The 118,798-nt window shown below is 44.3% G+C and overlaps 1 pseudogene; it reads left to right on the forward strand.

Annotated features, from left to right (window-relative positions):
- Positions 1-1,083: 1,083 nt before the first annotated feature.
- LOC138637930 (uncharacterized) lies at positions 1,084-109,568 on the forward strand (annotated as a pseudogene).
- Positions 109,569-118,798: the final 9,230 nt, after the last annotated feature.

Raw genomic sequence — 118,798 nt, forward strand, 5'->3', positions numbered from 1 at the left:
AGGTGCCTAGCGAACAGAGCAGAATGTAACGGAACTGCACCTGCACTACCTTGCGGCGGTATCCTAAGAAAGAGACACGAAAGGAAGGATATTGTGGAACAGTGTAAACGAGATCAAGCAAAAAGGAGTACCAGTAGGAGTCGTGCCGTGAGACCGAGGCAACATCCTACTGAGGCGCGTAGCCGGTGGCCGGAACACCGCGGGAGTAACTGACTCTAGGCCTTACTTCGAACTCCGCAGGACAGTTAATTATAGGTTGCCTGTCTACCTTAAATTTCCTACGAAGACATAGGGGGCAACAGTGGGAGAGGGGCGTCTCTAGGGTCCCGGAAGACCTCCAGGCCTTCCCGTCATACGGGTGCGTCCTAGCCATAACATATCTGGGGGACGAGAACCTAGTAACATCTGGAACTAAAGAGAAAGAGAGCTGTAGAGAATGAACGAATGAGAACAGCAGTTGTGAGGACTATTCCGAATGCTCAGCAGGGTAGGACTACAACACACAGGCGCTAGTGGTGGGCAATGATTTCCATCTGCGAGGGAAACTTTGGAAGTGCCCATCGGACCGGCCGGTCTCTGATAGCCCTGTTAAACGTGCTCTGGATTGAGGATCCTGAAGTCTTCAGTAAAGAGGTAAAGAGACTGCAACCTTGTGTCCTCGTTATTGCCTGCACCTCACATCATCACCATCCACTCTACTGGGAAGCCCTGGGGACATACGTCACCTGTGGGAAGGTATACCATCCAGCTGCCATTCCATCACCCCAGCGGACCCCACAGCAGCGTCGGTCACCCTGACCGAACACCACTGGTGGCATCACGAACCCCTGACAGACTGCATCACCTTTATTGGACGCTGCTTAGCAGGGTCGCGGACCGTGTCTAGCCACCGTGACAGCCTCAGAACCGAAGCAGAGAGGCCCGGTACCGAGAACGCGTGGCCCTGTGTCTGGGGGCGATCCAACTTGGCGTCATGAACAGGATCGTACTTAAGCCTGAGAAGCAAGTCATGTGTGCCTTTTAACTGTGACTGAAACGTGTTGGACTGATTTATTGAAAAGACTGTGTACGGCTATCTGTCGCATGATTCCCGCCAAAACCGCCGCCATTGCCGTGCCACGAGGAGCGCAGGAGAAGAAGGAGGGCGTGTCATGGGAGGAGTTCGAGAAAGTGGCGCGAACAGCAGCCTCCGCCCACTCCGACTACGGCTGCAGGATGACGAGCTCAGGAATGGAGGAGCTCAAACCCCAGAAAATGGTGGAGCCTCGTGTGTGTGCCGCTGCAGACCAAGGAGCAGGGCTGACGACCAGCAGGTACCTTAACGACGACAAAGTGACCCGGGAGCACCGCAGCCCAGCGGAGCCGGACCAGTGCTTGCCGTCACAGGGGAACCTGGATCCCCTGGAGTTGCCGGAGGAGGTATCAGACCACCCTACTCCAGATGGGGGGTCGGCGACGGCGAGGAAATGGAAGTCGGAGCTGTGCTGGAAGGCCGCCCGGGGGAGCCGTGGTCAGGGCCGCAGCGGACTCCAGCGTCCTCGTCAGCGGAGCTGACCGACATCGGTGGAACCACATCAGACGCAGGTACCAAAAGCGACCCTGCCCCACCAACCGCTTCGGTGACCGCTCCCCAGCCCATTGATGACTGGTCTCCCGCTACTGAGATTGTGGTGGCGGCCCTCTACACCATGAAGGGGATCCTGCCCCTGCTGCCGACACCTCTGGGTACACCGATAGACATGAGCCCCAGGGGGGTGGTCTTTGAGTGGAATGCTCCCCGATTCCAACCAGACGGGTCCTGACAGGAGGGCTCCTGTTATGACCTGGTGGTTAGGAGCACCCGGAATGACCTGATAGTTAAACCTCATACAGGACGAGCTCTGGGATGTGGGAGCTCTGCTGACCGCAAGCCCTAATCCTATCACACACACTAAAAATAGCCGTGGAGCGCTCCTGACCAGACCTAGGCGCCTCGTCACAGCCTAGGAACTATCTAGCCCTACAGATAGAAAATAAAGCCTACCTTGCCTCAGAGAAATTCCCCAAAGGTAAAGGAAGCCCCCCACATATATTGACTGTGAGTAAAGATGAAAGTCACAAACACAGAAATGAAACAGGTTTCAGCAAAGGGAGGCCAGACTTACTTAATAGACAGAGGATAGGAAAGGTAACTTTGCGATCAGCACAAAAACCTACAAAAGACCACGCAGAGTGTGCAAAAAAGACCTCCGCACCGACTCACGGCACGGAGGGACTACTCTGCATCCCAGAGCTTCCAGCTAGCAAGACAAAATCATGAAAACCAGCTGGACAAGAAAACAATGAACAAATAATGATTATCAGGAACTCAGCTTCTGCAGGAGAAGGCAGGTCACCAGAGAGATCCAGGAGCGAACTGAACCAATGCAAAAACATTGACAGCTGGCATGGAGTAACGATCTGAGAGGAGTTAAATAGAGCAGTCAACCAAAGGATAAACCACGTCACCTGTGTAAGGAACCTCAGAAGCAGCAGCTTCACTCACAGCCACCAGAGGGAGCCCATAGACAGAACTCGCAGAAGTACCATTCACGACCACAGGAGGGAGTTCGACAACAGAATTCACAACAGTACCCCCCTTGAGGAGGGGTCACCGAACCCTCACCAGAGCCCCCAGGCCGATCAGGATAAGCCAAATGAAAGGCACGAACAAGATCGGCAGCATGAACATCAGAGGCAAAACCCCAGGAATTATCTTCCTGACCATAACCCTTCCACTTGATCAGGTACTGGAGTTTCCGTCTCGAAACACGAGAATCCAAAATCTTCTCCACCACATACTCCAACTCCCCCTCGACCAACACCGGGGCAGGAGGATCAACGGAGGGAACCATAGGCACCACGTATCTCCGCAACAACGACCTATGGAACACATTATGGATGGCAAAAGAAGCTGGAAGACCCAAACGAAATGACATAGGATTAAGAACTTCAGAAATCCTTCCCTGTCAACCTCCCCTCATCTTCCCAACAGGCGCTCTCTGCACAATTTCCCTTCAGCTGGACCACTGATGGCTTTCGCTACCTAGGGATCCACATCTCCTCTATTAAAACCATTATTAGAAAAAACTGCAACTCTTTACTTTCCTCCATCCGTTTGTTAGGGTACCGTCACACAGTGGCATTTTGATCGCTACGATGGCACGATCCGTGACGCTCCAGCATCGTAACAATATCGCTCCAGCGTCGTAGACTGCTGTCACACTTTGCAATGTACGATGCTGGAGCGATAATTTCATGACGTATGTGCGATGTAGAAGCCGTTGGTTACTATGCGCACATCATATACAATATCGTGCACACCTTTGTTACACCATGCGATCATGCCGCCACAGCGGGACACTAGACGACGAAAGAAAGTTTCAAACGATCTGCTACGACGTACGATTCTCAGTGGGGTCCCTGATCGCAGGAGCGTGTCAGACACAGCGAGATCGCTGGAACGTCACGGATATATCGCTCGAACGTCACGAATTGTGCCGTCGTAGCGATCAAAATGCCACTGTGTGACGGTACCCTTATGTTCAGAATATTCTGCCCACCAATTATCCTGGGTTGCTCGAATCCAAACTGTTAAAATGATGCTCCTCCCTAAGATCCTATACCTTCTCTGCTGCATCCCCCTTCCCTTTCCCAAAAAGTATCTTAACCTTTTCCAATCGGTTCTGAGTCGGTTCATTTGGAGTAATAAACCACACCGGGTCGCCATGTCCACTCTGACCCTCCCATTTACCAGGGCTGGCTTTGGAGTTCCCGACATTGCATCATACCATTCATCAGTTAGCCTGGACGTGGCGAGGATTTGGTGGCTCGGGTCTCCTACTTCGCTATGGTTACAGATTGAGGCGTGTTTTGCTCCTCGTGGATCGACCAGACTTCTTTTGGAGATGAATCTTCTTCGCTTTTTCTCTCCACCCTCCACCCTACGCTCTATCCAAAACCTTCTTTCGATTTGGCATAAATTTAAAAACTCACATTTCCCTTTCCTTTATAAGCATATTTCCATGCGAGCTGTAGAAACCCTTATGGGAGAGATCTCCTTTACAACTTGGGGCAGCGGATCCACACCCATATCTTTACTTGACGACCTATTAGATCAGGGTCGTCTTCCTCCTTATAACGCTCTAATCTCCAAATTTTCCCTCTCTCCTTCATCTTTGTTTTCCTACTTCCGGCTCCGACACTTTCTTAACCCTGCTGTTCTGTTCGGTCTGGGGAGACCTATTTTGAACTTTGGTATTTTTTGGGGTATTCAAGTTGCGGTTCTGAAACTTGTGGTTGATTGACTTAAATGAGGATGGGTTGGTCGGCCACGGATTTCAGAGCCGCATCTTGAATATTTTAAAGAATATTGAAGTTCAAAGTCGGTCATTTTTGACCAACAGAACAGCAGGGTTAATACAGTGACAATCCCAGTTTACGATCCCCTGGAGATTAATTTCTCGTTGCAAGCACTCTTTGGACAACCCAGTCAAGCACGCCGTGGGATTTCTATCATTTATAAAGCTCTTCTCGCATCACGTCTCACTACTAAACTCCCTTATATGCGTAGGTGGGAGTCCAGACTTGCTTTCTCAGCTTCTTTAGAACAATGGCTAACAGCCTCGGGTCATGCTTCTCATTTTACGCGCTGCATTAATCATCTGGAGCAATCGAAAAAACTTATGTTTAACTGGTACCTAACCCCGACTCGAATTGCAAGGTTTGGTGGACCGGGATCCTCCCTCTCCCCCTTCTGTTGGAAGGGATGTTCTGATCCGGGTTCAGAAGCTCATATGTGGTGGTCCTGTCCGGGTGTGAATCAGTTCTGGACTGAGGTGGGCTCCCTTCTCTCATCTCTGACGGGGCTTCCCATGGTATTAACGCCCTCTCTAGCTTTACTTGGCTTGGACTTGGAATCTTTCCCCCTCAGCTTAAGACCTATCATAACAAACACCCTCATAGCGGCCCGTCAGACTATAGCAGCTCATTGGAAAACTCCGGTTCTACCGACTCTACAAGAGACTATATCTCGTTTAAATTTACACTGCGCATATGAGATTATGCTGGCGCATGACTTGAACCAGAAAATAAAAATTCTGAACTGGTGGGACCCATGGATTTCCTCTACCTATAACACAGTTGATGTATCGCCCTGATTTTCATTATGTCTTGTTCTACGGTAAACTCTACACTTTGTAGTTGGAGCTGCCAGTAGTCCACTACCTATCTTATATGTGATAAATTGTTAATCTGCATTCCTCCCCCTCCTAACTTTTCCCATTCCCAATGGTTAAATCGATTGTTTTCTTTGTATATTGTAATTAGTGACTATTGGTTACTTTTGTTATTGGAATTCTTTAATAAAAAACAACTGGTTCAAAAAAAAAAAAGAACTTCAGAAATCCTATATGGTCCAATGAAACGAGGCTTAAACTTAGGAGAGGAAACCTTCATAGGAACGCGACGAGATGACAACCAAACCAAATCCCCAACACGAAGTCGGGGACCAACACAACGCCGGCGGTTAGCGAAATGTTGAGCCTTCTCCTGGGACAATGTCAAATTGTCCACTACATGAGTCCAAATCTGCTGCAACCTGTCCACCACCGCATCCACACCAGGACAGTCCGAAGGCTCAACCTGCCCTGAAGAGAAACGAGGATGGAAACCAGAATTACAGAAAAAAGGAGAAACTAAAGTAGCCGAACTGGCCCGATTATTAAGGGCGAACTCAGCCAAAGGCAAGAAAGACACCCAATCATCCTGATCAGCAGAAACAAAGCATCTCAGATATGTCTCCAAAGTCTGATTAGTTCGTTCGGTTTGGCCATTAGTCTGAGGATGGAAAGCCGAAGAAAAAGACAAATCAATGCCCATCAAACTGGGAACCTCTGTCCGAGACGATGTTCTCTGGAATGCCATGCAAACGAACCACATGTTGGAAAAAAAATGGCACCAAATCAGAGGAGGAAGGCAGTTTAGATAAGGGTACCAAATGGACCATCTTAGAGAAGCGATCACAAACCACCCAAATGACCGACATCTTTTGAGAAACAGGGAGATCAGATATAAAATCCATGGAAATATGCGTCCAGGGTCTCTTCGGGATCGGCAAGGGCAAAAGCAACCCACTGGCACGAGAACAGCAGGGCTTAGCCCAAGCACAAATCCCACAGGACTGCACAAAAGAACGCACATCCCGTGACAAAGAAGGCCACCAAAAGGATCTAGCCACCAAATCTCTGGTACCAAAGATTCCAGGATGACCAGCCAATACTGAACAATGAATCTCCGAGATAACTCTACTAGTCCATCTATCAGGGACAAACAGGCAGACAAAATTACCCCTTCTTTAAGAATACCCGCCGGCTCCGGAACACCCGGAGAGTCAGGCACAAAACTCCTTGACAGGGCATCAGCATTCACATTCTTAGATCCCGGAAGGTATGAAACCACAATATCAAAACGGGAGAAAAAGAGCGACCATCGAGCCTGTCTAGGATTCAACCGTTTGGCAGACTCGAGATAAGTTAAATTCTTGTGATCCGTCAAGACCACCACGCGATGTTTAGCTCCTTCAAGCCAATGTCGCCACTCCTCGAATGCCCACTTCATGGCCAACAACTCCCGATTGCCCAAATCATAATTGCGCTCAGCAGGCGAGAATTTTCTAGAAAAGGCACAGGGTTTCATCACCGAGCCATCAGAACTTCTTTGCGAAAAAACAGCCCCTGCTCCAATTTCAGAAGCATCAATCTCCACCTGAAAAGGGAGCGAAACATCGGGCTGGCACACCACAGGGGCAGAAGTAAAATGACGCTTCAACTCCTGAAAAGCCTCTACAGCCGCAGAGGACCAACTGACCACATCAGCACCTTTCTTGGTCAAATCAGTCAACGGCTTAGCAACACTGGAAAAGTTAGCGATGAAGCGACGATAAAAATTAGCAAAGCCCAGGAACTTCTGCAAGCTCTTCACAGATGTCGGCTGAGTCCAATCGTAATTGGCCTGAACTTTAACAGGGTCCATCTCTATAGTAGAAGGGGAAAAAATGAAACCCAAAAATGAAACCTTCTGAACTCCAAAAAGACACTTTGACCCCTTCACAAACAAGGAATTCGCACGAAGGACCTGGAACACCATTCTGACCTGCTTCACATGAGATTCCCAATCATCCGAAAAGACCAAAATGTCATCCAAATATACAATCATGAATCTATCCAGGTACTCTCGGAAGATGTCATGCATAAAGGACTGAAACACAGATGGAGCATTAGAAAGCCCGAATGGCATAACCAGGTACTCAAAATGGCCCTCGGGCGTATTAAATGCAGTCTTCCATTCATCACCCTGTTTAATTCAAACAAGATTATACGCACCACGAAGATCTATCTTGGTGAACCAACTAGCCCCCTTAATCCGAGCAAATAAATCAGACAGCAGCGGCAAAGGATACTGAAATTTGACTGTGATCTTATTAAAAAGGTGGTAATCAATACAAGGTCTCAAAGAACCATCCTTCTTGGCCACAAAAAAGAACCCTGCTCCCAATGGTGACGACGACGGACGAATATGACCCTTCTCCAAGGATTCCTTTATATAACTCCGCATATCGGCGTGCTCTGGCACAGATAAATTAAACAGTCGGCCCTTAGGAAACTTACTACCAGGAATCAAATCAATAGCACAGTCGCAATCCCTATGAGGAGGTAGGGCACCAGATTTGGGCTCTTCAAATACATCCCGGTAATCTGATAAAAACTCAGGGACTTCAGAAGGAGTTGAAGGTGAAATTGAGAGCAATGTAACATCACCATGTACCCCCTGACAACCCCAGCTGGACACAGACATAGATTTCCAATCCAACACTGGATTATGGCAACCCCAAAACGACCACATCATGCAGATTATGCAACACCAAAACGCGAATATCCTCCTGATGTGCAGGAGCCATGCACATGGTCAATTGAGTCCAATACTGAGGCTTATTCTTGGCCAAAGGCGTAGCATCAATTCCTCTCAATGGAATAGGATACTGCAAGGGCTCCAAGAAAAAACCACAGCGCCTAGCAAACTCCAAGTCCATCAAATTCAGGGCAGCGCCTGAATCCACAAATGCCATTACAGAATAGGACGACAGAGAGCAAATCAGAGTAACGGACAAAAGAAATTTAGACTGTACCGTACCAATGGTGGGAGACCTAGCGAACCGCTTAGTGCGCTTAGGACAATCGGAGATAGCATAAGTGGATTCACCACAGTAAAAACACAGCCCATTCTGACGTCTGTGTTCTTGCCGTTCAGCTTTGGTCAAAGTCCTATCACACTGCATAGGCTCAGGCCTATGCTCAGAGAATACCGCCAGATGGTGCACAGCTTTGCGCTCACGCATGCGCCGATCGATCTGAATGGCCAAAGACATAGACTCATTCAGACCAGCAGGCGTGGGAAATCCCACCATGGCATCCTTAACCCCTTCACGACATGCGCCGTACATCTACTGCGCATGCCGTGAATCCCCCTTTGATGTGGGCTCCGGCGGTGAGCCCACATCAAAGTCGCGACATGTCAGCTGTTTTGTACAGCTGACATGTGCGCGCAATAGCGGCGGGTGAAATCGCTATTCACCCGCCGCTATTAACCTGTTAAATGCCGCTGTCAAACACAGACAGCGGCATTTAACTACCGCATCCGGCCGGGCGGCCGGATATGACGTCATCGCCGACCCCCGTCACATGATCGGGGGTCGGCGATGCATCAGGAAGGTAACCATAGAGGTCCTTGAGACCTCTATGGTTACTGATGCAGGTCTGCTGTGAGCGCCCTCCTGTGGTCGGCGCTCACAGCACACCTGCATTTCTGCTACATAGCAGCGATCTGATGATCGCTGCTATGTAGCAGAGCCGATCAGGCTATGCCAGCTTCTAGCCTCCCATGGAGGCTATTGAAGCATGGCACAAGTAAAAAAAAAATGTTTTTAAAAATATGAAAAAAATATAAAAAATATAAAAGTTTAAATCACCCCCCTTTCGCCCCATCCTAAATAAAACAATAAAAAAAAACCCAAACCTACACGTATTTGGTATCGCCGTGTTCAGAATCGCCCGATCTATCAATTAAAAAAAAGCATTAACCTGATCGCTAAACGGCGTAGCGAGAAAAAAATCCGAAACGCCAGAATTACGTTTTTTTGGTCGCCGCGACATTGCATTAAAATGCAATAACGGGCGATCAAAAGAACATATCTGCGCAAAAATGGTATCATTAAAAACATCAGCTCGGCACGCAAAAAATAAGCCCTCATCCGACCCCAGATCACGAAAAATGGAGACGCTACGGGTATCGGAAAATGGCCCTTTTTTTTTTTTTTTTTTTTTTTTTTTAGCAAAGTTTGGAATTTTTTTTCACCACTTAGATAAAAAATAACCTAGTCATGTTAGGTGTCTATGAACTCGTAATGACCTAGAGAATCATAATGGCAGGTCAGTTTTAGCACTTAGTGAACCTAGCAAAAAAGCCAAACAAAAAACAAGTGTGGGATTGCACTTTTTTTGCAATTTTACCGCACTTGGAATTTTTTTCCCGTTTTCTAGTAAAAGACATGGTAAAACCAATGGTGTCGTTAAAAAGTACAACTTGTCCCGCAAAAAATAAGCCCTCACATGACCATATTGACGGAAAAATAAAAAAGTTATGGCTCTGGGAACGAGGGAAGCGAAAAACGAACACGCAAAAATGAAAAAGGGCCGCGACTTGAAGGGGTTAAGGGCTTCAGAAAGACCCTTTCTGAAAATTGCCGCCAGGGCACATTCATTCCACTGAGTAAGCACAGACCACTTTCTAAACTTCTGACAGTACACCTCCGCTTCATCCTGACCCTGACACAAAGCCAGCAAGATTTTCTCTGCCTGATCCACTGAATTTGGTTCATCATAAAGCAATCCAAGCGCCAGAAAAAACGCATCAACATCATGCAATGCCGGATCTCCTGGCACAAGGGAAAATGCCCAGTCTTGAGGGTCACCACGTAACAAAGAAATAATGATTTTTACCTGTTGAACGGGGTCACCAGAGGAGCGGGGTTTCAAAGCTAGAAACAGTTTACAATTATTTTTGAAATTCAAGAACCTAGATCTATCCCCAGAAAATAAGTCAGGAATAGGAATTTTAGGCTCTAACATAGGATTCTGAACCACAAAATCTTGAATGTTTTGTACCCTTGCAGAGAGATGATCCATACATCCAGACAGACCTTGAATGTCCATATCTACAACTGTGTCCTGAACCACCCAAAGGTCTAGGGGAAAAGAAAGACAAAACACAGTGCAAAGAAAAAAAAATGGTCTCAGAAGTTCTCTTATCGCTCTATTGAGATGCATTAATACTTTGGGCCAGCTGTACTGTTATGACCTGGTGGTTAGGAGCACCTGGAATGACCTGATAGTTAAACCTCATACAGGATGAGCTCTGGGATGTGGGAGCTCTGCTGACCGCAAGCCCTAATCCTATCACACACACTAAAAATAGCCGTGGAGCGCTCCTGACCAGACCTAGGCGCCTCGTCACAGCCTAAGAACTATCTAGCCCTAGAGATAGAAAATAAAGCCTACCTTGCCTCAGAGAAATTCCCCAAAGGTAAAGGAAGCCCCCCACATATATTGACTGTGAGTAAAGATGAAAGTCACAAACGCAGAAATGAAACAGGTTTCAGCAAAGGGAGGCCAGACTTACTTAATAGACAGAGGATAGGAAAGGTAACTTTGCGATCAGCACAAAAACCTACAAAAGACCACGCAGAGTGTGCAAAAAAGACCTCCGCACCGACTCACGGCGCGGAGGGACTACTCTGCATCCCAGAGCTTCCAGCTAGCAAGACAAAATCATGAAAACCAGCTGGACAAGAAAACAATGAACAAATATTGACTATCAGGAACTTAGCTTCTGCAGGAGAAGGCAGGTCACCAGAGAGATCCAGGAGCGAACTGAACCAATGCAAAAACATTGACAGCTGGCATGGAGTAACGATCTGAGAGGAGTTAAATAGAGCAGTCAACCAAAGGATAAACCACGTCACCTGTGTAAGGAACCTCAGAAGCAGCAGCTTCACTCACAGCCACCAGAGGGAGCCCATAGACAGAACTCGCCGAAGTACCATTCACGACCACAGGAGGGAGTTCGACAACAGAATTCACAACAGGCTCCTACGTCATCAGGCTCACCTGGGATCAGTATAGACAAAGTTTGATTTCACAATGGGAAGACCGGGAACGAATGGAACAGACTGTTCGACCAGAGGAACGGGTGCCCCTCGTCAATTGCTGCCCTGAGAGTTTGATAAAACAGGGGATTGTGCTGGCCTTCCACCAGGGGAGGGGTTGTGGCTTCATATTAGAGCCAGGGCTGCTGACCGAGGTCTATGTGACTAGCTGCAACGTGGAACCCCAGTCCCACAGTGTACCTCCACTCCGAAACTTGTACAGAGGGGACCATGTGACCTACACCTGCCACTGGAGTGAGCGAGGGTGGTATGCTAAGAGAGTCAAACGCTGTGCGCTAGTGGTCGCGCCATCTACGATCACGACCGAAACTGGTGGCGGGACTCCACTGAACCCCGACCCCGCCGGACCCAGCGCTACCACCCCGGCGTGTGGTGTCCTGCCTGCGGAGTCTGCCACCGGTATCACCGCTCGTACCCAGACCGCTACTGATTCTATGGAGACGGTGCTGGACGATGACACAGGGCCAGACCTTCCCCGACCGGGACGTGGTCACCACTGGCTGATGTCGTGTCACCTATTACAGCACTAAACCTCGGAGGCCCGAAAAATGTAAATAGTTAACTGTTTCTTGCTGCTGCTTAAAACCCGTCCAGGGTTAAAGGGACACTGTCACCTGAATTTGGAGGGAACAATCTTCAGCCATGGAGGCGGGGTTTTTGGATGTTTGATTCACCCTTTCCTTACCCGCTGGCTGCATGCTGGCTGCAATATTGGATTGAAGTTCATTCTCTGTCCTCCATAGGACACGCCTGTGCAAGGCAAGATTGCTTTGTGCAGGCATGTACTACGGAGGACAGAGAATGAACTTCAATCCAATATTGCAGCCAGCATGCAGCCAGCGGGTAAGGAAAGGGTGAATCAAACACCCAAAAACCCCGCCTCCATGGCTGAAGATTTTTCCCTCCAAATTCAGGTGACAGTGTCCATTTAACTCCTAGGGATCCCTTTGTTTACCCGGGATCCCTCTTCTTTTTGTTTGTTCATCATTGTTTCCAAAGACTGCCGGATCATGGACGGTGAATGATGCAAAACTGTTTTTGTATATAGTTTGCACCTTCTTAAAGGTGCTCCCTACTGGTTTTACAAGCGAAAGAAGACTTTGCGAAGATAATGCTTCAGGACATGACGCAGAGGGTCTTGCTTTCAGTGGACTTGCAGACAGAGAGAATCTGCACTACTTTCTAGAGACTTGGGTCCCTCTTAAAGGGAATGTTGACATGTTGCCTTAGACAAGATCGAAATGTTAATAATGTTTAAAGTTAATAAAGTTTGATAATTTTAATAAAGATTGAGGACAGGAAAGCTTGAAGTGAACCCGTAGGGGTTAGAGAGAGAGTCCTCCTGAGAACCGTAGAATGAAGGTCGGTACAATGACAGTAGGCCCAGCCAAGGAGCTAGGCGGTCCTGTATTGGTGAAGCTAGAACAGAAAGAAAAGTTGAGTTATTTATATAAGTATTTTATAGTAGGCCTTTAGTGGGTTCAGCGTATACGCCCTTAAAGGAAAGGTTAACTTCTTGTTCGAAGTTTGCACTTGGTAGAATACCCGGCTGGGTACTGAGAGTTATTTATAGTCAACCTGTTATTTAAAAATATTTAATTTTGTTTGTAACGTTCAAGTGTCCTCACCTCCCATAAAGGGAAGCATGGTTCTATTTACTTGTTTTAGCATTTCAAATTTTTTTTATGTCTTTTGCTGCTATGTATTGTTGTTCTTCTTCCCAGTCCAGGAGTACTGGATTTAACCGGGGGGGAGTGCAGCGCCCCAGAGATCTGGTCGTTGCAGTATGACACTCTGCCACTAAGGGGAGTGATGGTACGTCTGATGGCACTAAAGGAGTTCTCCTGACCAGGTATCACCAGAACACATTACACTTCACACTCCGGCCACTAGGGGGAGAAAAAGGCTTGATTTATTGGGCCACTCCTCACACTGGTAAAACTAGGGGTTGGGGAGGAAGTTAGTCAGAAGCTGACTGGGTTGGATTCAGGCAACCACCGGTGGCAGAGGGTGTTGCAGGGAGAAGACACAGGGGGGGTCCCTGTCAGGCGTGGGAACCTGGCAGATGCCTAGCGAACAGAACAGAACTTAACGGAACCGCGCCTGCACTACCTTGCGGCGGTATCCTAAGAAAGACACGAAAGGAAGGATATTGTGGAACAGTGTAAACGAGATCAAGCAAAAGGGAATACCAGTAGGAGTCGTGCCGTGAGATCGAGGCAACATCCTACTGAGGTGCGTAGCTGGTGGCCGGAACACCGCGGGAGTAACTTACTCTAGGCCTTACTTTGAACTCCGCAGGACAGTTAATTATAGGTTGGCTGTCTACCTTAAATTTCCTACAAAGACATAGGGGGCAACAGTGGGAGAGGGGCGTCTCTAGGGTTCCGGAAGACCTCCAGGCCTTCCCGTCATACGGGTGCGTCCTAGCCATAACATATCTGGGGGACGAGAAACTAATAACATCTGGAACTAAAGAGAAAGAGAGCTGTAGAGAACGAACGAACGAGAATAGCAGTTGTGAGGACTATTCCGAATGCTCAGCAGGGTAGGACTACAACACACAGGCGCTAGTGGTGGGCAACGATTTCCATCTGCGAGGGAAACTTTGGAAGTGCCCATCGGACCGACCGGTCTCTGATAGCCCTGTTAAACGTGCTCTGGATTGAGGATCCTGAAGTCTTCAGTAAAGAGGTAAAGAGACTGCAACCCTGTGTCCTCGTTATTGCCTGCACCTCACACCATCACCATCCACCTTACTGGGAAGCCCTGGGGACATACGTCACCTGTGGGAAGGTATACCATCCAGCTGCCATTCCATCACCCCAGCGGACCCCACAGCAACGTCGGTCACCCTGACCGAACACCACAGGTGGCGTCACGAACCCCTGACAGACTGCATCACCTTTTTTGGACGCCCCTTAGCAGGGTCGCGGACCGGGTCTAGCCACCGTGACAGCCTCAGAGCCGAAGCAGAGAGGCCCGGTACCGAGAACGCGTGGCCCTGTGTCTGGGGGCGATCCACATCTTTTGTTGGAAATGTGGTGACCAAATAGCGGCAGTTCTGACATTTTGATTTTTTTTTGCTTTTCAGTGATCATTGCATGTGTTAAATAATTGAATACCGTATTACGCAGACTATAACACACCAGACCATAGCACGCACCCCAAATTTTTGGGATATAAATAGGTAAAAGAAAAATAATAAAATGGTGGTGCAGCGGCGGTAGAGCAGGAGGCAGGGTCGCTGCTGCAGGAACCTGGTGGCAATGGCGACAGGAGTGGGGTGATGCTGTGGGCCACGGGTTGTGGCGGTGCAAGCCTGCGGGCCTTGGGCTTTCAGAAAATGTCAGCAGTGGGCAGAGTCCTCGCACCTCCCATTGATTTTCCTGCAGTGACTTCAAGAAAATGGATGCGGCACATGCGCATATTGAGACCTCAAGAGATGAGATCTCGGGAGCTGAAATCTCAATCTGTGCATGTGCTACCTTCGACTGCCAGTTTTACAAAGCTACTGCAGAGAAATTAATGGGAAGTGCGCTGACATTTTCTGAAAGCCCAGCACCTGTAGCCTCCCACTGCCATCCCCCCTCCTCCCATCCCAGGGGTCAGCAGCATAGCCCCACTCCTGCTACCGCTGGCCTCCTGCAGCAGCGACCCTGCCTCCTGTGACTCCGCTCCACTGCAGCCACTCCCCTCGAGGTTATAAAATGCACCCCCATGTTCCATTCCAATTTGAGGGGGGGGGGAGTATGCGTCTTATAATCCAAAAAATACAATAATTATTTATTTTGATAAATCAGGTTTTTGGAGATGTTGCGTCACTGCATATATATATTTTTAATTTTTGTATTTTATGATTTTATGACTTTGGAAAATACCGTAACAAAGTATTTTTGACTTTGATTTAAATTTTTTTTGCCTGTTTTCATTTTTTGAGTATCTTTAAAAATGTTTTCTTTGTATATTTTTGTGTTTTACGCTTTTGCGATCCTCTTGAGGACGTGAACTTGCCATCCTTTGATCACAAAAGTGTATTTGTATAGTAAATTTTATTATTTCCAGGGCTTTATAGGAACACAAAGAAAATGATAATGAGGGTCTTCAAAAGACCACCCATCAGGTCAAAGAGCACCGGCATCTGCCCATCGCCGGGAACGGTATCAGATTATGACAGCAGCATTTAGGAGTTTAAACAGCAGTGATCGGAGCTTAGAGAACAGTTAACACAGAATTTGTATAAGAATGAAAACACTAATTTGGCGGAAATGCAGCAACAGAGAGAAGATATAAAGGTGTCAATGGATTTAGTTTTCAAACACCTCTATGCCCATATACTGTACTAGCTGAAGAGCCCGGCGTTGCCTGGGCATAGTAAATATCTGTGGTTAGTTATAGCACCTCACTTCTCTTATTTTCCCATCACGCCTCTCATTTTCCCAATCACATCTTTCATTTTCCCCCTCACATCTCTCATTTTCTCCCTCACAACTCTCATTTTCTCCCTCACTCCTCTCATTCCCCCCTAACACTTGTCATTTCGACCTCACATCTGTCATTTTCCGATCACTCCACGGGGATTTCACCTCACACCTCTCATTTTCACCTCAGTATATACATGTTTGTCATCTCCCTTATATATAGTATACACCTGTATGTCATCTCCTGTATATAGTATATACCTGTATGTCATCTCCTGTATATAGCATATACCTGTATGTCATCTCCCCTGTATATAGTATATACCTGCTGTGTGTCATCTCCCTGTACATAGTATATACCTGTATGTCATCTCCTATATATAGTATATACCTGTATGTCATCTCCTTCTATATATAGTATATACCTGTTTGTCATCTCCTCCTGTATATAGTATATACCTGTGTGTCATCTCCCCTGTATATAGTATATATCTGTGTGTCATCTCCTCCTGTATATAGTATATACCTGTATGTCATCTATATATAGCATATACCTGTATGTCATCTCCTCCTGTATATAGTATATACCTGTAGGTCATCTGCTCCTGTATATAGTATATACCTGTGTGTCATCTCCTCCTGTATATAGTATATACCTGTATGTCATCTCCTCCTGTATATATATGTACCTGTATGTCATCTCCTCCTCTATATAGTATATACCTGTGTCATCTCTCCTGTATATAGTATATATCTGTGTGTCATCTCCCCTGTATATAGTATATACCTGTGTGTCATCTCCTCCTGTATTAGACCTCGTTCACACGTTATTTGCTCAGTATTTTTACCTCAGTATTTGTAAGTTAAATTGGCAGCCTGATAAATCCCCAGCCAACAGGAAGCCCTCCCCCGGGCAGTATATATTAGCTCACACATACACATAATAGACAGGTCATGTGACTGACAGCTGCCGTATTTCCTATATGGTACATTTGTTGTAGTTTGTCTGCTTATTAATCAGATTTTTATTTTTGAAGGATAATACCAGACTTGTGTGTGTTTTAGGGCGAGTTTTGTTTGTCAAGTTGTGTGTGTTGAGTTGCGTGTGGCGACATGCATGTAGCGACTTTTGTGAGATGACTTTTGTGTGGCAACATGCGTGTAGCAACTTTTTGTGTTTCGAGTTGCATGTGACAGGTTAGTGTAGCAAGTTGTGTGCAGCAAGTTTTGCGCATGGCGAGTTTTGCGCGTGGCGAGTTTTATGTGTGGTGCCTTTTGAGTATGTGCAAGTTTTGTGTGAGGCAACTTTTGCATGTGTTGCAACTTTTGTGCATGTGGCAATTTTTGCGCGTGTGCAAGTTTTGCGTGTGGCGAGTTTTCCATGAGGTGAGTTTTGCACTTGTGGCGAGTTTTGCGTGAGCCTAGTTTTTGCATGTGGTGAGTTCTGCGCATGGCGAGTTTTGAGTGGCGACTTTTGTGTTTCGACTTTTATGTGGCGAGGTTGGTGTATTTGTGGTGAAATGTGTGCTGAGGGTGGTATATGTGTTCAAGCACGTGGTAGTGTGTGGCGCATTTTGTGTGTGTTCATATCCCCGTGTGTGGTGAGTATCCCATGTCGGGGCCCCACCTTAGCAACTGTACGGTATATACTCTTTGGCGCCATCGCTCTCATTCTTTAAGTCCCCCTTGTTCACATCTAGCAGTTGTCAATTTGCCTCCTACACTTTTCCTTTCATTTTTTCCCATTATGTAGATAGGGGCAAAATTGTTTGGTGAATTGGAAAGCGCGGGGTTAAAATTTCACCTCACAACATAGCCTATGACGCTCTCAGGGTCCAGACGTGTGACTGTGCAAAATTTTGTGGCTGTAGCTGCGACGCCTCCAACACTTTTCCTTTCACTTTTTCCCCATTATGTAGATAGGGGCAAAATTGTTTGGTGAATTGGAATGTGCGGGGTTAAAATTTCGCCTCACAACATAGCCTATGATGCTCTCGGGGTCCAGACGTGTGACTGTGCAAAATTTTGTGGCTGTAGCTGCGACGGTGCAGATGCCAATCCCAGACATACATACACACACACACACACACACACACACACACACACACACATTCAGCTTTATATAATAGATGTAGTATGAGGAGGTTTATCTTACTGACAGATTTCATTTAAAAGGCCGAATTAAATCTTCCATATGGTTCTCTTGAACAAATAACATTTCTAATAATATTGCCATACGCTGCTAAATAACTTCCTACAACCTACCTTGACAATAGTGGTAGTAAAATATCAGGGAGGTCACCACACCGGTGAGTGAATAGTAGTGTAGACGAAACAGGATTTTGCTGTGACTCACAATAGCCCGGTTCTAACAAAAGGCTCAAATTAATCCTAATATTTTATTTGTTTTTTATTTTTGAACAGAAAGAATTTGGTAAAGAAAGAGTTCCAAGGGCTGAGTCTTGTAAGTATTTTCATACATTTTCTAAATTAGAAAAGTGTAGAATAAATCAATATGAATAATTTTTGACAACCATTTTTGGGCAATCAGGTCCTGTTTTTGACTAGGGAATTATCAGGGATGGAGGCAAATGCTGAGGGACTCCTATGAAAAGCGAAGCATTAAAGGGAATTTGTTGCCAGATTTTTGCTACCTTATCTGAGAGGATCATGATGAAGGGGCAGAGACCCTAACTCCAGTAATGTGTCACTTACTGGGCTGCTACATGTAGTTTTGATATAATCACTGTTTTATCAGCAGGAGATTATCACAAGAGGACTAGTAAACCTGCAGCCTGGTTGTCCAACCCACCACCACCGCTGATTGATAGTTTTCTGCCTATGCATAGAATACATAAAGAAAACTGCTAATTAGAGATGGGCAAACCCGAACAGTAAAGTTCGGCATCCATACCGAAAACATACTGTTCAGACATGGACTCCGAACACAGACTTCACCAGGAAGTCCATGTTACTGTTCGGGTTCAGCCCACCCGAACACAGGGTGTTTGTCGCGCTGTCATGTGCATAATAGAGGCTCAAACACCACTTCAAAATAAAAACTTCAGCCTGGATGGTCAGATCTTGGCACCGTCCAAGCTGAAAAATGTTAATCCCCATACATGGATTATGGAATGGAACAGAACTACAGATAATTGAGGGATATTGTTGTTTTGTATTTTTGTTTTATTACAGGAGACGAGGGCTTCGGTGGAATAGGCATTAGGTGAGTATAACTGTGTTTGTTATTTTAAAATAAAAAAGGATAAGTGTGTTTTGTTTTAATTTCAAATAAAGGACTTTATTCTGGCTGTGTGTGTATTTACAATACAACTAAAGGATTAGTAATAGATAGGTGCCTTATAGACGCCTCTCCATTACTAAGCCGTGGGCTTGATGTCACCAGACAATACAAAGGTGACATCAACCCCACAAATATGGACCCCACTTGCCACCACTACAGGGCAAGTGGGATTAGCTGGGCAAAGCACCAGAATTGGTGCATCTAATAGATGTGCCTTTTCTGAGCAGCTGCAGGCTACTACTTTTAGGACAATACACATGGGGGGCAATATCCATGGCCCTTTACCAGCCCCCAGCTGTCTGCTAAAGTTTGGCTGGTTATCAAAAATGGGGGGACCGCACGCCATTTTTTAAAAATTATTTTTTGTAAAAATACGCTGTTGGGACCCCTCTGTTCTTGATAACCAGCCTTGCTGAAGCTGACATCAGAGGTTTGCAGCCCCCAGCTGTGAGTTTTGCCTGGCTGGTTATCAAAAATACAGGGGGACCCACGCAGGTTTTTTTTTTAAATTATTTATTTACAGCGCAGGAGCCGGCTAATGAATGTACCCATCAGCAGCTCCTGCTCTCAGTGTTATTAGCGGCAGCAGGCGTAGGCTGATGGGTGCAGTAGTCCCATCAGCTGACACTAGTGAGCAGAGGTAAACTTTATACCTCTGATCACAGTTGAGCGCTCACGCTGTCTTTTGGGGACCGTGGCTCTCGAGATGATTTTACTGCACATCAGAAGCGGTGTTTGCTGCTTTGTTATGACAGCATGGAGAACTGTTGTGATAGGCAATTCAGTATCACAATGGACATAGCGGTCAGAGCACATACAGTGATCTGACAATAACCCAAAATAATAGAACGAGCTCTGAGACGTGGGAACTCTGCAGACCGCAATCCCTAATCCTCTCCAAACAACACTAGAGGCAGCCGTGGATTGCGCCTAACTCTGCCTATGCAACTCGGCACAGCCTGAGAAACTAACTAGCCTGAAGATAGAAAATAAGCCTACCTTGCCTCAGAGAAATACCCCAAAGGAAAAGGCAGCCCCCCACATATAATGACTGTGAGTTAAGATGAAAAGACAAACGTAGGGATGAAATAGATTCAGCAAAGTGAGGCCCGACTTTCTTAACAGAGCGAGGATAGGAAAGATAACTTTGCGGTCTACACAAAACCCTAAAGAAAACCACGCAAGGGGCAAAAAGACCCTCCGTACCGAACTAACGGCACGGAGGTACACCCTTTGCGTCCCAGAGCTACCAGCAAAACAATTAGACAAGCTGGACAGAAAAAATAGCAAACAAATAGCAAAGAAGAACTTAGCTATGCAGAGCAGCAGGCCACAGGAATGATCCAGGGAAAAACAAGTCCAACACTGGAACATTGACAGGAAGCATGGATCAAAGCATTAGGTGGAGTTAAGTAGAGAAGCACCTAACGACCTCACCAGATCACCTGAGGGAGGAAACTCAGAAGCCGCAGTACCACTTTCCTCCACAAACGGAAGCTCCCAGAGAGAATCAGCCGAAGTACCACTTGTGACCACAGGAGGGAGCTCTGCCACAGAATTCACAACAGTACCCCCCCCCTTGAGGAGGGGTCACCGAACCCTCACCAGAGCCCCCAGGCCGACCAGGATGAGCCACATGAAAGGCACGAACAAGATCGGGAGCATGGACATCAGAGGCAAAAACCCAGGAATTATCTTCCTGAGCATAACCCTTCCATTTAACCAGATACTGGAGTTTCCGTCTTGAAACACGAGAATCCAAAATCTTCTCCACAATATACTCCAATTCCCCCTCCACCAAAACCGGGGCAGGAGGCTCAACAGATGGAACCATAGGTGCCACGTATCTCCGCAACAATGACCTATGGAATACGTTATGTATGGAAAAAGAATCTGGGAGGGTCAGACGAAAAGACACAGGATTAAGAACCTCAGAAATCCTATACGGACCAATGAAACGAGGTTTAAACTTAGGAGAGGAAACCTTCATAGGAATATGACGAGAAGATAACTAAACCAGATCCCCAACACGAAGTTGGGGACCCACACGGCGTCTGCGATTAGCAAAACGTTGAGCCTTCTCCTGGGACAAGGTCAACTTGTCCACTACATGAGTCCAAATCTGCTGCAACCTGTCCACCACAGTATCCACACCAGGACAGTCCGAAGACTCAACCTGTCCTGAAGAGAAATGAGGATGGAACCCAGAATTGCAGAAAAATGGCGAAACCAAGGTAGCCGAGCTGGCCCGATTATTAAGGGCGAACTCAGCCAAAGGCAAAAAGGACACCCAGTCATCCTGATCGGCAGAAACAAAGCATCTCAGATAGGTTTCCTAGGTCTGATTGGTTCGTTCGGTCTGGCCATTAGTCTGAGGATGGAAAGCCGAGGAAAAAGACAAGTCAATGCCCATCCTACCACAAAAGGCTCGCCAAAACCTCGAAACAAACTGGGAACCTCTGTCAGAAACGATATTCTCTGGAATGCCATGCAAACGAACCACATGCTGGAAGAACAATGGCACCAAATCAGAGGAGGAAGGCAATTTAGACAAGGGTACCAGATGGACCATCTTAGAAAAGCGATCACAGACCACCCAAATGACTGACATCTTTTGAGAAACGGGAAGATCTGAAATAAAATCCATAGAGATATGTGTCCAAGGCCTCTTCGGGACCGGCAAGGGCAAAAGCAACCCACTGGCACGAGAACAGCAGGGCTTAGCCCGAGCACAAATCCCACAGGACTGCACAAAAGTACGCACATCCCGCGACAGAGATGGCCACCAAAAGGATCTAGCCACTAACTCTCTGGTACCAAAGATTCCAGGATGACCAGCCAACACCGAACAATGAACCTCAGAGATAACTTTATTCGTCCACCTATCAGGGACAAACAGTTTCTCCGCTGGACAACGATCAGGTTTATTAGCCTGAAATTTTTGCAGCACCCGCCGCAAATCAGGGGAGATGGCAGACACAATTACTCCTTCCTTGAGGATACCCGCCGGCTCAGATAAACCCGGAGAGTCGGGCACAAAACTCCTAGACAGAGCATCTGCCTTCACATTTTTAGAGCCCGGAAGGTACGAAATCACAAAGTCAAAACGGGCAAAAAACAGCGACCAACGAGCCTGTCTAGGATTCAAACGCTTAGCAGACTCGAGATAAGTCAAGTTCTTATAATCAGTCAATACCACCACGCGATGCTTAGCTCCTTCAAGCCAATGACGCCACTCCTCGAATGCCCACTTCATGGCCAGCAACTCTCGGTTCCCCACATCATAATTTCGCTCAGCAGGCGAAAACTTCCTGGAAAACAAAGCGCATGGTTTCATCACTGAGCAATCAGAACCTCTCTGCGACAAAACAGCCCCTGCTCCAATCTCAGAAGCATCAACCTCGACCTGGAACGGAAGAGAAACATCTGGTTGACACAACACAGGGGCAGAAGAAAAACGACGCTTCAACTCTTGAAAAGCTTCCACAGCAGCAGAAGACCAATTGACCAAATCAGCACCCTTCTTGGTCAAATCGGTCAATGGTTTGGCAATACTAGAAAAATTGCAGATGAAGCGACGATAAAAATTAGCAAAGCCCAGGAACTTTTGCAGACTTTTCAGAGATGTCGGCTGAGTCCAATCATGGATGGCTTGGACCTTAACAGGATCCATCTCGATAGTAGAAGGGGAAAAGATGAACCCCAAAAATGAAACCTTCTGCACACCAAAGAGACACTTTGATTCCTTCACAAACAAAGAATTAGCACGCAGGACCTGAAAAACCGTTCTGACCTGTTTCACATGAGACTCCCAATCATCCGAGAAGATCAAAATGTCATCCAAGTACACAATCAGGAATTTATCCAGGTACTCTCGGAAGATGTCATGCATAAAGGATTGAAACACTGATGGAGCATTGGCAAGTCCGAATGGCATCACTAGATACTCAAAATGACCCTCGGGCGTATTAAATGCAGTTTTCCATTCATCGCCTCGCCTGATTCGCACCAGATTATACGCACCACGAAGATCTATCTTGGTGAACCAACTAGCCCCCTTAATCCGAGCAAACAAATCAGATAACAATGGCAAGGGGTACTGAAATTTAACAATGATCTTATTAAGAAGGCGGTAATCTATACAAGGTCTCAGCGAACCATCCTTCTTGGCTACAAAAAAAGAACCCTGTTCCTAATGGCGATGATGACGGGCGAATATGCCCCTTCTCCAGGGATTCCTTCACATAACTGCGCATAGCGGTGTGCTCAGGCACGGATAAATTTAGCAGTCGACCTTTTGGGAATTTACTACCAGGAATCAAATTGATAGCACAATCACAATCCCTATGCGGAGGTAGGGCATCGGACTTGGGCTCATCAAATACATCCCGGTAATCAGACAAGAACTCTGGAACCTCAGAAGGGGTGGATGACGAAATTGACAGAAATGGAACATCACCATGTACCCCCTGACAACCCCAGCTGGACACCGACATGGATTTCCAATCCAATACTGGATTATGGGCTTGTAGCCATGGCAACCCCAACACGACCACATCATGCAGATTATGCAACACCAGAAAGCGAATAACCTCCTGATGTGCAGGAGCCATGCACATGGTCAGCTGGGTCCAGTATTGAGGCTTATTCTTGGCCAAAGGCGTAGCATCAATTCCTCTCAATGGAATAGGACACTGCAAGGGCTCCAAGAAAAACCCACAACGCTTAGCATATTCCAAGTCCATCAAATTCAGGGCAGCGCCTGAATCCACAAACGCCATGACAGAATACGATGACAAAGAGCAGATCAAGGTAACGGACAGAAGAAATTTTGACTGTACTGTACCAATGGTGGCAGACCTAGCGAACCGCTTAGTGCGCTTAGGACAATCAGAGATAGCATGAGTGGAATCACCACAGTAGAAACACAGCCCATTCAGACGTCTGTGTTCTTGCCGTTCAACTCTGGTCATAGTCCTATCGCACTGCATAGGCTCAGGTTTAATCTCAGGTAATACCGCCAAATGATGCACAGATTTACGCTCACGCAAGCGTCGACCGATCTGAATGGCAAAAGACATAGACTCATTCAAACCAGCAGGCATAGGAAATCCCACCATGACATCCTTAAGGGCTTCAGAGAGACCCTTTCTGAATATAGCTGCCAGCGCAGATTCATTCCATTGAGTGAGCACGGACCACTTTCTAAATTTCTGGCAATATACCTCTATCTCATCCTGAGCCTGACAAAGAGCCAGCAAATTTTTTTCTGCCTGATCCACTGAATTAGGCTCATCGTACAGCAATCCAAGCGCCAGGAAAAACGCATCGATATTACTTAATGCAGGATCTACTGACGCAAGAGAAAATGCCCAGTCCTGAGGGTCGCCACGCAAAAAAGAAATGACGATCCTAACCTGTTGAACTGGGTCACCAGAGGAGCGAGGTTTCAAAGCCAGAAATAGTTTACAATTATTTTTGAAACTCAGAAATTTAGTTCTATCTCCAAAAAACAAATCCGGAATAGGAATTCTCGGTTCTAACAAAGAATTCTGAACCACAAAATCTTGAATATTTTGAACTCTGGCCGTGAGCTGATCCACACATGAAGACAGACCTTTAATGTCCATTGCTACACCTGTGTCCTGAACCACCCAAATGTCTAGGGGAAAAAAAAGGCAAAACACAGTGCAAAGAAAAAAAAATGGTCTCAGAACTTCTTTTTTCCCTCTATTGAGAATCATTAGCACTTGGGGCTTCCTGTACTGTTGTGATAGGCAATTCAGTATCACAATGGACATAGCGGTCAGAGCACATACAGTGATCTGACAATAACCCAAAATAATAGAACGAGCTCTGAGACGTGGGAACTCTGCAGACCGCAATCCCTAATCCTCTCCAAACAACACTCGAGGCAGCCATGGATTGCGCCTAACTCTGCCTATGCAACTCAGCACAGCCTGAGAAACTAACTAGCCTGAAGATAGAAAATAAGCCTACCTTGCCTCAGAGAAATACCCCAAAGGAAAAGGCAGCCCCCCACATATAATGACTGTGAGTTAAGATGAAAAGACAAACGTAGGGATGAAATAGATTCAGCAAAGTGAGGCCCGACTTTCTTAACAGAGCGAGGATAGGAAAGATAACTTTGCGGTCTACACAAAACCCTAAAGAAAACCACGCAAAGGGGCAAAAAGACCCTCCGTACCGAACTAACGGCACGGAGGTACACCCTTTGCGTCCCAGAGCTACCAGCAAAACAATTAGACAAGCTGGACAGAAAAAATAGCAAACAAATAGCAAAGAAGAACTTAGCTATGCAGAGCAGCAGGCCACAGGAATGATCCAGGGAAAAACAAGTCCAACACTGGAACATTGACAGGAAGCATGGATCAAAGCATTAGGTGGAGTTAAGTAGAGAAGCACCTAACGACCTCACCAGATCACCTGAGGGAGGAAACTCAGAAGCCGCAGTACCACTTTCCTCCACAAACGGAAGCTCCCAGAGAGAATCAGCCGAAGTACCACTTGTGACCACAGGAGGGAGCTCTGCCACAGAATTCACAACAGAGAACACTGGATGTTCTGCCCACCATTCAAGTGAATGGGGTCCCAGTTCGTGTTCGGGTACTATTCTGGTACCCAAACTTTTTGTAACTGTTCGGCCGGACCTGCCGGTCCCGAACATCCAGAGGTCCGCCCATCTCTACTGCCAATCAGTGAAGTGGGCGGGGTTATACACAGCTCAGCATTCAGAGAACTTGTAGAGAACTTTTCAGAGAACTGCCCAGCAAGTGACACATCACTGGAATCACGGTCTCTGCACCCACATCATACTCCTCTCAAATGTGATTGAGGCAATAACAGATAAAAAATGGAGCTTATATACCCCAATGATTGTATAAAAAGTATGAAAACCTATTTCTTATCAAATATATACATTTTATTGAACATAGTAAAAAATAAATGTCAAAATTACATGTAGAAATCAATAGACGGTTTAAAAATTGGTGAAGACACAAGATTAATGACAGCACAAACAGGCGATTAGTAATTAATGGTACAAGAGAAACCTCACATGTATAATTATATGCAACACACTAGTCGATTGTAAGTGGCAGTGGGTAACAATCAGTGATCCGGATACAGGATACTAAAGAAAGCACTGGGAAAATGCCAAACGTGAGATAGATGTAATAATTGGGTGATAATGGGAAATCCCATGTAAAAGAGTATATTTATGTTCAAAAAAGGAACGCCAAATGAATCACATGCTGTGGCAAGAATGGACATATACATTCCTATAAAACCCACACTGCTACATAGGGCAAGAATTGCTGTAAGACAAGGGATGGTATAAGTCAAGAATGTAGATGCTGACCCATAAAGTGCGTAAATGCCTGTGCGTGTCAAAAAGCCCCAACTCGCGTTTCGCATAGGCTTCCTCAGGGGGCCTATGTGTTGTGTGAGGTAGTTTATACATAGACGGTATACCTGTTTCAACAGGTGTAATAGGTGAACACCGCATCATGTGGGTGGAGCTTCCACCTCCATCCTCGTCATTGACAGGCAACGCTGCCTTCAGCAATGGAGGCGGGTAGGAGCATCCACGCGCATCGCACCCAGCAGAGATTATGTAAGAAAGATGGATATAGTATGCATTGTAAGTTTCTCTTGTACCATTAATTACTAATCCCCCATTTGTGCTGTCATGCATCTTGTGTCTTCCCCAATTTTTAATTTCTACAAACATGTGATATTGACATTTATTTTTTAATATGTTCAATAAAATGTATAGATTTTTTTTTAAGAATTAGGTTTTCACATTTTTCTCTACAATCATTGGGGTAAATAGGCTACATTTTGCTATATTATTGTCTCAGTTGCATTGGGAGTTCCCCATATGGACTTTGGTCTCTACTTTTATCACTAGCAAATTCTCTATGCTCTCAAATGTGGTAGCAAAAATTTAGATGACAGATTTCCTTTAAAAGGTCTACATATCTTATTAGGGCTTGTGCCGTACTTGCATGGGGTGGAGGGTCTTCTGATCGGGACCCTTTCTATGAGCCGGATGTCTGACATTCCGCTGTTTTATGGGGGTGTTATGTTTTCTGCATCAGCTCACTACTCCAATAGACGCGGATTCAATCATGAGATCTCCCCTTCCCCTAATAGGGTATATAGAAAAAGAGTGTTGGAGGCAGGGAAAACTTTTAAAGGGAACCCATCACCATGAAAATATAAGGTGCCCATGGTGGTAGTCATGGGTGAGCTGCTGCTTCTCCACACCCTGGCATCCAACAAAGAAACAGTGTCCCTGTCCATATGTGTTGTGCTGTGACGCCTGCTTTGTACTCGCTTGTAGGCCGAAAGCCTCCGCTGCATCCACGGTCTTAGTTCCAGGATCAGCAACACACATCAGGGGACACACGGATCATTATATCAAGTTCAACTTTACTGGACAGTTCAGATACAACAGTCTTTAACACTCAGTATCGGGCATAGGATCCCTCGGTTTCAGTTTCATCAATACAGTACATTTCAAGCCTCTGCTTACAATCAGCTCTTATAATCCCTTCGCTTGACCATGCTGTCAGTCCCAGGGATTTCCCATCAGCAACCACAGCACTCGCGAGATCACTTACATCTCCCTCACGTGTTTCCACATTCAGCTTCCTCTGTATGGAAGTAATTAAGGCACACTCCTCAGTGCCTAGTTCGGACCATAGGCCATAATCCTTATGCTTGACCATCCTATCAGTCCCAGGGATTTCCCATCTGGCACCACAACACTCACAAGATCACTTACATTTCCCTCACGTGTTTCCACTTCCAGCTTCCTCTTTATGGAAGTAATTAAGGCACACACCTCAGTGCCTAGTTCAGACCATAGGCCATAATCCCTATGCTTGACCATCCTATCAGTCCCAGGGATTTCCCATCTGGCTACACAACACTCACAAGATCACTTACATTTCCCTCACGTGTTTCCACTTCCAGCTTCCTCTTTATGGAAGTAATTAAGGCACACACCTCAGTGCCTAGTTCAGACCATAGGCCATAATCCCTATGCTTGACCATCCTATCAGTCCCAGGGATTTCCCATCTGGCAACACAACACTCACAAGATCACTTACATTTCCCTCACGTGTTTCCACTTCCAGCTTCCTCTTTATGGAAGTAATTAAGGCACACACCTCAGTGCCTAGTTCAGACCATAGGCCATAATCCCTATGCTTGACCATCCTATCAGTCCCAGGGATTTCCCATCTGGCTACACAACACTCACAAGATCACTTACATTTCCCTCACGTGTTTCCACTTCCAGCTTCCTCTTTATGGAAGTAATTAAGGCACACACCTCAGTGCCTAGTTCAGACCATAGGCCATAATCCCTATGCTTGACCATCCTATCAGTCCCAGGGATTTCCCATCTGGCAACACAACACTCACAAGATCACTTACATTTCCCTCACGTGTTTCCACTTCCAGCTTCCTCTTTATGGAAGTAATTAAGGCACACACCTCAGTGCCTAGTTCGGACCATAGGCTATAATCCCTATGCTTGACCATTCTATCAGTCCCAGGGATTTCCCATCTGGCAACACAACACTCACAAGATCACTTACATTTCCCTCACGTGTTTCCACTTCCAGCTTCCTCTGTATGGAAATAATTAAGGCACACTCTTCAGTGCCTAGTTCGGGTCATAGGCCCCGAATGTTGCAGGAATTTCCAAAGGAAGCCTGATACGACCTCATGCTGTTAGAACGATATGTACTCAACCTGCTTCCAGCCCACTGCGCGCTGAACTTCACACGAACCTCACACGAAAAGCAAAGCAAAGTCTAAGAGACTTTAGACAGCTCAAGCACAAACATTGGTTTTATTTTCCTGACTGATTTGGAAAAACGCTGCGTTTTTGTTAGCTGCAGCATGTAACTTATTTCAACATTTTTTTCTGCATTTTTTTCATCCATAAGAAACAGTGGGTAAGTGCAAAAACCCAGCAAAAAAAACGCAGGTATCAGCTTTTGGCACATTTTTGGTGCAAAAAAAACAAATTAATTCAGACTTTTATGGGCCACTAAACTTTATCAACATGCACAAAGGACAACAAAAAAGCAGCAATAAAAATGCAGCCAAAAGTCAGCAAAAAAATTGCAGCAAAACCTGCTTTTTGTAATCAGCTTCTTTACTGCCTTCGGACAGAAAAAAAATGCAGCAAAAATGCAACGTGTGAACATGGCCTTAAAGGGTTAATTGTGTCTTCATAAATGGACATTGTCGGATAGCGCTGGTAAAAATACCACTTATTAAAATTTTCAACCGTTCTTGAGATATTAACACTTTTTTTTACAGCTATTGTCTTGTAGAGCGACCACAAATGCTAAAACACGCGCAGCGCTTACAAGCTCTTTTCTAATGAGCTTGTAAGCACAGGTTTTGAAGCTGAAGCGCACTGTTACCTCCTAATCTGGGCCGACTTCATCGCAGTGTTTTGTTTACGCGCTAGATAGCAGCGGTGGTCGGTTTCTATGGCAATAAGATGTAAACAGAAGAAAAAAAAGTGTTAATATCTCAAGAACAGCTGCAAATTTTAAGACACAGTAAATTGTAAAACTGCTAGTTTTTAGAAGTAGCATGCGACAGTAGGCGTCTATGAAGAAGGGAATAAAGGGATTAACCTATTAATGAACCACACATGTAATATCCCATTTATGTTTATTGCAGCTGCACAAACTGTATATCAGTATGTGTATTACACGGACCTCACCCTGGAAGGATACGCCAGCGCCGCGGCCGAAGCTTCTTTTATGAGCCCATCGACATTACCGGTCACAGTCTACTTCAATTCTACATTAAGCATGAGCCTGACGAACCTCGCCATCACCACCGGTAACAACTTGTATGCTTTATCTGAAATGATAAATCAGTCAATGTATAAATCAGCTGTAATCCAAAAGAAGGTTACTACAATGATTGAGTCATGAATGGTGTAAATGGAAACTGGTACCGGGCAGAAAACTGATCTTTATAAATCAATTAAGGAGGAAAGAAAAGGAATACATTATATTGTGTGTGTCATATCTGTAATAGCTCTTGTAAAAAAAAAAAGGAAATCAGGACTAAGAAGCTTAAAGAGAATCTGTCAGCAGGTTTTTGTTAGTAATCTGGAAGTAGCGTGATGTAGGGGCAGAGAGCCTGATTCCATCAATGTGTCATTTACTGTCCTGTGTTTTTGTTTCAATACGATTAGGGCTGAGTGAACCCGTGGAAGTTCGGGTTCTAGTATCTAACCCAAGCTTTATTCCAAAGTTCATTTTGGTTGCCAGAACTTGAACCAGAACCTGAACCCCTTTAAAAACAATGGAGACCCAAACTTTTGAACTGTAAAATATTGCCGTTTTCTCTTTTTCTCTCGCACAGTGGAGCTATAAGGGTACGTGTCCACGTTCAGGATGGCCGGCGCTTTGGACGGAGCGGAAAACTCGCTCCGCCCCCTTCTGGAGACGCGATGATGCCGGATGTGTTCATTGCACACATCCGGAATCATCGCACCCCACACATAGGGCCCTGTGTTTTACCTTGTGGTACCGCGAGGTAAACGGACATGCTGCGATCTAAAAAGACGCGCTGCATGTCCGGAATCGCAGGGCCGCCGGATGCGTGTTACCACGCATAGTGGAGATGGGATTTCATAAAATCCCCTCCACTATGCTGCAACATCTGGACGCTGCGGATTGAACAATGCGGCTCCACGCAGCGTTCAATCCACAGCTAGTCCGGATGTAAAACGGCCCATGGACACCACATACCCAAATACTAATAAGAAACAAATGGCGCAATAAAGAACCAATCCAGCTTATTACAATCTGCCATGATATGATGAATGTCATTCCTTTTCTCTTACTGTGTCGTTGCTTTCTCTCTTCTTTCTCTCTTCTCTCTCTCTTCTCTCATTGTGTCTCTCTCATATCCCGGACTTCCCCTTGCGCTCCAAACATTGCAATAGACTTCCGGGAGAAGTCCGTGTTCCTCTAATAGCATCGAACTAAGTGTCTGGTACGAACCCCGAACTTTTACATTTGGGTTTGCTCATCTCTAAATACAATCAGTGTTTTGTTAGCAAGAGATTATCACTACAAGACTAGGTGTCTTGTGCCTCCTAGTCCTGCTCTGTGTAACCCCACCCCACCTGTCAATATACGCTGCACACAGAAAGCAGCCAATCAGTGATGTGGGCGGGGTTATACACAGCTCAGCATTGGAGAAAATGTATCTCAACTCCTGTATCCAGTACACTAAGTGATACATTGCTGGAATCAGAATCTCTGCCCCTGCATCATGCTTGATGTCAGATTACATGGTAAAATAATCTGCTGACAGATTCATTTTCGTTGTCCTTTACTCTCATTTCTTGGGTCCAGCACTGAGTCCCAGGACTGTTATTGTCTGCAGCACCGAGGTCACATCGAAAACGCTGCAGCCAATAAGTAACCTCGGGTTCTGCCTGCAGCGCTGCCAATGTGATGGCAACCCTGCAGACAATATTGGATACCAGGAGCAGCGGCAGAGACTCAGAGCTGGACCTGGGGAGGATGAGAAAAGATCACTGTGGGGTTTTTTAACAAATTGAAGGCAGGAAGCAAAGGTCTCATGACACTGGAAAGCTCCTTTAGAGTGAGTTGTTTTCTGTGTTTTTGGACTTGAAACTCTCTAACTAATCAAAGCTTGTGGTTTTTGAGGTCCTTGCGTATCTACAGAGTTTCTGCACCAAAACTAAGCAAAAACCGATACATACCTCTAGGTGTCTCTCACAGTCGTCACAGTCTAGTTTAAGGTTTCCACTCCAAAAACTCTGCAAACAGCCTCCATGTGCACATAGCCTTAAAGTGACATCAAAGGCTTTCATACTAAGAAAAAAAAAAAGGCAATATACTGTTTTTATTTTTTATTTTTTTTGTAAATTCTCTATTTAGAATAAAGGTCGGAAACGTTACATGCATGTAAAGTTAAGATAAGAGAATAAATCATAACAATAGCAGCAAGCGAATCCAGCCTACCAACTTTGGGGATTGGAAATAGAGGGAAGGGAAAAGAAGGGGGGAAAGGAGGAAGGGTTAGGAGAAGGGGGATGGGGGAGGCTTAAGGAGTACCAGTAGGAAAAAGGGGGACGGGGGGAACAATAAACATAACAGTTCTAGTACATGTGTTTGTAGTACTTGAAAACAAACAGTGCGGTAGCATATATTCTCGGTATTAACCCCTTAGTGACAGAGCCAATTTGGTACTTAATGACCGGGCCAATTTTTGCAATTCTGACCACTGTCACTTTATGAGGTGATAACTCTGGAACGCTTCAACGGATCCCGCTGATTCTGAGATTGTTTTTTCATGACATATTGTACTTCATGTTAGTGGTAACATTTCTTCGATATTACTTGCGATTATTTATGAAAAAAACGGAAATATGGCGAAAATTTTTAAAATTTTGCAATTTTCAAACTTTGTATTTTTATGCCCTTAAATCAGAGAGATATGTCACGAAAAATAGTTAATAAATAACATTTCCCACATGTCTCCTTTACATCAGCACAATTTTGGAAACAAATTTTTTTTTTGTTAGGGAGTTATAAGGGTTAAAAGTTGACCAGCAATTACTCATTTTTACGCCATTTTTTTTTAGGGACCACATCACATTTGAAGTCATTTTGAGGGGTCTATATGATAGAAAATAATGAAGTGTGACACCATTCTAAAAACTACACCCCTCAAGGTTCTCAAAACCACATTCAAGAAGATTATTAACCCTTTACGTGCTTCACAGGAACTGAAACAATGTGGAAGGAAAAAATGAACATTTAACTTTTTTTTGCAAACATCTTACTGTATATACTCGAGTATAAGCCGACCCGAGTATAAGCCGACCCCCTAATTTTGCCACAAAAAACTGGGAAAACTTATTGACTCGAGTATAAGCCTAGGGTGGAAATGCAGCATTTACCGGTGAATTTCAAAAATAAAAATAGATCATTATTTCCCCATAGCTGTGCCATATAGTGCTCTGCACCGTTCATATTGCCCCATATCTGTGCCCCATATATGCTCTGCACCGTTCATATTGCCCCATATCTGTGCCCCATATAGTGCTCTGCACCGTTCATATTGCCCCATAGATGCTGCACAGATGCCCCATATATTGCTCTTCACCGTTCATATTGCCCCATAGATGCTGCACAGATGCCCCATATAGTGCTCTGCAGCGTTCATTGTGCCCCATAGATGCTGCACAGATGCCCCATATAGTGCTCTGCAGCGTTCATTGTGCCCCATAGATGCTGCACAGATGCCCCATATAGTGCTCTGCAGCGTTCATTGTGCCCCATAGATGCTGCACATAAATCTGTGCCATAGCCGCTGCAATAAAAAAAAAAAAAAACACATACTTACCTCTCTTGATTGCAGCTCCCAGCGTCTCGTTCCGGCGTCTCCCCGCTCTGACTGATCAGGCAGAGGGTGCCGCGCACACTATATGCGTCATCGCGCCCTCTGACCTGAATAGTCAGAGCGCAGACGCCGGGAAGTTGGAGCGGCGCCCGGCGGCTGGAACGTGGACAGGTAAATATAACATACTCACCTAGTCCCAGCGATCCTCGCGCTGTCCCTGCCTTCCTCCCCGTCTTCTGTGCTGCAGCCTCTTCCTGTCAGCGGTCACCGGCACCGCTGATTAGAGAAATGAATAGGTGGCTCCACCCCTATGGGAGGTGGAGCCGCCTATTCATTTCTGTAATGAGTGGTCCCATGTGACCGCTGAAGAGGGGAAGAAGCTGCAGCACAGAAGACCGTGGGACGGCAGGGACAGCGCGAGGATCGCTGGGACTAGGTAAGTATACCTCAGCGCCCTCACCCCCTCACCCGCCGACCCCACCGCTACCGTGACTCGAGTATAAGCCGAGAGGGGCACTTTCAGCCCAAAAATTTGGGCTGAAAATCTCGGCTTATACTCGAGTATATACGGTAATTCAGAACCATTTTTTTTATTTTCACAAGTGTAAAAACAGAAATATAACCATAAATTTTGTTATGCAATTTCTCCTGAATACGCCAATACCCCATATGTGAGGGTAAACCACTGTTTGGGCGCACCGCAGAGCTTGGAAGTGAAGGAGCGCCGTTTTACTTTTTCAATGTAGAATTGGCTGGAATTGAGATTGGACGCCATGTCGCGTTTGGAGAGCCTCTGATGTGCCTAAGCAGTGGAAACCCCCCACAAGTGACCCCATTTTGGAAACTAGACCCCTTAAGGAACATATCTAGATGTGTGGTGAGCACTTTGAACCCCCATGTGCTTCACAGAAGTTTATAATGTAGAGCCGTGAAAAAAAAAAATCGCATTTTTTCTACAAAAATGATCTTTTTGCCCACAAATTTTTATTTTCACAAGGGTAACAGGAGAAATTAGACCACTAAAGTTGTTGTGCAATTTTTCCTGAGTACGCTGATACCCAATATGTGGGGGTAAACCACTGTTAGGGCGTACCGCAGAGCTTGGAAGAGAAGGAGTGCCGTTTTACTTTTTCAATGTAGAATTGGCTGGAATTGAGATTGGACGCCATGTCGCGTTTGGAGAGCCCCTGATGTGCCTAAACAGTGGAAACCCCCCACAAGTGACACCATTTTGGAAACTAGACCCCTTAAGGAACTTATCTAGATGTGTGGCGAGCACTTTGAACCCCCATGTGCTTCACAGAAGTTTATAACGTAGAGCCGTGAAAAAAAAAATTGCATTTTTTCTACAAAAATGATCTTTTTGCCCACAAATTTTTATTTTCACAAGGGTAACAGGAGAAATTAGACCACTAAAGTTGTTGTGCAATTTTTCCTGAGTACGCTGATACCCAATATGTGGGGGTAAACCACTGTTAGGGCGCACCGCAGAGCTTGGAAGAGAAGGAGTGCCGTTTTACTTTTTCAATGTAGAATTGGCTGGAATTGAGATTGGACGCCATGTCGCGTTTGGAGAGCCCCTGATGTGCCTAAACAGTGGAAACCCCCCACAAGTGACACCATTTTGGAAACTAGACCCCTTAAGGAACTTATCTAGATGTGTGGCGAGCACTTTTAACCCCCATGTGCTTCACAGAAGTTTATAACGTAGAGCCGTGAAAAAAAAAATTGCATTTTTTCTACAAAAATGATCTTTTTGCCCACAAATTTTTATTTTCACAAGGGTAACAGGAGAAATTAGACCACTAAAGTTGTTGTGCAATTTTTCCTGAGTACGCTGATACCCAATATGTGGGGGTAAACCACTGTTAGGGCGCACCGCAGAGCTTGGAAGAGAAGGAGTGCCGTTTTACTTTTTCAATGTAGAATTGGCTGGAATTGAGATTGGACGCCATGTCGCGTTTGGAGAGCCCCTGATGTGCCTAAACAGTGGAAACCCCCCACAAGTGACACCATTTTGGAAACTAGACCCCTTAAGGAACTTATCTAGATGTGTGGCGAGCACTTTGAACCCCCATGTGCTTCACAGAAGTTTATAACGTAGAGCCGTGAAAAAAAAAATTGCATTTTTTCTACAAAAATGATCTTTTTGCCCACAAATTTTTATTTTCACAAGGGTAACAGGAGAAATTATACAACTAAAGTTGTTGTGCAATTTTTCCTGAGTACGTCGATACCCAATATGTGGGGGTAAACCACTGTTTGGGCGCACCGCAGAGCTTGGAAGAGAAAGAGTGCCGTTTTACTTTTTCAATGTAGAATTGGCTGGAATTGAGATCGGACGCCATGTCGCGTTTGGAGAGCCCCTGATGTGCCTAAACAGTAGAAATCCCCCACAAGTCACCCCATTTTGGAAACTAGACCACCTATGAAACTTATCTAGATGTGTGGTGAGAACCTTGAATGCCCAAGTGCTTCACAGAAGTTTATAATGCAGAGCCGTGAAAATAAAAAATATTTTTTTTTTCCACAAAAAAGATTTTTAGCCCCCAAGTTTTTATTTTCACAAGGGTAACAAGAGAAATTGGACGCCAAAAGTTGTTGTCCAATTTGTCCTGAGTATGCTGGTACCCCATATGTGGGGGTAAACCACTGTTTGGGCGCACGGCAGAGCTCGGAAGGAAGGAGCGCCGTTTTGGAATGCAGACTTTGATAGAATGGTCTGCGGGTATTATGTTGCGTTTGCAGAGCCCCTGATGTACCTAACCAGGAGAAACCCTCCACAAGTGACCCCATTTTGGAAACTAGACCCCCCAAGGAACTTATCTAGATGTGTGGTGAGAACTTTGAATGCCCAAGTGCTTCACAGAAGTTTAGAATGCAGAGTCGTGAAAATAAAAAAAAAATTTTTTCCACAAAAAAGATATTGTAGCCCCCAAGTTTTTATTTTCACAAGGGTAACAGGAGAAATTGGACTGCAATAGTTGTTGTCCAATTTATCCCGAGTACGCTGATGCGCCATATGTGGGGGTAAACCACTGTTTGGGCGCACGGCAGAGCTCGGAAGGGAAGGAGCGCCGTTTTGGAATGCAGACTTTGATAGAATGGTCTGTGGGCATTATGTTGCGATTGCAGAGCCCCTGATGTACCTAAACTGTAGTAACCCCCCACAAGTGACCCCATTTTGGAAACTAGACCCCCCAAGGAACTTATCTAGATGTGTGGTGAGAACTTTGAATGCCCAAGTGCTTCACAGAAGTTTAGAATGCAGAGTCGTGAAATAAAAAATATATATTTTTTCCACAAAAAAGATATTGTAGCCCCCAAGTTTTTATTTTCACAAGGGTAACAGGAGAAATTGGATGGCAATCGTTGTTGTCCAATTTATCCCGAGTACGCTGATGTGCCATATGTGGGGGTAAACCACTGTTTGGGCGCACGGCAGAGCTCGGAAGGAAGGAGCGCCGTTTTGGAATGCAGACTTTGATAGAATGGTCTGTGGGCATTATGTTGCGATTGCAGAGCCCCTGATGTACCTAAACTGTAGTAAACCCCCACAAGTGACCCCATTTTGGAAACTAGACCCCCCAAGGAACTTATCTAGATGTGTGGTGAGAACTTTGAATGCCCAAGTGCTTCACAGAAGTTTAGAATGCAGAGTCGTGAAAATAAAAAATATTTTTTTTTCCACAAAAAAGATATTGTAGCCCCCAAGTTTTTATTTTCACAAGGGTAACAGGAGAAATTGGACTGCAATAGTTGTTGTCCAATTTATCCCGAGTACGCTGATGCGCCATATGTGGGGGTAAACCACTGTTTGGGCGCACGGCAGAGCTCGGAAGGGAAGGAGCGCCTTTTTGGAATGCAGACTTTGATAGAATGGTCTGTGGGCATTATGTTGCGATTGCAGAGCCCCTGATGTACCTAAACTGTAGTAACCCCCCACAAGTGACCCCATTTGGGAAACTAGACCCCCCAAGGAACTTATCTAGATGTGTGGTGAGAACTTTGAATGCCCAAGTGCTTCACAGAAGTTTAGAATGCAGAGTCGTGAAAATAAAAAATATTTTTTTTTTCACAAAAAAGATATTGTAGCCCCCAAGTTTTTATTTTCACAAGGGTAACAAGAGAAATTGGACCCCAGAAGTTGTTGTCCAATTTATCCCGAGTACGCTGATGCCCCATATGTGGGGGTAACCCACTGTTTGGGCGCACGGCAGAGCTCAGAAGGGAGCACCATTTGACTTTTTGAGCGCAAAATTGGCTGTCGTGTTTGGAGACCCCCTGATGTACCTAAACAGTGGAAACCCCCCAATTCTAGCTCCAACCCTAACCCCAACACACCCCTAGCCCTAATCCCAACCTGATCCATAATCCTAATCACTAACCCTAACCATAATCACAACCCTTACCCCAAAACAACCCTAATGTCAACCCTAACCATAACCCTAATCAAAACCCTAAATCCAACACACCCCTAATCCTAATCTCAACCCTAACCTCAAACCTAACCCTAATCCCAATACACCCCTAATCACAACCCTAACCTTAACCCTAATCCCAAACCTAACCCTAATCCCAAGTGTAACCCTAATGCCAACCCTAACCCTAATACCAACCCTAATCCAAACCCTAACCCTAATCCCAGCTCTAACCCTAACTTTAGCCCCAACCCTAGCCCTAACTTTAGCCCCAACCCTAACCCTAAGGCTACTTTCACACTTGCGTCGTTTGGCATTCCGTCGCAATCCGTCGTTTTGGACAAGAAACGGATCCTGCAAATGTGCCCGCAGGATGCGTTTTTTGCCCATAGACTTGTATTGCCGACGGATCGTGACGGATGGCCACACATCGCGTCCGTCGTGCACTGGATCAGTTGTGTTTTGGCGGACCGTCGGCACAAAAAAACGTTCAATGAAACGTTTTTTTGTACGTCGCATCCGCCATTTCTGACCACGCATGCGTGGCCGTAACTCCGCCCCCTCCTCCCCAGGACATAGATTGGGCAGCGGATGCGTTGAAAAACTACAGCTGCTGCCCACGTTGTGCACAATTTTCACAACGTGCGTCGGTATGTCGGGCCGACGCATTGCGACGGCCCCGTACCGACGTAAGTGTGAAAGAAGCCTAACCCTAAATTTAGCCCCAACCTAACCCTAAATTTAGCCCCAACCCTAACCCTAAATTTAGCCCCAACCCTAGCCCTAACCCTAGCCCTAACCCTAGCCCTAACCCTACCCCTACCCCTAACCCTACCCCTACCCCTAACCCTAACCTAACCCTACCCCTAACCCTACCCCTAACCCTACACCTAACCCTACCTCTAACCCTAACCCTACCCCTAACCCTAACCCTACCCCTAACCCTAACCCTACCCCTAATTTTAGCCCCAACTGCTGTTCTCCTGCCGGCCGGCAGATGGAGACAGATGGCGGGCGCACTGCGCATGCGCCCGCCATTTTCTTCTGCCGGCGGCCAGGAGGAGCAGCAAGAGGATCCAGGGACACAGGTGAGTATTGTAGGGTCCCCGAATCCCCCTATTTCTCTGTCCTCTGATGTGCGATCACATCAGAGGACAGAGAATTACACTTTACGTTTTTTTTTTTTCTTTTGCGGTCGCCGGTAAACAGTTAATTACTGGCGATCGCAAAACAGGGGTCGGTAAAACCGACCCCGATCATGCTCTTTGGGGTCTCGGCTACCCCCCGCAGCCGAGACCCCAAAGATTCTCCCGGTGCCGGCCGGCGGGCGCACTGCGCATGCGCCCGCCATTTTGAAGATGGCGGCACCCACCATGAGACACGAGGAGTATCGGGGGAGATAGGTGAGTATTGGGGGGGCCACCTGGGACCCCTTTTCTCTGTCCTCCGATGTGCGATCACATCGGAGGACAGAGAAATTAAAAAGAGATCGTGTTTTTTTTTTTTGTTTTTTTTGCGATCGCCGGTAAACGGTTAATTACCGGCGATCGCAAATGCGGGGTGGGTTAAAACCCCCCCGAATCATGTTCTCTGGGGTCTCGGCTACCCCCGGCAGCCGAGACCCCGGAAAAAATCGGCCTCTGGGGGGCGCTATTCACTTTTTCCACAGCGCCGTTAATTAACGGCGCTGTGGTTTAAGTAACATAGTAACATAGTAACATAGTTAGTAAGGCCGAAAAAAGACATTTGTCCATCCAGTTCAGCCTATATTCCATCATAATAAATACCCAGATCTACGTCCTTCTACAGAACCTAATAATTGTATGATACAATATTGTTCTGCTCCAGGAAGACATCCAGGCCTCTCTTGAACCCCTCGACTGAGTTCGCCATCACCACCTCCTCAGGCAAGCAATTCCAGATTCTCACTGCCCTAACAGTAAAGAATCCTCTTCTATGTTGGTGGAAAAACCTTCTCTCCTCCAGACGCAAAGAATGCCCCCTTGTGCCCGTCACCTTCCTTGGTATAAACAGATCCTCAGCGAGATATTTGTATTGTCCCCTTATATACTTATACATGGTTATTAGATCGCCCCTCAGTCGTCTTTTTTCTAGACTAAATAATCCTAATTTCGCTAATCTATCTGGGTATTGTAGTTCTCCCATCCCCTTTATTAATTTTGTTGCCCTCCTTTGTACTCTCTCTAGTTCCATTATATCCTTCCTGAGCACCGGTGCCCAAAACTGGACACAGTACTCCATGTGCGGTCTAACTAGGGATTTGTACAGAGGCAGTATAATGCTCTCATCATGTGTATCCAGACCTCTTTTAATGCACCCCATGATCCTGTTTGCCTTGGCAGCTGCTGCCTGGCACTGGCTGCTCCAGGTAAGTTTATCATTAACTAGGATCCCCAAGTCCTTCTCCCTGTCAGATTTACCCAGTGGTTTCCCGTTCAGTGTGTAATGGTGATATTGATTCCCTCTTCCCATGTGTATAACCTTACATTTATCATTGTTAAACCTCATCTGCCACCTTTCAGCCCAAGTTTCCAACTTATCCAGATCCATCTGTAGCAGAATACTATCTTCTCTTGTATTAACTGCTTTACATAGTTTTGTATCATCTGCAAATATCGATATTTTACTGTGTAAACCTTCTACCAGATCATTAATGAATATGTTGAAGAGAACAGGTCCCAATACTGACCCCTGCGGTACCCCACTGGTCACAGCGACCCAGTTAGAGACTATACCATTTATAACCACCCTCTGCTTTCTATCACTAAGCCAGTTACTAACCCATTTACACACATTTTCCCCCAGACCAAGCATTCTCATTTTGTGTACCAACCTCTTGTGCGGCACGGTATCAAACGCTTTGGAAAAATCGAGATATACCACGTCCAATGACTCACCGTGGTCCAGCCTATAGCTTACCTCTTCATAAAAACTGATTAGATTGGTTTGACAGGAGCGATTTCTCATAAACCCATGCTGATATGGAGTTAAACAGTTATTCTCATTGAGATAATCCAGAATAACATCCCTCAGAAACCCTTCAAATATTTTACCAACAATAGAGGTTAGACTTACTGGCCTATAATTTCCAGGTTCACTTTTAGAGCCCTTTTTGAATATTGGCACCACATTTGCTATGCGCCAGTCCTGCGGAACAGACCCTGTCGCTATAGAGTCCCTAAAAATAAGAAATAATGGTTTATCTATTACATTACTTAGTTCTCTTAGTACTCGTGGGTGTATGCCATCCGGACCCGGAGATTTATCTATTTTAATCTTATTTAGCCGGTTTCGCACCTCTTCTTGGGTTAGATTGGTGACCCTTAATATAGGGTTTTCATTGTTTCTTGGGATTTCACCTAGCATTTCATTTTCCACCGTGAATACCGTGGAGAAGAAGGTGTTTAATATGTTAGCTTTTTCCTCGTCATCTACAACCATTCTTTCCTCACTATTTTTTAAGGGGCCTACATTTTCAGTTTTTATTCTTTTACTATTGATATAGTTGAAGAACAGTTTGGGATTAGTTTTACTCTCCTTAGCAATGTGCTTCTCTGTTTCCTTTTTGGCAGCTTTAATTAGTTTTTTAGATAAAGTATTTTTCTCCCTATAGTTTTTTAGAGCTTCAATGGTGCCATCCTGCTTTAGTAGTGCAAATGCTTTCTTTTTACTGTTAATTGCCTGTCTTACTTCTTTGTTTAGCCACATTGGGTTTTTCCTATTTCTAGTCCTTTTATTCCCACAAGGTATAAACCGCTTACACTGCCTATTTAGGATGTTCTTAAACATTTCCCATTTATTATCTGTATTCTCATTTCTGAGTACCCTTAGCGGCCACCGTTAAAAGGCGTATCGGCGGTCGCTAAGGGGTTAAGATAGCATATATAGCAATATTAAGGAGCGACTGAACGAAATGTTCTCCATGGAAGCCAGTTCATAACAAAACGATCATGGGCATGCGTCTCCCAGCTCGATAGTTCCTCCATTCTATAAATGTGGTCAATTTTGTTGAACCACTCACTTTGTGTTGGTGGGGATGCACTTTTCCAGTGGATGGTTATTAAATGTTTTGCAGCACTGAGCATCAAGGGTAAAAGGCCGTGCTTATTGGGTTTAAAATTATTTGTGGGGCACGAGAGGATGGCTTCAACCGCCAGTAGGTCAGTTTTAATTAGCTTTAGCTTCTTAAGCGTTAGATTTACTTCCTCCCAGAAGTCCCTAATCCCCACGCATTCCCAAAATATATGTGTATGGTTTCCCTGGGCAACCCGGCATCGACAGCACAAGTCAGAATCCGCTAAACCTAAGTGTTGGAGTTTGACCGGTGTCAAATGCCATCTGGTTAGTATCTTATATGCACTTTCCTGCAACAAAATGCATCGAGAGAACCCCCTGGCAGACTTCAACATTTTGGAGATCTGGTCCTCTGAGAAGCTGAAATTAAGTTCAGATTCCCAGGAATAAATAAAAGATGGTTTAAAGGGTTGAGAGGGGGCAACAAGTTGGTAATACGAGCGAGATATAATTTTATATCTAGCTGAGCCCGTTTTGAGCATGAGGTCCAGCCACGACCAATTCGACTTTTGAGGAAACCTTTCTCTAAATTCTGTAAGAATACGTTTAGTGTGGAGTTCCTGCAGAAAATTTTTTGGAGACTTCGTGGCATTGCTAGGCCAGATGTTGTTGTTAAGAATTCTACCTTCATAGAGGCTAGTGAGGGAATCCGTAGGGAGCTTTGACCATAAATTGTATGAATCCTTAAAATCAGGATTAACCAGATAGGGAATAACTGCGATGGGTGTTAAGGATGAAGGGAATGAGTCTGATAGAAGTTCTTTCAAAACTGTCCGTCTAACGTGGAGGGTAGCTAAAGTTATGTCATCCAAACCCAATGAAGTCGTTTGTTTCGAGTGCGACCACAAAAGTGGTATCCCCCCATTGTCCAGCAAGGCCACGTCAAGCATGTCCGACGTGCCCCTCTCCAGGCCAATTACTATTCTCAGCCATCTACTAAGGTGTATAGCTTTGTAAAATATATAGGGGTCCGGTAGTCCCAGACCTCCACAAGAAGCGGGACATGTTAACAATTTGAAAGGTAGCCTAGATGGCTTATTTTTCCATACAAATTTAATTATTGAGGACCTTATGTTTTTAAAGAATGTGAGGGGAAGACGAATAGGTACCATGCTCATTGAATACAATAGGATAGGCATAATGTAAGCTTTAAACACGTTAATACGTCCTATCCAAGATAAAGTGGGAAGATTGTATGATTTCATCAATGTTTCTAGTTTTTTTTATTAGGGGGGAGAAATTAGATCTGAATAGGTCTGTGGGGTCCCTAGTGATCCAGATACCCAAATACTTTATAGAGGATGTGGACCAGGAGAAGGGGGCTAGTTTTCGTAGAGTAGAAAGTTGAGTGGCTGATAAAGTTATATTAAGTGCTTCCGATTTTGTATTGTTAATTTTGAAATTTGAGAGTTTGCCAAAATGGTTGAGTATGTTGAGGATAATTGGGAATGCATTGAGAGGATTAGAGACCAGGAAGAGCAGATCATCCGCAAATGCCAGTGTTTTTATCTCTATTTTACCTATCCGTAATCCCTGGATCTGAGCCTCCTGTCTAATTCTCTGTATGAGAGTTTCGATGACCAATACGAACAAGGAAGGGGATAGGGGACATCCCTGCCTGGTACCATTGTTAATATTAAACCCGTCGGATAAAACACCATTCACCCGGACTCTGGCAGTGGGAAAGGAGTACAAGGAGAAGACCGCTGTAATAAACTGAGGTGGAAAACCAAACCTGTGTAATACCCTCTCCATATATCTCCAGCTTACCCTATCAAATGCCTTCTCGGCGTCGGTAGACAAGAGAGTAAGTGGCAAATTTCGCCGTCTAGCGTACATTATGGATTGAAGAGCCTTGGCCGAATTGTCCCTGCCCTCCCTCCCACGCACAAAACCTGCTTGGTCCGAGTGAATTATTCTGGGAAGTATATTACCTAGTCTAGTCGTCAAAAGTTTAGCCCATAGTTTCATATCAGTATTGAGAAGAGAAATAGGCCTATAGCTAGAGCACAGGTTGGGTTTATTTTAATTATTTGGATACTGACCTGAATAATGCTAAAAGGACACCTTTTTGGAGACACTGCCTAACAGAGAAGAACTATGAACATGATTTGCTCAAAAATCAGGAGCTGTCTGGTCTACACTCCTAGTCTGCACACTATGGCTATGTTCACATGTGGCATTTTTGCTGTGGTTTGTCTCTGCAGCGAAACTTATTCTCTTGGCAGTAAAGAAACTGCAGGTTTTGCTTGATTTTTCTTGCATTTTTTGCTGTCTTTTTGCCATGGTACATTTGTCTCTTGTACATGATGATAAAATATAGTAACATTAAAAAATCATATTCTTCTTCATAAGGCTTTGGCACAAAAATAAACACAGCAAAACCTGATGCCTGCCTTTTTTCAGTGTTTTTTCACCACCCATTACTTTCAATGGGTGAAAAACGCTGGAAAAACAAAAAAACACTGAAAGAAGTAGCTCTCTAGTCCGCAAAAAAAAAATAAAAAATCACAAAATACTGAGGACAAAAAAAAAAACTGTGTGCATAAAATTTCTAAAATCTCATTGACTTTGCTGGTACTGTAAAATGCAGCTGAAAATTTGCAATAAACAAAAATGCAGCAGCAGTGATCATACCTTTAATAAAAAAAAAAACTTGAACTGGACTTAGTCTGTACATAAATGATTAAAAGTCACGTCTTTTTTTTCAGTAAAGGTAAAATATTTCCCTAATAATTTACCGAAACTTTTTTTAAAGGGATTGTCCAGACATATGATAATAATGGCATATCTTTAAAATAGGTTATTTTACGACATGAGCTGATCAATCAGCAAAGGATCAACTATAAGTTGAATTTCCTGTGAATCACATGTCCCAGGGAATTAAAACACTGCGATTCACAAAAAAAGAATGCCCAATGCCATTTTACACCCCGCTGAAGCATCAGCCAGAGGGCTAATGACATTTAGAGAGGCAATGTTGGCTTTCCTATAATGTCCTGCAACTATAGAATCACATGGTTGTAGGTGTCTCGGGACCAGGGGCTCCTTCCTTGTCCCTAACACTAGGGGCGCACTAGCTCGTCCCATGTTCCCTGGATTATTTCTGATGGTGAAGACGCCGGGGCCACGTACCATGTCTTAGCTCCTGAATCCGCCCTCAGTCTGTAACCTTCCCTCACCCACGGAAGAGGGGAGTAGTAGTGTACCATAATACATCAACCAGACTAGCAAGGTAATATGAAGAGGGGTAACAAGAAATAACAAACATACAAATATACACACACATATAACAGAGGAATGTACCGGGGAGTGGAGGATGGGGTTAAACCAAAGTAGGATAAGAAAGGGAAATATCACAAACTCAAAACCAAGCAACAATCACAGCTAAATCCACCAAACGCCTTCTCCAATAACCACCAACAACAACCTCCAGCCATGTAGCATAAGCTAACTCTAACAATGAGTGCTAGCCAGGGCCCAGATTATACAGGAGTGGCTAACAGTGCACAGCTCAGAGCCTTAATGCTGGAAAGCTTCCAGGAGCTCTCAACTCAGCAGATTAACCCCTGCACTGCTAAAATAAAAGAAACTTACACCATTTAATATAGAGTTAAAGTGCTTCTAGTCTGTGCAGGAGTAGGAGAAATCAGAAATCAGAATCTGGCTTCTCTCTGTCGCAGTAAACCCTTGACAGCAGTCAATTATGGGGTCCATTCCAGCATAAAAGATAAGTGCTGGCCAAGCAATGCTATTTTATGCATTTGAAGTGAAGGGTTAGGAGAGCTGTTTCCATTTTCTGTTAGGTTCTGTCTATTAAATGGCCACAGTGTGAACACATAATTATGCATTGCACTTATACTAACATATGCTCGGGCTCATTTTTTTAACTTGTTCAGAAGCAGCACCGATGTGCAGCATCACTAAGCTGTGTGACTGTGAGTCCAGCACTGAAGTGAGATACACATTTGCCATAAGCTGCACAAGATCTGCCTTCGTCTACCTGGCCTCTCACTGTGCTGAATGCTCCTTATTCCTCCACCCCCCTCAATAAAGTTTAATAATCGTCTATAACCTGATTCCTTAGTGAGCTGGCTTTACATTTTGCTTTGCCAAAAATGGATTTCAACTATTTTTAATAAGAATACTTAATAATCAGATCAGAAGGTGAAAGGTGGAGAAGAAGTGGCTTATAGTGGAGAAATAAACATATTTCTCACATAAGATATATTACATTACATTACTGACAACAGCAACCCTTTAACTCTTCTCTCCTGCCCTGATAGTTTGTTACAATGTATCAGTGAGGTTACATTTGGTGTCCAGACTCTTTTAGCTTACAGAGGATTGCCTAAACTGGATACAATAGTAGCAAACCTTCAGCTGTAGGTGGAAATAGGCCTGCATGTTTTCCTATTCACTGAGAGCCAACGGAGATCCAAGAATGACTTATGTTAAAATCTTGAGGATATTAAAAAATATCTAAAGTGATGTAAAAGTTACAGAAATAGTGAAAATATCTATTAGTGATGAGTGAACGTGCTCAGTGACTGTGGCGTGCTCGAAAAATATGCGCTTGCATGTCTCGCAGCTAACAAACAGGCGATCCATGCATGTGTTGCAGCTGTCAAACTGCGGCGAGACACGCAGCCGCGGGGACTTGGACATATTATTCAAGCACGCTGAAGTCACTCGGTTAGCACCGGAGCATGCTCAGATAACACCTTATCCCAGCACGTTCGCTCCTCACTAGTATCTATACATTGTGGGGGAATCGGTACCACGGCGCAGGAAAGGAAATCCTCAATGATCTGACTGTTTCTTGATCTAGAGTGTAATGTGACGGATACGGGGAGGACGTGCGCCTGTAGGACCGGATACACATGGAACATCACTGTGTGCTACACCTATCGTCCCTGCAGCAATTCCTCCGCTTTCTGTTCATGTCTGATTATCCCGGATGACAATATTCCCTACTGTGAGAGTCCTCGAAACATCTCTGACTACAGAGGTAAGTCAGTACATGGCACAACGACCATCGGAGCATAAAACTATACTTTTTATCTAAAGGATTCATTGTTTAGGAAAAGGTAAACTGAGATTTAGGTGGATTTAAAGGGGTTGTCCACTACTCGAACAACCCCTTCTCAATCAGTATATTTCCCCCTTGTAAAATAATAAAACCTACACTCACCTCCGGTGCCGGCATTGTTCCAGCAGTGTTGGCATCACCTGATCTCCCAGGGATCACCAGTGGCCAGTAAGTGGCCACTTAACTCTCCCCTTCCTACGGACTTAGTTGACATCCGGAGAAATTTTGAGCTGTGGCTGCCCTGATTTCCCTGAAGGCGGGGTAAGTGAAGCGGTCGTTGGTTGGCTGCAAGGATTGCATGACATAACAATGTCAAGCGATCCTCGGGAGAGCCAGTGCCAACACCGCTGGAACAGCGCCGGCTCCGCTGGAACAGCACCGCAGATGAGTATAAGTGGTAGTATTGTACAAGGGGGAAACATAGAAGTTGAGACGGAATTGTCTGAATAGTGTACAACCCCTTTAACCTCTAATGGACTGGTCCATTTTTCATTTTTGCACTTTTCCTTCTATATTTCCCTTCCTCCAAAATATACATATATACAGTACAGACCAAACGTTTGGACACCTTCTCATTTAAAGATTTTTCTGTATTTTCATGACTATGACAATTGTACATTCACACTGGAGGCATCAAAACTATGAATTAACATATGTGGGATTATATACTTAACAAGAAAGTGTGAGACAACTGTGATTATGTCTTATATTCTAGGTTCTTCAAAGTAGCCACCTTTTGCTTTGATGACTGCTTTGCACACTCTTGGCATGCTCTGGGTACCACACGGAGCGTGCAGGAGACAGCGCTAGAGATAAGCGCTGTCCCCTGCATCTGGTGCTGAAGCGGCCATTCATATCTTCTTTCCAGCAGCGTTCGCTGGAAAGAAGATATGAAAAATCCTTTTTTTTTTGTCCTCGTGTTTAAAATAAAGATCCCTGTCGCCACCCCCCTCCCACCCCTACTGTAATAAGTGGCCCCACGTGACCGCTCATACAGGAGTAGGTGCGGCGAGGACCGGACGCTGCGAGGGAGCCGGGTGAGTATTTTATTAACAGCGGGGGGCGCACAGGGGGTGGGGGGGGGTTTGGGGACAGGGATCTTTATTTTAAACAAGGAAAAAAAAAAGGGGGGTTTTCATATCTTCTCTCCAGTGAACGCTGCTGGAAAGATGGAAAGAAGATATGCATGGCGTCTTCAGCACCAGATGCAGGGGACAGCGCTTACTTGTAGCGCTGTCTCCTGCACGGTCCGTGTGGTACCCAGTTGGCACACGGGCAGCACAAGGCTGCCGCACGTGTGCCACACTGATGTTCACGGTAAGCACACGGACACGGATAATTCCGGTACTGATTTTTCCGGTACCGGAATTATCTGTACGTGTGAGACTGGCCTAAGAGAGTGTATCAAAGTCAGACCTCAAAAATGATTATGGACCATCCATTGTACCTGGTATAACACAAGGTCTGTATGTTGATACATTCAAGTAAGATTTACTGACGACCTAAAGAATGACAGCCTCCAATAAACATTGGTTCAGGTTGCTTTGCAATATTTTTTTTTACATTTTTCATATACATCAACTTGTATTTTTTTTTTACTTCTCCAGTTGACATAAAGGGGTCAATTACCCTGAATGAAACCTTCACAGCAGATCTCCTAGACCCAACCTCGGTAAAGTACCAAGGGATATCAACCAATATAACTCTTTCCGTAAGTATCTCCCCCGATACCAGGACTTGTTGTTGCAAAAACGCCAAATTTGTGCCACCTACAAGGTAACCTTCTCACACTATCACCAAGGCAAAGTCGGGCATGAGGACCAGACCTAGGAAAGTTTTGATGGCTGAGGTGTTGCAGGTATGACAAGACACCATGTAAATTCATTAGTTGTCTACAATTTTTAATATACAATATTATCCTTTTGCTAAACTAAAGAGTTTTAAATACTATATTAGACATGTTCACATTTCTTAAAGGGATTTTCCATCGAAATTAATTTTTAAAAAAATCTGTTTAAAAGTATAACATATGTATGACTTCTGCTAAGTTGTTTTTTAGCAATATCTGTATAGCCGGGGCATATGCCAATGGTCCAACAGTATAGATTTTGCCTGAAGAATCTCACCAATTTGGCTAGGAGGGTTCATGCAAATTTACCCTCAAAGTGTCCGTTCTTGGGATCATTCCATGAGGATGGACATGAAATGTTGGGATTTTTTTTTTTGCTTGTATAAAAGTTTGGTTGCTCGAAATTCTTTTTATTAAAATATCCAGAATTGGCAATGTTATTCTTAAATAGTTTTATTATTTTACAATATGTGTTAATTATTGGACATTCCAATATAGAAAAAGTTTAATTTAGACAAATTAGGGAATGAAGAGATTCTAAAAGGCAACATCCTCGGGGTGTTGTTTGGACACTGTAGACAGCATAACCTAGAGCACCTGATGTCAAACCTCAAAGTGATTGATGTACCAACACCAAGAAAGAAAAAATTACACCTACAGTGCTCGGGAATCCCTAAGGAATCTTAAGATGTCCTCAGCCAGAGATAAAAAGGAGCTAGCAGAGAGGGACTTGACACAAAGCAAGACATGTGCCGGCTTCAGTAACCTCCCTAGTCAGAGCGGAAGGGCCCGGGCACAACGCACACGGCTTCAGCAGGAAGAGAAGTTTCACGTCATCGCTCCCATATTGCCAACATCATCTCAAAGTGAACCGTCCAGCACTCAGCAAGCCCTGTTGTACCTGCCATCAGGAGAGAACGGTACATGCAAAATGACAGACAAATCAAAAGGACATGAATCCAAGAGAAAGCAAGAGACACAGGAACTAATTCAGACAATGGCTCGCCCTCTCCCTCAAAAATCCCAAATAAGCAATGTCCCAGATGGGACAAAATAAAAGAATTGATAGAAATGAGAACAAAATCTACCAACTCTAAAAGGCAAGTGACAATATCACCATCGATCAATACTCTCTAAAAAGAGCAGATCAACACCCTGAGGTATAAGGTAGAGGATTTAGAGGACCACAAGAGGCGTAAGAATATCAAACTGATGGAGATCCCTGAAAGTGCACCACAGAGCAATTTGTTGAAATTTGTCAAGGACTTACTAAACAAAACTGTCCTTGATATAAAAGGCCTGGATCCCACAATCGACAGAATCTATTGCACTTAATTCTAACAGAAATTCCTAGGAACGTGATCCTAAAGACTCAACTTCTTTCTGACAAAAAAGACTCCTCAACTCTTACATGAAAGAAAATGGCCATCCAACAGCACCATTTGAGAAGATAAGAGTTTAGGAAGATCTTTCTGAAGAAACCATTTCACACTTGTTCACACAATGCTCATTACTTACTGATGAATTGGATAAATGTATTCATAATATTAAAATAAACCACTACTACTACAACAGGCCATCTAAAATGAAACAACATCTTAAACTTGGAAAAGTATGTAAAGACCACCTTTACAGATGAGGAATTGTCAAAAAGCTTTCCTTATACCCTACATATCAATTGCCTGCCATGTATTACACAAGACGCATTACAGAGTAGCATCTAGGTGATACTTCATACCTATTAAATTACATAAAGCCTTCTGAAAAAAATTCTACTGATGTTTTGGCCGTCAAAAAAGAGATTTTGTGGGAATGCCCAGCTCTCAATACCCTCCATATCAAAACAGATCACGACACTAACAAAAAACATGATAAAACTCTCTCGCAAAATGGTTCTTCTCTACATGATTCTTAAACACCTGCCAAAAATATCTAAATGATTCACTGTACATTGTAGTGCAGCGGTAGCACCCTATGCAGTGATGAGGCAGTGACCCAGCAAATTTCCAACACAAAAGTCTCTTTAATATTCAACTCACAGCATTAATGTCCAACTCACAGCACTACACAGTACACGATATCTGTTGTGAATTCTGTTGTCAAGCTCCCTCCTGTGGTCATGAATGGTACTTCGGCTGGTTCTGTCCATGGGCTTCCTCTGGTGGTTGTGAGTGGAGCTGCGGCTTCTGAGTTTCCTTCCACAGGTGACGAGGTTAATTCGTTAGCTGGCTGCTCTATTTAACTCCACTTAGATCATTGCTCCATGCCACCTGTCAATGTTCCAGTATTGGTCTAGTTCTCTCCTGGATCGTTCTTGTGACCTGTCTTCCCAGCAGAAGCTAAGTTCCTGCTTGTTTTTCTCTGGTTTGCTACTTTTTCTGTCCAGCTTGCTATTTTGATTTTTGTCTTGCTTGCTGGAAGCTCTGGGACGCAGAGGGAGCGCCTCCGCACCGTGAGTCGGTGCGGAGGGTCTTTTTGCGCCCTCTGCGTGGTCTTTTTGTAGTTTTTTGTGCTGACCGCAAAGTTACCTTTCCTATCCTCTGTCTGTTCAGTAAGTCGGGCCTCACTTTGCTAAATCTATTTCATCTCTGTGTTTGTAATTTTCATCTTTACTCACAGTCATTATATGTGGGGGGCTGCCTTTTCCTTTGGGGAATTTCTCTGAGGCAAGGTAGGCTTTATTTTTCTATCTCTAGGGCTAGCTAGTTTCTTATGCTGTGTCGAGTTGCATAGGGAGCGTTAGGAGCAATCCACGGCTATTTCTAGTGTGTGTGATAGGATTAGGGATTGCGGTCAGCAGAGTTCCAACGTCTCAGAGCTCGTCCTATATTATTAGTAACTATCAGGTCATTCCGTGTGCTCTTAACCACCAGGTCCATTATTGTCCTTACCACCAGGCCATAACTGTACAGGTGGCCATAAGTATTAATGCATCTCAATAGAGGGATAAGAGAAGTTCTGAGACCATTTTTTTTTTCTTTGCAGTGTGTTTTGTCTCTCTTTTCCCCTTTACTTCTGGGTGGTTCAGGATACAGGTGTAGATATGGACAATCAAGGTCTCTTCTCTTGTATGGATAATCTCACTGCAAGGGTACAAAACATTCAAGATTTTGTGGTTCAGAATCCGATGTTGGAGCCTAGGATTCCAATTCCTGATTTGTTTTTTGAGGATAGATCTAAGTTTCTGAATTTCAAAAATAATTGTAAATTGTTTCTTGCTTTGAAACCTCGCTCCTCAGGTGACCCTGTTCAACAAGTGAAAATCATTATTTCTTTGTTACGTGGCGACCCTCAAGACTGGGCATTTTCCTTTGCGCCAGGAGATCCGGCATTGCGTGATGTTGATGCGTTTTTTCTGGCGCTCGGATTGCTTTATGATGAACCTAATTCAGTGGATCAGGCAGAGAAAATCTTGCTGGCTCTGTGTCAGGGTCAGGATGAGGTAGAAATATATTGTCAGAAGTTTAGGAAGTGGTCTGTACTCACTCAGTGGAATGAATGTGCCCTGGCAGCAATTTTCAGAAAGGGTCTCTCTGAAGCCCTTAAGGATGTCATGGTGGGATTTCCCATGCCTACTGGTCTGAATGAGTCTGTCTTTGGCACTCAGATCGATCGACGCTTGCGTGAGCGTAAAGCTGTGCACCATTTGGCGGTATTATCTGAGCATAGACCTGAGCCTATGCAATGTGATAGGACTTTGACCAGAGCTGAACGGCAAGAACACAGACGTCGGAATGGGCTGTGTTTTTACTGTGGTGATTCCACTCATGCTATTTCCGATTGTCCTAAGCGCACTAAGCGTTTCGCTAGGTCTGCTACCATTGGTACGGTACAGTCGAAATTTCTTTTGTCCGTTACTCTGATTTGCTCTTTGTCATCCTATTCTGTTATGGCATTTGTGGATTCAGGCACTGCCCTGAATTTGATGGACTTGGAGTTTGCTAGGCGCTGTGGTTTTTTCTTGGAGCCCTTGCAGTATCCTATTCCATTGAGAGGAATTGATGCTACACCTTTGGCCAAGAATAAGCCTCAGTACAGGATCCAATTGACCATGTGCATGGCTCCTGCACATCAGGAGGATATTCGCTTTTTGGTGTTGCATAATCTGCATGATGTGGTCGTTTTGGGGTTGCCATGGCTACAGGTCCATAATCCAGTATTGGATTGGAAATCTATGTCTGTGTCCAGCTGGGGTTGTCAGGGGGTACATGGTGATGTTCCATTTTTGTCTATTTCGTCATCCACCCCTTCTGAAGTCCCAGAGTTTTTGTCGGATTACCGGGATGTATTTGATGAGCCCAAATCCAGTGCCCTACCTCCTCATAGGGATTGCGATTGTGCTATCAATTTGATTCCTGGTAGTAAGTTTCCTAAGGGCCGACTGTTCAATTTATCTGTGCCAGAGCATGCCGCTATGCGGAGTTATGTAAAGGAATCCTTGGAGAAGGGTCATATTCACCCGTCGTCGTCACCATTGGGAGCAGGGTTCTTTTTTGTGGCCAAGAAGGATGGTTCTTTGAGACCTTGTATTGATTACCGCCTTCTTAATAAGATCACAGTTAAATTTCAGTACCCTTTGCCGCTGCTGTCGGATTTATTTGCTCGGATTAAGGGGGCTAGTTGGTTCACCAAGATAGATCTTCGTGGTGCGTATAATCTTGTGCGTATTAAACAGGGCGATGAATGGAAAACAGCATTTAATACGCCCGAGGGCCATTTTGAGTACCTGGTTATGCCATTCGGGCTTTCCAATGCTCCATCAGTATTTCAGTCCTTTATGCATGACATCTTCCGAGAGTACCTGGATAAATTCCTGATTGTATATTTGGATGATATTTTGGTCTTCTCGGATGATTGGGAGTCTCACGTGAAGCAGGTCAGAATGGTGTTCCAGGTCCTTCGTGCGAATTCTTTGTTTGTGAAGGGGTCAAAGTGTCTCTTTGGAGTTCAGAAGGTTTCATTTTTGGGTTTCATTTTTCCCCTTCTACTATCGAGATGGACCCTGTTAAAGTCCAGACCATTTATGATTGGACTCAGCCGACATCTGTGAAGAGTCTGCAAAAGTTCCTGGGCTTTGCTAATTTTTATCGTCGCTTCATCAGTAATTTTTCTAGTGTTGCTAAACCGTTGACTGATTTGACCAAGAAGGGTGCTGATGTGGTCAATTGGTCTTCTGCGGCTGTGGAAGCTTTTCAGGAGTTGAAGCGTCGTTTTTCTTCTGCCCCTGTGTTGTGCCAGCCAGATGTTTCGCTTCCGTTTCAGGTCGAGGTTGATGCTTCTGAGATTGGAGCAGGGGCTGTTTTGTCGCAAAGAAGTTCTGATGGCTCGGTGATGAAACCATGTGCCTTCTTTTCTAGAAAGTTTTCGCCTGCTGAGCGGAGTTATGATGTTGGCAATCGAGAGTTGTTGGCCATGAAGTGGGCATTCGAGGAGTGGCGTCATTGGCTTGAAGGAGCCAAGCATCACGTGGTGGTCTTGACGGATCACAAGAATTTGACTTATCTCGAGTCTGCCAAACGGTTGAATCCTAGACAGGCTCGTTGGTCGCTATTTTTCTCCCGTTTTGATTTTGTGGTTTCGTACCTTCCAGGCTCTAAGAATGTGAAGGCTGATGCCCTGTCAAGGAGTTTTGTGCCCGACTCTCCGGGTGTTCCTGAGCCGGCGGGTATTCTCAAAGAGGGGGTAATTTTGTCTGCCATCTCCCCTGATTTGCGGCGGGTGCTGCAAAAATTTCAGGCTGATAGACCTGACCGTTGCCCAACGGAGAAACTGTTTGTCCCTGATAAATGGACTAGTAGAGTTATCTCTGAGGTTCATTGTTCGGTGTTGGCTGGTCATTCTGGAATCTTTGCTACCAGAGATTTGGTGGCAAGATCCTTTTGGTGGCCGTCTTTGTCGCGGGATGTGCGTTCTTTTGTGCAGTCCTCTGGGACTTGTGCTCGGGCTAAGCCCTGCTGTTCTCGTGCCAGTGGGTTGCTTTTGCCCTTGCCGGTCCCGAAGAGGCCCTGGACGCATATCTCTATGGATTTTATTTCGGATCTCCCTGTCTCTCAAAAGATGTCGGTCATTTGGGTGGTTTGTGATTGCTTCTCTAATATGGTCCATTTGGTACCCTTGTCCAAATTGCCTTCTTCCTTTGATTTGGTGCCATTGTTTTTCCAGCATGTGGTTCGTTTACATGGCATTCCGGAGAACATCGTTTCGGACAGAGGTTCCCAGTTTGTTTCGAGGTTTTGGCGAGCCTTTTGTGCTAGGATGGGCATTGATTTGTCTTTTTCCTCGGCTTTCCATCCTCAGACAAATGGCCAAACCGAACGAACTAATCAGACTTTGGAAACATATCTGAGATGCTTTGTTTCTGCTGATCAGGATGATTGGGTGTCCTTTTTGCCTTTGGCTGAGTTCGCCCTTAATAATCGGGCCAGCTCGGCTACTTTGGTTTCGCCGTTTTTCTGCAATTCTGGTTTCCATCCTCGTTTCTCTTCAGGGCAGGTTGATTCTTCGGACTGTCCTGGTGTAGATACTGTGGTGGATAGGTTGCAGCAGATTTGGACTCATGTGGTGGACAATTTGACATTGTCCCAGGAGAAGGCTCAACGTTTCGCTAACCGCCGGCGCTGTGTGGGTCCCCGACTTCGTGTTGGGGATTTGGTTTGGTTGTCGTCTCGTTATGTTCCTATGAAGGTTTCCTCTCCTAAGTTTAAGCCTCGTTTCATTGGTCCGTATAAGATTTCTGAGGTTCTCAATCCTGTGTCGTTTCGTTTGACCCTTCCAGCTTCTTTTGCCATCCATAATGTATTCCATAGGTCATTGTTGCGGAGATACGTGGCGCCTGTGGTTCCATCCGTTGATCCTCCTGCCCCGGTGTTGGTTGAGGGGGAGTTGGAGTATGTGGTGGAGAAGATTTTGGATTCTCGTATTTCGAGACGGAAACTCCAGTACCTGGTCAAGTGGAAGGGTTATGGTCAGGAAGATAATTCCTGGGTCTTTGCCTCCGATGTTCATGCTGCCGATCTGGTTCGTGCCTTTCATTTGGCTCGTCCTGGTCGGCCGGGGGGCTCTGGTGAGGGTTCGGTGACCCCTCTTCAAGGGGGGGGTACTGTTGTGAATTCTGTTGTCAAGCTCCCTCCTGTGGTCATGAATGGTACTTCGGCTGGTTCTGTCCATGGGCTTCCTCTGGTGATTGTGAGTGGAGCTGCGGCTTCTGAGTTTCCTTCCACAGGTGACGAGGTTAATTCGTTAGCTGGCTGCTCTATTTAACTCCACTTAGATCATTGCTCCATGCCACCTGTCAATGTTCCAGTATTGGTCTAGTTCTCTCCTGGATCGTTCTTGTGACCTGTCTTCCCAGCAGAAGCTAAGTTCCTGCTTGTTTTTCTTTAGTTTGCTATTTTTCTGTCCAGCTTGCTATTTTGATTTTTGTCTTGCTTGCTGGAAGCTCTGGGACGCAGAGGGAGCGCCTCCGCACCGTGAGTCGGTGCGGAGGGTCTTTTGCGCCCTCTGCGTGGTCTTTTTGTAGTTTTTTGTGCTGACCGCAAAGTTACCTTTCCTATCCTCAGTCTGTTCAGTAAGTCGGGCCTCACTTTGCTAAATCTATTTCATCTCTGTGTTTGTATTTTCATCTTTACTCACAGTCATTATATGTGGGGGGCTGCCTTTTCCTTTGGGGAATTTCTCTGAGGCAAGGTAGGCTTTATTTTTCTATCTTTAGGGCTAGCTAGTTCCTTAGGCTGTGTCGAGTTGCATAGGGAGCGTTAGGAGCAATCCACGGCTATTTCTAGTGTGTGTGATAGGATTAGGGATTGCGGTCAGCAGAGTTCCCACGTCTCAGAGCTCGTCCTATATTATTAGTAACTATCAGGTCATTCCGTGTGCTCTTAACCACCAGGTCCATTATTGTCCTTACCACCAGGTCATAACAGATATCCTGCGGATCACAGCCGGGAACCATATCCTCCACTTTACAGCCGATAAACACGCCAGTCCACCTCCGAGACCAGTTGCCGTGGGCGACTGCACCGCTGTGTATGTTGTGGGTACCAGGCCCCTGAGCTGCCTTGTCTGCTTGGCTTCATTGCCTGTGTTGCCTTACACAGCTGGAGCTCTGCAGAGCCTTCTGCTCTGTATCCCTCCAAACAGCAGACTGACAATGACTCTGAACCTGACACACCCAAACCCTATAGTGAAGGGTTTTTAACTGGAATCTGTGGCCTTCAGCCACATGGAAAACCCAGCCAGGAATGAAACGGACTGTACGACTACCATCCTGCAGTCTGTTTCAAAACACAAAAGCCCAGAGCAGGTTTTCCCTGAACCTGCCTTGGACAAACAGCATGTCCAAGACCTATACTCACTTTCTTTTTATTCTGCATTTCAATCACAGCTACGCCTGGGACTGCAATGTACTCCCATGGCCGTAACACACCTCCGTGTGCATCCTGGGGGGAACACACAGCGACCCCTACATGTAACACTGGTCCCTGCCTCACATATTCCCCCCTTTGTTCAAACCTGTGGGGTTGAACACTTGTCATTCCACATGGGCACGTGACAGGGCATCCGCATGACCCTGTGACATCACCGCCCATCTCTGTACTGAGAAACCAAAGTAGGGACCGGAACCATCTGTTGACGCATGCATCCCTCCCCTTTGCGTTTTTCCTCCATACTTCGCTACCCAACCAACCACTTCCCTTTTCTCCATTGCAGACTACATGCCCACTTTCCTGACTAACAGTAGATTTGGGCCAGTTTTGGGTGGTCTCGACTTTATTTAATATGGGTTCACTAACCCTGCAGCTCATCCCGTGACCTAAGTACCTGCCTTTTGGCACTTAGTACCGTTTCCTGCATACCCTCCATGCCTCAGTGACTATGTCACGCTTAAACCATGTCGCACCCGAACCCAAGCCTCCCAACACTGCTGTCTAGCTGTCAATTCTTTTTACCCTGACCCCCGGCCACATCCTTGGCCAATGCCAGAGGGTTCCTCGTGCGCACGTCCCTAGTCATCTCTATGACCATGCACTCCCGGTTCCTTCGGGCTTTTTTTATTCTCGCGTTTCTGCGTGGGTCCTGGGAACTGAGCTGTCCCGAACTTACCAGAGGACATTTCCAGCTCGTGGTGTGGTGGGGTCTCCCTGACTTCTCCTGCCACAACCTCTAGGGGGAACCTATCGGGGTTACACTCTGTCACTAGGTTGGCGACCCTTATGGCAGGTACCCCTGACGGGATCTTTGAGTTCTACACCGGACACAACATTTATCTTGGCAGGATTGACCCTGGGCTCCCACAGAGACCAGAACAGTGCCATATGGAAGGGTCTTCACATGTTTAATGTCCCCACATGGTGTGGAAAAATTAACCTCCGCAGTCGGGTATTCTCAGCTTTCCCCATGGATACTCATCACCTCCACTTTCCATCCTTTGGGGTTGTCCCCGGCAATAAAGGACCCATGGACCAAAGTCACTATGCACCCCGAGTCCAGGAGAGCCTCTGTTTGGTACCCGTTCACGAGTACCTGGCACAGATAGGCATCGCTGTCTGTAGTGCTCGTAGTGGTGGTACAGACTGACTGGCCATACATAGACATCCGGCGAGCATACATGCAGTCCATGGGCTCAGATATTTGGTTGCAGTTGGTAGCCACATGTCGAGGCCCTTGGCACCACCAACATTTAATCGCTGCGGCACGACTACACTTTGGAGCCGCTCTAGGGAAAACGGGACTTTCGTCACCCTCACTTTGGGTTACCCCCTCATCACAGGCTCGGTCCTAGTTAGCCCCAACAGAGGTTTGTGGAATATTCCCATGCTTCTGTACAAAGTCCTGAGTGGCTGTATACCGCTCAATCCAACTTATTAGCTGGTCCAGAGTGCCCAGGTCCCCTGCACACCCAATGCTGCATGGTGGCCGGCAAAGCCCTCGCCAGCCGCTCCACCATCACCCTCAACAAACTGCGATAAGGCTATATCAATGGAAAAATTAAAAAGTTATAGCTCTCAGAATAAAGCGATGCAAAGATAATTATTTTTTCTATAAAATAGGTTCTTTTGTATAAAAGCGCCAAAACATTAAAAAAGATAGAAATGTGGTATCGCTATAACGTACTGACCCAAAGAAGAAAACAGCCTTATCAATTTTATCAAACACGGAACAGCATAACCCCACCCCCGCCGCAAAAGAAATTCCTGAATTTCCTTGTTTTTGTTCATTTTGTCTCCTAAAAATTGGAATAGAAAGCAATCAAAAATGTTATGTGCCCGAAAATTATACCAATAAAAACGTCAAATCATCCCGCAAAAAACAAGACCTCACATGACTCTGTGGGACAAAATATGGAAAAATTATGGCTCTCAAACTGTGGTGATGAATAAACTATTTTTTACAATAAAAAGCATCTTTTAGTGTGTGACAGCAGCCAAACATAAAAACCCGATATAAATCTGGTATCACTGTAATCGCACCAACCCCAAGAATAAAGTTGCCTAATCACTTATACTGCATGAGAAATGGCATAAAAAATAAATAAAATCATTTGTTCACATGCTGATTTTTTTCATTCTGCCTCCCAAAGATCGCAGTAAGGCTCAGCGCACATTTATCATGCGCTCTGTGCTGAGGGCTTAGGGTGGTTTCACATTTGCGTCTCTGTGCACAGCGTATCATCCGCACAGATCCGCATACATCATGCGTACCTATCTTTAACATGGCGAATGCAGGGACATGCGTTTGCATCAGTTCGCGTGCGTCTGCTTACATATGCATCATTTCTCGGTGTGCATTTTTTGATTAGTCAAAAATCCGTCAAATATGTGCAGGCATGCAGATGAGTGCATTAAAAAACGCATTACTGTCTATGGGACCGCATGCGTACGCATGTCCTTGGGTACGCATGCGTTCGATGCGCTTGCGTATTCACGCTGCGCATGTCCGGGACACGCCCATTGAGACACGTCCTCCTGGAAATATTGAACGCATGCGCATAAAAACGTAAATGCAGGCAAAAACCGCATACAAACGCATGCACATGCAGCTGGTTTTTTTCCGTCATGTGTAAGCTAATGTGGATAAAAAACGCTGCGTAAGCATGCATTTGCAAGCGTTTTTGCAAGCGTTTGCGCATGCAGATGATGTGCTGCGCACATATACACAAATGTGAGCTTCACCTTACACTGTGGTTTCCGTGCAAATCTCTGAAATACAGTATGTAAATCAGAAGGAACCCCAGGCAGAAGATTCCTTATAGTGAGGCAGATGGAGGCACTATGGATGCCGTCTGACCTGTGATCCGGCGGTGTACATCTTTTTAGGATTGCAGAAAACTGCCGTTGGCCACAATTCTGTGCACTTCTGAAAAAAAGGCCAAACGGAGTCCAGAGTAACTCTGCTGCCTCATTATAATGAATGGATCCCCCGGGGGTTTCATCTGAATCACGTTACTCAGAGATTTAGATGAAAACCCCAAAGTAAGTGCTCAGCGTAGAGCGCCGGATAAATGTGATCCCAAACATTATATGAAATGTTCCCAATAAAAGCTTCTCAATCCACAAAAAAGCAAACCCTCACTCAGGTCTGTCATCTGTTAATGGAAATATAGGGGCTTCCATGCCCTCTCCCTTCTGAAACCCACAGTGTGCCTAAACAAACTTACTAATCATCTCTCATATCCTCCCTGGCTCACAACCCTAAATAGCGTTTAAACCGTTTCAATTCTCTACTCCGTCCCCCAGCACATCCCCCCACTCCTCTCATTTCTGCTGAAGACTTTGCCTCTTTCTTTAAGCAGAATATTGATGATATCAGAGAAAGCTTTGCCCCGCAGCCCCCAATGCCCCTCTTAGCTGCTCAACCCTGTCCCTCCAAAACCAACTTCTCCACCATGACAGAAGATGAGCTCTCCACCCTCCTGTCAAGATTGTATCTCACCACTTGCACGCTTGACCCGCTCCGGTCCCACCTCATCCCTAACCTCCCCACAGTCTTCCTCACAACCCTAACACACCCCTCACTCACAACTGGTGTCTTCCCCTCATCCTTCAAGCATGCCTCGATCACACCGATCCTCAAAACGCCCTCCCTCAACCCATACTCTGTGTCTAGCTATCGCCAAATATCTCTTCTCCTTTATGCCTCAAAACTACTGGAACAGCATGTCCATCTTGAATTGTCCTCCTTACTCTCCTCCTGCTCCCTCTTTGACCGGTTACAATCTGGCTTCCGACCTCATAACTCAACAGTAGCTACCCTAACTAAAGTCACCAACGACCTACTAACTGCTAAGAGCAAGCAACACTACGCTGTCCTCCTTCTCCTGGACCTGTTTTCTGCCTTCGACACTGTCGACCATTCCCTCCTGCTACAAATTCTCTCATCTCTTGGTATCACAGACTTGGCCCTATCCTGGATCTCGTCATGTCTAACAGACCGAACATTCAGTGTTTCCCTCTCTCACACCACCTCCTGACCTCGCCCCCTGTCTGTCGGTGTTCCCCAAGGCTCAGTCCTAGGGCCCCTGCTCATCTCCATCTACACCTTCGGCCTGGGACAGCTAATAGAATCCTCACATCCTTACTGACCAAAATTCCACAATGTCTGTCTGCTATTACAGCTTTCTTTTCTGCTCGTTTTCTAAAACTGAACATGGACAAAACAGAATTCATCATCTTTCACCCATCTCACTCTGCCCCTTCACGAGATATATCAATCAATGTCAATGGCTGCTCACTTTCCCCAGTCCCACATGCTCGGTGCCTCGGGGTGATCCTCGACTCTGCCCTCTCTTTCAAGCCTCATATCCAAGCACTTGCCTCCTCCTGCCATCTCAAACTCAAAAATATTTGTCGGATCCGTGCATTTCTTGACCATGGAACCACAAAAACGCTAGTGCACCCCCTTATCATCTCCCACCTCGATTACTGCAACCTCCTACTCCCTGGCCTCCCCTCTAGGACTCTGGCACCACTTCAATCCATCCTACACTCTGCTGTCCGACTGATCCAACTGTCTCCTCCTTATTCCCCAGCCTCTCCTCTCTGCCATGCCCTTCACTGGCTTCAAATTATCCAGAGGCTCCAGTTCAAAACCCTAACTATGACATACAAAGCTATCCACAACCTGTCTCCTCCATACATCTGTGACATGGTCTCCTGGTACTTACCCACACGCAACCTTCGATCCTCTCAAGATCTCCTTCTCCACTCCCCTCTTATCTCTTCTTTCCACAACTGCATGCAAGACTTCTCCTGTGCCTCCCCCATACTCTGGAACTCTTATCCCAACACATCAGAATCTCGCCTACCATAGAAATCTTCAAAAAGAACCTGAAGACCCACCTCTTCTGACAAGCCTACAAGCTGCAGTGTTCCTTTGTCTGCTGAACCGCCACACGACCAGCTCTACCCTCTCCTAGTGTATCCTCACCCATCCCCTGTAGACTGTGAGCCCTCGCGGGCAGGGTCCTCTCTCCTTCTGTACTTGTGTGTGCCTTGTTTTGCTCATGCTTATTGTACTTGTCTATATCTGCCCCTTTCACATGTAAAGTGCCATGGAATAAATGGCGCTATTAAAATGTATAATAATAATAAACCACCTATTGCGTCCACGTTTGGCATTTCTGAAGTGTTGCGATCCCACCAAACTTACAGGGCATGCCTCCTGAAGCACCGATTGGGCATAAGGTACTGGTGACTGCAACATACTGGTGACTTCAATGTACTGATCACTACAGCGTACTTGTCACAACAATGGCAATTTCCAATTTTCATTCGGCAACATTTATTGCTGCTTATTTCCTGGAAAATGCCCATGGAATCAAAATCGTCACTACAGGTGTAGATAACTTCCCCAAGGGGTATAATTTCCAAAATGGGGTCACTTGAGAGGTGATTCTGCTCTTCTAGCAATTAGGGGCTCTGTATATGGTGTCCGCAAACTTTTCTAGGAAAATCTGCCGTCCAGGAGGCAGTGTTCCATTCCTCCCGAGACTCTCCGTATGGCTAAGTAATACTGTACAGCCACATATGGGGTATTGCCACGTTCAGTAGAAATTGTGGGACACATTTTGGTGCCATTGTTACCCACTTCTTCTGTGAAAATGTAAAATCTGGGGATAAAATAAAATGTTGGTGGTAAAAATTTAGTTATTTTGTTTTCACTGCCCAATGTTATAAAATTCTGCGATTCCCTCCCCCCCCCCTTCTCGTGGTGTCAATATGATCACTGCACCCCTAGATGAATTCTTTGGGGAGTGTTGTTTGTAAAATGAGTTCACATATAGGGTGTTTCTGTTGTTGTGGCACCTTAGGGGCTCTGAAAAGGAGACATGGCACCCTCAAACCATTTCAGCAAAAGCTGAACTCCAATATGGCGCCTCTCCCCTTCTGAGCTTTGCTCTGTGCCTCAAAAGTAGTATTCCCCCACATATGGGGAATCGGCGTACTCAGGAGAAATTGCATAACAAATTTTATGGTGCAATTTCTCCTAATATCCTTAAGAAAATGCAAAATTTGGGGCTAAAATAACATTTTTGTGAGGAAAATGTGATTTTATTATTTTCACAGCTCAACCTTATAAACTTCTATGAAGCACCTGGGGGTTGAAGATTCTTACCATGCATCTAAATATATTGCTTGAGGTGTCTAGTTTCCAAAATGGGGTCACTTGTGGGGGTTCTTCACTGTTTAGGCACATCAGGGGCTCTCCAAATGAGACATGACATTCGCTAATAATTTCAGGAAATTTTACATTCAAAAAGTCAAATGATGTTCCTTCCCATCCGAGCCCTGCCATGCGCCCAAACAGAAGTTTTCTCGCTCATATGGGGTATCGGCGTACTCAAGAGATATTGCACAACAAATTGTATGATGCAATATCTCCTGTTACCCTTATGAAAATGCAATATTTTGTGCTAAAAACATATTTGTGGGAAAAATTTGATTTTCTTTAATTTTTACAGCTCAACGATATAAACTTCTGTGAAGCACCTGAGTGTTCGATGTGCTCAACACACATCTAGATCAGTACCCAGAGCCGTCTAGTTTCCAAAATAGTGTCAATTGTGGGGGATTTTCACTGTTTAGGCACATCAGAGGCTCTCCAAACACAACAATTGTTCCAGCAAATTTTGCATTCAAAAAGTAAAGTGGCGCTCCTTCCCTTCCGATCTCTGCCGTGCATCCAAACAGTGGTTTTCTCCCTCATATGGGGTATCAACATGCTCAGGAGAAATTGCACAACAAATTTTGTGGTCTATTTTTTTCCTGTTAGGCCGGCGTCACACTCAGCATATGCAAATACGGTCCGTATATTACGGCCGTAATACGCTGAAAAGTCCCGAAAATAGTGGTCCGTAGCTCCTCCGTAGGCAGGGTGTGTCACCGTTTTTTGCGCATGGCATCCTCCGTATGTAATCCGTAAGGCAGCCGTACTGCGTGTTTTTATCGCAGGCTTGCCAAACCGACATACGCCTATACAAGGGATCCATGTGTTAAAAAAAAAATAAAAACATATATACTGTCTATATATATATATATGTCAGTAGACACATATATATATATATATATATTACTAGATTGTGGCCCGATTCTAACGCATCGGGTATTCTAGAATATGCATGTCCCCGTAGTATATGGACAATGATGATTCCAGAATTCGCGGCAGACTGTGCCCGTCGCTGATTGGCCGAGGCAACCTTTATGACATCATCGTCGCCATGGCAACCATTATGACATCATCGTCGCTGTGCCCGTTGCTGATTGGTCGAGGCCTTGCGGCCTCGACCAATCAGAGACGCGGGATGTCTACGTCCTTTATGACATCATCGTCGCTGTGCCCGTCTCTGATTGGTCGAGGCCGTGCGGCCTCGACCAATCAGAGAGCCGGGATTTCCAGGACAGACAGACAGACAGACAGACAGACAGACAGACGGAAAGACCCTTAGGCAATTATATATATAGATTCCTTCATACAGCGCGAGATAGCAAAAAGCCGGTAATTCAATTACCGGCTTTTGCTTTCTCCTTCCTCAAACCCGACATGATATGAGACATGGTTTAGATACAGTAAACCATCTCATATCACCATTTTTTTGCATAATCCACACTACTAATGTTAGTAGTGTGTATCTGCAAAATTTGGCCGTTCTAGCTCTTAAAATAAAGGGTTAAATGGCGGAAAAAATTTGCGTGGGCTCCCGCGCAATTTTCTCCGCCAGAGTAGTAAAGCCAGTGACTGAGGGCAGATATTAATAGCCTGGAGAGGGTCCACGGTTATTGGCCCCCCCCTGGCTAAAAACACCTGCCCCCAGCCACCCCAGAAAAGGCACATCTGGAAGATGCGCCTATTCTGGCACTTGGCCACTCTCTTCCCATTCCCGTGTAGCGGTGGGATATGGGGTAATGAAGGGTTAATGCCACCTTGCTATTGTAAGGTGACATTAAGCCTAATTAATAATGGAGAGGCGTCAATTATGACACCTATCCATTATTAATCCAATTGAATGAAAGGGTTAAAAAAAAACACACACATTATTAAAAATTATTTTAATGAAATAAAAACAAAGGTTGTTGTAATATTTTATTTAACGCCCAATCCAATCACTGAAGACCCTCGTTCTGTAAAAGAAAAAACATAATAAACCAACAATATACTTACCTTCTGCAGATCTGTAAAGTCCAACGATGTAAATCCTTCTGAAGGGGTTAAAACATTTTGCAGCAAGGAGTTCCGCTAATGCAGGCTGCTACTTGCTGCAAAACCCCGGGGAATGAAGCTAAATATAGGTCAATGATCTATATTTAGCTTCATTTGCGGTGAGGCGCCCTCTGCTGGCTGTTCATAGATCGTGGGAACTTTCCTAGAAAGCCAGGGAGCTTTCTAGGTAAGTTCCCACGATCTATGAACAGCTGGTCAACTTTTAACCCTTATAACTTCATAACAAAAAAAATGTTGGTTCCAAAATTGTTCTGATGTAAAGTAGACATGTAGGAAATGTTATTTATTAAGTATTTTGTGTGACATATCTCTGTGATTTAAGGGCATGAAAATTCAGAGTTGGAAAATTGTGGAATTTAAAATGTTTTTGATAAATTTAAATTTTTGCATTTTTAACCCCTTTCTGACCTTAGACGTACTATCCCGTCGAGGTGACCTGGACCTATCTGACCCTCGACAAGATAGTACGTCATAGCGATCGGCCGCGCTCTCGGGGGGAGCACGGCCGATCGCGGCCGGGTGTCAGCTGACTATCGCAGCTGACATCGGGCACTATGTGCCAGGAGCGGTCACGGACTGCCCTCGGCACATTAACTCCCGGCACACTGCGATCAAACATGATCGCAGTGTGCTGGCGGTATAGGAAAGCATCGCGCAGGGAGGGGGCTCCCTGCGGGCTTCCCTGAGACCCCCGGAGCAACACGATGTGATCGCATTGCTGCAAGGGTATCTCTCCTCCCCTTCCCTGCAGCAGGCTTGGATCCAAGATGGCCGCGGCATCCGGGTCCTGCAGGGAGGTGGCATCACTGCGCCTGCTCAGAGCAGGCGTCGGGAAGCCTCCAGGAGTGCATGTCAGATCGCTGATCTGACACAGTGCACAGCAAAGTATCAGATCAGCGATCTTACACTATAACATGATGCCCCCCCCCCCCCCCCGGGACAATGTTATAGTGTAAAAAAAAAATATTCACATGTGTAAAAAAATTCCAAAAAAATTCCCCCCCCCAAAAAAAATATATATATATTCTTCCTATAAATACATTTCTTTATCTAAATTAAAAAACAATAAAAGTACACATATTTAGTATCGACGTGTCCGTAACGACCCCACCTATAAAACTATATCACTAGTTAACCCCTTTAGGGAGCACCGTAAAAAAAAAAAACAGGTAAAAAACAACGCTTTATTCTCATACCGCCAAACAAAAAGTGGAATAACACGCGATCATAGAGACTGATATAAATAACCATGGTAACACTGAAAACGTCATCTTGTCCCGCAAAAAACGAGCTGCCATACAGCATCATCAGCGAAAAAATAAAAAAGTTATAGTCCTCAGAATAAAGCAATGCAAAAATAATTATTTTTTCTATAAAATAGTTTTTATCGTATAAAAGCGCTAAAACATAAAAAAAGATATAAATGAGGTATCGCTGTAATCGTACTGACCTGAAGAATAAAACTGCTTTATCCATTTTACCAAAAACGGAAATTCATGAATAGATGGTTTTTGGTCATTCTGCCTCACAAAAATCGGAATAAAAAGCGATCAAAAAATGTCACATGCCCGAAAATGTTACCAATAAAAACGTCAACTCGTCCCGCAAAAAACAAGACCTTACTTGACTCTGTGGACCCAATTATGGAAAAATTATAGCTCTCAGAATGTGGTAATGCAAAAAATATTTTTTGCAATAAAAAGCGTCTTTCAGTGTGTGACGGCTGTCAATCATAAAAATCCGCTAAAAAACCCGCTTTAAAAGTAAATCAAACACCCCTTCATCACCCCCTTAGTTAGGGAAAAATTGATTAATTTCCATTTTCCCATAAGGGTTAGGGCTAGGGTTAGGGCTAGGGCTAGGGTTAGGGCTAGGGTTAGGGTTAGGGCTAGGGTTAGGGCTAGGGTTAGGGCTAGGGTTAGGGTTAGGGTTGGGGCTAGGGTTAAGGCTACAGTTAGGGTTGGGCCTAAAGTTAAGGTTAGGGTTGTGGCTACATTTACGGTTGGGAATGGGGTTGGGATTAGGGTTAGGGGTGTGTCAGGGTTAGGGGTGTGGTTAGGGTTACCGTTGGGATTAGGGTTAAGGGTGTGTTTGGATTAGGGTTTCAGTTATAATTGGGGGGTTTCCACTGTTTAGGCACATCAGGGGCTCTCCAAACGTGACATGGCTTCCGATCTCAATTCCAGCCAATTCTGCGTTGAAAAAGTAAAACAGTGCTCCTTCCCTTCCGAGCTCTCCCGTGTGCCCAAACAGGGGTTTACCCCAACATATGGGGTATCGGCGTACTCAGGAAAAATTGGACAACAACTTTTGGGGTCCAATTTCTCCTGTTACCCTTGGAAAAATACAAAACTGGGGGCTAAAATATAATTTTTGTGGGAATTTTTTTATTTTTTATTTTCACGGCTCTGCGTTATAAACTGTAGTGAAACTCTTGGGGGTTCAAAGTTCTCACAGCACATCTAGATAAGTTCCTTGGGGGGTCTAGTTTCCAATATGGGGTCACTTGTGGCGGGTTTCTACTGTTTAGGTACATTAGGGGCTCTGCTAACACAATGTGACGCCTGCAGACCAATCCATCTAAGTCTGCATTCCAAATGATGCTCCTTCCCTTCCAAGCTCTGCCATGTGCTCAAATGGTGGTTCCCCACCACATATCGGGCGTACTCAGGACAAATTAGACAACTTTTAGGGTCCAATTTCAACTGTTACCCTTGGAAAAATACAAAACTGGGGGCTAAAAAATAATTTTTGTGGAAAAAAAAAATATTTTTTATTTGCACGGCTCTGCGTTATAATCTGTAGTGAAACACTTGGGGGTTCAAAGCTCTCACAACACATCTAGATGAGTTCCTTAGGGGGTCTACTTTCCAAAATGGTGTCACTAGTGGGGGGTTTCTACTGTTTAGATACATTAGGGGCTCTGCAAATGCAATGTGACGCCTGCAGACCATTCCATCTAAGTCTGCATTAAATAATGGCTCTCCTTCCCTTTCGAACCCTCCCATGCGCCCAAATGGTGGTTCCCCCCCACATATGGGATATCAGCGTACTCATGACAAATTGGACAACAGCTTTTGGGGTCCAATTTCTCCTGTTACTATTGGGAAAATACAAAACTGGGGGCTAAAAAATAATTTTTGTGGGAAAATTTTTATTTTTTTATTTTTACGGCTCTGCATTATAAACTTCTGTGAAGCCCTAGGTGGGTCAAAGTGCTCACCACACATCTAGATAAGTTCCTTAGGGGGTCTACTTTCCAAAATGGTGTCACTTGTGGGGGGTTTCAATGTTTAGGCACATCAGTGGCTCTCCAAACGCAACATGGCGTCCCATCTCAATTCCTGTCAATTTTGCATTGAAAAGTCAAACGGCGCTCCTTACCTTCCGAGCTCTCCCATGCGCCCAAACAGTGGTTTACCCCCCACATATGGGGTATCAGCATAATCAGGACAAATTGTACAACAACTTTTGAGGTCCAATTTCTTCTTTTACCCTTGGGAAAATAAAAAATTGGGGGCGAAACGATAATTTTTGTGAAAAAATATGATGTTTTATTTTTACGGTTCTGCATTATAAACTTCTGTGAAGCACTTGGTGGGTCAAAGTGCTCACCACACATTTAGATAAGTTCCTTAGGGGGTCTATTTTCCAAAATGGTGTCACTTGTGGGGGGTTTCAATGTTTAGGCACATCAGGGGCTCTCCAAACACAACATGGTGTCCCATCTCAATTCCAGTAAATTTTGCATTGAAAAGTCAAAGGGCGCTCCTTCCTTTCAGAGCTCTGCCGTGCGCCCAAACAGTGGTTTACCCCCACGTGTGGGGTATCGGCTTACTCAGAACAAATGGCACAACAACTTTTGGGGTCCAATTTCTTCTCTTACCCTTGGGAAAATAAATCAAATTGGAGCTGAAGTAATTTTTTTGTGAAAAAAAGTTAAGTGTTTTTAATTTTTTTAAAATATTCCAAAAATTCCTGTAAAACACCTGAAGGGTTAATAAACTTCATGAATGTGGTTTTGAGCACCTTGAGGGGTGCAGTTTTTAGAATTGTGTCACACTTGGTTATTTTCTATCATATAGACCCCTCAAAATGACTTCAAATGAGATGTGGTCCCTAAAAAATATTGGTGTTGTAAAAATGAGAAATTGCTGGTCAACTTTTAACCCTTATAACTCCCTAACAAAAAAAATTTTTGGTTCCAAAATTGTGCTGATGTAGGGTAGACATGTGGGAAATGTTACTTATTAATTATTTTATATGACATATCTCTGTGATTTTAAGGGCATAAAAATTCAAAGTTGGAAAATTGCAAAATTTTCAAAATTTTTCCTAAATTTCCGTTTTTTTTTTCACAAATAAACGCAAGTTATATCGAAGAAATTTTACCACGATCATGAAGTACAATACGTCATGAGAAAACCATGTCAGAATCGCCAAGATCCGTTTAAGCGTTCCAGAGTTATAACCTCATAAAGGGACAGTGGTCAGAATTGTAAAAATTGGCCCGGTCATTAACGTGCAAACCACCCTTGGGGGTAACGGGGTTAACTGTTGCATGCTGTTATCCATAGCAAATGAATTGTAATTATTGGCGTCAAACCTTCCTTTACTGTTACCTTTACCCTAACCTTACTATTTCTTTGCTTATTCTGTCTACCTTATCAACAATTGAATCCCACCTCTTTCCTGCTTATTATTAAAATCAATAAAAATTAATGCAAAAATAAAAGGCAGCACCTATCCAGCAGTCCACGAATGCTGATTTATCATGACCCTGGCTTCTTTTACAGCTTCTGAATGCCTATACAAAGATATGCAATCCCCTAAATGTGTCCATGCTGGGCTTCAGGTAAAAAAAATTAAGAAAATAAAAAATGCCTCACAAAAAGTTAATTGATGTTGTTTAAAGATGTATTCTTCTACTGTTCTAAGTCCAGGAAGCGTAGTTGCAAACTATTGGATGGTGGTTTCAGGTGCACTGTCCGCATCTCAGTTGTCATCAAGCAACACTATGGTTATGCGAGCAATTCCAGGTGCCATTTCATCACAGCTCTTAACAGAAGGTAATAACCACAGATCATAGGAACTAATAGAGCTTCAATTTCTCCTATGAACAAATTCACTAACCACTTTTCAAAAATAATATTACTTCACATCACTCATGTATTAATACCTAGTATGTACATAAATAGAACTACAATACTGTCTCTATATGCAAGAATATAACTACTATAATACTGCTTCTATGTACAAGAATATAGCTACTATACTGCCCCTTTGTACAGGCATATAACTACTATAATACTGCTCCTATGTACAAGAATATAACTACTATAATACTGCCCCTATATACAAGAATATAACTACTATAATACTGCCCCCTATGTACAAGAATATAACTACTATAATACTGCCCCTATGTACAAGAGTATAACTACTATAATACTCCTCCCTATGTACAAGAATATAACTACTATAATACTGCTCCTATGTACAAGAATATAACTACTATAATACTGCTCCTATGTACAAGAATATAACTACTATAATACTGCCCCTATATACGAGAATATAACTACTATAATACTGCCCCTATGTACAAGAATATAACTACTATAATACTGCCCCCTATGTACAAGAATATAACTACTATAATACTGCCCCTATGTACAAGAATATAACTACTATAATACTGCCCCTATATACAAGAATATAACTACTATAATACTGCCCCCTATGTACAAGAATATAACTACTATAATACTGCCCCTATGTACAAGAGTATAACTACTATAATACTGCTCCCTATGTACAAGAATATAACTACTATAATACTGCTCCTATGTACAAGAATATAACTACTATAATACTGCTCCTATGTACAAGAATATAACTACTATAATACTGCCCCTATATACGAGAATATAACTACTATAATACTGCTCCTATGTACAAGAGTATAACTACTATAATACTGCTCCCTATGTACAAGAATATAACTACTATAATACTGCCCCTATATACGAGAATATAACTACTATAATACTGCTCCTATGTACAAGAGTATAACTACTATAATACTGCCCCTATATACGAGAATATAACTACTATAATACTGCCCCCTATGTACAAGAATATAACTACTATAATGCTGCCCCCTATGTACAAGAATATAACTACTATAATACTGCTCCTATGTACAAGAGTATAACTACTATAATACTGCCCCTATATACGAGAATATAACTACTATAATACTGCCCCCTATGTACAAGAATATAACTACTATAATACTGCCCCCTATGTACAAGAATATAACTACTTTAAAACTGCCCCCTATGTACAAGAATATAACTACTATAATGCTGCCCCCTATGTACAAGAATATAACTACTATAATACTGCTCCCATATACAAGAATATAACTACTATAATACTGCATCTATGTACAAGAATATAACTACTATAATACTGCTCCCTATGTACAAGAATATACCTACTATAATTCTGCCCCCTATGTACAAGAATATAACTACTATAATACTGCTCCATATGTACGAGAATATAACTGCTATAATACTGCTCCCTATGTACAAGAATATAACTACTATAATACTGATCACTATGTACAAGAATATAACTACTATAATACTGCCCCTATATACAAGAATTTAACTACTATAATACTGCCACTATGTACAAGAATATAACTATTATAATACTGCCCCTATATACAAGAATATAACTACTATAATACTGCTCCCATGTATAAGAATATAACTATTATAATACTGCCCTATGTACAAGAATATAACTATTATAATACTGCTCCTTATGTACAAGAATATAACTACTATAGTACTGCTCCCATGTACAAGAATATAACTACTATAATACTGCCCCTAGGTACACGAATATAACTGCTATAATACTGCCTCCATGTGCAGGAATATAAAGTACCTATGATAAGATCTATCACATCCTTGACTAAATGTAAGCTCTGATTTCTTGTGCAGGAGTTTCATATATGGAGACTGGTAACCTGGAAGTAAAATACTGGGACCCCATCCAGCTTATCTGTCAAATTAATGAATCAATCAGTGCCGTGAACTGGTCTCTGACCACTAGTAATATCAGCAATGTAATTTATAGTGGTGGAAAGAACGTGAACATCACAATGCAGGTCCAGATAGATAAGACCGTCTCTGTTCTCATCATTAATAAGGTGGATCAATCGTGGGAAGGTCAGTGGCTTCACTGCATTTTTTTTTACTCCCTACCCAAATTTCAATTATACTGTATAAAAAGCATCTGGTTGACCATAAACGTGAACATCAAAGGCTAGTTCAGCAAGCTTATTAGGACTACCAAATTGACATGGGTTAAAATAAGACATAGGTCCATCGCGATCAACCTTTCATCACAAGTTTTTTTTATTTCTATTGCTTATTATCTATAACCCACAATGCCATTTGTCGTGAGAAAAGCATCTTATATAAATACTGACATAGTATCTACCATTACTACCTCTTGTGGTCGGTATTCCACAGTCTGACTGCTCTAACTGTAAAGAACCCTTTCCTATTTAGAAGCCAGATTAGCTTTTCCTCCACATGTAATGAATGTCCCCTGGTGTTGTGTAAGATCCTTAGAAGGAATATATCATGTGCCGTCCTTTGTATCGACCATTCACGTATTTATACATAAAAATGTGATTCCCTCTGTGTATCCCTTTTCGCTAAGCTAAGTAAGTCCAACTTTTCCAACCTCTCATTATAGAAGAGGCATTCCATCCCTAATCTGCAACCTTTTCAACTGACTCTAACTTCCCAATATCTTTTTTAAATGTGTCCAAAACTGTATTCTATATTCACAAAGGACCTCACAAAGGATTTATGTATTTATTTGAGGAGTAATAATACATTTAAATTACAGGGCGTTCTCTATATTTTCTAATACACCCTTAAATCTTGTTTGCTTTAGCAGCTTCCGACTGACATTGAGTACTGCTGTTCAGCTGACTTGTAACCAGAATACCCAAGTCCTTCCCCTTAGATTTTCTAGGTGTCATTTAACAAGTGTATTTCACTAAATATGTGGTGGTGCCTAAATACAGTCCCACAACTTAAATTGCGGAATCACCTTTTCATGCACCCAAAATGTCCAAGAAGAAAAATGTTGGCTGTCTTGTGCCACTTATTGAAATTAGCTACCATAAACTTATTGGACTAATCATTAAAGACATCTATTCCCAGGCTGGATTTTTAAAGTAAACTCAGAAGCATTTCAGAAAACAACATCCACGGCTTCAAAAGGTCTAATTCGTGTTTCTTTATCGCTTCATTGTGGGACACAGGTAATCATGGGTGTACGTGTGGCACCCCATGAGTTCGGGTCCTACAGTAGTGCTGCCTTCCTCTCGGGGAGGGTAGTGCTATGCCTGGAGACAAGTGAGATTCCCTTTTTGCAGGTTATCACTGCAGTGCCCCAGAGATCTGGTCGTTGCAGTATGACACTCTGCCACTAAGGGGAGTGATGGTACGTCTGATGGCACTGAAAGAATTCTACTGACCAGGTATCACCAGCACACATTACACTTCACACTCCGGCCAATAGGGGGAGCAAAAGGCTTTATTTATTGGGCCACTCCTCACACTGGTAAAACTAGGGGTTGGATAGGAAGTTAGTCAGAAGCTGACTAAGTTGGATTCAGGCAACATCACGTGGCAGGGGTGTTGCAGGGAGAAGACACAGGGGGGTCCCTGTCAGGCGTGGGAACCTGGCAGGTGCCTAGCGAACAGAGCAGAACGTTACGGAACCGCGCCTGCACACCCCGCGGCGGTATCCTAAGAAAGTGACACGAAAGGAAGGATATTGTGGAACAGTGAGAAACGAGATCAAGCACAAAGGAGAACCAGTAGGAGTCGTGCCGTGAGACCGAGGCAACATCCTACTGAGGTGCGTAGCCGGTGGCCGGAACACCGCGGAAGTAACTGACTCTAGGCCTTACTTCAAACTCTGCAGGACAGTTAATTATAGGTTGGCTGTCTACCTTAAATTTCCTACGAAGACAAAGGGGGCAGCGCGTGGAGAGGGGCGTCTCTAGGGTCCCGGAAGAGCTCCGAGCCTTCCCGTCATACGGGTACGTCCTAGCCATAACATACTGGGGGACGAGAAACTAGTAACATCTGGAACAAGCGAGAGAGAATTAGAAATAACGAACGAACGAGAACAGAAGTTGTGAGGACTATTCCGAATGCTCAGCAGGGTAGCACTACAACGCACAGGCGCTAGTGGTAGGCACTGATTTCCACCTGCAAAGGGAACTTTGGAAGTGCCCATCGGACCGGCCGGTCTCAGATAGCCCTGTTAAGCGTGCTCTGGATTGAGGATCCTGAAGCCTTCAGTAAAAGGTAAAGAGACTGCAACCTTGTGTCCTTGTTATTGCCTGCACCTCACACCATCACCATTCACCTTACTGGGAAGCCCTGGGGACATACTTCACCTGTGGGAAGGTATACCATCCAGCTGCCATTCCATCACCCCAGCGGACCCCATAGCAGCGTCGGTCACCCTGACCGAACACCACAGGTGGCATCACGAATCCCTGACAGACTGTACCACCTTTATTGGACGCCCCTTAGCAGGGTCGCGGACCGGGTCTAGCCACCGTAACAGCCTCAGAACCAAACCAGAGAGGCCCGATACCGAGAACTCGTGGCCCTGTGTCTGGGGGCGCTCCAACTTGGCGTCACGAACAGGATCGTACTTAAGCCCGAGAAGCAGGTCATGTGTGCCTTGGAACTGTGTTAGAATTGTGCTTGAACTGTGATTTATTGCAAGGACTGTGTATTGCTATTTGCCGCAAGATTCCCGCCATTACAGCGCCACGAGCAGCGCAGGAGAAGAAGAAAGGCGTGAAAGTGGGCGTGGACAAGCTGAAGAGCGGGAAAGATAATGGCCGCCCAGTCTAAATATTTCTGTACCTTGAGGACGTGTCCGTCAGCAGCTGAGATCCGCCTCCTGATCCTCAATGGAGAGCGGAGAAACAAGAAACAAAATCGCCCACGAAGGAGAGAGCGGGAAAGAGACCAGGGAGTGACCCACCTGGAGGACGCCATGGCCGGCCGCTCAGACCCAGACTGCGGGGTTGAAGCAGAGGGCTCCCCCAGCTACCCGGACGAGCACAGCAGCCAGAGCCTCACATCTGGGACCGGTCTCCTGCAGGGTGAGATGGAGAATCTTATGGAGCAGCTTCTCCAGTGGCGGCTAGAGACCAAGGCCTCGTGCCAGGAGGCACCGGCGGAGGGACCCCCGACCCCAGATCTTTTACCATCATCGGAGTCGGCTGCAACGGAGGAAGACGCATCAGCCGGTGAGTCTGCTGACCCCATCCCGCATGCGGAGGACCTGCTGATAGGCCTCGTTGCGGCACCCCCTTCCCCCGGGCCTCATGCTCGCAGGCCGCTTCCACACTGGGACCGTGCCACCGGTATGGAGCATTTCCACAAGGCCCCGATCTCGCCGATCACCATGCCAGGCGAGGTCTACGCCGAGTGCACCATATGCCGCTGGGTGAACCCGGGATTGAACATCATGAGGTTCCCCGGGGTGAAGACGCGGGAAGGGGAGATGGTGGAGGCCCTTAGCTGGGAAGAATACCAGGCCCAGCTGGATCGGCAGTGGGAAGAGGAGGAGAGGAAGCACCAGGCCCAGCGAGAAGCCCACTACCAACGGGACCTCGCGATAAAGGACCGGGCCCGCAAGGACCGCACCACCCACCAGGCCCCGCGCAGGCAGCGCACCGTTGTGGATTTTAAGCTCCGTGGGGGATGGGGCTTCATCAAGGAGCCGGACCTGTACTCCGAGATCTTTGTCAATCGGAGAGATGTGGAGTCCCATCTCAGAAAGGGCCACCCGGACCGGGATCTCTACCCGGGGGACGAGGTCACCTACACCCGGGACTTTGGGGAGAGGGGGTGGTTCGCCCTGAATGTACGCAAGCGGCCAGTCCCCATGACATCGCCAGACAAAGCGGCGGAGAAGCCGTTCCCCGTAGCGAGGGTGCCCCCTTGTGACAGGACCACGACCATCAATAAGACTACTGTAGTGACCCCCACGTGCACCATCGTGAAAACCACTACCTGTACCGTGGACACTACCACTACGGTGGTGGCAGAAAGCCCATCCTCGGGAGTGGTTGGTACCTCGGTTGCAAGGAGGTTCAGAGCCATTGCCACACAGACTCCGGACTGGAGCCCGGGATCTCCTGTGACCACACCGAGTGCCCACGAGTACCCGGCTGGGTGGCCCCGCCCACTGCTGCTGATGGAGTTGTTACAACCACCAACGTCGCAGCAATAAACCTCGAAGAACCGAGTATGTACATAGTTATTTAACTGTTTCCAGCTGTTGCTGCTTTAAACACGTCCAGGGTTATTTCTTAAAGGGATCCCTTTGTTGACCCGGGATCCCTATTGTTTTCATTTCTTTTTCTATTTTTGCTTTCATTGGACTTGCAGACAGAGAGAATCTGCACTACCTCCAAGAGACTCGGCTCCCTCTTAAAGGGAATGTTTACATGTTGCCTTAGGAAAAGTTGAAATGTTGATAATGTTGAAATTTAGAATAGTTTGATAATGTTGATAGAGATTGAGGACAGGAAAGATTGAAAGTGAACCCATAGGGGTTAGAGAGAGAGGTTGCTGAAAGAGAGACAATGACAGTAGGCCTGGCCCAGGAGCTGGGCGGTCCTGCATTGGTGAAGCTAGAAAGGAAAGAAAAGTTGAGTTATTTTATAGTATTTTATAGTAGGCCTTTAGTGGGTTCAGCTTATACGCCCTTAAAGGAAAAGTTAACTTATTGTTCAGAATTTGCACTGAGTAGAATACCCGGTTGGGTGAAAAGAGTTATTTATAGTCATAATGTTATTTAAAAATATTTAATCCTGTTTTTGTTTGTATCGTTCAAGTGTCCTCACCTCCCATAAAGGGAAGCATTGTTCTATTTACTTGTTTTAAGCATTTCAAAAATTTTGTATGTCTTTTGCTGAAATGTATTGTTGTTCTTCTTCCCAGTCCAGGAGTACTGGATTTAACCGGGGGGGAGTGCAGCGCCCCAGAGATCTGGTCGTTGCAGTATGACACTCTGCCACTAAGGGGAGTGATGGTACGTTTAATAGCACTGAAGGAATTCTACTGACCAGGTATCACCAACACACATTAAACTTCACACTCCGGCCACTAGGGGGAGCAAAAGGCTTTATTTATTGGGCCACTCCTCACACTGGTAAAACTAGTGGTTGGATAGGAAGTTAGTCAGAAGCTGACTGGGTTGGATTCAGGCAACATCCCGTGGCAGGGGGTGTTGCAGGGAGAAGACACAGGGGGGTCCCTGTCAGGCGTGGGAACCTGGCAGGTGCCTAGCAAACAGAGCAGAACGTTACTGAACTGCGCCTGCACACCCCGCGGCGGTATCCTAAGAAAGTGACACGAAAAGAAGGATATTGTGGAACACTGAGAAACGAGATCAAGCACAAAGGAGAACCAGTAGGAGTTGTGCCGTGAGACCGAGGCAACATCCTAATGAGGTGCGTAGCCGGAAACCGGAACACCGCGAAAGTAACTGACTCTAGTGTTGTGAATTCTGCTTTTTGGTTCCCTCCAGTGGTTGTAGGTGGGAATGCAGTTGTCTCTGAGTCGCAGTCCTGGCCAGGTGTATCTGCTGACTGCAGTTCTGACTGGGATATTTAGGTGTGCAGAATTCATTAGTCCTTGCCAGTTGTCAATGTTTCTTGGGAAGTGTTGGATCTTTGTTCTGGCTTCTCCTGCTTAGCTGCCAATTCAGCAAAGATAAGTGTCTGTTTCTTTTTCTGTGGCACACAAGCTGTGTGCTTATATTCTGTGCTATTCATTTGTTTTTTTCTTGTCCAGATTAGACTGTGTCAGTGTTTTCTCAGTCTTGTTGGATTCTCTGGAGTTGCAGATATACGCTCCACATCTTTAGTTAGATGGTGGAGTTTTTGTATTTTCTGCTGTGGATATTTTTGGAAGGATTTTAATACTGGCCGCTTAGTATCCTGTCCTATACTTTCCTATTTTAGCTAGAAGTGGCCTCTTTTGCTAAATCCTGTTTCCTGCCTGCGTGTGTCTTTTCCTCTACTACTCACAGTCAATATTTGTGGGGGGCTGTCTATCCTTTGGGGTTCTGCTCTGAGGCAAGGTAGTATTCCTATTTTGATCTATAGGGGTATTTAGTCCTCCGGCTGTGTCGAGGTGTCTAGGATCTGTTAGGCACACCCCACGGCTACTTCTAGTTGCACTGTTAAGATTAGGATTTGCGGTCAGTATAGTTACCACCTACTCCAGTGAAAGTTTTCATGCTGCTCCAAGGTCACCTGATCATAACAGTACAACTGGCCAACAATGAGTTAAATGCATCTCAGAAGAAGGGAAGAAAGGTCTTGAGCCATTTTTTTTTCATCAGTCTGCTTTGTCTTCTCCTCCCTCTTTATCTCTGGGTGGCTGAAGAGCCTTGTGCTAGCATGAATGTTCAGGAATTAGCTTCTCGTGTAGACCAGCTTGCTGCTAGGGTACAGGGTATTTCTGATTATATTGTTCAGACTCCTGTTTTAGAACCGAATATTCCTACTCCTGATTTGTTTTTTGATGACAGGTCCAAATTTTTGAGTTTTAAAAACAACTGTGGACTGTTTTTTGCTTTGAGACCTCGATCCTCCGGTGATTCCATTCAGCAGGTTAAAGTCGTCATTTCCCTGCTGCGTGGCGACCCGCAGGATTGGGCATTTTCCCTGGAATCTGGGAATCCGGCTTTGCTTAATGTAGACTCCTTTTTTCAGGCTTTGGGATTATTATATGATGAACCTAATTCTGTGGATCAAGCTGAGAAGACCTTGTTAGCCCTGTCTCAGGGTCAAGAGGCGGCAGAATTGTATTGTCAGAAATTCAGAAAATGGTTTGTGTTGACTAAATGGAATAATGATGCTTTGGCGGCAATTTTCAGAAAGGGTATTTCTGAATCCGTTAAAGATGTTATGGTGGGGTTTCCCACGCCTTCCGGTCTGAGTGATTCTATGTCTCTGGCCATTCAAATTGACCGGCGCTTGCGGGAGCGCAGAACAGTGCGCGCTGTGGCGTTATCCTCAGAGCAGATTCCTGAGCCAATGCAGTGTGATAGGATTCTGTCTAGAACGGAACGACAGGGTTTCAGACGTCAGAATAGGTTGTGTTATTATTGTGGCGACGCTTCTCATGTCATTTCTGTCTGCCCTAAGCGGACAAAGAGGATCGCCAGTTCATTTACCATCAGTACTGTACAACCTAAATTTCTGTTATCTGTCTCCTTGATCTGCTCATTGTCATCACTTTCTGTCATGGCGTTTGTGGATTCAGGCACCGCCTTGAACTTAATGGACTTTGAATTTGCCAGGCGTTGTGATTTTCCCTTGCAGCCCTTGGCTAAAAATAAGCCCCAGTTTTGGACACAGGTGACCATGGGCATGGTGCCAGCCTATCAGGAAGATTGTCTATTTCTGGTGTTGCATAATTTGCATGATGCTATCGTGCTGGGTTTTCCGTGGTTGCAGGTGCAAAATCCTGTGTTGGATTGGAAGTCCATGTCTGTGACTAGTTGGGGTTGTCAGGGGGTTCATAATGATGTTCCTTTGATGTCAATCTCCTCTTCTTCCTCTTCTGAAATTCCAGAGTATTTGTCTGATTTTCAGGATGTATTCGATGAGCCCAAGTCCAGTTTCCTTCCACCGCACAGGGAGTGCGATTGTGCTATTGACTTGATTCCTGGCTGTAAGTTTCCTAAGGGTCGACTTTTCAACCTGTCTGTGCCTGAACATACCGCCATGCGGAGCTATATTAAGGAGTCTTTGGAGAAAGGGCATATTCGACCATCTTCTTCACCGTTGGGAGCGGGGTTCTTTTTTGTTGCTAAAAAAGATGGTTCCTTGAGACCCTGTATTGATTATCGCCTCTTGAATAAAATCACGGTCAAGTTTCAATACCCTTTACCTTTGCTTACCGATTTGTTTGCTAGGATTAAGGGAGCTAGTTGGTTTACGAAGATTGACCTTCGGGGGGCATATAATCTTGTTCGTATTAAGCAGGGTGATGAATGGAAAACTGCGTTTAACACGCCCGAAGGCCATTTTGAATACCTTGGGATGCCATTCGTGCTCTCTAATGCTCCATCTGTTTTTCAGTCCTTCATGCATGATATCTTCCGGACTTATCTTGATAAATTCTTGATTGTATATTTGGACGATATTTTGATTTTTTCCGATGATTGGGAGTCTCATGTGCAACAGGTCAGGATGGTATTTCAGATCCTTCGTGACAATGCTTTGTTTGGGAAAGGGTCTAAGTGTCTCTTTGGGGTGCAGAAGGTTTCTTTTTTGGGCTTTATTTTTTCTCCCTCGTCTATAGAGATGGATCCGGTTAAGGTTCAGGCCATTCATGATTGGATTCAGCCCATATCCGTGAAGAACCTTCAGAAATTTTTGGGTTTTGCAAATTTTTATCGCCGTTTCATTGCTAATTTTTCCAGCGTGGTTAAACCCTTGACCGATACAATGTGCAAGAAGCAAAAGAGAGCACTCACCATCCGGAGAAAACTTCAGTCTTTATTGTGGCAATAAAACATAGCAAGGTCTTACAGGAGAACGAAAGGTGTCAGGAGACGACGGCCGTTGCGCGCTGCCGCGCTTCTACGGGTCTTTTTCTTCTGCATTTCATCCTCAGACAAATGGCCAGACCGAGCGAACTAATCAGACTTTGGAGACTTATTTGAGATGCTTTGTGTCTGCTGATCAGGATGATTGGGTGGCTTTCTTGCCATTGGCCGAGTTTGCCCTTAATAATCGGGCTAGTTCGGCTACTTTGGTTTCGCCATTCTTTTGTAATTTTGGTTTTCATCCTCGTTTTTCTTCTGGGCAGGTTGAGCCTTCTGACTGTCCTGGTGTGGATTCTGTGGTTGACAGGTTGCAGCAGATTTGGGCTCATGTGGTGGACAATTTAGTGTTGTCTCAGGAGGAGGCTCAACGTTTTGCTAACCAGCGTTGGTGTGTTGGTTCCCGGCTTCGGGTTGGGGATCTGGTCTGGTTGTCTTCCCGTCATGTTCCTATGAAGGTTTCTTCTCCTAAGTTTAAGCCTCGGTTTATTGGTCCTTATAGGATTTCTGAGATTATTAATCCGGTGTCTTTTCGACTGGCGCTTCCGGCCTTTTTTGCTATCCATAATGTCTTCCATAGATCTTTATTGTGGAAATATGTGGAGCCCGTTGTTCCCTCTGTTGATTCTCCGGCCCCTGTGTTGGTTGATGGGGAGTTGGAATATGTTGTTGAGAAGATTTTGGATTCCCATTTTTCGAGGCGGAAGCTTCAGTACCTTGTCAAATGGAAGGGTTATGGCCAGGAGGATAATTCTTGGGTGTCCATGCTGCTGATTTGGTCCGTGCCTTTCATCTGGCTCATCCTGATTGTCCTGTGGGCTCTGATGAGGGTTCGGTGACCCCTCCTCAAGGGGGGGTACTGTTGTGAATTCTGCTTTTTTGTTCCCTCCAGTGGTTGTAGGTGGGAATGCAGGTGTCTCTGAGTCGCAGTCCTGGCCAGGTGTATCTGCTGATTGCAGTTCTGACTGGGATATTTAGGTGTGCAGGATTCATTAGTCCTTTCCAGTTGTCAATGTTTCTTGGGAAGTGTTGGAACTTTGTTCTGGCTTCTCCTGCTTAGCTGCCAATTCAGCAAAGATAAGTGTCTGTTTCTTTTTCTGTGGCACACAAGCTGTGTGCTTATATTCTGTGCTATTCATTTGTTTTTTCTTGTCCAGCTTAAACTGTGTCAGTGTTTTTTCAGTCTTGTTGGATTCTCTGGAGTTGCAGATATACGCTCCACATCTTTAGTTAGATGGTGGAGTTTTTGTATTTTCTGCTGTGGATATTTTTGGAAGGATTTTAATACTGGCCGCTTAGTATCCTGTCCTATACTTTCCTATTTTAGCTAGAAGTGGCCTCTTTTGCTAAATCCTGTTTCCTGCCTGCGTGTGTCTTTTCCTCTACTACTCACAGTCAATATTTGTGGGGGGCTGCCTATCCTTTGGGGTTCTGCTCTGAGGCAAGGTAGTATTCCTATTTCCATCTATAGGGGTATTTAGTCCTCCGGCTGTGTCGAGGTGTCTATTATCTGTTAGGCACACCCCACGGCTACTTCTAGTTGCGGTATTAAGATTAGGATTTGCGGTCAGTATAGTTACCACCTACTCCAGTGAAAGTTTTCATGCTGCTCCAAGGTCACCTGATCATAACACTCTAGGCCTTACTTCAAACTCCGCAGGACAGTTAATTATAGGTTGGCTGTCTACCTTAAATTTCCTACAAAGACATAGGGGGCAACGCGTGGAGAGGGGCGTCTCTAGGGTCCCGGAAGAGCTCCGAGCCTTCCCGTCATACGGGTGCGTCCTAGCCATAACATACTGGGGACAAGAAACTAGTAACATCTGGAACAAGCGAGAGAGAATTAGAAAGAACGAACGAACGAGAACAGCAGTTGTGAGGACTATTCCGAATGCTCAGCAGGGTAGCACTACAACACACAGGCGCTAGTGGTAGGCACTGATTTCCACCTGCAAAGGGAACTCTGGAAGTGCCCATCGGACCGGCCGGTCTCAGATAGCCCTGTTAAGTGTGCTCTGGATTGAGGATCCTGAAGTCTTCAGTAAAGAGGTAAAGAGACTGCAACCTTGTGTCCTCATTATTGCTTGCACCTCACACCATCACCATCCACCTTACTGGGAAGCCCTGGGGACATACTTCACCTGTGGGAAGGTATACCATCCAGCTGCCATTCCATCACCCCAGCGGACCCCATAGCAGCATCGGTCACCCTGACCGAACACCACAGGTGGCGTCAAGAATCCCTGACAGACTGTACCACCTTTATTGGACTCCCCTTAGCAGGGTCGCGGACCGGGTCTAGCCACCGTGACAGCCTCAGAACCGAACCAGAGAGGCCCGGTACCGAGAACTCGTGGCCCTGTGTCTGAGGGCGCTCCAATCACACACACAACACCTTCCAAATCCAGGCCAGGAGGGGGAGCTCAAAACCCTGTTTTAGGGCAGCTTCCCTGGATAAAGATCCTGGATTGGAGGCGGAGTCAGTTCAGTTGGTACAGAGAGTCTGTGAGCGAGGACAGACAGGAAGGGAGCAGAGAGGAGATACAGGACTCAAGGAGGCTGGGAGCAGGCCTCCGAGGAGTCAGTGCGCAAAGACCGGGTACCGGGAGCCCAAGGCTTTTGTGGAGTACTAAGACAGAACAGAACCGGATGGCATAGGATTACACGGACATTGCCCATTTGCATCTGTGAAACAGCAGCACCCTGGAGTCACTGTGCCGAGACCCCCCAGTAGGTATGGCTCAAGCTGCCTACCATACAGGTACCTGTCCCAGGACAGGGGAAATAATTAGGACCTTGTTTGGAGCACTTAGTGGCAGCAGGGACCTCAGATATAGCAAACGCAGAGTGGAAGGCCCCCAACCTGGCCTGCCAAGGGGATTCCACTTGTCTCTGGACTGCCTGGACTCCTAATGTACCTGTTGCCGGTGCCCTGAACTGTGGCCTACCATCTGCAGTAAACCAGGTAAAGACATACAACTTGTCTCCTCCATTTATTCACTGACACATACCATCTCAGCCATAAACCATAGGACCTCTGGGGCCCCACTTCACCTGTGGGAAGAGTAACATCTGTGCTGCCGCACGCAACATCCCCCAGGGAACCCCTTTAATGCAGCGTCAGTCCTACTACTGACCAAACTCCACAGGTGGCGTCACGATAAACTTTGAACATTTTCCCCTTTAACGTTGAGGCCCAGGGCCAGGGACTAGGTCGTAGCCACCGTGACATCCCCCTTGCGACTGGAACCAGTACGAACTACCCCACTACCCTGCGGGCGACTCATATGCTGCTCTCGCAAGGAGGCTGACACTAGGCAAAAAAAAACGAAAATAGCTCCTCCTCTGCAGTATACACCCACCGACTGGCACAAAGCTGGTCAGTTTTAGCTTAGTGTCAGTAGGAGACAGACCTGGTTCTGATCTCAGATCCATCTTTTCCTTTTCAAGTCACCTGTTGTGTTTTTATTAATCTTTTTCCTTTATCTTCCAGGTTATTTATTCTTCTACAGGATAACAGGGTATAATGCTCACCCTGTTTTCCGCACAATTGTGTGACCGTGAGAGCAGTGTGGTGTTACCCACATCGCCCACTCTCGGACCCACAAGGCAGGACCTGATCCCTTGTCACCTCACAGTGCTTCATGGCGATTCCCGGTGGCCGGACCTAGCCTTTTCCTCACCCCACCCCTCTCCTTGGGGTGGGCTGGGAGGAGATGGTGGTCACCGGTGGTGGCCTTCCACCTTCTTGTAAAGGGTTGTTACCATCTTCTGCACCGTCGGGACCCAAAACGGAAGGAGGATGCCATATCCCAGTGACCCTCATCTACCTGGGGGCATCTGACATCATCCTCAAGAGTGAAGAAGGATTCGGGACCCATTTTTGAAGTATGTCCCTGTCCACCACGTGGTCTCCTTCACGAGCTTTCTGTGTCCTCCCGTGGGCCCCCTTTACAATGCTCCACCATGGTATCTCTGTGTAGATCCTGTTGCGGCAGGCGCCAATGCGCTGCGATGTCCTCTGGCCCTCTTTATCTAATTTAGTCCCTGGCTCGGTCCTTTTTTTGGCACAGCCACCATCTTGCTTTTTTTTATGTCGCGCCCCCTTCCTGGCTTGCTGGCCAATCAACATATGCCTTCCAATGAGCGCACTGTTCTTAATCCAATTAGAGAGATCTCTCTCCCTTTTCTCCTTCTGCACTGGGTCACGCCCCTGCCATGTGCGTCACTGTTTGCGCAAGTTATTATCGCACGCTTTTCAAGTCTACCACAGGGCCTCTTCCTTTAGCCCAGTCCACTCCCTCAGCGGGACGACCAATCAGTAGCCTCGCACATACACTACCCAGCCCGTGCAACTGCCGACTTACCAGCACCAGCTCTCATCATACCTCCAGGTGTGATGGAAGCTCCAGGCCCTGGTTCTTTTCCCAGCTCCAGCTCTCATCAGACAGCCTGTACACAGTTCTGCTTCTCATCACAGTGACGGATCCAGAGGACGCATCTATAACTATACTGTTGCTGATTTTGGGTAGGTCCTGTCATAACTGTTCCTACCTCTCTCTTTCTTCTCAGGGGATTAACCATTTACAGCAGTACCTTCATTTAAAGGCAGCCCCTGCCTGCACTGCTTCTATTTTAAAGGGAACCTGTCACCCCGTTTTTTGAGATTGAGCTATACATACTGTTAAATAGGGCCTGCGCTGTGTGTTCCTATAGTGTATGTAGTGTACCCCGATTCCCCATGTATGCTGAGAAATAACTTACCAAAGTCGCCGTTTTCGCCTGTCAATCAGGCTGGTCAGGTCGGGAGGGCGTGGTGACATCGCTGGTTCTTCCTCAGCTTTACGTTGGTGGCGTAGTGGCGTAGTGGTGAACAAGCAGCGCGCGATCTGCGCTGTCATCCCTTTCGTCGGTGGGGGCGGCCATCTTCCTGGGGCCGCGCGTGCGCAGATCGAGTGCTCTGCTGCACGGGGCTTCAGGAAAATGGCCGCGGGATGCCGCGCGTGCGCATTAGAGATCGCGGCGGCCATTTTCCCAAAGCCGAGATGCAAACTCGGCTTTGGGAAAATGGCCGCCGCGATCTCTAATGCGCACGCGCGGCATCCCGCGGCCATTTTCCTGAAGCCCCGTGCAGCAGAGCACTCGATCTGCGCACGCGCGGCCCCAGGAAGATGGCCGCCCCCACCGACGAAAGGGATGACAGCGCAGATCGCGCGCTGTGTCTTCACCACTACGCCACTACGCCACCAACGTAAAGCTGAGGAAGAACCAGCGATGTCACCACGCCCTCCCGACCTGACCAGCCTGATTGACAGGCGAAAACGGCGACTTTGGTAAGTTATTTCTCAGCATACATGGGGAATCGGGGTACACTACATACACTATAGGAACACACAGCGCAGGCCCTATTTAACAGTATTTATAGCTCAATCTCAAAAAACGGGGTGACAGGTTCCCTTTAATACTCTTCGCCTGTGCCCTCTGTATAAATAGGTGCCTTCAGGCCAGTCTTCATTTTTTTCTGCCAGACTTGCAGCCTTTTCTCTATCATCTCTGCATCACGGGAGCCCCATGCTTTCCAGGATGAGAGCACACCCCCTCCCCCCTGAGTGGGCTGTTGCAACGTCACAATCGGGTTCTTTCTCCCCAGGCTATACAGATCAAGATATATCAAAAACGCCCGCGTCCTCGTATTTTTTTCCATAGATATTATTCATTTTATTTATTTAGTTTACTCATTTATATAGTTAAATAGTTACATAGTTATTAAGGTTGAAGGAAGACTATAAGTCCATCTAGTTCAACCCATAGCCTAACCTAACATGCCCTAACATGTTGATCCAGAGGAAGGCAAAAAAAACCCATGTGGCAAAGAGTAAGCTCCACATTGGGGAAAAAAATTCCTTCCCGACTCCACATACAGACTAGTTCCCTGGATCAACGACTTATCAAGGAATCTAGTGTATATACCCTGTAACATTATACTTTTCCAGAAAGGCATCCAGTCCCCTCTTAAATTTAAGTAATGAATCACTCATTACAACATCATACGGCAGAGCGTTCCATAGTCTCACTGCTCTTACAGTAAAGAACCTGCATCTGTTATTATGCTTAAACCTTTTTTCCTCCAAACGCAGAGGATGCCCCCTTGTCCCGGTTTCAGGTCTATGATTAAAAAGATCATCAGAAAGGTCTTTGTACTGTCCCCTCATATATTTATACATTAAAATAAGATCACCCCTTAATCTTCGTTTTTCCAAACTAAATAGCCCCAAGTGTAATAACCTATCTTGGTATTGCAGACCCCCCAGTCCTCTAATAACCTTGGTCGCTCTTCTCTGCACCCGCTCCAGTTCAGCTATGTCTTTCTTATACACCGGAGACCAGAACTGTGCACAGTATTCTAAGTGTGGTCGAACAAGTGACTTGTATAGAGGTAAAATTATGTTCTCCTCATGAGCATCTATGCCTCTTAATGCATCCCATTATTTTATTTGCCTTAGTAGCAGCTGCCTGACACTGGCCACTGAATATGAGTTTGTCATCCACCCATACACCCAGGTCTTTTTCATTGACGGTTTTGCCCAGATATTTAGAATTAAGCACATAATTATACATCTTATTACTTCTACCCAAGTGCATGACCTTACATTTATCCCCATTAAAGCTCATTTGCCATTTATCAGCCCAAGCTTCTAGTTTACATAAATCATCCTGTAATATAAAATTGTCCTCATATAGCGCCATTAATGTCACTGCGCTTTACACACATTATTGAAATTGTCCCCATTGTTGCTCACAATCTAGAATCCCTATCAGTATGTCTTTGGAATTATTATTTATTATTCTTATACATTTTTATAGCGCCATTTATTCCATGGAGCTTTACATGTGAAGGTGGGAGGAAACCAGAGAACCCGGAGTAAACCCACGCAAACACGAAGAGAGCATACGAACTCCTTGCAGATGTTGTCCTTGGTGGGATTTGACCCCAGCGCTGCAAGGCTGCAGTGCTAACCATTGAGCCACCATGTATTAGAAGGTCTTCACTCTCTTCTATAGTCCGGCCTTGATTGCAGTCTCGCCCTCAATACTCTTAAGGGTCGGGTCTCCACGCTTTCAGTTCCTTTCCAGTGTAATCTCGTCTCTGGTCCCCTGGTCAAGAACTTTCTTCAGGGCGTTGCTCACCTGGAGCCCCCATATCATCCCCCGGTAGAGGAGTGTGATCATAATGTCATACTAGACGTTCCTTAGCAACCATCTTTCAAACCCATTCAGAACATTATGTTCTCCCTCCTTTCTTGAAAGGCGGCCTTTTTTTTGATAATTCACATCCATCATGAGAGTCTCTGAGCAGGCAGCTCTTTCTTGCCGCTTCCTGTTTTCTCTTTTTTTGTTCAGACCTGTTCTTTCATCCCTGCCTAAGGTAGACATTAACGTCAAGATCATTTCACCTTCTCTCTGTCTTTTCCAAGTCTCTTCTCAAGCTGGATTTGGTCATAGCCCCTTGTTTCTATCCCTCAAGAACCGCTTCTTTGTGCCAGTCGGTGGGTATATATTGCGGAGGAGGAGCTATTTTGCTTTTTTTGCATAGTGTCAGCCTCCTAGGGACAGCAGCATATACCCTTCGTTACCTGTGTCCCCCAATAAGGGCTCCAAAAAAAAGAATTTACAGTGAGTACCAAAAATCTCTCTTTACCGTGGTTCAGACAGCATGAGTCTCCAAAAATTTCCCTGTAATGAACCTTGTAAAATGATTATGGATAATTGGTAAACCAAAGCCTTCTTCAATAGGAAAAGATACCCATCTGGAGACACTCATCCTTCATTTTTTCATGTAGCTAATCTTCAAGGAGTTACTTTTTTCAATGGAAGATCTTCCACCAGTCCATCATGCATGAGCACAATCTAATCTCTATGGTCAGAAGATTTGAACTTCTGAATTCTGTCCCTGCATAAATTGGTTTTGTGTTCTTTAAAATTGTAACATATGAGTCATAAGATTCTGGCTTGTTCCAGGGATTTATATTTGCCAGTTTTTCAACGGTACTCTGGTATATGAAGCAAAAGCATTGGTCAATGTAATCTTACTCCCAAGTGAAATCATTGGCAACCCAATCCAGAAGACTTTGACCTCACAAGACACTTCGAGGTTGGTGCTGGAATGTTGTGTAGCATTCGATGGTGAAGAGTACAACGTATCCTGGACTTATGATAATATAACACTGGATGTACAACCAGGTGAGTATACAACATTACCAGTCCATTAATTGTAGGTTAGTGAGTCTCAGCCGGCAAAAAATCCATTCTACAAGTAAAGTAGTGGATGTAGGAAGAACATGTCTCTGTCGGTGATGCACAAGGTTTTGTTCTTCATCTTCCATCTGGTTATCTGAAGTGATCTCCTTTTCCAATAATGAAATAGAGCATTTTCTCCCTCATCCAAACAGTAGCTCTTTCAGAGACCATTTGTCATTCCCCAAAATTTTTTTAGAGGAACAGGCAATACTGAGTTTCTGCTGGATTTTGTTATGGCGTATACACCAAATAATTGTCAATAGCTTGATGTAGGCATTTATTTGACTTGCTTATATAGCATCAATAATATCCACAGCGCTATATAAAATGATCATCAATGCCCCATTGGGGCTCTCAGTCTAAATTCCCTATCAGTATGTTTTTGAATTGTGGGAGGAAACCAGAGAACCCAGAGGAAACCAATGCAAACTCTTTGAAGATGTTGACCCTGTTAGCATTTGAACCCAGGACCCACAGACTGCAATGTGACAGTACTAATCACTAAGCCATATTACTACCCATGTATCAATGGAATATCCTAGAAATCCACTCCTGATCACAGCATATCAAAGTCAAGCATTCATGTGCAAGGCGTAGGCGAGAATATTAGTTGGTGGCCAATGGCTTCTACATACAGCTTTTTAAGGAGACCCTAAAGGCATAAGTCATGGAGATTTGGTGATGTCACTGTCATCTACAAAGATGACAAGAACCTCAAAAATTGAGATATTGTATGATGTAAAGGCATTGAATCTATGGATGTTTTGAAATCCCACTAATCAGTCATCAATTCCTGGGCATCAGATATGTACTTTTGGATTTTATCTCGACAGGTAGAACAACGGACTTGATATGTTACTCGTTGTTTCCCCCACGGCCAACTAAAGACACTAACTACACCTGTACATTTACAAATAAAGCTGGACAGAAAAAAGAGTCCACGATCCCGGTGACTATAATCCAAGGTATGTACCCTGGATCATGGGAAAGGTAGAATGGGCGCTGTAGTGAGAGGTGGTCCTCACAAGATAGGACAATAACGTTTCTTTTCTTGAAAGTCATATACAGCTTTGAAAGATCATTGGGAGCTACAGTATACTGTATGTAGAGAAACTGTTGAAATCCCCTTTGTGCCTCTTTGAAAGTTATAACCTCTTGAATATCCCCTTATAACGTAATAATATTTCAAATGCCCTTGTATAAAGTAATAAAGCCCCGAGTGACGTCTTAGAAAGTAACAATGGCCTAAGCCCCCCTATAAAGTACTTGTGCCCGTTTATGAAATAGTAATGCCTATTGTCCCCGTATAAAGTAATAATTCCCCGAGTGACGTCTTAGAAAGTAATAATGGCCTAAGCCCCCTATAAAGTACTTGTGCCCTTTTATAAAATAGTAATACTGAGTGTCCCCATATAAAGTATTAATCGCCCAAGAGACCCATTATAAGGTAGAAATTCCATGAGTACCTCTCAAAAAGCAATAATGCCAAAAGTGCCTTCTTTGAAATGAATCATGCCCTGAATGCTCCCTTATGAGTAATAATCCCTTCATGTCCCAACTTAAAAAGTAGAAATGATCTGAGTGCCGCTAATAAAGTCATAATATCTTTTCACTGCCCATTTAAAAGTGGCAATCAGTGAGCAGACAGCCGCAAGCCACACATGAAGGGCCCATGAGCCACATATGATTCTGGAGCCATAGGCTGGGTACTCTGATATAAAGGAACCTTTATTATGTGGTAACTAAGACCTTTCAGTGGCCAAAAATTAAAACTGGGGACTTTACCTAGTACCAGCAAAAGTGTCTCCATAACAAAATACTGTATTTGGAATCAATGACCATGCACACAAAGACCAAAAAAAAAAAAATAATGGAACCACGGGTCTGGATACTTATGCCCAAGATTGTCTCCACCAGGGTTGCCAAATTGACTTTTTATTTTTTTCTGGACAGCTTATCAAAAAATCACGGACAGAAAACATTTTTTACATACACATTGGAAAATTATAATAAATCATTAAGATTAGAAGTGATCCACTTCATTAGCTAGTAATTCTGATATTATGAGCAAAAATTGACCTATTTTTACGGATTGTCTGTAAATTTCTAGACGGTTGGCAACCCTAGTCTTCACAACATACATATCCCTCATATCGCGGCTTGTATTTCCTATGACAAAGTCCTTTCTTCAAAGAAAGGCATGACAGTCCTGAAGAACATCTAGGACAGATGAACTATCCTTTTCTTTTAAAACAAATGTGTCTACAGATCTTCTCAGCCCCATAAATCGCTGTCGTAACAGGCAACAACTTGGATTGATTCTTTTTCTGTAATTATTGTCCCTTTCATCTATTCAGAAGTTAAGTTTATGGGTTAGATTACTAAAACGTAAGAAACAGATGAAAGACTGTGGGATCAGACTACAGCGGAATTGTTTGTAGTCTGTTACCATGGTAATGCACTAGGTTTACATTGAAGCTGTAGGTTCTGAATTGATTTTGAGGTCTGAAGACTTCAGCTTTAATTAATTATTTGGGATTTTAGAGTTAAAATATAATGTGGGGTCTGACTTAATTCAGGGGTTTTATGAAACGCTATGTGGAATTCTAATTATTCATTGTCATTAAGAATTTACTGTAAAGTTTTGAAATGTAAACTTTTTTTTTATTCTTTAGTACAAGATAAATTTTGCAGTATTAACATGAGTTATGGAGTGACCTGGAATGTTACAAAAGCCGGCATGTCCGCTACTGCAACCTGCCCTTCTGGGAAATTTGGATATCTGACCCGGGATTGTACAGCAGATGGAGTGTGGCTGATGGTAGAGGACAATTGTATAAACCAGATCTTGCAGATGGCTTTAAATAATGCTCAGGTACCAACATCATCATTACTAACTTTTGTAAAAAATTTTAGAAATTTGGTTTGGAAAACAGGAAAGATATATATCTTTGTACCGTGTTAGCCAGTAGATAGAAAAATATTTAGAATTGAGAGTCCTCAGTGGTGGATACCTTTTAATGGCTAACTGAAAAGATGGTAACAAATTGCAAGCTTTCAAAACTGGTTTGGAAAATGTATTTTCAAATAGCCTCTGAGGAATTTCTGAGTTAATAGACGGGGTCAATGAGAAGGTCAGCTACGAGAATCTCCAAAGTGAAAGGCTGCCCATAAACCAAACAGCTGTCAGCTACAGATCTTTCCTGACTCTTCCATAAACATAAGCGCTCAACTTTTGTGTCTTCAGTGAGGGGAGAGAAGAAAACCTTTACCAGACACTTCTGGAAACAAAAGGATTGGGCATTAAACTTGCAGCTCCCCGATCCTTCTCACCCCCCATATCTTCTGTTGGAAGGCCCCCATACACATGAGATGGTCAGTTAATCCTGCACGGTGGGTTCAGCTGACTATCATCTAACGTGTATAAGGGCACTAACCATTATTTAAAGGACTCAAACTTTCCATATATTATAAAAGCATCACATTGATTTTAATAAGCACTGTATGTACCCATATTGTATGTACCCAAAAGGCTTCAATGATCCATATGGGGATACATTTATTAGAATGTATAGATGTCACGGTGTGACTGTGTAATAGTAAATGGGCTCCTATATTGTTCCTCAAGCTAGGGGTTCCCTAGCTATCCATATCTCCAGGATTACCCCTGATAGTGGGGATGCCTGGGTCTTATTTCTCATTATACTCCTGAGTAGCACTAATCTGTTAAATGTATGGGGAGAACACAAACAAGACAGACAGGACAAAACAGAAGCACAATTACACAGGAGCCTCACAGGGAAAAACACTAAGGAACAAAAGTGTAAAGCCTGTGATGCAACGAAGTAAGATAAAGACACCAAGGAAAAAGGAAAGGTTTCACCAAACTCCACCGGCAACAACTTTGGAATAACCACCAGTAAATCTGGATGTGTCCACCTCTCCAGACAAGGTTAGACTAACTATAGCTGGCAGTACCTGTATAGCAAAGCCAGCATTTATAGAACGAGAGCAGACATGACTGGTTCACCCACAGCATGTGAGACTAAAGGAGTTAGTAAAGGAGACTAACAATCCCAGTCTAGCAAAGATTTAACTCTTGCTAACATGCCTAGGAGCTGCAACTCTTAGAGTCGATGCCCGAGTCACCCCGCGCTGATCATAGCTATCAAAGGAGTTAAAAGGAAGAATGTAAGAATCTCTGGATTACACAGAATCTGATGCTGCCATGACAGTTGGTGATACTTAATGCTTAATGTTTTTTTTTTCAGGCACTGGAGGAAGGGCTAGGAAGCTCGGATGTAAAAGTACCAGAAATAATCCAACAGATGTCCAACAGCAGTGGAGCATTCATTAACAATACAGCAGAGGTGTCCGCAGTGGTCAACATACTGAGCACCATCTCTAGAATAGCATCAGCTCTCAACAACACATTTGATTCTGGTGTGGTTACTGTAAGTTCAGAAACTATTTTTCTTTTGTCCATTAAACACCCAAGATCATGCTCTCCCACCCCAATTGCTGTAAAAAACAATTACTCAATCTAATCTATTCCCCAACCCTCTTAATTTTAAGACCCTGCAAGGGTCAGGGACCATTGGGAGAACCTTCACACCCAGATTTGGCTCGCCCCTAATGGAAGTAGCACTCCTAAAAGTCATTATCAACCCTTTAACGAGCCTTGCAATATGACTTAGGATAAAGGCCCCTCGTCAGTACAAAATATGAGATCTGATTTGTCTCTCACCCATCCAAATCAGATCTCATACTTTGTACTGAATACTGATGAAGAGAAATACCTCAAAACATTGTGTTGGAAATTGAGATTCTGATTTGGCTTTTATTCTAAATCATATTGCAAGGCTCATTAAAGGGTCAATAATGACTTGTAGGATTGCTACTTCCAATAGGTGGCACTAGACTTCAAGTTCTCTTCCTCTCTGAAGAGACAATTTGCATATTTGATTTCACAGTAAAATATTCCAAAGGCTGCTTTAAATACCTAAAAAAAATAACTACTGAAACCCTTACAGCTCCAACACTGCCTCTCCACTGTTCTCTGACAGTCTTTTTTGACAGGACTACGGCAGTGATGTCCCATTGATAGCACATGACCTCTACAATCAATCACTGGGCTCAACAGTCTTGTCATATTTTTAATTCTCCTATATATCATGCCTACCATCTTCTTCGAGAAGACAACCTTTCTAGGAGAACTACATTACAAGATAATTTTAGGTGGTTGTCTATAAAGGGAATCACTGTATAAGATAAAGTGATATCTACATGTGCCTCAGTGTTAAAACCTGATTTATCCCATTCTTTTGCTTCTAGGGTTTTCTTACTTTGGCCAGCAACCTCACAAACCCCAGCTATACATCTCTGTGGAGAGACTCCAAAAGTCCGGCTTCCAGAGTGCTTCAATCTGTTGAGCTGTTTAGCCAGCTTCTTCGTGCAGACAATGGCTCCTTTGAAATTGATCTGGAATATATCCAGTTAAAAGGCAAAGTATATGAAATGGGCCAAGTTGGGCAAGACTATAAGAAGACCTTTGGAAAACTTGGTGTGAGCATGTCAATTGATGAGCAAGCTATATCCTCACTTCTGCAAAAAGGCAATGTCAAGATCACCAGTGTAGCCTTCAACACCATTGGAAGCCTCTTACCAAGTACCACTGAAAAGTTTAATGACTCACAATTGAATAGCTTTGTACAATCTACTTCTATACGACTATCGGATTCTACCTCAGCTTCTTGTGATATCCTAATGTCTTTCAAGACAAACACGTCGGATAATAGATATTCTCAACATTGTGTTTTCTGGGATTTCTCTCTACAAGGTTCTGGTGGGGCGTGGTCAGATGTTGGCTGCACGTCAATGGAAGAAGACAATGTTACCTACTGTAGTTGCAGCCACTTGACCTCATTCGCTGTTCTTATGTCTATAAAGGCAGAACCTTTGGCTCTAATCGAGGAGATAACCTATGTTGGACTTGGCGTTTCCATATTTTCACTCTGTATCTGTGTCCTGATTGAGTGGTATGTATGGAAAGCCGTAGTGAGGACAAATATCTCGTACTTTCGACACATCTCCTTGGTCAACATTGCAATGTCTCTACTATGTGCAGACATCTGCTTCTTGTCGTCAGCATTTCCTTCTGTCATCACCAAGAAGCTCATTTGCTTCTCGATAACATTTTTAAACCATTTCTTCTACCTTGCCCTATTCTTCTGGACCTTTGCCCAGAGTGTGATGCTCTTGCATCAATTACTTTTTGTCTTCCACCATTTAAGAAAGAGGGTTTATGTTACCCTGTCATTTATCTTTGGATATCTGATCCCAGCCATCATAGCTGCTGGCACATTTTTATATTTCTACCCTAAAGGTAGATATAGGCATGAGCAACTATGTTGGTTGAATCCAGGGAGCGGTGCCATTTATGCATTCGCCATACCAGCCGGATCTATCATCGTATTCAACTTTCTTACTCTTCTGGTTGTCATCTCCAAGTTATCTCGCCCTTCCGTTTCTGATAAGAACCATCCAGAAGACCGAGATACAGCAAAGAGCATCTTGAAGGCCATAGTGGTTTTAACCCCAGTTTTTGGATTAACTTGGTCCTTTGGATTTGCACTATTGACTGATCTTGATGACTTGACCAAACAGATATTCACATATGGATTTGCTACAATGAATGCTTTCCAGGTAACAAAACTAAGGTCTAGTTTATATAGATATATAACACTAAATAGTATATTTACATAGTATAAAATGCCTACAAAGTGCTGCCTAATTTCTCATCAGACAAAAAAAGAGTTTCATGGGTATTTTTACACATCCATGAAAATCACAGATCCAACTGCGAGATCTAGGAGACTCAAAAGATACTCAATGGATCAGCAAGCTGTCTGAAAAAGAAATCGGACAGGCGGCACACCGACACTACACACGGAAGTGTGAATGTAGCTTTATGTGAATGGAGCGGCAATGATCATGTGTCTCCACCATGTCACTGTTCATGGAATTGACAGAGTTAGAGCTCAGCTACACATTTTGTGAGAAGGTTCCTTTAACCAGTTCCTGACCAGTCAAATTTTCAGGATATTTCATATGTGTCGTTTAAAGAGTTCCACATTTTTTTCTCATTCTTATTTTCAAGTAGTTTTTGTTTGTATTGTTTTGGGGTTTTTTTCATGATACCTGAGCTAATTTTTTATGTCATTGTTATATTCCCTTTTTTTCTGATATTGGGCGACATCAGGGGGAAAATAAAGTACATAAGTGTCCTTATTTTCCTTTTTTTTAATGACCACAAAAAAACACTAAATTATATTTAAAAAAAAATTTTCAATTCTGTAATAATTATTTTTAAATAATAAACACTATTTCTTTGCTGGTGGGGATAGTAGCTGGGATTTAGTTTGACAGTTTCATTTTTATTTATTACCTATTTATTATATTTTTCATTTATTTTATACATTGTGCCCCCAATAAGGTCATAAAAGACCTTTGGGAGTAGAGCGGGCGGGGGGTGGGGGGTGGGGAGGGATGAGGGGCATTTCAGTATTTAAATGTTTTAATTTTCTTCTGATTTCCCCTGTAACTGGGGCTGGTACAGACTGATATATAAAAATACAAATGCAACCCCTTCCCAACGTGGCCAATTACTGTTTTTGCATTTTCGTTTTTTAACCTCACATACTTCTTCTAAGGACCATAACTTTTTTTTATTTTTCCATTCTTATAGAAGTACGGTATTAGGGCTTGTTTTTTGTGGGACGAGTTGTACTTTTCAATGATACCATTCATTTTACCACATACTCTACTGGTAAACGGGAAAAAATTCCAAGTGTAGTGATATTGAGAAAAAAAACTGCAATTCGGATTTTATATTCTGGGAATTGTTTTTACGCCGTACATTTTGAGATAAAAATAACCTGGCAGTATGATTCTCCTCGTCAGTACGATTACGGCGCTCACAAAACTTGTCCAGTTTTTTTATTATTTTTTATTATTTAGTGGTGAAAAAAAGTTATATATTTGTAAAAAAAAAATACTTATGTACATTTTCTCAGACCAATAATGTTCTCATTTTTTGGGTCGATGGAGTTATGCAAGGGCTTATCTTTTGTGGGGCAAGACATTTTTATTGATACCATTTTGAGATAGATATGACATTTTGATCACTTCTTATTGCATTTTTTGTGGTGTTGCGGTCACCAAACAAAACGCAATTTTAGAGTTTTTCTTTTTTTCTGTTTACATTGTTTGCAGATCGGGTTAATTAATTTTATAGTTTGATAGATCAGACTTTTCCGGACAGGGTGATGCCAAATATGTGTATTTTAAAAAAATGTTTAAATCTTCATTTTTAACCCCTTCACAACATATGACGTAAAGTTATGTCATCTGTCGCGTCCCAGCCTTTAATGCAACCTTGCACACTGAGCTCATATATTTCCCTGCGCATGATGGCTGATTTAATAAGTTATTGTGTCTCTAACAGCCACAGCAGCGGCATTTAACAAGCGTCGGAAGGAAGCGTCGGAAGGAAGCGCATCATTCTGTGGTCCTAGCGGTGCACCCATGACATGATCGCAGGGTGCCCCTGGGCTCTCATGCCAGTCGGGCGTCTGTTGATGATCCCCGTGCCTGTCATTCTGATTCTCCTGATTCTCCTGTGAAAGACAGTGGTTAGTTGTTGTTCATAGAGGACCGTGATTTTTTTTCTATACATAGCATCGTATCTACCCCAAAATGATATCTGTAAAAAGTCAGCTTAGGGCGCAAAAAATAAGCCCTCTCCCAGCCCCAGAGCCTGAAAAATGAAAGCATTATGGATATCGGAAAATGGTGACAAAAGCAAAAATGTTTTTTACAAATTTTCAAATTTATTTTCACCATTTACTTACAGTATTCAGACCCCTTTAAATTTTTCAATCTTGGTTTCATTGCAGCCATTTGGTGAATTCAAAAAAGTTCATTTTTTTTCTCATTAATGTACACTCTGCACCCCATCTTGACTGAAAAAAAAACCCGAAATGTAGTAATTTTTGCAAATTTATTAAAAAAGAAAAACTGAAATATCACATTGTCATAAGTATTCAGTATTCTCAAGGTGATCTGCTGTGAAGACACTGAGCTTGAACTGCAGTGACCTCATCACTGGCTTTTTCCCACGGTCCTGAGGTTACCGCAGTTCAGCCCGGCTGGGAACCTCGATGATGTCACCGCTGGTCAATGATGCTGCGCTCGCAGCAGCTCATTCACTAGTGGTTCTCGGCCTGGATGGTCGCATCTTGGCACCGTCCAGGTTGAAAACTATTTAGCCCCCAGACATGGATTACAGTGTGGGACAGAATGACTGACAGGTATGGTATATTTTTGTTTTCTTATTTTATTTTTATTACAGGAGAACGAGGGCTTTGGTGGAAATAGCCGTATGGTGAGTATAACTGTGTTTGTTATTTTTAAATAAAAAAAGGAAAACTGTGTTATTTCTAATAAAAGACTTTATTCTGTCCATGTCTAAATTTACCACATAACTATAGGATTAGCAATGGAGGTGTCTTATAGACGCCTCTCCATTGCTAAGCTGTTGGTGTGATGTCACCTGACAATACAAAGGTGACATCAACCCTGCAAATGTGACCCCCACTTGCCATCGCTACAGGGCAAGTGGGAAGAGCCGGGCAAAGCACCAGAATTGGTGCATCTAATAGATGCACCTTTTCTGGGCAGCTGCGGGCTGCTATTTTTAGGCTGGGGAGGCCTATATCCATGGCCCCTTATGAACCTGAGAATACTAGCCCCCAGCTGTTAGCTTTAGCAAGGCTGGTTGTCAAAAATAGGGGGAACCCCACGCCTTTTTATTTAAATTATTTAAATATTTTTTTTTAAAAACAGCGTGGGGACACCTCTATTCTTGATAACCAACCTTGCTGAAGTTAACAGGTGAGGGTTGCAGCCCCCAGCTGTGAGTTTTGCCTGGCTGGTTATAGAAAATAGGGGGAACCTACGCCGAGTTTTTCATTCATTTATTTAGTTATAGCACAGGCGCTGTTCTTAGCAGCAGCAGGTTTAGGTTCATGGGAGTAATAGTCCCAAAATATAATAATAATTATAATATAACTCATTCTCCACTACTCGCACCGATCACCGGCAGAGCAGGGGAGAATGATGAGAGCGTCTTCAGCACCTGCTGCCGGGGAACAGCGCTTACAGTACTTACAATAGCGCTTCTTCCCCAATGCCGATGCGTGTCACACGGATTACATCAATGTGTGTTCTCCATTTACACATGTGCGGGATGTTTTGTGGCCTGTGCTGATGGTAAAAACGGACATGTCAGCGTGTTTTACCAACGGACACAAGGTCCGTGGAAACACACTGGCATGTGCACAGACCCATTCATTTGACTGGGTCTACGTGTGTCAGTGTCTCCGGTACGTGTGAAAACTGGTCACCACACATACCAAAGACACAGATGTGTGAAAGAGGCAAAAAAAATATACACTCCTCAAAGTTGAGATTGCAACACTAAGAAGGAATAGTTGTAGAATAATGGAAATTACAGGATGAAAAGATATGCTATTGATCTGCAAATGATAAAATAAACGAAATTTTCAAAACGTCTTGATGCATTCAGTCTGGAGTATGAGATCCAAGTGCAGAAATCCCCGCACTTACAGCCTCAGCTACTAACAGTGAGGTTATTAATGTTCATCTGAGGAATGTTCTGCTGCGCTGTCCCGCTGTGATCGTAGGAAAGTCGGGGAGGGAACACTCTATACTGTCCTATACTTAATATGTCTATACTTAATCTGTGTGGGCCCTAGTCTATCCCTAAACCTAGGGTTACCCCCGTTAGTGGAGATGCCCAGGTCTCATACTTCTCTTTGTTCTTATGAAATCCTATGCAGCTCGGTGCAGTATTAGTTAGACTGCAGTTGTTTGAAAATGCTAAGCAGTATGGGCAGATCGCTCATCTTGTGGCAGCTTATTGTGTGAGCGAACGCCTTCAGAACCGGTACGAAACGGCTGAGGGAGTCCCCAAATGGAGTAAGGCTGACAAGAGAGGACGCTGAGGGATCGAAAGGTACGGTCCATCCCAGAAGCGAGCTTAGCGACAGAGAGAGAAGGACAGGGACAGAAGAGGAGTTGCACTATGTGAAACCTGCTGTTGATGCTGGAAAGAATGTGAATATGCTGCGTACCGAACCAAGTAAGGCTGTTGTTGTTAAAGTTGAACTGGACTGTGTCTCCCTTTGTGTGGTACCATCTACAAAGAACCTCTGGTGGCCCAGGGTGGACCCTGATGGCGTGGAGACCCAGAACACAGGTATGCAGAAGGAAAGACATTACAGTATTGTGAGTGGAGGCCAGGGTGTGATACAGGGTTTGCGCTCAGCCATGACTACCGCCCTGGCCCACTCCAATACTCCTACAAAATCCTACGCAGCTCTCACCTTCCCCCCAGGGAAGAAATGGACAGGAGTAAAAGGGTAACACCAGCTGGACAGACAGGGGTAAACCAATTCACAATCAAACAACAGACACACCGGATAAAATACAAAGGGAAAATGGGTACACAGTAAAGAAACAGAAAAGCAACAGGGTAGAATGCCAGAAGGGGGTATTCATATTTACAATAAACCACATGCAACAATCTCAAGACGACAAGAGTGACTCTCCAGAACACTTTCTCCAATGAAGCCAGGAACAAAATGAAGATTTTATTGCTCGCATGGAGGGAAGCCAAACACAGGTAGAGTATGGTTCCAATAAGCAACACCGCAAATAGACCACGAGGAACTCTAAACTCATTAATGGCTGTGTAAATATATAGAAGGTCTGTGCTCAGCTATTAGCGGCAATCTTCTAATCGTAGATGTACCACAGGTCCCAGCAGAATGCAGCACATTCATGACGCGTGCTGAATGCAATTGGGCAAATCATCAAGATCCACTGCTGGCAGCTCCTGTGTAAGCAGCGACCAAAGACGTCTCCGATGTCCTCAATGGAAGACAACTCAAAACCTCAGGTTTGATAGCCAGATACCAAGCTTAAGGCATCATACCATATTTACACAAACCATCAGAAGGCATAAGGAGTTTGCTAACATTGGGCTACAAGCCAAACATCCGGCTAGAGGTATTACATTGACCTCATGCCACTGCTCTCAAAGACTATCAAGGTGTAGAGAATGATGGGAATGGAGGTCTATCCTCTTCAGTGATGAGTCTCATTTTTGTCTTCAACACAATGATCGCAGGAGACAAGTTTGGAGACCACTTGTGAAATGCCAGGAAGAGGCTTTCACACCGGAACATCACACAGGTTAAACTCTGGGATTATGGTGTGGAGTGGAATAATGTTTGGTAGTTGGACCTTTCTAGTCTTCATTCATCTTCAATACAGGCACACTGATTTGGTTGTGTAACCAGGGTATGACCATTTCTTAAAAGTGTCCCAGGAGCCATATTTCAATACAACAAAGCCAGGCAGCATCATGTTCGTGATGCTGAGAGCAGCCTGCATGACCTAAATGTGATGCCATTGCCTGCAGCATCTCCAGACTTGTCTCCCATCAAGCACATTGGTCAGTGATTACACATGGAGTTGCCAGTAGTGGATCTTTATGATTTGCCCAAGTGCATTCAGAACAGCGATACATTCCTTACACGATCACTAATAACCTCATTGATAGCAGCATCGGCTGTAAGTGCCGGGATTTCTGCATGTGGCTCATACTCCAGACTGAATAAATCGAGAAGTTTTCAAAACTTTGTTTCCATTTTTTCATCAGTAGCATATCAGTATTATGTCTATCCATCATTCCACAACCTTTAATTCTTGGTGTTACAGTTTCATTGTTGAGGAGCATACATCTCCCTAGCATTGAAAGGGAGACCTTAATGGATTGTATGAATTCTTTCCCCAGTTCTCCTGTTGTCTACTAGCTGTGTTTAGTCTGGTATTGCAGCATATTTTTTTCTGTATGGTAACTATTAGGCCACTATTCACATCTGTATCATGGTTTCTATTTATAAAGGAAATCACAACACCGTATCGGATCAAGAACATGATGTCTACCATCAGACAGACTCCAATGTCTTATTTCTAGAGGACCATTGTTTTCTCACTTGGTGTCTGTCGTTTTGTTGAGATGAATAGCACTCTATACCATCCAATGCAGATGTAAACTGAGCTTTAACTATATTATTTTATACATCTGCTATAGTTTAATCTGTACATATTTTTGCAGGGCTTCTTTATCCTTCTAACTTGCATCACAGAAAGAAAGGTAAGTTATTTCATTATTAAGTTTTATAGATTGGAATATCCTGAAAAGATCTAGTGTGGGCTTACGTTCTGTCATAAAGGCCCATATAATAACAATAATGATTTATAATAATTTTATTTCTATAGTTCCAACATATTCCTCAGCACTTTACAATTAAGTGGGACATCTACACACAGTAAAACCAATAGAATGTAACACAGGAGGAGTGAAGGTCCTGTTCGCAAGCTTACAGTCTTCAAAAAAGGGGACATAAAAGGTAGAACATGGTGTTGTGGTCCAGCAATCATTATTATAATAATGGTTTTCATAGGTTGCTTGATCCGGACATCAACCAGGATCTGTCTAAGTGCAGTTACCCTGTTCTATTGGGTGCATAGAGGATGTGGAGACAGATGAAAGGGAGAGAGCAGATTATGATTAACAATTATAAATAGGGGAGAGTTAGGTTAGTGAGTTGAGGTGATAAACTTATCTAAACAGATGGGTTTTTAAAGCAGGCTTAAAAACATGGGGGCGAAATATCAGTCAGATTGTTTGGAGTAGTGCATTCCAGTAGACTGGAGCAGCACGAGAGAAGTCTTGGAGACAGAGTTGAGAGGTTCGGATTATGAAGATTGTTAGTCATAGATCAGCTGCAGAATGGAGAGTACGGGTGGGGTGATAGACAGAAATGGGAGAGGAGATATAGGGAGGTGCAAAACTGTGAAGAGCTTTGTGGGTGAGAGAGATGAATTTATATTGGATTCTGTAGCGAATGGGTAGCCAGTGTAATGACTGGCACAAGATGTAGGCATCGGTGAAGCGGCTGGACAGAAATGTGACCTTGGCTGCCACATTCAGGATGGATTGGAGAGGAGAAAGTTTGGTTAGAGGGAGACCGATCAGAAGAGAGTTGCATTAATACAGTTTCACAAAAGCGATAGTTTTGTAGTTTCAAAGGTGAAAAAAAGTTGGATTCTCGAGATGTTTTTAAGGTGCAGGTGACAAGAGCGAGTGAGTGACTGGATATAGGGAATAAAGGAAAGTTTTGTGTCAAATATGACCCCAAGACAGTGAACTTGCTCCTTGGGAGTTATGGTTGTACTACCCAAGGAACATGAGAAGTCGGGTATAGGTAGGGTAGTAGAAGAAGGAGACACAAGGAGTTCAGTTTTGGAGAGATTCAGTTTCAGATAGAGGGAGGACAAGATGCTAGAGACTGCCAACAGACAATCCCTGTTATTTTGTGTTAATGAGGGGGTGATGTCAGGTTAAAAGGTGTATCATTGGGTGTCATTAGCATAGAGATGATACTGGAAACCAAATCTACTGATGGTTTGACCAATAGGAGCAGTATATAAGGAGAAGAGGACTGGGCCTAGGACTGAGCCTTGAGGAACCTCAATAGTAAGGGGAAGAGTAGAGAAAGAAGAGCTGGCAAAAGATACAGTGAAGGAGAGGTTAGAGAAATAGAAGGAGAACCAATAGAGGACGATGTCCCTGAGGCCGACAGAGCGGCGCATGGTGGGGAGCAGCTGGTGATCCACTGTATCGTATGTTGCAGAGAGATCCAAGAGAAACAGCAGGGAGTAGTGACCTTTGGATTTTGATTTCAATAGGTCATTAGAGACTTTAGTAAGGGCAGTTTCAGTAGAGTGTGAAGGGCGGAAACAGATTGTAAAAGGTCGAGAAGAGAGTTTTCTGAACGATAGTGGATGAGACTGGAGTAGACCAAGCGTTCCAGGAGTTTGGAGATAAAAGGAAGATTAGAGACTGGACTGTAGTTAGCAGCAAAGTTCTGGTCCAGGGATGGCTTTTTAAGTAAAGGGATACCTGAAGGAAAAGAGTGGTGAAATATTTTAGTTAGGTGGGTAGTGACATCTGGGGAGAGGGACTGAAGGAGTTGTGAGGCAATAAGGTCACTGGTGTAGGTTATAGGGCGAGGAGCCTGGTCACTTCTTCTGTGACAGGCTCGAAGATGGAAAGTGAACTAAAGGTGCGGTTGGAAAAGAGATCCAGGCTCTGATGGGAATGTGCAAAAATGTCTTGTTGGATACAATTGATTGTTTTTGTAGGAAATAAGTGGTCAGATCATCAGCGCTGAGGTTGGTGACGGGGTCCTGTATTTTAGGGTTCAGGAGTGAGTAAAAGGTTTCAAAGAGTCATTTTGGATTGCTGATTAGTGATGTGATGATAGTGGTGAAGTAGACTTATTTAGCCAGATGGAGCACAGAGTTTTGAGCACGAACTTGTGGATGAAGTCTTCTGTTGAAAGTGATTTCCTACACAGATGCTCGGCACGCCTTGAGCAGCGCTGGAGAAATCGTGTTTGCAGCATGTGCCAGGGCTTCTGTTGTAAATGGAGGGTAATTCTGTGTGTAATAGGTGGTGCTTCATCTGGAGCGCTCTGCAATGTATTGTTGTAATCTGACAACGCTGAGTCTAGACAGGTGCGGGAGGAGATAAAAGCTAAGGATAACTGTACATTGTTCATAAGCTGCTGGATATTGATGGCATGTAGATTCTGTATTTATGGTAAGTAGGAGTGTCCTGGGTGTGGAGACAGTTCCCGATGGAGAAGGAAGAGTTGGGAGAAGACCAGGTCCAAAGTGTTCCCATCTTCATGTGTAGGAAAGTTGGAAAGCCGTGAAAGGCCAAAGGAGGATATTAGAGGCAAAAGATGAGAGGCAGATGGGAAGAGCGGCTCATCAATGGAGATGTTAAAATTCCTCATGAAGAGAGTGGGAATATCACAGGATAGGAAGTGTGGAAGCCAGGTAGTAAAGTGATCCAGAAACTGACAGGAGGAGCCTGGAGGGTGATACACAATGGCCACTTGCAGAGAGAGGGATTTGAAGAGACTAACTGTGTGGACTTCAAGTTGAAGTTCATATGGTCCAGTAGCTGACAACGCTCCCGAAGGACAACCTATAGCTAACAGAACATGTACACATCCACTATTACATGGGTTCTCCATTAATTTTAAAGTTAATCTTAATGGGCCAGGGCAGTTTAAGAAAACAAAGTAAAGTAGACCCACCTTCCCAACTGGCACCACTGTTCTGCACTCTATACCGTGGCCTCCAGTGGACTTATGACATCAGCATCCAGCGGGTGGATTGACAACTTTCACATTCCAAACATTTTCTTTCTAGTGGGCAGCTTTCAAATGTCTTCTGCTTTAATTTTTGACTTCATAATTGTGTCACAGAATGGACTCATTGAAGGATTACCTGGTTTTCTAATGGGCCAGTCCAACCCTAAAATCAAATAATTTATCAGTCATTTTATCGTTGTGTATAATGATAACAGTATAAGATTCAATGAAATTGTACATGGACCAGTTCTTCATAGCTGTAGGATGGAAAGTCCCTGAAACTAACTTTCTCTGTTGCCTCCAACATACCATCCTAAATCCCCATACCATGTTTCTCTATAGTTGGATGTCAAACATTCGACCCATCTGGTAATATTTTCTCTTAGACCTTTTATATAACAAATTAATAACGAGCTTCCAGCAATTGATCTTTACAACGTCTAAACTGAATGCCACTAAACAATTGGTCCCTTCCCTTTTCGTAGTGGATTGTTGTAGACCTATGTGAAATCCCTCCATATTGAGGTAAATGAGCATTCCAGAAACCTAAATGTCACATCAATCATGGGATTGGCGAGAATTCTACATGACTAAAAATGTAACACTGTATAATGCCTTATACATGGAGATGAGTAATTTTATATGTATTATTTGATGCAACTTCTACTGAGATCAGTAATGCAATGTAAGTGTGCAATCTACATTTAGGTGCGGGAGGTGCTCTTCAACAAGCGATCGTCATCGGTGAGTCTCGTTTTCTGTTACTATTGTTTTTGGGATATTTACCCATATTATCACCCATTATATTCATTGGTTAAAGGAGATGATTTTGAGATTTGTTGAGGTTTTCCTATTATTGTATCAGATCTTGACAATCTCCTGGATTCCAGATTTATATATTTTACCTACAGTGAAGCAGGCTGGAGATAGATTTATCTCCTTGGTGCACATAGAATCGGCTGGACTGGGTATAATTTTACTAAGCCATCAGCTGAGTGAATTATCAACTGGGGTCCACAGGTGATACATGTGTAACCTCTGGGGGTCTGATCTTCACCAATCATGAGATTGAATGTTGAATGAAACATTACTGAGCATGTGCAGCCACCTCCCTATTATCTGTCCAATAACTGTTTATAGATGTCAGGAAATGGGGTAGTTTTCGCACATGCTCAGTAGCACTCTCACATGAACACCTTATTTTGGGATAGGTGGGGCTCTCAGCAGCCAGGCTATAGTACTTTTATGATCTATTCTGTGATAAATGTTGTTTATGAGACATCCTTTTTAAAATATTTGAACTAGAAACTCCCTAACTTTGATGGTCTATCGACATCTTGAGATAGTTTCAGTTGCTAGACATTCATCACTTACCAAGTGAGAGTGGCCACATGCCCACAAGTTCATGGGTGGGTGTATGAATGTAAGTGCCCTAATACATTCTGGGCATATTTCCAAAACAGCAGACTCGAAATATTGATCTACCAAAAAGCACCAGTGCCTGTCCATGGGTTGAATCTGGTAATGCAGCTCAGCTTTATAGGGATAAGTTACAGTATCAGACTCAACCTCTGGACAGGAATGGAAATGGTATGGTGTGGTGCGCCCCAAGTGCCAAATTCTAAGATGGCTCAAAATTTAGCCTTAGGCCCCAGACCCAATCTCAAATGATTTAGGAAGACCTGAGCTGGAGAATCTTCTTGGGTAACTTGCCAGTGGCAGCTTGAGAGTTCATTGAGTGCTCAGCCAATGACTGGTGAACTGAATAAGGCTACTTTCACACATCAGGTTTTTTGCATCAGGCACAATTGGGCGAATTAAAAAAAAAAAACGGATCGGTTTTTTTTTTCCGCCGGATCCATTTTTTTCTCAGAGTTGTATTAGCGCAGGATTGCGCCTGATGTCCCAACGTTTCATCCGTTTTTTGCTGGATCCATCAAAAATTAGTTTTCCGGTGGCCGAAAAAAATGTCTCCAGAGGAACGTTTTTTCTGCCCGGCGGAAAACCGCACAGTGACTTATCCGGCCAAAAACGTATGAAACACAGGTAGAAATGGCCAAATCTGGCGACCGGATCCAGCGTTTTACAGAAGTTGTGCATTTTCCATTCTGGAATCTCTCTCTCTATGTCTCTCTCTGGAACAGGAAGTCAATGTATTCCCAGATGAAAAACAAAAACGGATCCAGCAGAAAAACGGATCCATCGCATCAGTTTTACACTATTTGCAACGGATCCGTTTTTTTAAAAATTAGCCGGATTGTGCCTGAAACAAAAAACCTGATGTGTGAAGGTAGCCTAAGGCTACTTTCACACTTGCGTCGGTATGGGTTCGTCGCTAAGCGTCGGGCCGACGTACTGACGCACGTTGTGAAATTTGTGCATGACGTGGGCAGCGGATGCAGTTTTTCGACGCATCCGCTGCAATTCTAAAGTTCGGGGAGGAGGGGGTGGAGTTCCAGCCGCGCATGCGTGGTAGAAAATGGCGGTCGCGACGTACGAAAAAACGTTCCATGGAACGTTTTTGCAGCCGACGGTCCGCCAAAACACGACGGATCCAGTGCACAATGGACGCGACGTATGGCCATCCGTCGCGATACATCGGCAATACAAGTCTATGGGAAAAATGTATTAAAAAGTGGAAAAAAAATTACAGCGCAGTTCACTTCATTGTATGACTTTTAGGTTGAATTTCAGCAAAACAAATTTATTATTGTATTAGTAATTTCTTAAAATATAATACATGAGATTGGGGGACCAAGAAGTCAGTTCTGCACTCAGAGAGTGAAAACTGGATCATGGGTTATAGGGTTCAAAAATAGGGCAGCACGGTGGCGTAGTGGTTAGCACTGCAGCCTTGCAGCGCTGGGGTCCTGGGTTCTAATCCCACCCAGGACAACATCTGCAAAGAGTTTGTATGTTCTCTCCGTGTTTGCGTGGGTTTCCTCCGGGCACTCCGGTTTCCTCCCACATTCCAAAGACATACTGATAGGGATTCTAGATTGTGAGCCCCATCGGGGACAGTGATGATAATGTGTGCAAACTGTAAAGCGCTGCGGAATATGTTAGCGCTATATAAAAAATAAAGATTATTATTAAAGATTATTATTAAAATGTTTGCCTTAATTCAAAGCTCTGGCAAACTACGGTACCCAACTAAAGAGTGGAGGTGTTTTTGTAAGAAAGCCATGTTTTTCTTATTTTGGGAATAATTGTAAAATGTATGACTAATAGCTTATACATATCAGATAACCAATGGACGAATAGTCCAGAAAATCTGATACTGATTCTATGGCTTCTGGACTATTGTGCTGTTACTGTTGTAAAGAGCATAAATGGTAGGGTTAATAGTATATGTGACTAATATGCAATTGATGAATATTTTTATTTAACAGCCCACATCCACAACCGCGACCACGATGTCTACATCTGAAGCCCCCAGCAAAATGACGGCCTCAATAAAGAAAAAGAAATGATGAACGACATGGCAGCTCTTCTCTCCCTTACCTGTTAAATAACTTCAAACAATAAAGTTAGAAATAAATTACATATAATGTGTGCGCCGTATTCTCATCCCAAGAAGTCTTCATTAAGTGTTTTTCATAAAATCAGTGCAATATAAAAAAAAAGCCTATCTCTATCTGAAAACCAACAACGAGCTGCTATTGACAGATATCACTCATCAAAGGAAACACTTTTGTACTAGTCCATGGAGGAAGGGAGGAAGTCTCTGTTTCTTCATGTACCATTATATTGGCACTACCCACTTGTGTATGTGTGTAGTCAGCAGTGGGAGCTTAGCCGAAATAAAAATCACACCTAGAGGCCAGAGGAAATGTGTAGGAACACAAAATAAGTGTTAATTAGTCTTCAGTCTGTGAATAAAGAAAGTATTATTTTACTCCGATGAGATCGGCATCGTACAAAGTGTGTGGTTGAATCATACATTCTGATCTGCAGCTGATGAAGTCCAAGACATGATAGCGGGGGCTGATGTCATTATGGAAACCCTGACTGGGCTGATCACACGTTTGAAGATCTGCCCACGCGGGGCGCACACTGGCCATGTGATTCTAAAACTAAATCATGTTATATTTAAATGGCCTAGGGTAGAGTTTTGGACTCACAACCAGTTGTACCATTTTAAATAGAAGCTGCCCATGTACTATCTATCTATCTATCTATCTATCTATCTATTATCTATCTATCTATCTATCTATCTATCTATCTATCATATATCTATCTATCGATCTATCTATCTATCATATATCTAGCTATCGATCTATTTATCGTTCTATCTATCATCTATCTATCTATCATATATCTATCTATCTATCTATCTATCTATCATATATCTCATATCTATCTATCTTTCACTCCCCATTCAGATGAAACTGGTCTTGAACATAGAGAAGTAGGTCATTTAATGGCTAGGGACTATCCATATTAAAAGGTCACCTTGACGTGGTTGGAGACTTTTCCTCTCTTTGGTCAAAAAAACACTAGCTAAGTACCTGCAAACCTGCAGTATTGTATGGACTTTTTTCTTTATGTTTCACTTTATGCCGGACAAGGGCTGTAAACTGAGCTTTTCTTCTGATGCGGTTTATGAGGACTGAAATAAACCAACCGCACTTTTACATAGAAATGGTTCATGCGATACCTCATCCCGCCCCAAGTGAGTAGTCTTACTATCTATCTATCTATCTATCTATCTATCTATCTATCTATCTATCTATCTATCTATCTATCTATCTACCGGTATCTATTATATATTTATCTATCTATTATATATATATATATATATATATATATATCTTATCTATCTATCTATTATCTATCTATCTATAATCTACCTATCTATAATCTATCTATCATCTCTATCTATCATCTATTATCTATCTATCATCTATTATCTATCTATCTATCTATCATCTATCTATCATCTATAATCTATCTATCTATCTATCTATCTATTATCTATCTATCTATGTATCTCTTATCTATCTTTATTAACCATTATTCCCCTCTCCTCACCAGTGCTGTGGCTGGACAGCCTGTACAGTATGTGACACTGAGGATTTACTTTCCCTCCTTCTGTATATAGTAAATTTGCTTTGGCTTTACCTGGCATAAAGCAAATCATCCCTCATTGCCTGTAGAGCTGGATGTTAGTTTATGGAAATGCTGCGATCTCGGCCAACACTGCAAATATTAGTTCATGAACCTCACTTTCCATGTGACGAGTGAATGTGAACTATCAATCATCTCACCTGTTTGGTGCTCGGCGGTTTTACTCTGTGAACAATACAGTCATCCGAAATACAAGCCAGTGCTCGTATTCTTCCATAAAAGTCAGTATTTTATTTATTCATTGTAGAAACTTCCAAACTTCAGTGGTTCGGTGCAAAAACAGCGCATGAAAAATGTATAAGTGTCGGCAGCAAAACGCACTTCTACCGGACAACACGGTTATGATCTTTGTGGTTCTTAAATTGGTAACACGCACCATTAGATGTGTACAGACAAAATATACAAAGAAACCCCAAAAATAAAGTAATAAACAGTATACAGCTGTGCAAAGAGTTGTAATAATAAAGTTTTAACCACTTCACGGCCAGAAGATTTTCCGTATTTGCGCTTTTGTGCTCTCCCTCCACCTCATTTTTTAAGAGCCATTACTTTTTTCTGTCAACACAGACATATGAGGATTTGGTTTTTGCGGGACGAGTTGTACTTTGGAATGACGCCACATATTTCATCAAATGATGTATTGGAAAGCAGGAAAAAAAAATTCCAATTGTGGCAAAATTATAATAAAAGCACAATTCCACAATTGTTTTAACAGCGTTCACTATCAGCTAAAAATTATCTGGGCTGGTAATATAATTCTACAGGTCTTTAAGATTTTGGTGATACCAAACAGTTACAGTTTTGTTTTGTTTTTTAATTGTTTAAGTGATGGGAAAAAAATGACATTTGTACAAAAAAATATTTGCTTGTGTTGTCATTTTCCGAGACCAGTAATGTTTTCAATGTTCAGTCGATGGGGGCTTGCTTTATGTGTCCTGTCTGAGCTGATGTTTTTACTAATATTATTTTTGGATAGATATGATATTTTGAATGATTGCTTGTTTTTTCATCATTGTGCATCATTGTGGTGCCGCAAAACGACAATTCTGGCATGTAGATTTTTTTTACAGATTAATTTCATATCTTGATAGCTCAGGCATAAAGGGATATAGTGATGCTACATAGGTTTATTTTTTTATACATTTTTATTTATTTTTAATGTCAACTGTAAATTCACATTCAACATCTCATGTTAGAGAGACAAATGATGGCTGAATAACACAGACATCATCTGCTGGCAAAAATGAGAAATGAGCCCCTAAGTCTGCATTAAAAAAAAATACACCCTTCATATGACATACCACTGAACCCTCATATAACCTCCTACATACAAGATGAACCCCACATAGCCTCCTATATACAGTATGAACTCTCACATAGACCCAAATATACAGTATGAACTCCCACATAGACTCTCTTTATATAACATGAGCCCTCATATAACCAGCTATATACAGTATACAGTATGAGCCCCCACACAGCCCTCCACATATAGTATTAGCCCCTATATGCATTATGAGCCATACATGGCCTCCTGTATACAGGGTGAGCCCCCACATAGCCTCCTGCGTACAGTATGAACTCCCACATAGCCTGTTAAAGGGAACCTGTCACCCCGAAAATCGCGGGTGAGGTAAGCCCACCGGCATCAGGGGCTTATCTGCAGGATTCTGTAATGCTGTAGATAAGCCCCCGATGTTACCTGAAAAAGGAGAAAAAGACGTTAGATTATACTCACCCAGGGGCGGTCCCGCTGCGGTCAGGTTGGATGGGCGTCTCTGGTCCACTGCGGCGCCTCCCATCTTCATTCCAAGACGTCCTCTTCTGATCTTCAGCCACGGCTCCGGCGCAGGCGTACTTTGCTCTGCCCTCTTGAGGGCAGAGGATAGTACTGCAGTGCGCAGGCGACGGAAAGGTCAGAGGCCCGGCGCCTGCGCACTGCAGTACTTTGTCTGCCCTCAACAGGGCCTTATATAGTGGTATTATTGGTATTAGTATATATTGATTTTATGTCAGGCAGGGTCATATTTAAAATAAAGACCCAAATATTGGGGAGTGGGTGTGGGAGAACAAAATGGGCCTGTGTGCTTCAAGTGCAAGGGTGAATTTCAGGTCCAGTCCTTGCCTGAGGGAGGCTTTTTGGAATTTAACATTGAATACCTCCCATTCCATACAGCTGAATCAGAGGTTGGATTAATTACTTTATTACTAGAACATTGACCATAACTACAAAGCTCAACATTGAAATTGCAACACTAAGAAGGAAAAGTGGAGGCACTATGGAAATCACAGGATGGATAGCCATGTTATTGATCTGCAAATTATAAAAAATGGATACAACATCTAGACTTATTCAGTATCAAGAATGATCACCATGCACAGAAATGTGCGCACTTTCAGACTTGGGCCCTGTTTTTACTATATTATACCCATATTAGCAAATACCTCCAATTAGAAATATAGTATCGTTTTTTTAATTAGCTACAGCATGTCTCTTTCCTCATGTGCAGACATTGCAGGACCTTTGGTAGCTGTTGCATGCAGTGCACGCCACTCAGGATATGAGGGCAATACAAAGGAAACATGAGTTCTTGTTGGAATTCTAGGGAAATGTTACTCAGGGCGACCATTAATTATAATTCTTCACAGTAGAGGGGAGGTAACGGTTTACAGGCAAACAGCTATGACACAGTTCTGAGCTGAAGTTGATCACGGGTTTTATTCAAGCTTCTTTTCATCACACAGAATCACTTCTCTTCATGCAATGCTTCATCAACATATATGAAAGTCTATTCACAGATAACTTCTCTTCACAGATAACTTATCGTCACACACAGTGTCTTGGTGGGGTGTTATGAAAGGTAATTCAGTACCACAATGGACATAGAGGTTAGCGCACATACAGTGACCTGGCAATAACCCAAAAACATAGAACGAGCTCTGAGACGTGGGAACTCTGTTGACCGCAATCCCTAATCCTCTCCATCCACAGTAAAGGCAGCCGTGGATTGCGCCTAACGCTCCCTATGCAACTCGGCACGGCCTGAGAAACTAGCTAGCCTGAAGATAGAAAATAAGCCTACCTTGCCTCAGAGAAATACCCCAAAGGAAAAGGCAGCCCCCACATATAATGACTGTGAGTTAAGATGAAAAGACAAACGTAGAGATGAAATAGATTTAGCAAAGTAAGGCCCAACTTTCTGAACAGAGCGAGGATAGGAAAGGTAACTTTGCGGTCAACACAAAACCCTACAAAAACCACGCAAAGGGGGCAAAAAGACCCTCCGTACCGAACTAACGGCACAGAGGTACACCCTCTGCGTCCCAGAGCTTCCAGCAAGCAGTAAAAAACAAATTGACAAGCTGGACAGAAAAAAACAGCAAACAAATAGCAAAGAGGAACTTAGCTATGCAGAGCAGCAGGCCACAGGAATGATCCAGGAGGAAACAGGTCCAATACTAGAACATTGACTGGAGGCCAGGATCAAAGCACTAGGTGGAGTTAAAAAGAGCAGCACCTAACGACTTCACCACATCACCTGAGGAAGGAAACTCAGAAGCCGCAGTACCACTTTCCTCCACCAACGGAAGCTCACAGAGAGAACCAGCCGAAGTACCACTTGTGACCACAGGAGGGAGCCCTGCCACAGAATTCACAACAGTACCCCCCCCCCCTTGAGGAGGGGTCACCGAACCCTCACCAGAGCTCCCAGGACGACCAGGATGAGCCATATGAAAGGCACGAACAAGATCGGGAGCATGGACATCAGAGGCAAAGACCCAGGAATTATCTTCCTGAGCATAACCCTTCCACTTAACCAGATACTGGAGTTTCCGCCTTGAAACACGAGAATTCAAAATCTTCTCCACAATATACTCCAATTCCCCCTCCACCAAAACCGGGGCAGAAGGATCAACAGATGGAACCATAGGTGCCACGTATCTCTGCAACAATGACCTATGGAATACGTTATGTATGGAAAAAGAATCTGGAAGGGTCAGACGAAAAGACACAGGATTAAGAACCTCAGAAATCCTATACGGACCAATAAAACGAGGTTTAAACTTAGGAGAGGAAACCTTCATAGGAATATGACGAGAAGATAACCAAACCAAGTCCCCAACCCGAAGTCGGGGACCCACACAGCGTCTGCGATTAGCGAAACATTGAGCCTTCTCCTGGGACAAAGTCAAATTGTCCACTACATGAGTCCAAATCTGCTGCAACCTGTCCACCACAGTATCCACACCAGGACAGTCCGAAGACTCAACCTGCCCTGAAGAGAAACGAGGATGGAACCCAGAGTTGCAGAAAAACGGTAAAACCAAGGTAGCCGAGCTGGCCCGATTATTAAGGGCGAACTCAGCCAAAGGCAAAAAGGACACCCAGTCATCCTGATCAGCAGAAACAAAGCATCTCAGATATGTTTCCAAGGTCTGATTAGTTCGTTCGGTTTGGCCATTAGTCTGAGGATGGAAAGCCGAGGAAAAAGAAAAGTCAATGCCCATCCTACCACAAAAGGCTCACCAAAACCTCGAAACAAACTGGGAACCTCTGTCAGAAACGATATTCTCTGGAATGCCATGTAAACTAACCACATGCTGGAAAAACAATGGCACCAAATCAGAGGAGGAAGGCAATTTAGACAAGGGTACCAAATGGACCATCTTAGAGAAGCGGTCACAGACCACCCAAATGACTGATATCTTTTGAGAGACGGGAAGATCTGAAATAAAATCCATAGAGATATGTGTCCAAGGCCTCTTCGGGACCGGCAAGGGCAAAAGCAACCCACTGGCACGAGAACAGCAGGGCTTAGCCCGAGCACAAATCCCACAGGACTGCACAAAAGTACGCACATCCCGCGACAAAGTAGGCCACCAAAAGGATCTAGCCACTAACTCTCTGGTACCAAAGATTCCAGGATGACCAGCCAACACCGAACAATGAACCTCAGAGATAACTTTATTCGTCCACCTATCAGGGACAAACAGTTTCTCCGCTGGGCAACGATCAGGTTTATTAGCCTGAAATTTTTGCAGCACCCGCCGCAAATCAGGGGAGACGGCAGACTCAATTACTCCCTCTTTGAGGTTACCCGCCGGCTCAGATACACCCGGAGAGTCGGGCACAAAACTCCTAGACAGAGCATCCGCCTTCACATTTTTAGAGCCCAGATGATATGAAATCACAAAGTCAAAACGGGCAAAAAACAACGACCAACGAGCTTGTCTAGGATTCAACCGCTTGGCGGACTCGAGATAAGTCAAGTTCTTATGATCAGTCAAGACCACCACGCGATGCTTAGCTCCTTCAAGCCAATGACGCCACTCCTCGAATGCCCACTTCATGGCCAGCAACTCTCGATTGCCCACATCATAATTTCGCTCAGCAGGCGAAAACTTCCTGGAAAAGAAGGCGCATGGTTTCATCACGGAGCAATCAAAACTTCTCTGCGACAAAACAGCCCCTGCTCCAATCTCAGAAGCATCAAACTCGACCTGGAACGGAAGCGAAATATCTGGTTGACACAACACAGGGGCAGAAGAAAAACGATGCTTCAACTCTTGAAAAGCTTCCACCGCAGCAGAAGACCAATTGACCAAATCAGCACCTTTCTTGGTCAAATCGGTCAATGGTTTAGCAATACTAGAAAAATTGCAGATGAAGCGACGATAAAAATTAGCAAAGCCAAGGAACTTTTGCAGACTTTTCAGAGATGTCGGCTGAGTCCAATTATGGATGGCTTGGACCTTAACAGGGTCCATCTCGATAGTAGAAGGGGAAAAGATGAACCCCAAAAATGAAACCTTCTGAACACCAAAGAGACACTTTGATCCCTTCACAAACAAAGAATTAGCACGCAGGACCTGAAACACCGTTCTGACCTGCTTCACATGAGACTCCCAATCATCCGAGAAGATCAAAATGTCATCTAAGTACACAATCAGGAATTTATCCAGGTACTCTCGGAAGATGTCATGCATAAAGGACTGAAACACTGATGGAGCATTGGCAAGTCCGAATGGCATTACTAGATACTCAAAATGGCCCTCGGGCGTATTAAATGCAGTTTTCCACTCATCGCCTCGCTTAATACGCACAAGATTATACGCACCACGAAGATCTATCTTGGTGAACCAACTAGCCCCCTTAATCCGAGCAAACAAATCAGATAACAATGGCAAGGGGTACTGAAATTTAACCGTGATCTTATTTAGAAGGCGGTAATCTATACAAGGTCTCAGTGAACCATCCTTCTTGGCTACAAAAAAGAACCCTGCTCCTAATGGCGACGATGACGGGCGAATATGCCCCTTCTCCAAAGACTCCTTCACATAACTCCGCATAGCGGCGTGCTCAGGCACAGATAAATTAAACAGTCGACCTTTTGGGAATTTACTACCAGGAATCAAATCGATAGCACAATCACAATCCCTATGCGGAGGTAGGGTATCGGACTTGGGCTCATCAAATAAATCCCGGTAATCAGACAAGAACTCAGGAACCTCAGAAGGGGTGGATGACGAAATAGTCAGAAATGGGACATCACCATGTACCCCCTGACAACCCCAGCTGGACACAGACATGGATTTCCAATCTAATACTGGATTATGGACTTGTAGCCATGGCAACCCCAACACGACCACATCATGCAGATTATGCAACACCAGAAAGCGAATAACCTCCTGATGTGCAGGAGACATGCACATGGTCAGCTGGGTCCAGTACTGAGGCTTATTCTTGGCCAAAGGCGTAGCATCAATTCCTCTCAATGGAATAGGACACTGCAAGGGCTCCAAGAAAAACCCACAACGCCTAGCATACTCCAAGTCCATCAAATTCAGAGCAGCGCCTGAGTCCACAAATGCCATGACAGAATACGATGACAAAGAGCAGATCAAGGTAACAGACAGAAGAAATTTTGACTGTACCGTACCAATGGTGGCAGACCTAGCGAACCGCTTAGTGCGCTTAGGACAATCAGAGATAGCATGAGTGGAATCACCACAGTAGAAACACAGCCCATTCAGACGTCTGTGTTCTTGCCGTTCAACTCTGGTCAAAGTCCTATCGCACTGCATAGGCTCAGGTTTAAGCTCAGGTAATACCGCCAAATGGTGCACAGATTTACGCTCGCGCAAGCGTCGACCGATCTGAATGGCCAAAGACATAGACTCATTCAGACCAGCAGGCATAGGAAAGCCCACCATGACATCCTTAAGGGCTTCAGAGAGACCTTTTCTGAAAATAGCTGCGAGCGCACCTTCATTCCACTGAGTGAGTACAGACCACTTTCTAAATTTCTGACAATATACCTCTATTTCATCCTGACCCTGACACAGAGCCAGCAAATTCTTCTCTGCCTGATCCACAGAATTAGGCTCATCGTACAGCAATCCGAGCGCCAGGAAAAATGCATCGATATTACTTAATGCAGGATCTCCTGACGCAAGAGAAAATGCCCAGTCCTGAGGGTCACCACGCAAAAAAGAAATAACGATCCTAACTTGTTGAACTGGGTCACCAGAGGAGCGAGGTTTCAAAGCCAGAAATAGTTTACAATTATTTTTGAAACTCAGAAATTTAGTTCTATCTCCAAAAAACAAATCAGGAATAGGAATTCTCGG

This window comes from Ranitomeya imitator, chromosome 5, assembly GCF_032444005.1.
Source record: "Ranitomeya imitator isolate aRanImi1 chromosome 5, aRanImi1.pri, whole genome shotgun sequence".
NCBI lineage: Eukaryota > Metazoa > Chordata > Amphibia > Anura > Dendrobatidae > Ranitomeya > Ranitomeya imitator.